The 144179-nt window shown below is 40.7% G+C and overlaps 1 protein-coding gene and 1 pseudogene across 1 annotated transcript; both read left to right on the forward strand.

Annotated features, from left to right (window-relative positions):
* The first annotated feature begins 36652 nt into the window (after positions 1-36652).
* LOC142439445 (complement factor H-like) lies at positions 36653-113856 on the forward strand. The gene is made up of 17 exons (XM_075541810.1): positions 36653-36779; positions 57826-57999; positions 64179-64373; positions 64801-64977; positions 83114-83296; positions 85084-85260; positions 88679-88855; positions 89889-90071; positions 90184-90363; positions 94161-94334; positions 105405-105587; positions 107415-107612; positions 108246-108419; positions 109131-109307; positions 110899-111075; positions 112716-112898; positions 113660-113856. The coding sequence occupies exons 1-17, from the start codon at positions 36653-36655 to the stop codon at positions 113854-113856; spliced, it is 3036 nt and encodes a 1011-aa protein (XP_075397925.1).
* Positions 113857-118567: 4711 nt separating this feature from the next.
* Positions 118568-120175, forward strand: LOC142439451 (ATP-binding cassette sub-family D member 3 pseudogene; annotated as a pseudogene).
* The last annotated feature ends 24004 nt before the right edge of the window (positions 120176-144179 follow it).

Below are 144179 nucleotides of genomic sequence, written 5' to 3' on the forward strand. Positions count from 1 at the left end.
ATAATCTCTATGTGCTTGAATTTACTCAAGTTCGACTTGTGTTCCAGAATGTGGTCTATTTTCAAATATGTGTCATGTGGCTTGAAAAGAATGTGAATTTATTTGCATGTGGATAAAAAGCTTTAAAAATATGTATCAAGTCAAGTAGTCTAATTGTGCTATTTAGATCTGTAATCCTCCTGGTTGAGTTTCTTTCCCAATGATCTGTCTTTGTGGTGTATTAAAGTCAGCAACTATAATTGATGAACGTGTGATCTCTCTTTTCATCTTTTGGAGAGTTTGATTTACGAATTTCGCAGGTCTCTCATTGGGTGCATATGAATATTGTGCTCACTGGTTTTTGGTCTATTGTTCCCTTGAGCATTATATAGTGTCCCTCCTTGTCTCTTGTTAAGGCCTGGATCTTGAGGTCAATTTTGTCAGGTACTTAGATTGCCATCCCTGCGTTTTTTGCATTACCATTTGCTTGGTATATTTTTCTCCAGCCTTTAATTCTTAACCAGCTTTTGTCTGCAAGCTTGAGATGAGTCTCCTGGAAGCAGAAAATCAATGGGGTATATTTCCTGTGCCAGTCTGTTAACCTCTGCCTTTTAATACCTGAGTTCAGGCCATTGATTTCAGTGTTATTATATCCATCTGTGAACTCTGTGATGTCATCCTTTACCTTTTGTGCTGGATATTTTCCTATCTGCCTATCTTATCTGCTTGTGTTGTGTGTGTGGTTTATGTTTGCTGTCTTTCCACTATTGAGCTGACGCTATCCTGGGGGCTGTTTCCTCTTTGTCCCCTATGGTTTGGGTTGTTTTATATGATGGTCTCTTATTTGCCCTCACTGAGTGTTGATCTTCTGCCTATACTGGATTGGCAAGGATCTTTTTATGTATACTTTGAGGTTATCCTTCTCTGGGAATACTCTTACTTCTCCATCTTTCTTAATAGCTAATTTGACTGGGTAAAGTATTCTTGGGTTTGTGTTGTTTTCATTCAATTTTTTAATATGTTACTCCATTCCCTCCTCTTCTTCATCGTTTCTGCTGATAGGTCTGGATATACTCTTATTGGAGTAACTGTGTACGTGACTGATTGCTTTTCCCTACCTGCTTTTATGATCTTCTCCTTTTCCTTGTAGTTGTTGGACAATTTGAAAATTTTGTGTCGTGTTGACTTCTTGGAGTTCAGTCTAGCTGGTGTTCTTTCAGCCTCTTGAATGATTGTCTGATTTTCATTTATTAACCTGGGGAAGTTTTCCCCTAAGAATTCCGTGCTATTTTCGCTGTTGACATCTTTGTTGTGTCTTTTTCAGTAAGTCCAAATATTCTAATATTGTGTCTTTTCATATCTTCAGACATGGCTCTCAAGTCTACTTCAGCTAATTTGATTGTCTTGTTTGACAGATTTTCCCATTTGCTAAGGTCTGCTTGATTATCCTCTAGTCACTGATACAATTCCATGCCTCCTCAAGCCTATTGGCAAGGTCTGTTAATTTGTCACTGGATTTTGTTATTCCATCCCTTAACTCTTGTGTTCTCCTTTGGTGCATTGTCTTTATCTCCTTTGTCATTCCATCGTTTTACTGCATTGCTTCACTCATATCCTTTATGACGCCAAGCAGCACTTTGAAAATTTCTTTTTGTGGCGAGTCAACATCTGCTTCTTCTATGCCCTTCGTTAAGTTCATGACTTCCTCCGGCATTGTCATCTGTTTCTCTTGCTTTTTCGTTGAAGCTTTTAGAACTGGTGGCTGGGGAGGAACGGAGGAGAGAACTTGAGAAAGAACTTGATATAATCCTGTTTTGGAGGAGAACTTGGGAGAGAGATCTTTGCGTGACCTGAGCAGTCTCTGCCAGGCTGCATGGTTGAAAGGAATCCTATGGGTGCTGTATAAAACCTGAAGCTTCTTTGAACTCTCATTAAATTCACTTGGATCACGAGCCAGGCTTTGGCGTGAATTCTTTCTCATGCGGAGCCAATGACCGAGGTTTAAATCTAGCCCGGAGAGAGAGAACTTACAGATCCAAAATGGCAGGTTGGTGTGCCCTTTTAATGCAGAGACCAGGTGGTGCTGGTCAGAATTTCCCTAGTTGATGAGACCACTTTAGAAGTCAAATAGAGGTTTTCTCAGCAGCACAGCACAGGGTAGATGGTTATCAAAACTTCCTTTTGTGGTGTACAGCACTCCCAGAGGCCAGGCTGCAGTTCCCCCTGCTATTTGGGCTTTTTGCCATAGGTGGAGGGTAGTGACCTGAAATCCACTATTTGTGTATGATAGGAAAGAGTGGGGGAGAGAGGAGAAAGAGGGAGAAAGAAAAAAATAAAAACAAGAGGGAAAAAGAAGAAAGAGAAGGGGACATAACGACAGAAAACTGAGCTCATTGAGACTGACTGCAGTAGGAAAGTTAGAGGGCGAGTGAATAAAGCAAGAAGAGATAGAGTGGCAAGTAAGGAGATAACTGAGGCATGATCACCTGTCTGTTAGGCTAGAGTAGTTGCAACTCTTCCTCACTGTCACAGGGTGGTATACCTATTTGATGTAGGGTTCCACGGATGCAGTGTGGGATTACTCTCAAAGGCAATACCACGTACTGAGCAATGGAGTTCACTTGTATACCTGCCTTGTGCTGAATGTAGCACTGCAGCAGGGGTAGGGGTCGGGGGGCATGGTGTTCCCACAGCTCAGTCTAGGGCCCCAGGATAGGCATGACCTCCCAGCTGTGTGTAGAATCACTGAGAGGGAAGCTGGGCTTATTGTCCAAACTAGACTGCTGATGCCCTATTATATCAGAGGATTTTATTTTTTATTCCCCTGGACAGCTAGAATATAATCAAATTGAATTGTCTCCCTCACACTGCAGGCTGCAGTTCAGTGCTCTGTTATTATCTAAGACTTGCTTCAGGGGGTCTTTGTTATGCAAAAACTCTCCTGGCCCTTATAGCTGAGTTCTGGCATTCCTTTGCTGGGTTTCTTCTTATGCTGATTTATGTTAAGGACCCCTGGCTATGTGCTCCTTGGAGCTGAGCAACAAGATTGGGGTTTGAGTATTTAACCAATAATATATATTTCACTCTTTTTAATATTATGCTTGTGCTGTCCTCTGATTTGGGGGCTGTCACACTGACCACCAGAAGGTGGAGATCCAATTTATCAGGGGGATTGTTTCCTTCTTGACCAATTGGAACTAAATTCGCTCCCTGGACTCTGACTATCCCCCTATTTTCTCCCACACTGTGATCTGCCTGAGGTAAAAATCTGCTTGTTCTTCTACTCAAAATTATGGTTACCTGCCACCCCCACTCCCTGGGCTGTTTGTTCAGGGCAGCCAACAGCATGGAGTGCTCCGGCATGTGATTCTCCTCAGGTCTGGGATTGTGTCTCCTTTAGGATGTCAGATTGGAGAAATTGGTGCTCTCAGAAAGGGTGCAAGGAGCTTGTCAGCTGGAGTTTGCAGGCTCACCTAAGCTACAGCAATTTATAGCGTTTTTGGTTTGTTTGGTGAGTAAAAATCACACACAAAAAGGGGGTTTAGGAAAGACCCTAGTACCCTAGTTCTAATTTCAGGACCCATCTCCCTGTTGCCTGGTCTTGGCAAAAGGGACTCCATTTTGAATCCAGAGCCTTCAGCTTGGGTATTAGAATTCACCTCTCATCGACCTCCCTCTCACTGACCTCCCACCTCCCCTGCTCAACCCCAAATTCCTGGAACTGGCTCGTCCTGGAGCCAGAATGTTTTCTGAAGATAAGCACACTCCACGCTACCCATCCTGGACCTATAGATAAGATTAACGAACTCTTCTCTGCTGAAGCCCAGGTGTGCACAGATCCTCCCCAGCTTTGATACTTCCCAGCTATGCCTGCCATCATGGGTATAAAAATGCAGCCTGAATTCCCCAAGGCGTAGTTTCAAAAGCTCAATTCCTTGAGTTGCTGAATCCGCCCGCAAGCCTCTCAATAAAGCCTGCTTCTAAACTTTGCCAATTGGATCTTTGGTTCTGTTTCGTGCCCCAAAAATCCTTACATTCTTGATGCCGAAACCAGGGATAGGGGTGCAGCTCCCCCCTCTTGTGGGGGTCCCTTGAGAGCTCCCCTATCTCCCCAAAGTCTACAGGACCTTTGGGCGCGGCACTTCACTTCAACTCTCAAAAGCATACTTGAGACCAGCTCGCAGCCCTGGTGAGTCTCCTTTAACTGCATTCCTTTCCTATCCTGACAAGCATGGTTTCAGTTTTCTCAGCTTTGCTGGAGTTTTCCCATCTGAGACGTGGCCACGCTGGGAATTCTTCCGTAGACCCCAGGGGTCGCCGGAGAGTGATTGTCTTTGAGACGTCTTGCCAATCCCTCTCCCTCCCTACTTTGCCACCATTCTAGGCAGGACTCTCTCGGGACGCCTGGGTGCCTCCTGCCTAGACCCGCTCACCCAGAACCCGAAACCTCTGCTCTCTCTCTCTCTCTCTCTCTCTCTCTCTTTCTTTCCCTTCCATTTCACATGTGGCCTTTTGTATCCTGCTCTCCCCGTACCTAGTAGTGCCTTTTCCAATATTTGTACTGTTCGCTCTAATCCTAGCAGCAGCCGCTCCCAACGACTGGACCAGGAACCAGAGGTTGGGCATAAGCCTGTTGTACTTTGCTTGGTGTCTCTTGTTCAGACTCCTGCAGTGTCTGTAACTCCCTCCTCACTTTCCTTTCTTCCTTCCGTTCCAAAATCACCATAGGGGCAGGGCAATCCAAGATTGATCACGCCACCCCGCTGGGCTGTCTCTTAAAAACTTCTCTGGCCTGGGATATACCCAAACATTGAGAAAGAAAAAGCTTGTTTTTCTCTCGCAAGTTGCCTGGCCTTGATAATCAGTCCCATTGACCCCCGACTAATACTTTTGATTTCACATTTTACAGGACCTGGGTAATTTCTGCAGGAGGACTGGTAAGGATTCTGAAGCCCCCTATGTGCAGGCTTTTTGGGACTTGCGTTCCTGTCCTGACCTTTGCAGTCATTGCTCCACCCACCAGATAATGCTAGCCCAATCCACACCTCCCAAGAAACCTTTTATTAAGCCTCCTGAGGAACTCCCTGAGCTCCTTAGCTTGCCATTTCTGCCACGTTTCCCCTCCACCCTCCGCTCCGCCTGACCAGTTGTCTGACAGCTCCCCCCTATCCTCACTGGTCAATTCCGAAAGCGCTCCCCTATCCTCTTTGGTAGCCGTTCATACTGGCTCCCACAGCCCTCCTGCTGCCCTCTGCCCACTGAGGAAATTTGCAGGCCAGTAGGGACTTGTCCGGATCCATGTTCCTTTTTGTTTGCAGGATCTATCACAAATAGAAACCCATCTGAGCTCCTTCTCAGCAGACCCCTCTAAGTTTATTAAAGAGTTCACTTATATTTCCCAAACATATTATTTAACCTGGCATGACATCCAAGTAATCTTGGCCTCCACCTTAACTTCTGAAGAACGTGCCAGGGTGACCGATGCAGGTGCCAGCTTGCAGACAAGGACCATACAATTGACCCAGACGTCCCCCTGGGAGCTCACGCCATCCCACTAGAAGAACCTGGTTGAAATTACCAACCCGGCAGGGGGTCTGATCTCCCGCATAGAAATCTCATGCTATGTATCTTCTAAGAGGCCTGGAAAAAGTCTCCAATACAGTAGTTAATTACAAGCTGAGAGAAGTTACACAAAAGGCAGACGAAAACCCAGCTCTTTTCCTCAACCGCCTCCAGGAGGCACTCACCAAATGTACCCATTTAGACTCAGGGTCTAAGAGCAGAGCTTCTGTTCTAGCTTCCCACTTCATCTCTCAGTCGACCCCCGATATTAGGAAAAAGCTAAAAAGGGTTGAGGAGGGGCCTGAAACCCCTATCCAGGATCTGGTAAAAATGGCATTTAAAATCTTTAATGCCCAAGAGGAGACAGCTGAGGCCACTCGCCAGGCGAGAGTCCAACAGATGGTTAGCCTCCATTCCCAAGCCCTGGTAACAGCCTTGAGGCCGGCAGGCAATCCTGTCTATTGCTGCGCTCCCCAGGGGAGTCAGCGCTTACTGCCAGGAGCCTGCTCTGCACCCGGACCCACAAAGCTGAGGCGCCGAGATCCAGGAAACTCCAGGCACAGAGCTGCAAGGTATGGAGCTGCTGAGGTTCATGGACTGAAGAGGCCCTGACTCCTCGACTCTGGTAACCCTCACAGAGCCCAGGATCACGCTCCAGGTAGCGGGTGAGTCCATCTCCTTTTTGGTGGATATGGGGGCTACTTATACTGTGATCCCCTCTTACTTGGGCCCTACTTTCCCTTCCCAGATCTCTGTGGTGGGAAATTGATGGATCGGATCCTCCTCAAACCCCAGACAGACCCAACTGCTGTTTTGCACTTTTGGCAAATCTCCGTTTTCGCACTCCTTCCTAATTATTCCCTCCTGCCCGGCCCCATTGCTAGGCAGAGATATTTTATCTAAGCAAAAAGCTTCTATTTCCTTTTTTAGCCTCCCTACTGCTCCTAACCTCCTAATGCTTATGCTTGATAATCAGGAAAATACCCTGTTGCCCCCTATTGTTTCCCGCCTACCAGAAGTGTCACCAGAGGTGTGGGACACCAGCACCCCTTCTGTTGCTTCCCATCACACCCCAGTATTAATTAGATTAAAAAATCCTGAAGTTTACCCCAACCGACTGCAGTTCCCTATTTCTAAAACACACCGACTGGGCCTCAAGCCCATAGTTGACAGACTATTGAAACAAGGCTTACGCACACCAGTAAACTCTCCATGTTACACCCCTATCCTACCGAGAAAGAAGCCTAATGGACAATACCGTCTTGTGCAGGACCTCCGTCTAATCAACGCTGCAGTAGTTCCCATCACCCCGGTGATTCCCAACCCTTATACTCTCCTGTCTTGCATCCCTACAGGTACTACTCATTTTACCATCCTGAACCTCAAAGATGCCTTTTTTATTATCCCTATACAACCAGATTCCCAGTTCCTGTTTGCGTTTACATGGCATGATCCTGATACTGATTTATCCCAACAACTTTCCTGGTCCATTCTCCCACAAGGGTACCGAGACTCTCCTCATCTCTTCGGACAAGCTCTTGCTAAAGACTTGTTACAATGCCCCTGTTTCCGTTGGTTGTATTACAATATGTTGATGACTTGTTGCTATGATCCCCCTCTGAGTCCGATATAGTGTCTGCAGCCACCACCCTCCTAAACTTCCTAAACTCAAAGGGATACAAGGCGTCTCCCTCCAAGGCTCAAATAGCGCTTACTGAAGTTAAATATTTGGGCCTGTCCATAACCCCCACCCACCAGGAAATCACTTATGACAGTTAACACTATCCAAGCTCTCCCTACTCCTTGGTAGGCACTGGAAATCTCATCCTTCCTGGGTCTAGCAGGATTTTTCAGACAATGGGTCCCTAACTTCTCACTTCTGGCCAAACCCTTACACTAGGCCGCCAAAAAGTCCCCTGTGGGTCCCCTCAATTCTCCTCAAACCGTACACCGAGTCTTCCTGAACCTGAAGGAAGCTCTTTGCACTGCCCCGGCATTAGCCTTACCCAATCCCTCTAGGCCATTTCGCCTGTATGTAGACGAAAAACAACAATTGGCATTGGGAGTTCTAGTGCAACCTGTAGGCTCCTCCCTTGTCCTGGTCGCTTATCTCTCCAAGCAGTTAGACCCCACTGTGTGTGGATGACCACCGTGTCTCCAGGCCCTTGCGGCCTCTGTCAAACTCACCACCGAAGCCAGAAAAATCAACCTATTACAGTCCCTGACTGTTTTCTCTACCCGCCGGCTTACTGACTTATTGTCTCAGCAAGCTCTTCCCCACCTGGGGCCCTCCAGTATCCAGCTATATCATTTACTTTTTCTAGAAGACCCCTCAATAACTTTATCTCACTGCAGTCTACTTAACCCAGCTACTCTTTTGCCTGTTACAGAACAAGCCCCCACACAGACTCACTCATGTATTGAAGTCATTCATACTTTTCAATTTCCCAGGCCGGACCTCACAGACCAACCCTTGCCAGAGGCCAAGCTTACACTGTTTGTGGACGGAAGCTCCCTAGTGGAAAACTCGGGTAGCTGACAGGTGGCCTATGCAGTGGTAACATCTTCTGAAGTAGTAGAGGCTGCCTCGATCCCACCCCACCCCCACCCCCGGGCACAACCTGTCAACAGGCAGAATTGATTGCCCTCACATGGGGCCTCACCCTATCCCAGGAAAAGCTGGTTAACATATACACCGATGCCAAATACGCCAAATAAGAAAGAACGAGGCTTTCTTACCACAAAAGGGACCCAAATAGTAAATGGGCAGCTCATTGCTAACTGTTAAAGGCTATCCTTTTACCCCAAAAGTTAGCCATTATCCATTGCAGAGGTCACCAAACTTTTGAAAGCCCTATAACTAAAGGCAACGCGTTCGCAGACCATGTTGCCCATTCACTGACCCAAGCTCCCTCTCCAGCCCCTAATCCAACATGTTTTTTGTCGTCCACTTATGCCCCAGCATACACAGATCAGGAAGAGGCCCAGTACTGTGGTTTTCCCCCGTGAGAAGGATGGGTATACAAAAACCATTTAATCATCCTCCCACAGCTGCAGCGAGAAGCCATAGTCACGGACATTCACAATTCTCTATACATTGGGCCAAGAGCTTCACACAAGTTTCTAACACCTATCTTTCACCCCACGGGACTGTGGGACGCGATCAACACGGTTCATGCAAAATGTAATGTCTGTGCTCTCTCCAACAGTCAAGGAGCTCAGCACCCTCGTAAACAGCATCATCAAATGCGAGGACATCTGCCAGGACAGGACTGGCAAATAGACTTCACTCAAATGCCAAAACACAAAAAGTTTAAATATCTCCTTACTATGGTTGACACATTTTCAGGGTAGATCGAAGTCTTTCCCACGGCTTCAGAAAGCGCGGACATAGTCGCCACCCATCTTCTTCAAGACATCATCCCACGGTTTGGCCAGCCGGCTTCAATCCAGTCAGACAACAACCCAGCCTTTATATCCAAGGTACAGCAGGCCATGCAAGCGTCACTGGGCATCTGTTAGAAGTTCCATTCAGCCTACCATCCTCAATCTTCTAGTAAGGTTGAGCGGGCCAACAGCCTCATAAAGCAGCAGCTTACCAAACTCTCACTTGAACTCCGGCTTTCCTGGCCTCAACTGTTACCTCTTGTACTTACCCGTCTACGCACGGCCCCTCGGGAGTCGCCGGGCCTTAGTCCCTTTGAGATACTCTACAGATGGCCCTTTCTCTTTTCCCCTCTCCCACTCAGCGATAACCCCCCTTTAGCCTCATATCTGCTGTATTTGTCCTTGTTGCACAACCTTCTTAGTCTACATGCTAATATCGCCATCTCTGAACCCTCTTCAGCCTCCCCCAACCTCCTGAAATCTATCCATCCAGGGGACGCTGTACTAATCAAATCTCTAACGCCAAAACCTTTAGCATCTTGGTGGGAAGGCTCGTACACAGTCATCCTCACTACACCTTCAGCGGTCAAGGTAGTGGGTTTACACTCTTGGGTGCACTTGTCCAGAGTAACGCCAATTGCCAAAACCAACCATGACCACCAGTGGTCTGCCCAGCCTACTAGCCCTATGTCTCTTCGCCTTACTCGTCTCCCCACACCGGCTAGCTGAGCCCAGCATAACTTCTCCTTTCGCCTGGAGATTTTTCCTTAGCGAAAATTACACCCGCATTCCAAGAGGGAAAATTGACATGCAGCTTACCGGCAAGGGAAAAATCCTTGCAACCGCTGATTGCCCTCTGACCGGATGTGCCTCTTCCCTTTCCCTCAATTTCTCTTACTTTACAGCCCATAAAAGATCAGAAACTGAAGGATATGAGCACAGGGGCGTAGTCTGCTTTCTCTATGACCAAATATCCAAGCCGGCTTGTACCAAGCAATATATAAACAAGAATGTTGGCTGCCCCTGGAGATCATGCACTATCCATTATGCTAACCCTTAACTTATCAGCAGATCCCACCGGTTTTACTGGTCAGGAAGCCAGTATACCATAACCATTCAGGACCCTTGGGACAGTAGGTGGACTAAGCCGGTCAGAGGTGCTTGGTACTACCAATCATGGGACGAATATCCCTCCTCTAACATTTTTATCTGGAGAACCCTAGTAAAAGTCCAGTCAACCGTCCACTGCACCATTCAAACACAGAAACAACAACTTTCCGACCAAATTTCTAGGGTTTCTGAGTCCCCCTTCTCCTGGTTAACATTACTACAGCAGGTACTTGCCCTTGCCAACCTTACCGGACTAGGCAGTCTTTCCACCTGTCTTATGTGTGCGGCCATGGAATGCCCTCCCCTAGCAGTGGTACCGGCTCCTGCTCTGCCACCCTCACTCAACATACCGTTTTCACCACCAGTAACCATCTCCAATGTACCTCTGTATATCCAACCTGAAAACGCGCAGGTACCATTTTGCTATTCAAACACATTCCCGTGGGTTTGCAACAAGACCCAAATTCCATCTGGACCTATGACAGCTCCAGGATTTTTCTTCTGGTGCAACCGAACTGTCACCAAACACTTGAATACTAGTTTTACCTCTAACCATTTGTGCCTGGTCCCACAGCTTACAATATACACACCAGCCGAGTTTCAATACAAGTATACACAAGTGTACGGCCGCAGGTCAAAAGGGCAGTCTTTCTCCCTGTAACTGTTGGCATATCCTTAGACTCATCAGCAATCGCGGTAGGACTCAGTGGTGGAGCCCTTGGGCACTCTATTGTCACGACATAAAAACTAGCCACCTGGTTCGAACTGGCCCTCGATGCCTCAGCAAACTCCCTAGCCTCTTTACAAAGACAAATAACCTCTCTTGCCCAAGTCACTTTACAGAACCGCCGCGCTCTGGATCCCATCACAGCTGAGAAAGGAGGGACCTGCCTCTTCCTCCAGGAAGAATGTTGTTATTACATCAATGAGTCGGGAGTTGTGGAGGCCAACATTCGAACCCTGGATAAACTAAGCCATGATTTGCGGAACACTGGACCGAATATAGGCGGGACCTCATCCTGGTGGAGCTCCTCCATGTACCCTTTCCTAGCTCCCATATTAGGGCCCATAACTTTAGTTATAATTTTACTTCTAATTGCCCCTTGTCTCATCCAGCTCCTGCAAAACCGACTCCATGAGATCACCCGTATAGCAGTCCACCAGATGATGCTGCAGCAATATCAGCCTCTCCACCCTATGCCAGGCCAGGCATTTAAGTACTCTGCTTAACCCCCACCCCCTCCCACCCCTCCCCTGGTATGAGTTCGTCGTCCTTGTGTCCGCAGGAAGAAGTTACAGAAGAGATGACTCAGCCCCTTTTCACTATAAGGCAGAGTCGGTATGCCTGGTTTTGGCAAAAGGGACTCCATTTTGAATCCGGTGCCTTCAGCTTGGATCTTAGAATTCACCTCTCATCGACCTCCCTCTCACTGACCTCCCACCTCCCCTGCTCAACCCCAAATTCCTAGAACCGGCTCCTCCAGGAGCCAGAATGTTTTCTGAAGATAAGCACACTCCACTCTACCCATCCTGGACCTATAGATAAGATTAAGGACCTCTTCTCTGCTGAAGCCCTGGTTGTGCACAGATCCTCCCCAGCTTTGATACTTCCCAGCTGTGCCTGCCAGGAGGGGTATAAAACCACAGCCTGAATTCCCCAAGGCGCAGTTTCAAAAGCTCAATTCCCTGAGTTGCTGAATCCGCCCGCAAGCCTCTCAATAAAGCCTACTTCTAAACTTTGCCAATTGGATCTTTGGTTCTGTTCCATGCGTCCAAAATCCTTACACCTGTTTCCTTCACCTTGCTTCCCAAATTTCCGGTCTGGCAGCAGGAGATCTGGCCAGGTGATTCCTATGGACTCACCATTTCCCCCTGAGCTGTTGTTGTTTTTAAATCCAATCACCTACTGATGGGGATTTAGGCGCTCTCCAGCCTATTCCTATTTGAACAATGCTACAGTGACCATGGCGGAACATACATCTATTCATCACTTGCTTATTTCTTTTGGGTGTATGCCCTGTCCTGGCATTGCTGAAGCCTATGGTACTTCAGTTGTCATCTGTTTTATGTTTCACCACATCACCACCCCTGAGGGCTACATGTATCCATAAGCCCAGCCGTGTGGTGTTCTACTTGCAGCACACTCCAGCATTTCTTTTCCTCATTTTATGAAATAGGACTACAGTTGTGGTTGTCAGGAGGTGTCTCATGGTTGTTTTGTATTGCCTTATCCATGATGGTTAGTTAACAAAGAGTACTTCCTCATTAGCCAATTGAATGCCATCCTTTGTAAATTGTATATTCAGGTAGTTTCTCCACCTTTTCAGGGGATTACTCAATTTTTCCTCTTTTTTTTCAGACTTGTAAGATATTGTAGATTTTAGTAGTTAGTCCTTTGTCTGTTGTGTCATTACTAAATACCTTTTCCAGTCTGTTAGGTCTCCTTTTACTCTTTAATTCAAGACTTTCTGTGGACATCAGTTGTTTATTTTAATAGGTCTCGCTTGTCTATTTTGTCTTTCAACCAGTATGTTTACATTTTTATCTCTGATAGCCCATATATTGCCTGCACTGGGACACTTGGATTTTTCCTGATTTTTCTTTCAAGGGTCCTAATAGCTTTGGGTTTTACATACACTTCTTTGGTCCACCCTGAGTTGTTTTTTTTTTTTTGTGTGTGTGTGTGTGTGTGTATGAGATGTGGGTCTTGTTTCATTCTTCTGAAGGTTTATATTCACTTTTTCCAGGACTATTTCTTGAAGAGGGCAGCTGAGTCCCAATTAATGCTATTGGACCTTTGTTGAAATTCAGTTCCCGCATGTGGTCGATTTTTGAATATGTGCTATATGCATTTGAGAAGAATGTGCATTTTCTTTTGCTGGTGCATGTAGAGCTCTATAAATATGTATGAGGTCAAGTTTATCGATTGTCTTGCTCATTTATTCTTTATTTAGCTTCTTATATCTTGATCTTTCTTTGAGAGTGATGTATTAAAACCATTAACTATAATTGTTTATCTAATGATTTCTCTTCTCATCTCTTTTAGGATTTGATGAATTTCTAGGGTTTTTCGTTGGGCAAACACATATATATTTATTGTGGTTACAGTTCATGGTTCTGTTGATCCCTTGAGCATTATGTAATGCCCATTCTTGTCACTCAATATACTGTGTACCTTGTGCTGTGGTTGTTGGTGTCCTTTCCAGAAAGAATTGAATAATATTTCCATAGCACTGGTTTTGTTTTTAGGAAATCTCTAAATGTTTCCATCTTTGATAAAACTTATTTTAAAAAAAAGCAAAAGTGGCATAGGGGAAAAAGCTACTGTATAAAAACATTTTTGGGGTGAAAACTGTGTAGTATGGCAGAGACCAGACCCAAACCAGGGATGCACATGGTAGACAATGGTGGAGGAGGGGGGAAAGGAAAACAAAAGGATGAATATAAGGAAGAAAAGGGGAGTGGGGGCATGGGGCACTAATCCACCCAAGGGGAGGGAATTGTTTATATCTCCACAGGGAAAGTGGGACCAGACTTCAACCCAGTGTCGCAAGGTGTGAATGCAATATCCCGGCGTGGAGGAGGGAACCAGTGGAGAGGTCTAGGAGGCTGGCCCCAGCACCATAATTTAAGTGGATTCCTGCCCCTCCCCAGAAAAGAATTTGTTTCAAAGGACGACATTGACTCTGCAGCTCCGGGAGATGGACATATCTGATCAGAGCACACGGGAGCAGATGAAGGAGCAGGAGGAGAGAGTGGAGCACAGCCTGGCCCACCAGGCCATGAGGATGATGTTCCCAAGTAGAGCAGCCAGTCCACAGAGAGAACAACATGGCTGGCCCCTCTATGAGAAATGATGCCCCTCAGTGACTAAGGGCGATACAGGGGTCAGCACCGGAAACACAGTGTGGGAATTGCACCTGACCTGATCCCACCACACCGAAGCAAAGCACTGGGGGAGTGCAGCGGAACAGCAAGGGAATGGAGTGGCAAGGTCCCCAGGGAATGCTGAAAGTGGACTTTGGGGCCAGGGCATGGTGCCCCAACAGACTGGACTGGAAAACACTCCTAGGGGCCAACAAACGATCCTTGAACTAACTACAAGCTTTTCTTTTGTGAAGTGTCTTGTTCTGTTCTTTGTCAGTGATTTGTTTTTGTTGCGTTGTCTGGCTGTATACTGTTGCTTTGTTTTCCTCTGTATTGTTTTCGTGCATGTTAGTGTCTCCACAGGTCTGTCTGAATAGGACAGGCTGGAGGAAAAACAATGGGACCGACAGTTCCAGGGGGATTTGGGGTGGGGGTGGGGCAAGGGTGTAAGGAAGTGGTGTCAACAAACACAGGGACAAGGGAATAACATGGGACCCAAAATGGTAGAGAGGGGGGAGTGGCAGGCCTGGTGGGGAATGATCAAGGGCAAGGTTGCGTAGAGAAGAGGTATAGCTGTAGCCCAGGTGGTGACGGAGCATGGTAGTAGGGCAGGAGGAAAGTCAAGGGAGATGGAGGAAAGAGCTAGGAGTCAAAGGGCATTTATGGAGGTCTAGACAAAGACATGTACATGCAAAAATATATATGAGGATAGGGAAATATATCTATGTGTCTATATTTATAGGTTAAATATTAAGGTGGCGGAAGGACCTTGGGCCTCTAGTCAAACACTCCCTCAATGCATGAATACTTTCTTTTATTTAATTGGAACTCTATGATGCTCACTCTTCCGACACAACGGCTGGAGCCAAAGTGGGTGAACAAGTAAATGTGGTGAAGAAAGCTGATGGTACCCGACTATCAAAAGAGATAGTGACTGGGGTCTTAAAGGCTTGAAGATAAACAAGTGGCCATCTCGCTCAGAAGCAACAAAGCCCACATGGAAGAACATAACAGCCTGTGTGATCGAGTGGTCCCGAAGGGATCAGTTATCAGGCATCAAAGAACAAAAAGTCATATCATTGGCTGCACACCTCCATGATTGGATCGCTGAAGACAAATGGGTGCATAAGGAAATGTGGCGAAGAAAGCTGATGGTGCCCGGCTATCAAAAGAGATAGTGTCTGGGGTCTTAAAGGCTTGAAGGTGAACAAGCAGCCATCTAGCTCAGAAGCAAAAAAAGCTCACATGGAAGAAGCACACCAGCCAGTGCAATCACGAGGTGCCAAAGGGACCAAGTATAAGGCATCATGCAAAAAAATATATATACGTGTATATATATGTGTGTGTGTATATATACATATTCAATATATATCATATATAATATTGAATGAAGAGGGAAATGCAGAGTGGAGACCCAAGGCCCAAGTGTCAGCCACTGGAGATCCCCTCATAGAGGGGTTTAGGAGAGGAGATGGGTCAGTCAGGGTGTGATGTAGTACCGATGAAGAACACAGCTTTCCCCCAGATCCTGGATGCTTCCTCCCCACAACTACCATGATCCGAATTCTACCTTGCAGGACTGGATAGGGCAGAGGTTGTACACTGGTGCATATGGGAACTGGAGGCACAGGTAATCCAGGGTGGACGATACCTTCAGGACCAAGGGTGTGAGGGGTGATGCTGGGAGAGTGGAGGGTGAGTGGGTTGGAAAGGGGGAACTGATTACAAGGATCCACATGTGACCTCCTCCCTGGGAGATGGACGGCAGAGAAGGGGGGGGGGGAAAGGGAGACTCCGGATAGGGAAAGATATGACAAAATAACAATGTATAAATTACCAAGGGCACATGAGGGAGGGGGAAGCGGGGAGGGAGGGGAAAAAAAAAGAGGACCTGATGCAAAGGGCTTAAGTGGAGAGCAAATGCTTTGAGAATGATTGGGGCAGGGAATGTGAGGATGTGCTTTATAAAATTGATTTATGTATATGTATGGATTGTGATAAGAGTTGTATGAGCCTCTAATAAAATGTTTAAAATAAATAAGTAAAAGCTGCATGTGCGGCAAGTGAAGGTCACAGTGATGAAAAATCAAACTTTTATTTCTTCTTCACATGTGATAGAAAGCTTGTACAGATAAAAATTCTTGGATTGCAGTTGTCATCTTTCACCTTTTAAAATATATTGCCCAGATTTCTTCTTCGCTGCACGGTCTATGCAGAGAGGTCTCAGCCTATACTTACCTGTCTACCTTTACATGTGATTGCCTTTGTCTCCCCAACTGCTCTTACGTCTTTCTGTGTTTGTTTTATTGGGGTTATTATCTATTGGTCTTCTTTCTGCTTCATGAATTGTTATCGTCTCCTCCCTTGTGATATTGGAGAAATTTCCTTCCATGAATTCCCTTACTATTTTAACTGTTTCTTCCTGCTCATGTACCGCAAACATTTGAATCACTTCATGGTATCCCACATCCTTCTCATGCTTTTTTTCAGATTTTTTGGGATTTTTTTTGGGGGGGATTGTTTTATTTTCTCTCATATGGTGAATTCTGCTTGGTTGTATTCAAGCTCACTGATACAGTTTTTCTTTTCTTATACTCTCTTGATCTTGTCATTTACCTTTTTTTAAACTTCTGTTGCTTATTTTCTTAATTTCTGAATTTCCTTTTTGTGTGGGGTTTCTAGTTTCTCTGTCTTTTCATTTGTTTTCATGATTGATGACCTAATTTCTGCTATGACTCTAAGCATCATTTCCTAGTATTGTCTATTTAGCAATTTAAGGATTTATTGGGTGATCTTCAGATGTGGGCATTTGTTACTCTTGATTTTTTTGTGGTAGCTACTGGAAGCTGTTATTTGCACCCTACACTGCCTGATCTATCGGTATTCCTGAAGCTTCTGGATTGAGTAGTTGGGGAGGGAAGGTTCTGGTGTTACTCTGTTTCTCTAATTATGTTAGGAAAGAAGTACAGGCCACAGGAAGACTTGGTGGGAGCATGGTGGCCAGCTCTCCATGCTCTCTGTGAGATGTGGTACTAACCAACTCTGGAGCTATTATAGCAAGCTGGCAGGTTGTCGGGAGGAGTGTGACAGATGTTGTTCCTCTTATGCTGTCAGGGGAGTGCTGAAGCCTCCAAATGAGTGCATAGAGGTAAGCACCACAGCAAGCTGTCAGGGATCTCTGTGGGGTGTGGGACTGCCTCCTGCTCTTGGGAAACTCTCTATTTGCAAAGTTATATCTTGATGGTGAGTCACTGAAATAGGGTGAATAGGGGAAGGGTGGCAGATGCCATCCTTCTGATCCAGGTGAGGGAGAGGTAAATTTAGGCTTTGAATGGGTGTTCTGAGGCTGAAGTCCAGAAGTGAACTTCTGGGGCTCCGTGGAGTGTGGTACTGTGACCTGCTCTTGGGAAACAGTTGGTCTGGGGATATTACACCATGAGGGTAGGTCATGGTACTAGAATGAAGATGTGTGTGTGTGTGTGTGTGTGTGTGTGTGTGTGTGTGTGTGTGTGTGGTGTTGGTAGCAGACACAGCCCCTCTGGTCTTAGGAAGGGATGGGGAGAGCCTGGGGGCAGGTGTGGTGAAGATGTAGCTTCACAGCAAGCTCTGGAAGCACTAATTCGGAGGGATAGTTGTCAACCACAAACCTAGGACACTGGAATTCTAGTTGTAGCACCTGACTTTCCAAGGTTGTCCCCCTAACCTCTTGATTTTGTGGTCTCACGATGGGATCACAAGACTGGTGATTATACATTGCTTCATCTTCCCTGAAGTCCATGATAAAGAGTTTTTAAAAACTAACAATAACAAAGTAAAACAAAAAATCCCTGATCAAAAGGAAAGCAAAACATATGAAAAACTAGAACAAATTGTAAATGGATCGAAATGGAGATAAAATTATATGGGGTGAAGTTTTAACCTAACTGTACCTGTAAATATCCACTTTGCAATGCCTTCTGCATAATATCAAGGCTATTGATATTCTGGTCCACGGTCAGAAGGAAGTCACCAGAGGCGTAATCCACATGATTTCCCTTTCACATTTTTTTAAAATGGGAACAGCTTGATCAAAGGAGAGGTCAAATAATAATGTAACCTAACTACTTTTGCCATAATAGACTTTACAAGGTGCTTAGTCATCTGCTAACAGGGTTATTCACACACTTCAACGTTGATCAGAGGGACTTCAGTGGAGGCTTAATCCATGTGTGGACCATGCAAGTGGGTTTTGGACTTCAGTTGTTACCCCTTGCCTTCTAGAAACTAACGGTTTACAAGTAAAGCTCTAATAGCATTTCCTTTAGATTTAGATTATATTATTTACCATCCTTGTAACACACAGGCTGGTGTGCTTCTTCCATGAGGACTTAGTGGAGACCTCCCTTAGATGGCTGCTTGTTAGACGACAAGCCTTTAAAACAACAGATTCTGTTCCTTCAGATACCTGGGCATCATCTCAACCAAGCATCAAAAGTGATCATTCCAAGCTTTTGTATTTAGCAGTGTTATTGTTGTTAGGTGCCATTGAGTCAGGTCTGTCGCACAGGGACTTTAAGCATCACAGAGTGAAATTCTGCCCGTCCTGCAGCATCCTCACAGTAGGCCTCATGCTGGAGCCCATTGTTGCAGTCGCAGTGTGCACACATCTCCTTGGGGCCTTCCTCTCCCTTGCTGCCCCTTCACTTTACCAAGTATTGTGTCCTTCTCCGGGGAACCAGCTCTTCTTATAGTATGTCCAAAATATGTACAATGCATTCTTGCCTTCCTTGCCGCCAAGGAGCAAATACCATATCTTTGGTCAGGTTCCCCTTAGATATCAATGTAAAATCTTTGCTTTACAATACTCTAGAAGGTTCTTGTGCAGCAGATTTATCTAATGAAATTTGTCTTTTGATATCTTGACTGCTGCTTCCATGAGCAATCCTTGTGGATCCAAACAAGACAAAATCCTTGGCAACTTCAACCTTGTCTCCATTTGCAATGATGTTGCCTCTTTGACCATTATTGAAATTGTGGCTTTCTTTTCATCATATCTGAATGCATATTGAAGACTGAAAATCTTGATCTTCATCAGCAAGAGCTTCAAGTCCACATTGATTTTTAGCAAGTAAGGTATGTTATAGGTATATTGAAGGTTGTTAAACTTTTCTAAAATCCTAGAGCAACTGTCTTCTTGGATGATGTCAGCACCCCGACTGAATAATCATGGTGAACAGATACAACCATGACATGCACCTTGCCTGATTTCAAACCATCCAGTATTCCTTGTTCCGTTTCCACAACTGCCTCTTGATACATGTACAAGTTCCAAAGGAGCTCAAAAAATGTTCTGGCATTCCCATTCTTCTCAAAGTTATCCTTAGTTAACATCCACATAGTCAAATCGTTGGCCTGTGAATAAAACACCAGTTAATGCTTTTCTGATTTCAGCCAAGACACAATTGACACTGGCCATGATATCCCTTGTTCCATGTCCTCTCTCATTCAGCCTGAAACTTTGGCACATCCCTGTCAATGTACTGCTGCAACCATTGTTGGAGGGTTTTCAGCAACATTTTACTGGAATGTGAGATCAGTGATGTTGCTCTTTAGTTGGAGAATTCCTTTGGGTCACCTTTCTTTGAAGTGTGAACAAATATGGATTCCTTCCAATCAGTTCATCAAGTAGCTGCTTTCCAAATTTCCTGGAACAGAGGAGTGAGTGCTTCCAGGACTTTGTCAGCTTGTTGTAACAGTATGGAGCAATAGTTTGCTCTTTTTATACAGGGTATGGAGACTTGCTGTAACCATTGGACCCCAGTCACAAGGTCAGTGCTGTCAAATCCATCATTTTCTGTGGGATACAAAGAGGCTAATTGCTATTTTTTAGGCTAATTGCTATTGATAGACCCATGTAAATGTATACAGATTTAACTCTACATAGGATTTTTATGCATCAGAATTGACTTGATGACAGTGTGGGCCAATATTGTGTTGTATGCCTCTAGAACATTTTATTCATCCATTTCCCTATTTTTCAACATTATTCAAAGTGATGCTGTGAAGAAGATAATGCTGAATTCTTGGTGGGCATTGTATTAGGCTGGGTATATTAGAGAAACAAATCCACAGAAACTCATGAATAAGAGAGAGTTTTATATGAAAGTTAAGTGTACATCAAGAAAACATCCCAATCCAGTGCTGCCCAAGCCCACACGTCCAATATTAACCCATATGTTCAACACCAGTCCACAAAGTCCTCCTCCATCTCACAAAATGGATGCAATGATGCTGACTGCAGGAGGAAAGCCAAGGTAGTGAATGTGTAAGCATCTCAGCGCTGGCAAGGGTCTACATACAGCTGCTCCAGCACCCAGGGCTGCATTGGAGTGGGTCCATGTGGCTTCTCCTCAGGGATGTCCTTTAGGAAGTGAACCCTGCCTGCTAAAGCAGGAAACTGGCCAAGGCAGCTTCACACTGGCCCGACCACCATAAAGCAAGAGACAGATAACTCCAAAGGCAAGGCTCACTGAGCTATTTATCCCTCTACTCTTCAATTAACCCCAATTCTGTTTATTGGCCAGGTGGGCACAATGAACTAACTAACTCAGGCATACACCCATTTACATTATTCAAAGCGATTGAACCATTTAATCCTCCTCCAGTGTTAATCCTCATCCTCATCAAAAGTTGTAAATGCCAGACTTTTCAATACAATCCATTTTGTAAGTGTGTGGTTTAATTGGGTAGCTATGTTGTACATCAATGCTGTGTTATGGAGTTGAGCACATTTGTGAATTTAGGTATGTGAGATAATTGCTGTGATATTTTGCCTGGATGATTTATGCATGATATGTATGAGTCTTTTGTCTGTTCTATTGGCAATGTCCTTCCTTATATGGGTTAATTTATTTTTATAATGCCTTTTGCTGGACATGAAGTTTTAACTGTTACTTATGTCCACTTTCGCATTTGTATAACAGTATTCTTTGAGTGTGTTTTCAGGAATGGTGGCCTTGCAGTCACAACTGAATATATTCCACCCATTGGTTCTTGAGCTTTATCTTCTTAATGTCTCCTTTATTACTATGTTTCAACTTCTGATGATTTGCTATTTTGTGAGAAGGAAGCCAAAATTAAGTCTTATTTACCTAGAGAACTCAGTTGTGGCTCCAGATTGAAACTAGTGGTTTACATATGTGTGTGTATATTTCTGGGTTCTTTTACCCTATTAATCAATGCATCTATCATCATGTCAGTGCCAACAGTGTTCAAGAAATCTCATAAGTTTTCACAGACTCTGGGAAAACTCTCAAAAATACTGATTATTGTCATGTGCAATCCTGGTTTTAGCTTCTGCTAAAGTGGGTCTATTTTGCATTTATCTTACTACAAGTATATATTTTTGAGTTAATTCCTAAAACATGCTATTTTAAGAGATATCTCCTTCTGAATTTCAAGAAAAATGCGCTCTGCTCTGTAAGGCCACCAACTTTTCCTTGTGAGAAAGCTGAGGTTAGCTGTTCCCATGAAGTGTTAAAGCATTGGGAACCTATATTGTTAGGTTGTTATAAGTCAGATTTGTCTTGATGACAATGGATTTCATTAGTTTTCCTTGAACAACAAATTCTTTCCATTCCACATTGGAGCGACTTTATTTTAAATGTTTATAGCTCTACCACACTTGCTTTGTACTGGATCTCTGACATTTACAATTCTCAATGTAGTAAAAAAATGATTTAAAAAGAGGTTGAGTGCAGATTTGAAGAATTTTCCTTAGTGGGACTTCCTTTAGTCTTGTAATTCTTTTCGTAATTGACACGCATTTTTGCAAACAGATTAACAACTCTATGTCCATACCTCCTAAAAAAAACTACATATTCATGCTTAAGTGCTAATATCCATGTCCCCCATAAGGACTGAGGTGCACCTTTACTGAAAAATATAAGAAAAATGTATCTTACAGCTTTCTTTTTTTTTTCTTACAGCTTTCTAAATATATTCACAGGTTTGTTTCTGTTTGCCTTTTAAAATTCAAACAGATAAGTTTTATATTTTATATTGAATATCTACATGATATTTGTAGAAAAGTAGGTCATATATAAACAATTGTGTAAGTCAAGATTATACATAATGTTAAAGATTTCTCAATACTTAAATTTTATTGCAGCTAAGATAAATAAAATAGCTGGCATATAAATAATTTTAACATAATTGACTTTTATTATTCTGTTCTTTCCTTCACCTTTATACTATTATATATTTAAATTTTAATTATCTATTTGAATGCAATTTTTTAAAAGGAAAATATATGTGTATGAACATATATATATATAATTCCTTTGGAGGTTGCAGTTAAGAAGTTAAATGATGATATGTTTTTTCAAACCTCTTTAAAATGTAATGATCAATGATATCACTTTTGATATTATGATGTGACTGACCCAAGCTATAACATTTTGACTTAACCCATGCATATGAAAATTAGATAATGCATAAGGAAGAGCAAAGAGAATTGGAATACTTTAATTATTATCTTGGCCATAAATGTTAAATATACCATGGACTAGGGAAAAATGAGCAAATCTGCTTTGGAAGAAATATAACAAAATTTCTCCTTTGAAGAGAGGACGGGAAACTTTATCTTACATCCTTGCATATGATGTAAGGAAGAACCAGTCCTGGGAGAAGAACATCACCCTTGGTGAAGCAGAGGGTGAATGAAACAGAAGACCTCCAATGAGGTGAATTGACACAATGGCTTCAACAATAGATCCAAACATAATAACAATTTTGGGAAAGTACAGAACCAGGGTGTTTCATTTTGCAGTACTCAGGATTGCTATGAATTGAAACCAACCCAAAGACATGTCAGGATAACAACATAAGAAATAGAATATTACATATATTCATTAATATGAAAACTAAAATCAATGAACTAGTCAGTGATGTGAAGATCAGGTCCGGGCTGTTATCCATGGGAGAACTAGCAAAGTCCAAACGTGTGTGATTAGAGTGTCCAGAGGAAAGCTAGGCTCACACACGCACATAGCAAAGAGTTAAGCCACATTGAATTGCGGAATAGAGTCACTTGAAAAGGAATGAAGTGAGTACCTCTATCAGGTGAGAAAGAACCACCTTAAGTGTAGATAAGTTACACTCCACTCCGGCGGGAAAAGAGGGCTCCTTCTTCACATGGGAGGTGGCATTGGCCAGAGGAACACTGCTAGTTTTAATGGGAGGGGATCTCACTCTGCAGATGGTCAGTCCACCTTCTAATTAATTACTCAGGCCATCCTTAGTAATGTATCATTCCAGTTTCATCTGTGCTGCTGCTCTGGGTCAGTAGGTCTCAAAATGTCTCAGGTTTGTCTCTGAGCACAGTCCGGCACTAGGATTTCTCAGCATGCGTCAGCATGACCTCCGAGTACAATCTTGCACCAAGACCTTGCTTCAAGGTTAAGGAGTTTCACAAGCCAGTTGTCAGAGTGTTTTGTTCAGACCTTTTTGCAGAGGGTCTTTTCCTCATTCCTGCAGCAGGCAGGCCGAAGCCCAGCTCTGTCCCTGTCGAGTGAGAGGGCAGTCGAGTTAAAGGGGGTGAGGCTTGTACGGTAGTTCCTCAACAGAGGGAAGGCCTTGCATGTGTCAGGATATATTGTGCCTAATGAAAAGGTTCCTCAATGTATGCTGATTAAATATTATTTAAACATTAAGAATGTGCTGGAAACCTGGCACTAGCTAACATGATCAACTGTTAACTAAAAAAATTAATCAGTTTGCTTCCCTAACCTCATGTAAAAAGGTTGGTCAGCTATGACCAAAACCCCTGGTTGATTTTCAGCATCCTTCTAAGAGATGCGGTGGGTCAAAGGAAATGCAGGACTGAGGAAAGCAACAGGAATAAGCCTTGGATTGTAAGGGCCAGTCACATATTATTCTACTGCCTTAGGCACAGACCAATTTTCAAGGGACAGTTTACTAAAATTTGTATTTTATATGATCTTTAGAGCTAATTCATTTCATTCCTGTTCTCATAGAAACTGGACACATAAATAAGAGTTGAGCAATTGTAGATATGGTTGTAAAAGTCTAGTTAAAAATTACCTGGAAAATCTGCAAAACTGATTGAACATTAACATTTACTTAGTGACCTCATTTTGCTTAGCTAAATTGTAGTTCATTTTAATTTTGGTCATCCCTGATAACAGCTCATAAGACTGTTTTCAAAGTCAAAGCTGCACAGCTATGATAAGTATATTTATGGATCATTAAGACATTCTAAGATGCTGTTTCCAATCATTGTCATTCTTACCTTGTGGGTGTCTTGGGCCGAGGAGCCAGGTAAGTTAAAATTCTCAACTTCCGTGTTAAATATAGCTTAACATCATATTCTCTTTAATGTATGTGTACATGAATGGATCAGAGGGTGGAAATATTCCATATTGCAAGTTCATGGTGAAATATATGTTTAGGAGAAAGTTATCTCCTATTTTAAAAGGAAAAAAAAGTAATGTATTATTTGTTACCTGTGTTCCAATGTAAAAATTCAGTCAATTCAGAATCTTGAGGTATGTGAATGTGTTCATTAAATCTTAAGTAGAAACCATAGCATATGAAAAGATACATTCTGACTTGGAAAAGTCAAGGGGACTTTTAAATTCTGTAATGTAAATTTCATTGTCTTCATTGTGATGATGGTGTCATGGATTCATATGTCATATTCCCTCACATTGTATAGGTTCTATGTACACTATATCACATAGAAATAATATGAGGGCCCTTCCTCTGTTTCCTTTTACCTTCTTCCTACCCCACTGTCCCCTTCCCCTTATTTCTGCCTCTTGGTTCCTCCTTTTAGCTAGTTTGATGTTGCTCCGACAAGGACCAAGGAAGCAAAGCAATGGATAGAGGTATAAACATCGCAGTGTACATCTGTACATACACTAATCCACAAAAATAGAGGTAATGGCCCATGTACATATATTTATATGGCAATACACTGGGGTAGGGGATGGACTTTGGGTCTCTGTTTATACCTTCCCTCAATAGAAGAACACTCTGTTCTAACCAATTGGCAGTCTATGATGTGCACCCTCCCGACACAAACACTGAAGACAAAACGGGTACATAAGTAAATGTGTAGAAAAAGTCGATGGTGCACATCTACTAAAATATATAGCATCTGGGGTCTTAAAGGCTGGAAGTTACACAAGCCGTCGTTCAGCAGTGGGGCAGCAAGTTCACATCGAAGAAGCCCACCACCTGTGCGATCATGAGGAGTCATAGGGACCAGATAATAGGCATCAGCAGAGACATAACAAACAAACACATATTTTTGAGAAAGAGGGGGCTACAGTATAGATCTAAAGCTCATCTGTAGACAGTGGAACAATCTCCCCACAGAGGGGACACAGGGAGGGGATGAGTCACCAGGGTGAAGTAAAGCATGGATGAAACACACTGTATTCTTCTGGTTCCTTCAGGCACACCCCCCCCCCCCCACTATCATGACCCTAGTGCTGCTTCCCAATTCAGACTAGATTGGAACATGTACACAGGTATAGAGAGGGATGTGAGCTCAAGACACACAGACTATAAGAACAGTGGTGGGACTAGTGATACTAGAAGGTTAGTGGTAAGAGGGGGAGAGAAAGGGAGAACGGGAAACTGATAGCAATGACTGACACATAACCATACACCTCTCTATAGGAGGGAGAACAGCAGAGAGCATGGGGGAGGGAGACAGCGGTTGTTTTGAAAGATGACTATAATAACAATGTACAACCTATCAGGGGGTTATGTGGTTGGGGGTGGGGAGAGGCTGATACCAAAGGCTCAATAGAAAGTACATGTCTAGAAAGGAATGAGTTCAACATATGTACAAACATGCCTGATTCAACTGATGTATGGATTGTGATAAGAGTTTTATGAGCCCCCACTAAAATGAATTTTAAAAAAGAAATAATATGAGGGTAAATAGAAAAGTATTACTTTAAGGCCCCAACTCATACATTCATGGGCTTATTCCAAAGAAAGCACGTTTTAACATGCCCCAGTAATTAGTGGATGACTATCAATAAATTCTCTCAATAATCTCTTTTTCTTAGTTATATTGTTTCTTTTTTTTTAAAAAAAGCTCACATTGAAAACAGAGAAGTCAGCTTAGAAGGTTGCAACAATTGTTTTGGGCATCCCCATGGAATAACCTTAATATATTTTCTTGAAGACAAGAGAAGGATCATAGGAAGTTTCTTACTGAGAAGTTTGGGAAATTGAAAACGGCGGTAGTTTGAAATAGGACGGGAATATTGTGCTGAAGAATCATTGCTTTTCCACCGCAGACAGGCGCCTGTTCCTAGTCTGAGGGCAGCAACAGCTGTCCTATGAGAATTTCATTGGGCAACCTTAACCCCTCCCGTCTATTGCCTGAATGCTCCTCCTACAAACGTGTTTGTTCCTGCAACTCAAAGAGCATTTAAGAAGCACACATTTCAAAGGAAAATACATTCTACACATCTGTGTGTATAGAAATCTATTTTTCAGTTACTAAAATTGTGCACATATGTGTGTATAGGAATATATTTTTCTCTTATATTAATTGTTCTACCTACACCTAAGATATTAGTTACCCAATGCTGGGCAACACATTTCCTAAAAAGCATTGGCTCTAAAATATTCAATTTCATTATCTCAAAGTGGCTTTGCTGGTGTTTCTGATGCAGACTCTGTAGCGTGTTGAACAGGACTGCAATCATCTAATGGCCTGACTGGGTTGGAGGGTTTGCTTCCCAGATGGCTCACTCATGTGGCTTTTGTGAATGAACATCATCTCTTGCCTCTTGGGCCCCTCCATTAATTGCTTGCATGGCAGTGACTGTCCTCCTAATAAGAACCTGAGAAAGAGCAGAGGAAGCCATGTTGCCTCTTAAGGCACACTGTCCCTCTGCCATGCATGTCTCATTAGACGGGAGACACAGAATCATGTACACACTCAAGTTTGAAGGAAATTTGTTTGCACCAATTGGATGAGAGGTGTTGAAAAATTGTGGCCTTTAAAAAATCCATTACAAATAGAAAATTGCTACTCAAAGTAGGATTTTATCTTTGGGATGTTTCCTTTACCATTTTTAAGGATTTTAGTCCTCTAAGATCATGTCCTTTTCCCCCTCTCTATCTCCCAGTACATTGTAAAGATATACTGGGATTCCACTGGATGTACAATAGGGAAAAATAAAGATAAAAAAGGCCAATTAACTCAAGTATGACAGACTTAATCACCAAATTCTTAAAAGCAATACCCTCAAGGATGAAAGTTATGAATTAGATTTCTACATGCATAAGAATTAAAAGGAAATGTAGAATAATTATAATTGATTTATTTAGATGAGTTAAGCTGTATATAGATAAAGAAAAGCCTAATTATGCCTAGATTTCAGTTATGTAATTCTTGTGAACCAGATGGAAAATTGATTATAAGATAATTTGTTAGGTTTAAAAAATATTAAGTGAAACTGTTTTCAGGACCTTGTTTCATGTGTGCTCCATTACTCATGTATGTTATAAGTGTGTGTAGTAGTTTAGGAAATTGTAGTATGAATTCACAGCAGAATTACACTAGACGTCATGAAAGATGACATAATTGGGCAGGTTCCACATTTTAAAATATTGCTATCCACTACATTGTCTCTAAGAAGATGGAATTTAGCAGTGATAGCTATCAGATCCTGGGCTGTGGTGTAAGCAATCCATTGATTGTTGTGCTGCCATGTGCCATTGAAGGGGCCCTGAGTCACAGAGACTGAAACACTACTCAGTCCTGTCAGCATCCCTCACAATTACTACTTTTGAGCTCATCATAGAAGCCACGGTGCCAACTCATCTTCTTTAGATTCTTCCTCTTGTTGGCTGACCTTCTACTCTGCCAAGAGTTATGTCCTTTTCTTGGGACTGGTGTACCTGGATAGCATATCCAATGTACATACGATGAAGTTTCACTGTCCAAGCTTCTATGGTGCATAACAGTTGTACTTCTTGAAAGACAGATTTTATCATTCTTCCAAAACTCCATGATAGCTTCACTATTCTTCCAAACACCATGATTCAATTACATAAGTTCTGTTGTCTATCTCAATTATAGTCAAGCTTTCTCATGTTTTTGTGACTATTGTAAATGCCATGGCTTAGATTATGTCTACCTTTGTCCTCAAAGTGGCATATTTATTCTTTAACATTTTAATGAATTTTTGTGCAGTACATTTGTTCAGTGGAACACACCACTTGACTTCTTGCCCGACGCTTTCTTGCTTGTTGATGGCAGCTACAAGTGAAATGAAATCCATGAACACTTCAATATTTTCTACATTTACCATGATTTTATACATTGTTAGGATTTTTATGTTCATGACATTGAGTTTTAATCCATATGAAAATCTTTGGTCTTCATTAATAAGTACTACTAATTTTCTTGCTTTCAGATGATGCTATCTGCATGTTAAAGGTTGTTAATGAGCATTACTTTAGTCCTGATGCCATGCTCTTCCTTACACACTCTAGCTCTTCAGATTAGTCACTCACAATAGAACGTGCATAAATATGTTAAAATCCCATGGGTTGATGAACACCTTTCCTGATTTACACCATGCACAGTTCCCTTATTGTATTACAAAAATTGCCACTTGTAGAGATTCTGCATGAACATGAGGAAGATTTTGGAATTCTCCTTTTTCTCAATGTTATCCATGGTTGGTTATGATCCACACTGCCTAATAACTTTGCATAGTCAATAAATCTCAATGAAAATCATTCTAATATTCCCTTCTTCCAGCCAAGATTTACTTGACTTCATCAATGACATCCTTTGTTCCACGACCTGTAATGAATCCAGCCTGAACCTCTGGCAGCTGCCGGCCTATGTAGTGCTGCAAACATTATTGAATCATCATCAACAAAACTGTACTTACATGTGATATCAATGATATTGTTCTATAACTTGAACTTCTGTTAGGTAGCTTTGGAATGGGTACAAATATGGAACTTATATTTACTTGGTCAGGAAACTGTCTTTCAAATACTTTGGAATAGGTGAGTGAGTGTTTCTAATGCTTCATCAGATTGCTGAACCATTTCGATTGGTATCCCATCAATTCCTGGAGCTTTGTCCCTCACGTAGGCCTTTGGTGCAGCTTGAAGTTCTTCCTTCAGGACCACTGCGTCTTGATCATAAGCCACCTATTGAAATGGTTGAATGTGGAGCAGTTCTTTTTGGTACAGTGACTATTATTTCTTCCATCTCTCTTTGGATGCTTTTGGAATCATTCAATATTTTGTCCATAGAATATTTCAGTATCTCACTTTGAGTCCTGAATATGTTCTTCAATTCTTTCAGTTTTAGAAACTCTGAATGTGTTATTCTTCTTTTGTTTTCTGAATCTAGGTCTTTGCACACTTCATTATAATACTTCGATTTGTTTTCTGTACCTGCCCTTCAAAATGTTCTGTTAAATTCTTTGACTTCATCGTTTCTTCCATTGATCTTTGCTGTTCTATGAGTAAGAGCAGGTTTCAGAGTTTCTTCTACATCCACTTGGATTGTTTCCCTCCTGCTTTTTAATGACCTACTGCATTTTTCATGACTGGTGTTCTTGATGTCCACCCCCAGCTCATCAGGTATTCTGCCATATGTGTTCAATGAGTCAAATCTGTTCTTGAAATATTCTCCAAATTTGGGTGGCCTCTACTCTATGTAGTATTTTTGCCTTCAAGGATTTGTATTAATTATTTTTAGCTTCAACCTAAAGTTTCATATGAAGCACTTATTGTCTGGTCCCCTGTCAGCTCTGACCCTTTTTTAAAAACTGACATTGAGCTTTCCCACGATCGGCCACAGACGTAGTCAACTTTATTTCTGTGTACTCCACATGGAGAAAGCCACTTTTATAGTCCCCATTGTGCGGTTTAATAAAAGTATTCGCAAGGAAGAAATTTTTCAAAACTCTGTCTAGCAATCTCTATCTCATAGATCTCCACAAGGCCATATTTTCCAATGTCCCATTTCTATACGTTCCTTCCTCTTTGTTGTCAAATTTTTCATTCCAATCACCAATAATTATGGTCAGCTTCATTTGAGCATTCTTCCTCAGTCATTTTGAAAGACTCCAACATGAGAGGCTCATCATCCACTACTCTACTTGAAGGTGCTGTGCTATTCATAAGGTGTTTAAGAGTGAATTCCTCAGAGGTGGACAGCCTAGACCTTCTTCATTGTCTGTTCTTACATGGGAAGCTCTGCTGGAGCCTGTTCACCTTGAGTGACCCTGATGTTACTTTAAATACCAGTGAGATCACTTCCAATGTCACAACAAGAAACAAGCCACCATTAATCAGTGGTGTTACTCAGAAAGAGTGAAATACTACATTCACTTCAAGGAAATACCGTATAAAAGAGATAAATGCAGAAGACTGAATTGTACCCCAATACAGGGAATTATGTTGGTACTGAAGCCTGTGATAATGATAGCAATAGTTCAAAGCATGCAGCCTTTTAATATGCTTTAAATAGAAGTTATAGTCTGAAGTTTTATGCATTCTTATCCTATTAATCCAGATAAGGAGGTGGACAGCCATACTTGTTCTGAGGTCTCACCACTGGAGTTCACATCTCAGCTCTAGAATTGAATCAACAATTTCACTGGGTTTCATCTGAAGTTTCTGCAAATAGAAAGACTCAAACATGGCCAAGACAGCAATGACATAATGGCAATTTAATAAGTCACAAAAGTATTATGTAGAGCATGAATCTCTAACGGGTCAGTACAATCCTGGTTTTGGTCTCCAGAGGTGAGAAACTGCCATTACATGTACAGAGCAAGGCTGGGTCCCCTCTCCAAGATGCCTTCATTTCAGTGAGATCTCAGAAGGTTTGTAATTTGATAAGACTGGCACATATGTAACCTAACAGAATGCATTGTTTTGCCATTAGACACTTGTCAGTGTTCTATCCAAGTGTGTGGGTGTTGATATTTAGCAAAGTAAATGAGCTTATTTACAGATTAAAATAATACAGTAATTTTTAATAGATTATGTGTTTATGAAAGTAAATTATGTTTAACATTGACATAGAAATCACTAAATTATTTCTCTTACATTATTTTTTAAATAGTCAAATTTTATTAACACATATTTTTGCTATATCTGTGTTTTCTTTTTGTTTTTTTTAAACAATTTATTGGGGCTCATACAATTCTTATCACAGTTCATACATATACATACATCAATTGTATAAAGCACATCTGTACATTCTTTGCCCTAATCATTTTCTTTTTTTCTCTCCTCTTTTCTTTTTTTACATTTCATTAGGGACTCATACAACTCTTATCACAATCCATACATATACATACATCAATTATATAAAGCACATCCATACATTCCCTGCCCCAATCATTCTCAAAGCATTTGCTCTCCACTTAAGCCCTTTGCATCAGGTCCTCTATTTTTTCCCCTTCCCTCCCTACACCCCCCTCCCTCATGTGCCCTTGGTAATTTATACATCGTTATTTTGTCATATCTTGCTCTATCCGGAGTCTCCCTTCCCCCACTTCTCTGCTGTCCCTCTCCCAGGGAAGAGGTCACATGTGGATCCTTGTAATCAGTTCCCCCTTTCCAACCCACTCACTCTCCACTCTCCCAGCATCGTCCCTCACACCCTTGGTCCTGAACGTATCATACACCCTGGATTCCCTGTACCTCCAGCCCTCATATGTACCAGTGTACAGCCTCTGCCCTATCCAGCCCTGCAAGGTAGAATTCGGATCATGGTAGTTGTGGGGAGGAAGCATCCAGGATCTGGGGGAAAGCTGTGTTCTTCATCGGTACTACCTCGCACCCTAATTAACCCATCTCCTCTCCTAAACCCTTCTAGGAGGTGATTTCCATTGGCCGACATTTGGGCCTTGGGTCTCCACTCTGCACTTCCCCCTTCATTTAATATGGTATATAAATATATACATATACATATATACATATACACACATATACACATACATACACACACTTATATATATATTTTTTTTGCATGATGCCTTATACCTGGTCCCTTGGCACCTCGTGATCGCACTGGCCGGTGTGCTTCTTCCATGTGGGCTTTTTTGCTTCTGAGCTAGATGGCGGCTTGTTCACCTTCAAGCCTTTAAGACCCCAGTCACTATCTCTTTTGATAGCCGGGCACCATCATCTTTCTTCACCACATTTACTTGTTCACCCACTTTGGCTCCAGCCGTTGTGTCTGGAGAGTGAGCATCATAGAGTTCCAATTTAATAAAAGAAGGTATTCATGCGTTGAGGGAGTGTTTGAGTAGAGGCCCAAGGTCCTTCCGCCACCTTAATACTTAACCTATAAATATAGACACATAGATCTATTTCCCCATCCTCCTATATATATTTGCATGTATATGTCTTTGTCTAGACCTCCATGAATGCCCTTTGACTCCTAGCTCTTTCCTCCATCTCCCTTGACTTTCCTCCTGCCCTACTACCATGCTTCATCGCCACCTGGGCTAGAGTATACCTCTTCTCTAAGCAACCTTACCCTTGATCATTCCCCACCAGGCCTGCCACTCCCCCCTCTCTACCATTTGGGGTCCCATGTTTTTCCCTTGTCCCTGTGTTGGTTAACACCACTTCCTTACCCCCCCTACCCCCCACCCCAAGTCCCCCCGGAACTGTCGGTCCCGTTGTTTTTCCTCCAGATAGTTCATCCAGCCTGTCCTATTCAGACAGACCCGTGGAGATGCTAACATCCACGAAAACAAGACAGAGGAAACCAAAGCAACAGTATACAACCAGACAACAAAACAACAAAAACAAACCACTGACAAAGAACAGAACAAAACAGTTCACAAGAAAAAAGCTTGTAGTTAGTTCAGGGATCATTTGCTGGCCCTTAGGAGCGTTTTCCAGTCCAGTCTGTTGGGGTACCACGCCCTGGCCCCAAAGTCCACTTTCAGCATTCCCTGGGGACCTTGCCACTCCATTCCCTTGCTGTTCCGCTGCACTCCCCCAGTGATTTGCCTCGGTGTGGTGGGATCAGGTCAGGTGCAATTCCCACACTGTGTCTCTGGTGCTGTCCCCTGTATCCCTTAGTCACTGATTGGCATCATTTCTCATAGTGGAGCCAGCCATGTTGTTCTCTCTGTGGACTGGCTGCTCTACTCAGGAACATCATCCTCACGGCCTGGTGGGCCAGGCTGTGCTCCACTCTCTCTTCCTGCCCCTTCATCTGCTCCCGTGTGCTCTGATCAGATATGTTCATCTCCCGGAGCTGCAGAGTGAATGTCGTCCTTTGGAACAAATTCTTTACGGGGGAGGGGCAGGAATCCACTTAATTTATGGTGCTGGGGCCAGCCTCCCAGATCTCTCCACTGGTTCCCTACTCCACGCCGGGATATTGCATTCACACCTTGCGACACTGGGTTGAAGTCTGGTCCCTATTTGTTATGTTTTAGTAAATGTGATTGATTCCAAACTATTTCTTAGGTAGCTGTACAGTAAACAGTTACTTGTTGCTCTACATTTTTGTAAGTCATTGGTATTAACTGAGATAGTTAACATTTATTATGCCAACATGGCCAATGAACACATGTGGAATTAATTGAAGGGCAATGAGATAAATGGCTTGGTGAGCCTCATCTTTCTTGTCTCTTGCTCTTTGATCATCGGACCAATGTGTGGCTGCCTTGCTTGTTCTGTGCCTCAATTTGCAAGCTACACTACCTATGGGACACCTAACCCATGGACTGTGTCACTGTAATTTGAGGTTCCTTCAAGAGCTGCTTCACCACAGTATTGGAATATACATCTCTTTAGCTGGGGACTGTTGGACCCTGTCATCTGGCTCACTGTTGGTGACCTACCTGCCTTGCTATTTGCTTCCTGTGGCCAGAAAACCTGCATTGCTCTACAGAGGACTGCCTGGTGGCCCTCAAGACTTGAAGGACTGTCAGTGTCTCACAGGAGTGATTTGCACTAAGCCTTTTGTACTGCTTTAGAGATTAACTGTTTTTTTTCTTATGTTATCTATCTATATTATATATCTATAAAGATATATAATTACTAGTGTTCTGGTTTTCTTTCTCTAGAGAACCCTGTCTAACATATTGGTACCAAAAATAAATAGAATCATAAACATGGGCTTCTTAAATTGACTCTCCAACCTGATTAGTCTTAACAGCACTAATAATGTTATTTCTATACCCAAAGGCATGGATAAGTCTGCCACTCTTACTAATGCATGGTGTGAAATAGCAAAGTTAGTATCTACAGTAGCACCATTGATAGATGAGGTGCTGGTTAAAGGAGAGGCTCTGGGTGATTGTATGTTTGATATTTTCCAGCACTTTTGTCAGGATGACAAGTATAGAAGAGTTGGTTGTCTGGTCCTTTTCATAATGGAAAGTGTGATTAAGGAGAGGGATGGTCTCAGAACCACAGACGTTCATCTTAAGTGCTGAATAATAGACCCCAAAGCTTCTGTATATGCTAGAAAAGAGAGCCTTCTCTCCTCTAGTAATAGAGCTGACATTGTTGAGAACGAGATCCTGAGTCTCATTTTGCAAGCGACTGAAATACAACATCTGCATTCAAGAGGCTTGGAAATTAACCCAATGAAGATTCAGGCACCCTCCATCTCAATAAAATTTCTAGGAGTCCAGTAGTTTGGGGCTTGTTGTGATATTCCTACTAAAATGAAGAAGAAGCTATTAGATCTGTCCCCTCCCCCCTGCCCTAACAACTAAAAAGGAAACACAACACCTAGTTGGTCTCTTCGGATTTTGGAGGCAACATATCCCACACTTGGGTTTTCTACTTCAACCTATTTATCACATGAAATGAAAGGCCTCCCCTCCAATTATGAGGGGGTCCCAGAACAAGAAAAGGCTCCTCAACAGTTTCAGGCTGCCATACAAGCTGCTTTGCCACTGGAACCATATGATCCAGCTGACCCAATGGTGCTAGAGATGTTAGTTAAAGATGCAGTGTGGAGTCTTTGGCAGGCCCCTATTGGTGAATCACAGCATATACCATTGGGATTTTGGAGTAAGGTCCTAAAATCCTCTGCAGACAACTACTCCCCCTTTAAAAAATAGTTGTTGACCTGTTACTGGGCCTTGGTGGAGACTGAACACCTCACCATGGGCCATCATGTCACCATGAGGCCTGACCTACCCATCAAGAACTGGGTATTTTCTGACCCACAGAGTCATAAAGTTGTACATGCACAGCAACACTCTATTGTTAAATGGAAGTGGTATATATGAGATCAGGACAAAGCAGGACCTAAAAGGACAAGTAAGCTGCATGAAGAAGTGACCCAAATGCCCACAATCTCCACTCCTGCCACATCACATTCTTTCTCTCAGTCTGCAACTATGACCTCCTGGGGAATTCCTTATTATAATTTATCTGAAGGACAGAAAAGTCATGCTTGGTTTATGGATGGCTCTGCACGATATGCAGGTGCCACTTGTAAGTGGACAGCATCAGCACTGCAGCCCCTTTCTGGGATCTCCCTAAAAGACAGTAATAAAGGTTACTCCTCCTAATGGGCATAACTTCGAGCAGTGCACCTGGCTGTCTAGTTTGCCTGCAAGTAAAGATGGCCAAATGCGAGACTGTATACTGATTCATGGGCTGTGGCTAATGGCTTGGCTGGATGGTCAGGGATTTGGAAGGAACATGATTGAAATATTGATGACAAGGAGGTGTGGGTGGGGAAGAGGTATGTGGATGGACCTCTCTGAATGGGCCAAGAAAGTAAAGGCAACCGTGTCTTATGTGAATGCTCATCAAAGGGTTACCTCTGAAGAAGAGGAATTTAACAATCAAGTGGATAAGATGGCACGTACTGTGGAGACTGGGCCTCCTCTTTCCTCTGCCATTCCGTTATCGCCCACTGGGCACATGAACAAAGTGGACATGGTGGCAGGGATGGAGATTATGCATGGGTGCAACAACATGGACTTCCACTCACCATGGTTGACTTGGCCATACCTACTGCTGAGTGCCCTGCTTTCCAGCAGCAGATACCAACATTAAGTCCAAGATATGGGACCATTCCTTAGGGAGATCAACCAGCAACCTGGTGGCAGGTTGACTACATAGGACCACTTGATTCATGGAGGGGGCAGCATTTTGCTCTTACTGGAATAGACACCTACTCTGGAAATGGATTTGCCTTCCCTGCACTCTATGCTTCTGCCAAAACTGCCATTTGTGGACTTACAGAATACCTCATCCACCGGCATGGCATCCCACATAGCACAGCTTCAAATCAAGGAACTCACTTCACAGCAAATGCAGTGAGGCAATGTTCCCATTCCCATGGAATCCACTGGTCGTATCATGTTCCTCATCATCCTGAAGCAGCTGGCTTGATATAACGATGGAATGGGCTCCTAAAGACACAATTACAGCCCCAGCTAGGTGGCAACAACTTGGCGGGCTGGGGAAATATTCTCCAGGAAGTTGAATATGCTCTAAACCAGTGGCAAATATATGGTGCTGTGTCTCCAATAGCTAGAATTCATGGATCCAGGAACCAACGGGTGGAAGCTGGAGTGGCACCACTCACTATTACTCCTAGTGATCCCCTTGCAGCATTTTTGCTTCCTGTCCCAGCAATCCTAAGTGCTTCAGGCCTGGAGGTCCTGGTCCTGAAGGAAGGAACTCTCCCACCTGGAAACACAGCACGGATTCCACTGAACTGCAGCTGAGAATGCCCTCTGTCCACCTTGGGCTTCTCATGCCTTTGAATCAACAGGTCAAGAAGGGTGTCACTTTACTGAATGGTGTGATTGATACTGATTACCAAGGAGAAATTGGGCTGGTGTTACAAAATGGAGGTAAAGAAGAATATGTCTGGAATCCAGGAGATCCCATAGGCTGACTCGTAGGGCTACCGTGCCCTGTGATTAAAGTAAATGATAAGGTATAGCAACCCAATCCTGACAGGATGACCCAGACCCCTCAGGAATGAAGGTCAGGGTCACCCCACCAGACAAAAAACCACAGCCAGCTGAGGTGCTTGCCGAAGGCAAAGGTAATACAGAATGGGTAGTAGAAGAAGGTAGTTCTACTTAACAGTTAAGACCACATGATCAATTACAAACGCCAGTTTTTGTGATTGTCAGTATATTTGCTTTACATGTGCTTATTGCATATCTCTCCTTTGTTTATGTATGATATATCAGATACAATTGGACTCAGTGTGTTTTCATTTTTGTGTACGATAGATGTTTGATATTAAGTATAGGTGTGATTTCATTAATGTCTGAAATTTTATATGGCTAAAGAATTGTTACAGATGCCAAGTTGGCAAGGGGTGGATTGTGTTAGTTAACGTTTATTGTGCCAACATAGCCAATGAACACATGAGGGATTAATTGAAGGGCGGTGAGATAAATGGCTTTGCACGATTCACCTTTCTTGTCTCTCACTCTTTGATCATCGGAACAGCGTGTGACTGCCTTGCTTGTGCTCTGCCTCAATTTGCAAGCTACACTACCTATGGGACACCTAACTCATGGACTGTGTCACTGTAATTTGAGGTTCCTTCAAGACCTGCTTCACCACACTATTGGAATATACATCTCTTCAGCTGGGGACTGTCGGACCCTACCATCTCTTTGACTTTTGGTAACCTACCTGCCTTGCTGTTTGCTGCCTGGGGCTGGATAGCCTGAATTGCTCTACAGAGGACTACCTGGTGGCCCGCAAGACTTGAAGGACTGTTAGTGTCTCACAGTTGTCTCACAGGAGTGAGCTGTACTGAGCCATTTTTACTGCTTTGTAGATTAATTAACTATTTATTTCTTATAATATATATTTATCTATAAAATTATTAGCATTCTGGTTTTGTTTCTTTTGAGAATTCTGTCTACCATATTGCTTTTTAATTTGTACAAATTGGTTATAAATTATTACAGCATTAAAGTGTTAATATGCATTTAGTTTATAATTGTTTGACTCAATCATATACTCATGCTTATTGGCAAAACTGCATCAGTGGTTTTCTTTGTTCAATTTTTTTATGCATTTTTGCAGTCATTCAGGATACCACCTTTGATTTCAGTTGTATTACAAACAATTGTTAGACTTCTTTAGGTTCCATTTTTCTTTATTTAAATCCTATTCCATCTCATGCTAATTAACCTGTTAAATGGCAGTTTGTGTGTTATTTAGCAGGAGGCTGGTGGTGTTGTGGGTTATGTGTTTTGCTGCTAACTCTAGGACACCAGTTCGAAACCACCAGTTGCTTTGAGGGAGAAGAGAAAAGGCTTTCTGCTCCCATAAGAAGTTTGAGTCTCCCCAAACTCACAAGGGCAGTTCTACTCTACTCTGTAGGATCTTGATTGAGACCTGTTGGTATAGTGGTTGGGCTGTGATCCTCGTGGTTGCCAGTTCAAAACGAACAATATCTCAGCAAAAAAACTTGAAAACCCAAAAGGTATCACTCGAGTCAGTATTGACTCAATGGCAGTAAGAGCTATAGGATCGACTATCAGACATGGAACTATTTATGGACTTTTCATTTTTTGCTGTAGGCTTTTTTTGTTGCTGTCACTATTCTTTTTGTTTATTTGTTTTCTTATTTTGTCATGATTTGCTTATCTTTGTTTTTGTTCTTACTATTGCTACATATCTGTCTAGATAAGAGAGGTGGGATAAATAATCTAGAGGAGAAAACATGGGATTAAAGCTCCCAGGGGGACACAGGAGAGTGGATGGTGGAAAGTAAGACGGGTGCCAACAAACCCAGGGATAAGGGAAGAACAAATCCTCTAAAATTGATGGCAAGGAGGCATAGGGGGTTGTGGGGTTTGATCAAAGGAAATGTAGCTGAGAGGAATTGCTGAAACCTGAAAGAAGGCTGAACATGATAGTGGGACAAGAGGAAAGTAAAAGGAAATAGTGGGAAAAAGTAGTTGGCAAAGGACATTTATAGAGTCCTAAATACAGGCATGCACATATGTAAATAAATTTTTATATAATAATAGGGAAATTGATCTATGCATATATATTTATACGTTAAGTATTAAGGTAGCAGATGGACATTGGGCTTCTACTCAAGTGTGCCCTCAACCCAAGAACACTTTGTTCGAATAACCCAGCATTCTGTGATGCTTACCTTCCCAACATGATTGCTGAAGACAAAATGGGTGCATAAGCAAATGTGGTGAAGAAAGCTCATGGTGCCCAGCTATCAAAAAATATAGTGTCTGGGGCCTTAAATGATTAAAGATAAACAAGGGTCTATCTACCCGAGAAGCAACAAAACCCACATCAAAAAAGCATACTAGCCTGTGTGATCAGATGGTGTCAATGGGATCAGGTATCAGGCATCAAAGACAGAGCAAAAAATCATAACTCCTTGAATGAGGGAGAAGGAGTAGAGAACCAAATCCCTTCTGCAGTCAATTGGATGTCCCTTTTCACAGGGGCCACAAGGAACAGATGAGCCAGTCAGAGTGCAGTATAGCAGCTATGAAATAAACAGCTTTCCTCTATTTCTTTAATGCTCCCCCCACCACCCATACTATCATGACCCCAATTCTACCTTACAAATCTGGCTAGACCAGAACACGTACACTGGTACAGATAAGAGCTCACAACACCAGGAATCCAGGACAGATAAACCCTCAGGATCAATCATGAGAGTAGTGATAAAAGAAGGGTAAGGGAAGGGGCGGGAGGGAGGGATGAAGTAAAAGGGTACCAATCACAATGATTGACATATAACTCCTCCTTGGGTTACAGCCAGCAGAAAAGTGGGTGAAGGGAGACAATGATCAGCATAAGACATAAAAACCAAAACCAATAATTTAGAAAATTATCCAGGGTTAATGAGGGAAGGAGGATGGGAAAGGGAGGTTTAATTAAAAAAAGAGGATATGGTACCAAGGGCTAAATTCGAAAGAAAATGTTTTGACAAGAATGATGGCAATATTTGTACTAATGTTCTTGACACTATATATATATATATATATATATATATATATATATATATATATATATATATATATATATATGGATTGTGATAGGAGTTGGAAGAGCACTAATAACATGATTTTTAAAAAGAAGACAAAATGAAAGAAATATAATGAATATTAAATGATAATAAACTTAAAAATGAAGAAATACAATGAATAGGAAATGGTGGTGCAGCGGGAAGAAAAGAGCTAGAGGGCCTCTAGAAGAAGGAATGGACTTGATGGTATTGAGTTTTAAGTATCTTAGTTATATTGCTCTTCATCAAGGACACAAAGATTTTTGAATATTTTATTTAAACTTTAAAAATATTTCCCCTCTCCTGTTTATATATGTAATCAATTCTGAAGTGATTTTTTTATGGTATGACAATCAATTTCTTTTCTTAAAAATTATGCAAATCTCAGTCTTTCTGCAGCATCTGTAACTATATCTTTACTTTCAATCATTGATTGCATAAAAGTTGATAATTTGATTTCTCTAGCCTCTGATATAAAGGAATACAGTTCTAATCATTCCAGTGCTAGTACACTGTATAATTCTGTAAACATAAATTAATCTAGACATTTTCCCACAACCTTTTATTTAATAATTATTCTTTATTATTTTCTTAATTTATTCTTTGACTCTGGGTCCATGTATATTTAAAATATTAGTTTATGAAGTTTCTTTTAAATGCTAATATTGGTATATAGTAAAATTTAGCAAAAAATCCAGATATATTAAAAAAACAATGATTTTTATGATATTGACAGAAGTTATGGTATATATTTTAAATTTATTTAGGTATTGTGTATATTCAGATGGTTGACTCTTGCATTTTGATTGTGAGTATTTCTTAGCTATGACGCTGGCCAATGCACAATTTGGTGCCTCAAATATTAAATTGGTCTGTGGATATATTTGGCCTGCGGATTTAAAAATTTGCACTAGTTTTCCCCTATGAGATATCGTTTTTGAGAAAGAGAGCATATGCTAGACATCACTCTTCAATCTACTTATCAGCCCCCCCCCAAAAAAAAAACAGGGTCTTTTAATGTAGTGCTAGCTAACGTGAGAGAGGAAATGCACCCTGTTCTTTTAAACAATACTTTGTGCTGTACTAAATATTTAGGTCAAGTCCTACTTCACCTGGTGTCCTGTGTTTCAAAGAATATTTTGAACAGTTCAAGCACATCATCCTGGATTTTTCCCCAAGCATCGCTTCACTTTATGAGGAACTGACTAGCAGCAGGTCTGAGTTGTTATCTCCACTTGGAGCCGTAGACAAGAGCGACAGGTGTCAGAATGGGTTATGTGTTTGACTGCTCACCACGAGCCCCTCTGACCCCGTCCAGGAACTGCTCTACACAATGAGACTCAAAAGGATAGACTTTCTGCTCCCAGAATGATTTACAGCTTCAAACACCCATAGGATACGCTCCACTATGCCCTTTAGGGAGGGTCACTGTCAGTCCTAGTGACAGACTGCTAGTGCATTTGGTGCCATAAATAGATTTCAAATTTTCTGAAACTCAAAATGGGTCTGTCAGAGTTCAAACTCCTTTATTCAAATTAAAATGCTCCAGCCTCTTTTAAGATTGACACTACTTTTCTATCTGTGCAGAGGAACTCTTAAAAGAAAAAATTACAATTTTTCTCATAAAGAAGCTTGGAGTCACCTTCACCACTGAACAAAATAATATGAGTTATCTATTGACTTCTCAATATTAAAATGTGTTCTGAAACTTTCACTGCATCATTTAACAAAGAAAATCATTAAATATGAATGAAAATCAAGCTTTATATTTGTGACCTTCTTAATTGCTCTCTTTTAAAAATCATTTTATTAGGGGCTCTTACAACTCTTATCACAATCCATGCATACATCAATTGTGTAAAGCACATTCATTGTCCTCATCATTCTCAAAACACGTGCTCTCCACTTAAGCCCCTGGCATCAGCTCCTCATTTTTCCCCTCCCTCCCCACTCCCCTCTCCCTCATGAACCCTTGATAATTTATAAATTATTACTTTGTCATATCTTGCACTGTTGGACAGCTCCCTTCACCTACTTTTTTGTGGTCCGTCACCCAGGGAGGAGGTTATTTGCTTGCAATTGGTTTCCCCTTTCCAATCCACCCTCCCTGCACCCTCTGAGTATTGCTACTTGCACCACTAGTCTTGAAGGAATGATCCACCCTAGATTCCCTGTGTTTCCAGTTCCTATCTGTACCAGTGTACATCCTCTGATCTAACCAGATTTGTCAGGTAGAATTGAGATCATGATAGTGGGGTTTGTGTGTGGAAGGGAGAAAACATTTAGAAACTAGAGGAAAGTTGTATGCTTCATTGTTGCTACATGGCACATGACTGGCTCATCTCCTCTCTGAGACTCTTCTCTAAGGGATATCCAGTGGCCTACAAATTGGCTTTGGGTCTCCACTCCGCACTCTTCCACTCATTCACAATGATATGATTTTTTTGTTCTGATGATGCCTGATACCTGATCGCTTGGACACCTCGTGATCGCATAGGCTGGTGTGCTTCTTCCAAGTGGGCTTTGTAGCTTCTGAGCTAGATGGTCGCTTATTTACCTTCAAGCCTTTAAGACTCCACATGCTATATCTTTTGATACCCAGGCACCATCAGCATTCTTTGCCACATTTGCTTATGCACTCATTTGTCTTCAGCAATCATATCAGGGAGGTGAGCACACAACGATATGATTTTTTGTTCTTTGATGCCTGTTAACTGATCCCTTCAGCACCTTGTGAACACACAGGCTGGTGGGCTTCTTCCATGTGAGCTTTATTGCTTCTGAGTTAGATCGTTGCTTTTGTTTATTTTCAAGCCATTAAGACCCCAGATGCTATATCCTTTGATCGCTGGACACCATCAGCTTTCTTCACCACATTTGCTTATTTTCTCGCTTTGTCTTCAGCCATTGTATGGGAAAGGTGAGTATCATACAATGCCAGTTTAATAGAGCAGTATTCTTGCATTGAGGGAGTACTTGAGTGGAGACCCAATGTCCATCTGTCATTTAATACTTAATCCATAAATATATGCACATAGATTTATTTGCCCATCCTCATAAAATATATGTACATATGTACATGCCTTTATTTAGACCTCTACAAATGTCCTTTGCCTCCTAGCTCTTTCCTCTATTACTTTGACTTTCCTCTTGTCCCACTATCATGCTCAGTCTTCATTTGGGTTTCAGTAATTCCTCTTGGTTACATTATCCTTGATAACACCCGACCAGGCCTCCTACACCCTCCTCTCCACCAATTTGGATCACTTCTTTTTCCCTGGTCCCTGGGTTTGTTAACCCCACTGTCTTTCCCCAATGGCCCCTTCTCCCATGGCCCCGGAAATGTCAGTCCCATTGTTTTCTCCTCCAGATTGCTCATGCAGCATATTTTATTTAGACAGACTTGAGGAGATACTAACATGCACAAAAACAAGACAGAGCAAAACCAAGCAACAAAATAAAACAAAACAACAACAAACTAAATGACAAAAAAACACACCAGAATAAAACACACAAATGAACTGCTTGTTGTTAGTTGAAGGAATGTTTGTTGGCCTGTAGGAATATTTTTCAGTCCAGTCTGTTGGTGCACCAATCCCTGACCCCAAAGTCTATTTTTGGTAATCCGTGGGAATTTCATTGCTCTGTTACCTTGCTGTTCTGTTGAACTCCCTTAGTGTTTTGTCTCGGTGTGGTGGGATGACATCGGGCAGAATTCCCACACTGTGTCTCCAGTGTTGTCCCCTGTAGGGCTGTGGGTCAGTGAGGTAGGTTGTGTCTCATAGTGGGTCTGGACATGTGGCCTTCTCTGTGGACTGGCTGCTCTGAGCAGGAATATTGTCCTCAGGCTTGGTGGGCCAGGATGTGCTCCACTCTCTCACACTTCCTCCCCCTTCATTTGCTCCCATGTACTCTGATCAGAAATATTTCTCTCTCTGACCTGCAGATTCAGTCCTATCCTGTGAAATAAATTCTTCTTGGGGGAGGGACAGGTTTCCATGTAGTTAGGATTCGGACTGGCCCCTCAGAACTCTCCACTGGTTCCCTACTCCACGCCAGCATGTTGCATCCACATCTTGGAGCACTCTGTTGAAGTCTGGGCCCTCTTTCCCTGTGGAGATATAAACAAAAAAACTCTCCTTTGGTGGGTTAGTGCTCTGTGATCCCGACACCCATTTCTTTATTATTATTTTTTCCTTTTTAGTTGGCTACCATATGTATCCCTGGATTTGATCTGGTCCCTGCCATACTACCTGATCCTCAATCCAGGAGTATTTGTATACAGTAGCTTTTTCCCCATGCTCCTTTTGCATTTTTTTAAGCTTGCCTCAACGGACTCATGTTGTACTTGTCCTTTTGTGCTTGGCTTGCTTCGCTTAGCATGATTTTCTCCAGTTCTTCCCATGCAGTGATGTGCTTCATACGTTCATCACTGGTTTTTTTTAGCAATGCGTAGTACTCCATCGTATATATGTACCACAGCATTTTAATCCACTCATAGTTGATGGAAATTTGGGTTGTTTCCAACTTCTTGCAATTGTGAACTGTGCCGCAATGAACATTGGAACACAGATGTCTGGTCTTGGTTTGTTTCTTGCCTCCTCTGCGTATATGTTCAGTAGGGGGATTGCTAGGTCGTATGGTAACTCAATTTCCATCCATTTTAGATATCACCAGATCGATTTCCATAGTGGCTGTACATATTTACAGTTCCACCAGCATTGGACGAGAGTTCCGGTCTCCCAACAGCCCCTCCAACACTTGTTGCTTTCTGATTTTTTGCATTGGGCTATCTTTGAGGGTGTTAGGTGGTATCTCATTGCTTTAAGGTGCATTTCTCTTATGGCTTAAATTGGGAACATTTTCTTATATGTTTGTTGGCCATTCAGATTTCTGCCCCTGTTAAATTCTGTTCAGGTCCTTTGCCCACCTCCTCGTAGGCAATTAGATTTTTTCTTTTTGGAAGCTAGTAAAGTATTGTAGATTTTAGTAATAAGGCCTTTGTCTGATGTGTCATTGCTAAAGATGTTTTCCCAGTCCGTGGACTCTCGGTGAATTCTTTCTATGTACATAGGTGTTTTATCTTCAGTATATCCCATTTTAAATTTCTTGCCTCCTCTGTGTTTGTGTCCTTCCCGATTTCTGATAGATTATCTATTCCCTGTGCCAAAGTTCTCAAGTTGTTCCCAATCCTTCAGTGATGGCCCTAATACTTTTGGGTTTATCTTCAAGGCCTCTGATCTACCTTGTGTTTATTCTTGTGCATGGAGTTAGATAAGGGTTTTTCTTCATTTCCCTGCAGGTAAATATCCATTTTTTCCAGCACCACTTGTTAAAGAGGGCATCTGCTTCTCGTTGGATATTTTTGGGGGCACTTATCAAAGATCAGCTGTCTATATGTTGATGATTTTATTTCTGGATTTTCAATTCTTTTCCATTAGTCTGAACATCTGTCATTGTAACAATACCATGCGGTTTTGACAACTGTGGCTGAATAGTACGTGCTAAAGTCAGGTAAAGCAAGCCCTCCCACTGTGTCCTTCTTCTTGAGAAGTTCTCTGCTAATTCTGGACTTCTTTCTTTTCCATATGAAGTTGGTAATTGATTTTTCCATTTCTTTGAAGAAAGATGAGGGTAATTCTATCAGGATTGCATTAAACTTACGTAGTGCCTTAGGAAGAACTAACATCTTTACTATATTGAGTCTTCCAATACATGTGCATGACATATTCATCCACTTGTTGAGGTTACTCTTGGTTCCTTGTAATAGTGTTCTGCAGTTTTCCTCATATAGATCTTTTGTTCTTTTAGTCAGGTATATTCCTAGATCTTTCCATTTGTATTTGGCTATTGTGAAGGATACTACCTTTTTTATCTCCTCCTCTCTGGTCTTATCCGATGTGTATAGCAGTCCGAATGGACTTCTATTTGTTGATCTTGTAGCCTGCCACTCTGGCAAACTTCTCTATTGCTTCCAGTATGCCCCTTGTAGAGATTTTGGGATTTTCCACGTATAAAATCATATCACCTGCAAATAACGAAGTTTTATCTCTTGCTTCTGCAAACTAATACCTTTGATGTCTATTCTTTGCCTTATTCTGTTAGCTAAAACCTCCAGCACAATATTAAATAAGAGTGGGGACAAGGGCATCCTTGTCTGGTCCCATTTTTTGGTGGGATTGTGTTAGTATTTTCTGCATTTGCTATCACATTGGCTGTTGGTTTTTCATATATAGCTTGTATTTTCTTGAGGAATTTTCTTTCCATTCCTATCTTCTCAAGTGTCTTAAACTAGAATTGGTTTTGGATGTTGTCGAATGCTTTTCCTGCATCTATCGATATTTTCATGTGGTTCTTATAGTTTTTCATGTCAATGTGGTGAATCATACTAATGGTCTTTCGTATGTTGTACCAGTCCTGCATCCCTGGTATGAATCCCACTTGGTCATGCTTTATAATTTGTTTTATATATTTTTATACTCTCTTGGCCAATATTTTGTCAAGGATTTTTGCATGGATATTCATTAGGGATATTGGTCTATAATTCTCAATTCTTATGGGATCCTTGCCCAGTTTTGGTATCACAGTTATATTAGCTTCATAGAAGAAGTTCAGGAGTTTGCCAACTTTTTCTATGTTCTGGAAGTGTTTGTGTAGGATTGGTGTTAGTTGTTCCCTAAATGCTTAGTAGAATTCTCCTGTGAAGCCATCTGTTCCAGGGGATTTTTTTGTTGGTAATCCCTTGATAACCTTGTCTATTTCTTCTATTGCTATGGGTCTGTTGAGATTCTTGACATCCTTTGGGGACAGTCTAAGCAGGGATTGTTTTTCCAAGAATTTGTCCACGTCTTCAAAGTTGCTGAATTCATTGGAGTACAATCCTTTGTAGTATGGTGTAATTATCCTTTTGATTTCTTTAAGGTCTGTTGTAATGTCCCCTCTTTCATCCCTTATTCTTGCTATTGAAATTTGTTCCCTCCTTTCTTCAATTAGGTTTACCAGTGATCTGTTGATTCTGTTTATCCTTTCAAACAATCAACTTTAAGTAGCATTAATTTTTTCCACAAATTTCTTATTTTCCCTCTCCTGTATCCCAGCCTGATTTTTATTATTTCTATTCATTTGCTATTAGTAGGACTCTCCTGCTGACCCTGCTCTAGTTGTTGTAAATTTTGTGTCAGCGTATCAATCATGAGTTTCTCTTCCTTTCTCAGCTGTGCCTGTATTGCTATGAAACTTCCTCTGAAAACTTCTTTTGCTGTGTCGCATAAGTTTTGGTACGTCATGTTCTCATTCTCCTTGGTTTCTAGAAATTTCCTAATTTCATCTCTGATCTGTGCCAGTATGCACTCCTTTTGCAATAGTTATTCATCTTCCAATTGTTTGCTCTTGTTTTCTTCATCTTCCTTTTGTTGATTTCCATCCTTATGGCACAGTGATCAGAGAGGTCTTTATGATATAAATGTGCTTAAATTTATGTAGATTTGCCTTATGCCCCAGCATGTAATCTATCTTTGAATATGTCTCATGATGATTTGAAAAGAATAGGAAATATTTGTATTTGGATGGAAAGCTCTGTAAATATATATCAAGTCAAATTGTCTAACTGTAATAATCAGATCTCTAGCCTCCGTGTTCAGTTTCTTTCCCTGTGATCTATTTTTCTCAGAAAGCAGTGTATTGAAGTCACCCACTATAATTGTTGAGGCTGTGATTTCTTTTTACATCTTTTGGAGTTTTGGGTTGACGTTATCAGTGGGTCTCTCATTCGGGGAATATATATTTACAATGTTTACTAGTTCTTTGTCTACCATTCCCTTGAGTATTATATAGTGCCCCTCCTTGTCTCTTTTTATGGTTTGCACTTTGAGGTCAATTTATTCAAGATTAGGATCACAACCCAGCTTTCTTGGAAATGCTGTTTGCTTGGTATGCCTTTCTCCAGCCTTTGATTCTCAACCCATTTTTGTCAATAGCATTGAGACATGTCTACTGTAGGCAGCAGATCGATGGATTGTGTTTTCTAAGTCAGTCTCCTAGCCTCAGTCTTTTAATGCCTGAGTTCAGGCCATTGATATTCAGGGTTATTATCTCCATCTGTGGACTCTGTGACGTCATCTGATGTCATTTGTGTTGGGTGTTTTCCTACCTTCCTTTTTTATTAGGGTGGTGTGCACGTGTGTATGTATCATTCTTGACTTCTTTCCAATCTTAAGCCAATGCTATATTGGGGATTGTTTTTCTTTGCTGCTCTCTGGATGAGGTTGTTCTAAGTGGCAGTCTCTTTTTTTTATGATTCGTGAATGTTGTTCTTCTGCCTATACTGGGCTGGCAAGTATCTTTTGAAGCCTGGGTTTCTTCTATCATATTATTTGAGTTTTTCCTTGTCAGGGAAGATGCTTACTTAGAATTTTCTTGGATTTGCGTTGTTTCCCTTCAATTTTTGGAGTATGTTATGTCACGCGCGACCCTCCCACGGCGGAAGATAAGAGGATGAACGCGACACACGACGAGACAAATTGACCAGGATCCTTCTGATAGCGTGATAAGCGGAGTTTATTGAGAGCTGCCTCTAGATCCGAGGTCAGCTATGGAAGACCCCGGGCAGGCTAAAAACCCTGGCTTATATATGCTTCGGGGTGACGGGGCTCTCTCAGATAGGCGCAAAGCTCTCCTGCGTCAAAGTCCAGACTGAGCGCATGCGTGGCATAACTTGTTATCACTAACCCTGAAGATAAGGGCGCAGTCCAGCGCCATCTTGTAATGGCGTCCACATCTCCTCCCTTTTTATATAATAAGATTTTGGAATCCCGCCTGTCTTAGGTGACCTAGCATGCCACATGGTCCTTACCCGTCATCGGAACTCCTGCCCTCTAGCGGCAGGCTCCTGTCTTAGGTTGGTACCATGTCCCACTGGTCTTTCCCGTCTTTGGCTGCGGACTCAGCTTGCGCATGGTCTAGCGCTTGAGGAGGGAAAGCCAAATCTCTGGCTGCTCGCCCTTTTCAAGAGCCATGAGGGCTTGTAATATCACACGCTTTTCGCTAGCCTGATTGCGCTTGAGCTTGCAAATCATCCAGAGAAGAATTATGCCACCGAAGCAGATTAAGCCCCAAAATAAAAATGTTCCCACCCACTCCTTGAAATAGGAAAAAGCAGAGGACAACCAAGAGGTGTAATCTCCAAGCGTGATAGGCTTAGTACGTGTGCCATTCAATTTCAAAATCTTCAACAACATCTGGTCCTGTATCGCTTCCAGCTCTTCACTCCATTGGCCTGTCAAAAAATCTGAAATGTTTTTAATAATGCTGCTTGATTCATTATATACAATAGGGGTGACACAAACCGCAGGTGTTGATAATACACAGCTCAGTTGTACCAAGCTGGTAAGTTGCTCAATTTCTTGTTGCAATAAATCCGTTTTTTGATTCAACAGAATTATTCCCGCCGCTGAATGAGCTTGGGCATTGCGGGCTTCCATTAGTGCATCCGCGGTTTTTTCCACAACTTCATTTATAACTTTAGCTGTCTGCACTTGATTGGCCATAGCGATACCCGCAGTTACGGCCGCTGTTGCTGATATCGCTATTGCTGTAACAATTGCAGCTGTTATGCCAAAATCTCTTTTATGTCTCAATAGAGTAGTAATGGGGAATTGATTCGGATCCGCTTCCACAGGTATAGGAACTAAGGTGGGAATGCGAATGACCATAGCATTATGCGTTCGGTTTCCAGACCAACACTCTCTAATTTTACATCTACATTTACTACTATTGCAACTAACAACATCATTTATAATACATGTATCATTAAAAACTAAAAATAAAAAAGGACTTTTTACGCAAACTGGATTATAATCATAAATATAATTATGGCTATAACTCAAGCCTTCACTAACGTTTGCCATATTTCCCACAATAACTACATTAGCTCTTTTGAGACGTATGACGCTTCCCAACAAGCCAGCAAAAGGGGACATAATAGTGGCAGCATTCAATCTGTTATTTAGAATCCACTGATGCCACGGCCATGTATTCTTGCTCACATTCTGGGTGCTGTTATATAATTTTGGGGGAAAATTGAGGTTTAGTTTAGATAAATACAATTTATCCTGTACCCCTGGGTCACAGTTTTCAAACTCTGGTGGAAATCTTTCTCTAGGATGACAGGGAGGGAATACCCTCACTCTTTCCAGAGTACCATTGCATCGAGTTCTTTCCTCATGTTCTTCGCCCGTCTCTACTGGTGCCAGCAATTCTTCTTGCCAGACATATGTCTCAACACGCGTCACCGGCGGAGTTGCTGATGTCGACCATTCGCCTAGTTGCGGGGCTGGGGGCGAGCCACTAAAAATCATCTCGCCTTCTTGATCGACCTCTACCTTGACAGTCGACCCTGGGGTAACTTCAGGATCAAGCCATGTTGTAACATTTATCTTTCTCAAATTTATGCACTGATTACTGGAAGAATTTTTTACGATATGGAAACATAAGCTATTAACTAAAGTAAAATTTGTGACATTATAAAATTTTGATACTTTACTCACAGGAGGACTACAAGGGACTCCCAATCTATCACATTTTTGAGCAAAAAATACTGGGAGAACTGGGGCTTGTCTATTTACTGGATGGGGTATAGGCCAGGTTCTCACCACTCCCCACAATTTTTCCTGCTGCTTCTAGCATTCTAGCCACAAAATCTGAAAATGGCTCCGTAGGGCCTTGTATTATTTTTGTAAGGTTCCCTCTTACTTCTCCCCTATTGGGCAGCGCTTTCCAGGCCTTTCCGGCGGCTAAATTAATTTGTTGGTATACATCTATAGGGTAACCTGTCTGATTGTTTACCCATTGACCATTTCCTGTTAGCATCTCATATGTCCAAGCCTGCTGAGGCATGCCCCTGGCTGCATTTTGTCTTGCTTGGGTCATGCTGTTTTCCATCCACATAGACTTCCACTCTAGGTACTGTCCTGTGGTTAGGACCGCCTTGGTGACTGAACACCAGTCAGTAGGAGTCATACAATGCGCACAGACACGATCTATTAAAGATTGTGTGTAATTAGCATTGACTCTGTAAGATCTTACTGCCTCAGCCAATTCCTTGACAATTTTATAATCTAAAGGTTCATGATATCGCTGTTGGTTGGCATTTTCAAAAACCGGGAACATCTGACTAAGCATCTGTTGGCTCTTCGGCATCAAAAGAGAATAATTTTGTCCCCCTGAGCTATAGGGGGTAGGTATCTGAGGTGCCGGAGGTATAGACTTAATAGCAGCAAACTCATCGTACCTCCCTCTGTCATATGCAGCCGCCGCCTCCTCCAATTCCTCCTCATCACTTTCGGTAAGGCCTAAAGCCGCTAATTCCTTCCAGGGATAAATACTTCCTGGCACTTTGGATTTGTCTTTAAGCTTAATCTCAGTAGGGGCTTCCTGCCGTGCCCGCGCGGCAGCCCCCCTCTCTCTTGTGGTCCCTCCTGTTTTTGGCTGTTTTGTCTCCGTTTCCTCTCCGGTCTCTGATTCCGAGCCGGTCACGGAGGTTTCCTCTGACTCCGTATTTGTCTCCAATTTTGAGCTCCTGTGTTTTTTCCTTTTAGATCGATCTATTCCCGATCATCCTTTTCGGACGTCCCGTTTCCTCGGGTGTGTTCCTGTCCTGCTTCTGACATGCTGTCTTGAAAGTCAATCCACTCACGCTGCCCCTGACGTATCACTTCTGCACAAGCTTCGTCCACTAAGCAACTTCTAACTAGTTTCCAGACCGGTCTCGTGCCCGGTCTTATCTGTCCCTCTTCTTTTGCTCGATCAATGTCTCTTCCCAACTTGTCCCAACATGGGACAGTCAGAGAGCCCGTTGTTAGAAACCATGGTGCAATCTGGTCTATTTCCCTCACAAATTTGCTAAGCGTGCCTTCTGATATCTTCAGTTGACGAGCTAGCAAGATTTGCTGCAAAGTTTTAACCATCTGTTTTAGTGGAACATTTCCCATGTCGCCCGTTTATCTACACGGGACTTAAGCACAGGATTTTCTTCTCGGTCTAAACCGAAAGCAGAAGCAGCACTCTCTCTCACACTCAGCCAAGGCCGCCGCAGCCGTAGCGGATAAACATTCACACAGCAGTGGCCTTGCAGAACTCACCCTCTCCGCAGCGCTAATCAGTTCTGAATCCTCCCTTTCGGGGGTCTCCACTCAACCGTCTCGTCGCCTTCTTAAGGACTCGAAATCCCGGGTTTTCGGCACCAGCTGTCACGCGCGACCCTCCCACGGCGGAAGATAAGAGGATGAACGCGACACACGAGGAGACAAATTGACCAGGATCCTTCTGATAGCGTGATAAGCGGAGTTTATTGAGAGCTGCCTCTAGATCCGAGGTCAGCTATGGAAGACCCCGGGCAGGCTAAAAACCCTGGCTTATATATGCTTCGGGGTGACGGGGCTCTCTCAGATAGGCGCAAAGCTCTCCTGGGTCAAAGTCCAGACTGAGCGCATGCGTGGCATAACTTGTTATCACTAACCCTGAAGATAAGGGCGCGGTCCAGCGCCATCTTGTAATGGCGTCCACAATGTTACTTCACTCTCTCCGCTTCTTCATAGTTTCTGCTGATAGGTCTTAGCATATTCTTATTTGGGAACCTTTATATGTTATTGCTTGTTTTTCTCTCGCTGCTGTCATGATTTTTTCCTTTTCCTCAAAGTTGGATAGTTTAACTATTATGTGCCTTGGTGACTTCTTCTTGGGACTCAGTCTAGTTGGTGTTCTTTCAGCCTCCTGAATGGTTGTCCGGTTTTCATTCATTAAGCTGGGGAAGTTTTTCTCCAATAATTCTCTTACTATTGTTGCAGATAACTTCTTTGTTGTGTCTTCCACTGGGAATCCATTTATTCTAATGTTCCTCTTCACAGCAATAGATATAGCTCTTAGGTTTTCTTCTGCTTCTCTGATAATATTATTAGATTTTTCATCGTGCTTGTTAAAGTCTGCTTGCCTGTCCTCCAAGTCACTTGTGCAGTTCTCTGCTTCCTCCAGTTGATTCTTGAAGTCCGTGTGTCTGTTACCCGGTTTTTCTTATCTCCTCCCTAAGCTCTTGTATTTACCTTTTGGTTTATGGATGTATTCTCCTCTATCATTTCATCCTTTTTCTATATTGTTTCCCTCATATCCTGTATGACTCCAAGTAGAATTCTGAAAAATTCTTTCTATGGCAGCTCAATGTTTGCTTCTTCTATGTATGTCGTTATGTTCAGAACTTCTACCATTGCCTTTTGTTTCTCCTGTTTTTTAGTTGAGGTCGTTGGGTATTGGCTGTTTGTGGTGCATTGTTTTAGAGGAGCCAGGTACCATTTTCCAGGGAGTCGAAGAGCACTGACTGTCTCTGGGAAACTCATAGGAATGCTTCTTTGAACTTCCTACAGCTAAATTCAACCTTGGCATTAACAGACCACTTCATTCTTCTGTGTCTTCCCTCTCAGGGGAGTGCCCCAGAAGGCTATTGGGTCGCCTGTTTTGGGCAGAATTGCTCTAGTCAGGTAAATCACTGCGGAGGTTGGGTAGAGGTTTATGCAAGCATCTTGGAATGTTGACGAATGTTGACTGAGCTGCCTTATGCTGTGTGAGGCACTATGGCAGGTTTCAGGAAGTTCCCTCAGTCACATGGGGCAAGAGGAAAAATATGAGCTTCCCCACCATACAGGCAGGAATTCCCGGCAAAAAGTTGGGCGGAGTATCCCCTGGTGGAGGTCAGCAGGGCTTTCCTCAGCCTTGGGCTAGCTACACAGGGTGGAGTTCACCTAACTGGGTAGAGCACTGTCGCAAATGCCCTAGGCTAAGGAGAGTGGTCTGGAGGTCAGCAGTGGAGTGTGAGAGAACAGGAAAGAGACAAAGAGAAGAGAAAAAATAAAAAGTAAGTGTGCTGAGACTGCCGGAAGGATAGAGAGAAGAGAGGGAAACAAAAGTAACAATATAGCTGAGCCCTGATCCAAGGCTATGGGGCTGAAGGGTTTAGTCTCTGCTATGAGGTGGTGGCAAGCTTTGGCTGTGTTGTGATTATGGCCCTCCACTGGCTCCAAAAGGTCCTGCCTCTGTCCAAGACAGTGGAGGGTCTAAGATCAAGCCCTAGTAGGCCTCCACTGTGGTAAGCCAAAAGCCCCCAGCCCCTCAAAACCTTGTGGGTCTGTGCCTACTTATCTTTATGATGCTCCTCCTGCAATCCAGCAGTGTTGAATTTCCCTCTTAGTAACTCTCCTGGATTGATTTCTGCTGAGTTCCTTTGGTATGTGTTACTCCATCGCCATCCTATGCTATTATTTTCCACTTTTCTCAGGCTGTGTTCTGACTTTGCAGTACACAACTTGCAGTGTCTGCATATATTGTGTAGCATCCTATACAACAGCTACAACAATAAAACCTGCTTCCATGGAATCTAACTCATAGTGACCCTATAGAATTGAGGAAAAACTGCTCCTTTGGGGTTCCACACCTTTAAATCTTTTAAAGGCTTCAGAGTGTCTGGTGGGTTTGAACTTCTGACCTTATGTGTGACAACTCACTACATAACCAACTAGCCATCAGGGTTCATATACAGCTTCACTTAGAAGTCCTTTAATATCTTTTTCAAATATCCCATTTTCAAATATATCTTAATTTTTTTCTTATCTTGTTATTTGAGGGTATTAATTATTCTCACATTTACTACTAGAATGATAAAGTAGTATAACTTAATAGCTGAAAATATAGTGGAACACCATACCTAAGAAAATAGAGCAGACATTCTTGGGGGTACCTCCAAACACCAGAATTGCACTGAGCTGAGCAGAGCTTCCATAATACGCATTTTTCCCCACTAGGGGAACTTTGGGCAACGCACTCTGAGTTAGTGCACTCAGAGGTATCACCTGGGAAGGTTCTCTGTGGTCGTAATGATTTTTTTCATAAAAGCGGTATTGCTCAAACCTCGCTTTTATGATGGCCTGTTTAAGAGAACAGCATGCAGTTGTGAAATTTTGTTTCTTGCTTCGGAAAAATGCGGGAGAACTGTTCTGATGTTGAATTCAGCTTACAAGGACACCACTAAGGGAAAAACTCAAGTGTAAGAGTGTTTTTTTCCTCTCAAAAAGGTGAAATGTTAATGATGACATCTTCATTCTGGATATCCGTCAACTTCCCAAACAGGTGAAAATATTAACAACATCCATGAACTTGTACTCAAGGATTGACGACAGACCATTGAAGATATGGGGAAGTTATCTGGTCTACCTTGGAGTTCAGTTCAAATCATCTCAATGGAAGAATTGAGAATGTGAATGGCCACTGATAAATTTGTGCCTCCAGTTGTGACTGACCAAGAAAAAGAGCATTGAGTAATAACATGCCGTGATTTCAAAGAACAGCCCCAAAGTGAAGAGGTGAAGATAAAAAACTTGGGAGGCCCTGGCAGCCATAGAAATAAATGAGTTTGAAAAAATGTTTCCAAGAATGGAATCGCAAATGTATGAAATGCAATGATGAGCACGTGGAACGTGATAAGGTGAATTTATTTAAAAAATTAGATGCATAGTTTTGAACAAAAATCTCTAATTTCTCTGGGGGTACCCCCTCGTCTATCCAATACAGTTTTCTGAATCATCATCCCAATTAATCCCAATAAAGTATTCTTTGTTGTTGGACTGTGTTATGAATTATGTTTCTTATGTTTAACATGCATATTATGTACTTAAAAGTAAATGATTTGATGATCTGAACAAGGATTAGCATGATATATATGGATCCTGCTCAGGATTTTAGGAGTAGCTTTCATTTGATGAATTTGTATTTCTTTAGGGCAGCCTTCTTAAGTTTTTTTCTGTCCTTCCAGTGTAACAATTTTGCTATTTGGTTTGGTATTATTTGAAATCAAAATATTTTCTTATATTTGCCAATTCTTTTGACATTTTCATTTCATTTATCAATGAGGCTGCTCTGGATTTGGTCCTCTAGGAAGTAAAACATATTACAAAACTCTAAGCAATTGATATTAAATTCTAATTGTTCACAAGTCATTCTTAAAATCAACGTTATTGAGATGCAAACCACACAAACTAAAAGTCATGGGTTTGCGGTATGCCCAATGATTTTGACAGTGTGCTCTCCAGACCATAATCTCAGTCATACTGTAAGGACAGAGACAATTTAAAACATAGGAGAGAGTCATCTTGCCCCACATCTCACTTATCTATTCCCACACCGCTGCTCTAAAAGATTCAATGACATTGGCTCCTTATGGGCTTCATTAAGATAAAGAAAGCATTAGTTGTGATTTGCGTGAGAGTTCACAAAGAAAAGTCTTTTTCAGTAGAATAATTCATTCGTATTGTGTGTGTGACATGGATTGCAGTGCCCACGATGTGACAGCTCCCTTCTCACTTCCTTTCTTTGATTACATTTCCATTCCTATCCCTTCCTTCGCACTGAACTCTCTCACGGGACAAATGCTGCCCTTCTGTTCGTCTATTCTGACTGTTCTAAGGAATGTGTGTGACCTTGGAATGATAGGTCACCTTATAGTTCTGAAAATGGTTTGATTGAAAGTGTAGCCATTGAGGTGAGTTCAGGTCCTGCTGGAATTAATCTTCTTTATGCTTTTTCTCTTTTCTACTCACACTCTAAATGAACAACTATGGAATTCTTTTTTAGTAGCTGGCAGATTTGGTGACACGGCCAAAGTCAGTGATTGGAAGTTTCACTATCCTCACTTTGAAAGAGCATTTTGGCTCTATTTCATCCAAGACAGATTTGTTTATTCTTGGTATATTCAATATACTTCACCATGACATTTAAACACACAAATTTTCCTTTAATCTTCCTTTTTTAATTTTCCTTGCGCACATGCATATGCGGTTAGTGAAAACACCATGGCTTGAGAAAGGCATGCCTTAGTGCTCAAAGTGACATCTTTAAAAAAACTCTCAAGGCATCTCTTGACATAGGTTTGCCCAATACTATATCCCAATACTATATATCCTCTTTTTTTCTGGTTCATAGGAATTCCTTTCTGACTGAAGAAGAATGAAATTCTTGGCAATTTCAATTTCTTCACTATTTAATGATTAGCTGACTTATTCGCCCAGGTTTAAGAGTTTTCATTTTTTTCGTGAGCACAATTTATACTGAAGTGTGTTGTTATTTACTTTCATTGTATCGAAAGTTGAAATAGACTGAGACTTAGAAAACAAGCAGAATAGAGGACGAAGAGCTAGAAAACAAAATAAATTGCAGTAGTTTAATAAATAACAGTATTTCCTATTCATGTTTAATTTCTAATGTAAATTAGAAGGCAACTCTACTCTTTATGTGAATTTAAGTTAATTTAATACATATTTGATAGAATATCTTTCAGTTTGCATCCCTAATCACCAGAGCCATGGGTAAGGGTACATTCAAAATCACACCATGGTTTGTAAAACTTCCTCCTCAGTGATATATGTTACTTCCACAGTCATTTTAGGGATCTCGGCAAATCAATTTGTCATGACACATCAAGATGTATCTTGTGGACTAAAACCACAATTCTTGTAAATATTTATGGTGACAACTAAAGGTGCACTGAAGAAAGTGAAGACAATGAAAGGATATTTGAGATCACTGCCAGATATGGAATGCTATGATATATTAGAAGTAATATATGAGATCTTTGTCAGAGATGGAATGTTATGAAGAGTACGAGGACTTTGTAGAAATAGAATGATCATGTCCCAAGGGAACAGATAGAGTAGACAGTAAATACAGTGTCAGGATATAACAGGAAGAACATGATACTGTGCTCATTTTTTTATTATGTTGTTATTGGACTCAGGATAAATACCCTCTATTTTAAATGTTTTCATGTACTGCATCCTGTTTCTTTTCAGAAGTTATATGTGATCCTCCTGATATTGCAAATGGTTTCTTCGAACCTCAATGGATTACCTACAGAAGTGAGGATGAAATCACATACAGTTGTAAAGATGGTTTTCATCCGACGACCAGAGGAAATACAGCACTGTGCACGAGCCGCGGCTGGGAACCTGTGCCCAGATGCAGTTGTAAGTTGCAACTGTGACTTGATCTATTTTTCAAATTCTGAAGTGAATTACTAGTACAAAAAGAACCTATAGCTACAATAAAAGCATACATTTTTCTGATCATGTATGTAAATTAGAACCCCTTTATGCTTATCAAAGTAAGCATTCCACGTTTTTTTAAAAGCATGTATATGCTTAAATGCTGTCGTTTAGTAACTCAAAATCATGTATATGTATGTTTGAATAGGAATACGTGTTTCTATCAATAATATTACTCTCACAATATCAGAATTGAAGCATGAGGGATAACAGTAACACCTAATACTTTGCTACTTATCAAATGCTATGCAACAAATTCCCCTCAAAATGTATTGGCTTAAAACACAAACCTTTATCATCTCCTGATTTTATCAGTCAGGATTGAAGAGTGCTAGCTGTTTTTCTGATCCAGACTCTCTCCAGTAAGCTGACCAGATGGTTGCAATGTGTCCACAATCACCTGACGGCTTGACTGGGCTGGAGCATCTGCTTCCAAGGAGGCTCACTCACCTGGCTTTGAGGAGGAGGCATCAGTTTCTGGACACATGGACCCCTCCATACACTGCTTGAATTGCAGCCAACTTTCCATGCTTGGTAAAGTAGTGGAGGAGCCAAAAGGGGAAGACTTTTGACAAGAGGGATTGACCAGTGGCTGCAACAGTGGGTTTACACATAAGAACGATTAGGAGGATGGGCCAGTAAAAGGCAGGGTTTTGTTTTGTTCTCTTGCACATAAGGTCACTACTCTTGAGTCGGAACACACTCCACAGCACCTGACAAGAACAAGAACAACAATCAACAAAACAGATCTTGTAAAAGAGACAACACCAGACTCAAATATGCCAGTCTCAAAACAAACTCACTGCCATAAAGCTATTCCAACCAATAGTGATTCCAACTTCAGCCATATCCATATCTTAGATATGAGGAACTAAGTTGAGCACACACTCAGTATGAGGGAAATGAGGCTCTGTGATTTGGAAGAAGTGTTGAAAAAGTTGTACTATCTTAAATAATTATTACACAAAGCAGATTGTGACTCAATATACTAGTGCTTTATCTGTCCTTTTTAAGTTTTGTTTTTAATTTCTGTTTGATCACGCTCCTTTTTTGCTATAATCTCATAGTAAACTACATACCATCATTACATGATTATCCATGAAACAAAATATATAAATAGTGATACAAATGAGGCTTTTTACATCATTATTAAGACTGATACATTCTAAAATAAAATTTAAAAAGCCTAAGTTCCTAGCAAAGTATGATATTATCACTATGAAACTGATTTCAGTATGAATAAGAATTATATGGAAAATGTGAAGTAATTTTATGCTTGATTTTGGAAATGAGAAAGCAGCCCAAGTGTCTATGGGTGAACTCGGGCCAAATTGCTGTGGACCTTCTGCAAAGGACTTTGTAGAATTCTTGGGGACAAAATAGATAAAGTGACTTGTTCATCACATAGTTGGTTATTTCTTTAAATGTTACTGAAAAATCAGATGCAGGAATCTGTTGCTTTACTTATTCCATTATTCATTTATGCCATTAGATAGTCTAGAAATTTAGGAGAAGTTCAGAAAAAATTCACTAATGAAAGTGAATATCATTTAGCAGAGAAACTCCATTCAAAGGGGGATGCTATATGCAAGGATTATTCTAATAATGTGAAAATTTTGCATTGATTACTATATGATTATGGGCATAGATGAAAGGAATCATCTGCACTAGGACAGACTTCTTAGAAATTGCTATAAAATCAGTCAGTATTTTAATCATTTTTTTAAAGGTCAGTTTGAGTTAGCACCGGGTTGTAACCAACACGGCATTAAGAGCCTTTAATGAGATCAGAGACTTTGTTAAGTGAAAAAGAGGTGGAGGAGTATGTTCTTGGTTCTGTGGATCTCAATGATGGTCAGACAATATTTGGAATTTTACAGTAACTTCAGGGAAAGATCTTGTAAAATAAGAAAAAAAAGGCTCAAACATGTTCTCCCTCAAACGAACTCCCTACCATCAAGTTGATTCCAACTAATAGTGACCCTGAAGGACAGAGTAAAGCTGCCCCTGAGGGTTCCCGAGCTCATAAATCCTCATGGGGGTAGAAAGACTCATCTTTCTTCCAAAGATCGGCTGGTGGCTTGAACTACTGGCCTTGTAGTTGGAATTCCAAAGGATAACCCACCAATAAGCTAGGGCTCAATATTAGGTTCATTAGGTACTCTGAAATCAGCATGAAGAATTCCAAATAAATAATGAGAAATAATTTTGTAGGGCTCACCCTATGTGGTATAATGTTTATTTTTTGGGTACAATAATTATTCTTTTTTATCATGTATCCATTTTGTACTCTTAGAAGAAAATTTATTTTTGTTATTTTATTTAATCATCCTAGGTAACATCATAATGAGATGGACAAGCAAACTTGCATTGAAAATCTGAGACTTTGGGGTTCAATCTCTGTTGTACAAGTTAATGGCTAATTTCACTCTAGCTGTTAGCATGCAGTTGGTGCAAATTCAATGCACAAGTTTGCCCAAGATAGGATCGACATGTCTTGGTATATCATGATGAAAATTTATAAAATCCTGATGAAATAATAAAACAAACTTGTCTTTAAAAAGTTGTGGAAAAAGGAAAACACCATTTTTTCCTGAAAAGGAATGAAATTAATATGAGCACAGGAATGGTATAGAAAGTAGGGGGAAGAACCTATTAATTCTAAGATAATTGATTATGAAACTCAATTTTATACACAAAGAATGTCATTCAGAAACTTCTGATTTAATAAAAAACCTTTAGGACATGCATGCATTAAAAGATTTTATCCAAATAACACATCTTTATAAACTACATGAGAAAATTCTATAATCTAAGTAAAATAAACCTAGTCAATGATTTCAAGGTAGGGAAGATGCATGTGCATGTAAATGAATTAAAAATGTATTGCATATGTTTTTGGTCTCATAACTTTAACTTTAATCTTATATGTCTTGTCTATTTAATGATCTTAATCATAGACTGGCTAAGGCAAATAGAATAAATGATGAAGTAAGTGCGCTGAACAGAAAATTTCAAAGGGGAGCTTGAGAAGACACAGCAAAGTATTAAAGTAAAATGTGAAAAGACCTAGAATTAGAAACCCAAAGAGAAAGAAGACACCCAGAATATCTTAATTTGAAAGAACAAAAGAAAAATTCAAGCCTCATGTTTTGATATTGAAGGATTCTATGAGAAAAATAATTGAATAATACAGGAAATGTCAAAAGAGTATGGAAAGAATACACAGAGTAACAATACTAAAAATAATCAACATTCCACCACTTCCAGAGGCAGCATATGAGCAGAAAGAAATTTCACAAAAGAAATAAATTCAAGCTGCACTGAAAGAAATAGCCAAAAAATTATGTGGTGTGCTGTTCCAGGAATTGGTGGAATACCAGTGAAAGAATCCAGCAAGCTGATGAAGTACTAGAACACTCATTTGTCTGTGGCAGGACATTTGGAAGACAGCCACGTTAACAACAAAGTGAAAGAGGTCCATAAGTCTACCCATTCCCAGGAAAGGTGACCCAACAGAATGCTCAAATCATAGGAAATTATCAATAATATCATATGCAAGTAAAATTTTCTGACGATCATTCAACAAATATTGTGTTAGTACATTGAGAGGAAGCTGTCAGAAACTCAGGCCAGATCTGAAGAGCAAATGCAACAAGGGCTATCATAGTCGATGCCGGAATGAGGTTTCATTACATTTTATTGATGATGCAAAGCCATTTGACTGTATGAATCAGAACAAACTATGGTTAGATTAGAGAAGAATGAGAATTCCAGAACACTTAATTGGACTCATGTGGAACCTGCGCCTGGATCAAGACAAAGGAACACTGAATGATTTAACATCAGGAAAGGTGTGCTTCACTGATGTACCCTCCCATCATACTTATTCAGCCTGTACGCTGAGCAAATAATCAGAGAACCTAAATTATATGAAGAAGAATGTGGCATAAGAATTGTAAGAAGGTTTATTAACAATCTGAGATATGCAGATAACACAACCTTGCTGCAGAAAGTGAAGAGTGCATGAAGCGCTTGCTAATGAACATCAGGGATTGCAGCCTTCAGTATGGGTGACAACCCAATCTAAAGATGACCCAAATCCTCACAACTGGACCAGTATGTAACATCATGATAAACTGATAAAAGGTTGAAGTTGTCCAGGATTTTTTCTTACTTGTGTGTACACTCAAGGTTCATGGAAGTAGCTGTCAAGAGATCAAGCGATGCATTGTACTGGGTAAAGCTGCATCACAAATTCTCTTTAAACTGTTGAAAAGCAAGGATGTCATTTGGAGAACTAAGGGTTTGTTGGACCGAGGTCATACCATTTCCAGTTGTCTCATATGCATGTGAATGTTTGACATGGAAAAGGAAGACCAAAAACAAACAATGAATGGGAATTATGGTGCTGATGAAAAATATTGCAGATATTTTGGACTGCCAAAAGAACACACAAAGCTGACTTGGAAGAAGTAGACTCAGAATTCTCCTTGGAGGAAAGGCTGGTGAGCCTTCATCTGACATACTTTAAATATTTTAACACGAGATACTAGTCCCTGGAGGAGACGTTCCTTGGTAAAGTAGTGGGTCATTGCAACATAAGAAGACCCACACCAAGATGGACGGGCACAGTGGATGCACAGATGGGTTCAAACGAGTGAAGATGGTGCAGGGCAAGCAGTGTTTTGCTCAGTTGTGCATTCGGTGTCCATGAATCAGAATAGACTTAATTTTAAATTGTAAAACTTCGTGGTTGATTCTTAGTGTAATTTATCTCTATTTTATATATTTGTCTGTTTATTTAAGAATTGATTAGAATTAATGGAACAGATTTAGTTCCATGCCCCAATCTAAAGAAAAATAATACATATGATCATTTATACAGATGTATTAGGCAGTATTTAAAAAATTTTTCTCTAAGTGATAGCATCTCTCCTGACATAATTGGTGTTGTAACTTGATAAGTGAATGATGGCAGCTAACAACAATGATTTCTGTAAATATAAGATTCATATTTAGTGGGTGAAATTGAATTTAGTTTGGTTTTAGGATTACATCTTACATCATCCCCTAAATATGGCACAAGTTCTGAAAATAGGCTTACCCTATTGATAAAGAAAGTAGCATTTATTGACATAAGCCAAAATTACTCTTAATTACTTAATAAAATACAATTGCATTTTGCTTGATTTAAAAGTAGATATTTAATAAAACATTAAAAACACCTTATCTTCAATTAAAATAGAAATAATCAAAACTTTAGCTCAATCTTAACTCTTTGTATATTTCAATTATTCCTACTCTAAAATTTCTCATTATCCTGCTCTATCTGAGTAGCTATGGAGGGAAATAGTAAGCAGTACTCTGGTTTCTGCTGGGGATAAAAAAGAAAGAAGAGCAAAAGACAGCTGGCTGGTAAATTTAGCACCTTGGTCCTATAACAGAATGGTCTGATATTAGGAAGAGGTGTCCTCAAGGAGACCAGCTCACTGGGTCTTGCAGTTTAATTTTAGAATATATGCATACTTGTATACATCATTAGATCAATCAAAGGTAACCATCCTCATCAGCAAAGCTCTTCTCCAGTATCTCAGTGACATAACTTCTATGTTCAGAGAAAATTTAAATATACTGGTACAGATAGGAACTGGAAACACAGGGAATCCAGGACAGATGATCCCTTTGGGACCAGTGGTGAGAGTGGTGATACAGGGCGGGTGGAGGCAAGGTGGGGAGAAAGGGGGAACCCATTACAAGGATCTACATATAACCTCTTCGCTGGGGGATGGACAATAGAAAACTGGGTGAAGGGAGATGTTGGACAGTGTTAGCAATCACAAAACAATAATAATTTATAAATTATTAAGGGTTCATGAGGGAGGGGAGAGAGTAGAGGGAGGGAGAAAATGAGGAGCTGATACTGAGGGCTCAAGTAGAAAGCAAATATTTTGAATGGCAATAAATGTACAAATGTGCTTGACACAAAAGATGTATGTATGGACTGTGATGAATTGTATGAGCCCCCAATAAAATGATTTTTGAAAAATTTAAATACAAAGACAAAATATTATTTGTACTCTATTTATTTTTTTTCCAAGTGCAGTATTGTGATTTTCCAGAAATCAATCATGGGCAGCTGTATTTGGCAGAAAGATATCGACCGTACTTTCCAGTAGCAACAGGGAAATATTACTACTACTTCTGTGATTCGGGTTTTGTGACACCTTCGCAGTATTCTGGGGATTACATTACCTGCAAGAGAGAAGGATGGACGCCAAAAGTCCCATGCCTCCGTGAGTGAACTTCCTTAAAATTGTACATGGTGACTCCTTCAAGAGCAGCGGGAAGAGCTCAGAAGCAACTGCCATCGAATCTTATGCCGAAATATAGAGCCTTCAGAAGAGTGGTCGCAGCAAACCCAAATAGTTGTGTTCTTCTGTGAGTGGGTGTTCACGAAACTCCACTGAGAAATACAGGAGAACTTTGATTAAAAAATATTCCTGAGTTATGCTGAAAATATTTGAATTATACAAACTTAGGGTAAATAGCTTTGAATATATATTTTTCTTTAAAAAATATTTTGGAGTCGCCTGACTTTTGTCTTCTAATTTATTAGTTTTCAAATCTTACTTGCACTAATTTAAACACTGCAGAAATAAGTTTCAATACACTTTCTGACCTGATTTGCCCTTTAACTTCTTATTATTATTGTGGTTTTAGGAAAATGTCATTTGTATAAAGTGGAAAATGGATATGTTTATCATGTACAGCGTTATTATCTACAAGGTCAGTCTGTAAATATTCGGTGTAATCGTGGCTACAGTCTCCCGAATGGACACACCGCCATCACATGTACGGAGCAGGACTGGTCCCCTTCTCCCAGATGCGTTCGTGTCAGTAAGTAAGATCTCAGACGGTTTATAATTTCATAATACTGAGCTATATTCTCCGAGGAGAATGCATGTGTCTTGCTATCCAATGGACATGATGTATTGTTTTATCTATATGTATGCATTATATGAAAGTTTATATATATGATTCTTACTATTTAGCAAAATAAATGAGCCTATTTGCAGATCAAAGGAAAAAGGACAGTGCTGTATTTGTGTTTAGTGGATTTTCCAGCATAAATTTTGGAGCTTCCTGAAAATACATTTATTTGTCTCTCATGATATTTGAAAAGTTTTCTTATACCAACCATTCAACATTACCCTCTGTGGGGTTTTTTGTTTGTTTGTGGCCTCCTTCTAGTCTGAATTTCAACATGAGAAAATTGTTTCTCTTGATCATGTCCCACATATTTCTTAGGCTTTCTTAATCTTTTATTTCCTGATTTTTACTTATAGAAATTAGTATCCAGGTTTTTTTTAATTCATTGGATCGGCCTTAAGTTAATTGGATCATATAATTAATTGAATACTTCTCTCTGATCCTTGCAAATTTTTAATGTTACTCTTCTGGATTTCTGCTTGTTGTTTTTGTATGGTCTCCAATTTGTCTATTTATTTTATCATTTTCCACTTGTATTGTTTTCTTGAATTCATGCATGGTGTTGTCTGTTTTTTCTCTCTTAATTTATTGTAGTTTCCTTGAAGTATACATATATTTTGTAATTCCTTTGCAGGCATTATTCTTCATCAATGAGATTTTCTTGTTGATTTTTTTTGGAGGTTTGCTATCTCTACCTTGTCCTGTTTCTTTACTTGATTTGAAGTTGTCTGTTGTTTCTGAGACATTATGAAGTTGTACTTATTTGTTGATTATATGTTGATATGTACAACCAGAATTTTGCTCTGTGATATCTGGGTGAAGGCATATTGCATAGGGTGCTAGTTTTATACCACTTATTTGGGGGAATTAACTGGTTGGAAGTGTGAGCGTCAGTATTTATTTTCTGGTCATGAAGGGCAGCTATGATGAAGTGAGCAGCTGTCTACTGTCTGTCACTGGTTCATCTGTGGCAGAATAAAAACAGAAATAAGAATAAGAGAATGAACAGATGCTTGACTCCCCATGTTCATCACAGCAGAATTCATAATAGCAAGATCCCGGAGACAGTCTAATTTCCCATCAGTGGATGACTGGATAAAGAAACTCTGGTACATGCACACAACGGATTACCACCCAACCCAAAAGAACAGCGTTGAATCCATGAAGCACCTGAAGACATGGAGGTCAACGGAGGCCTTTATGCTGAATGAAGTTAACCAAGCACAACAGGACAAATACTGTATTGAGTCCACTGCTCTAGGAACAAGCAGCCAAATGGGCACAAGCAGAGGCTGACGGACATCCAGTTTATTGGCTGGGGGGCCACTCAGCCTGGTAGGGAGCCTGACCAGCACCAATCAACCATACATCATCTGCTCTAGGTAAGTATTTTGAAGATCACTAGGCCAGAGGGCACCTGATGTCATCCAGGATCAAATGATCAAAGGGTTGGGGAAGGGGAGGTGTCTAATGAGAGCCTGTCCCCGCTGGACAGGTGTAGAGGCCTATTGGAGGGTGGAGGATTACAAACAGGAAGAACAATTTAGGAGAGAGTAAAGGGAAGTATCAAGTTTAGAGGGAAAAACAAATGCAAATTTTTAAGGTCTCTCTCTCCGGGCTAGATGCCAACCTCGGTCCTTGGCTCCTCACGAGAAAGAATACATGCCGAAGCCTGGCTCGTGATCCAAGTGAATTTAATGAGAGTTAAAAGAAGCTTCAGGTTTTACGTGGCACCCATAGGATTCCTTTTGACCATGCGGCCTGGCAGAGACTGCTGGGGTCACGCAAAGATCTCTCTCCCAAGTGTTCCTCACACAAAGACGACCAGACCAGCACCTTTCCCTCTCGGTTCCTGCCTTTTCAAGGATTCCCGGGGGAGGCATGGTGAACGACGCCAGGTCGATCCCATTGGCTGAATTGCAGTCACCTGGCCCAGGTGGGCTGCTCCAGGTTTAATGCCCATCCTATGCTGGCTCTCCTGGGCATGCGTCAATGGACATCCCAATCCCTATGCTAAGCTAACTAACATTCCCCCCTGAAGAGATATGGACACAAATCTTTGGGGTACTGGATGATGACATCTCTAGCTGCTTCCTGCTGGCAGAGGGGTGAAGTGGGGTTTTGGGTCCATACCCTTCCTGCTCTGTTAGAAGGGGTTGTCCATTTAGAGCCCAGGATAGATAAGGTCGAGGTGGGTTTAGGAGGCAGTGATCCTGGAGCTGGCACACTTGGTTTAGAGGCCTTGGTAACCTGAGAACTGGAAAACAAACAACAGTTGAACAGCTTAAGTGAGACATGGGCAAGATTGTAAGGTGGCAGTGCCCTTGAAACTAGGTTAGTGTCACAGAGTTTGGTCAGTGTAAACACAGGAACAGAGGGGAGGTATTCACTGGCCTAAAGGCAGTGAGGGGTTTGAGGTAGACTCATCTGTGTAGCCTGCATCTGTCCTGGGGTGGTGATGAAATATCATCCTCAGACCATCCAGTGGCTCACAGGAGTATTTGTCTGCAGCCTCTGCCTCTGAGGGGTCCGATGGTGATGGTTCCCAGGGTTTCACATGGTATGGTGGATCCAAGCACTCTGCCCTGGAACTTTGACAGCAGTGGGCGTAGAGAGAATTACTGGCAAAGGTCTCTTACAGACTGGCTGAAGCTGGGAATTAGGGGACCCGTCCTTCAAAGTTTTTATAAGACCTAGATCTCCTGGCTGGCACAGGGGTGGTAACTTTTCCTCCCCTTGAGCCTGAGTGAGCCCAAACTGATGAAATGCTTCCTAACATTGGGCTTACTTGGGTGGCATATTGCTGTATTAATAAGGCTATCTCAGAGTCTGTAGCTGGCTCTGTTATAAGAAACGGCCGCCCATATAAAACTTCATAGGGGCTCAAACACGTAGGTTGCCGTGGGGCAATCCTAAGACACAGCAGAGCTAGGGGTAGTGCATCTTTCCAACTCATCTGAGTTTCTTGCGGCAGCTTCCTGAGTGTTAACTTCAGGTGTTGATTAATTCTCTCTACCTGCCCTGAAGACTGGGCTATCCCCAAGTGTTGGGAGATTGTTTGAGTGATTTGGGAGGTAAAATCAGGCCCATTATCACTCTGCAGTGATTTGGGGAGGCCAAACCGAGGAATTATTTCCTGAAGTAGTTTCTTAGCCACTTCATGAGCCTTTTCAGTGCGGGTGGGATATGCTTCAATCCACCCGGTAAAAGTGTCTATAAACACCAGAGATAATTAAAACCCTGGGCAGCAGGAACCTGAGTAAAATCTATTTGCCAGTCTTCCCCGGGGTAGGATTCCTTGCGCTGAACAGGCTGAGCAAGGTGACTTCTGAGTGCTCCTTGGGGACTGTTGGTCTGACAGGTGAGACAATGGGAAGATACTGACCTGATGGTTGAGGTTAAGTTGGCCCCACAGAACTGCTGAGTGAGCAGGGTCAAGGAGGGTTTATGGCTAAGATGAGTGGCATCGTGGAAGGCTTTCACGACTTTCCACCTTAACCTCTGTGGTAGGAGCAGCTTGTTTTCTTTTTCCCACCATCCGTCAGGTGTCTTCACTTGTTCCCACTTCTTTTGGCGTATAGTCTGGAAGAGGGAGCTGGTTTTGGGGTATCAGGGCATTTATGGAAGCTGAGGCACTGGTGCCCGAGGCTGCCTGACTGGTGGTTTTATCAGCGGCTCGGTTGCCCACAGCAACTTTGGAGTTCCCCTTCTGGTGCCCACGGCAGTGCACTACTGCCACTTCAACTGGTTTTTGGACAGTTTCCAAGAGTGCCTCGATCTGGCTCCCATACTTAATGGGGCTTCCCTGAGTGTTTGGATATGCTCTTTCCTGCCAGACAGCAGAGTGGGCATGGAGAACCAGAACCCATATTTGGAGTCAGTAAACAAAGTTATTTTCTTCCCCTCTGCTAACTCAAGGCTCCGGATTAGGGCTGTGAGCTCAGCCAGTCGGGCTGAAGTTCCCGGGAGCAGGGGATTGGCTTCAATGACTTGGTCGAGGGAGACAGTGGCATTACCTGCCTTGCGCACTCCCTCAATCACAAAGCTGCTTCCGTCTGAGAACCACACACAATCTGCAACCGCCAGCGGTTGATCTTTGAGATCTGGTCATGGCAGGTTATTAGTAGGCAGCAGCTCAAAGCAGGAATAAAGGGGTATAGTATCTTCCCATGGATCTGGGAGCAATGTGGCTGGATTGAGTGTGCTACAAGTGTGGATAGTGATATCAGGGTTTTCTATAAGAAGAACCTGGTACTTCAATAGGCAGCTATCAGAAAGCCAGTTATAGCCATTAGCTTGAAGCACTTCGGAGATCCTGTGATTAGTCAGGACCTCTAGACTTCCTCCCAGGGTGATCTTTACTGCCTCCTGGACCAAGAGGGCCACAGCAGCTATTGCTCGCAGGCACGGTGGCCAGCCTGCTGAGGTAGGATCTAACCACTTTGTTAGGTAGGCCACTGGCTGAGGCTGAGGTCCTAGCTTCTGGACCAGCACCTCTAGAGCCACCCCTTTTCTCTCATGAGCATACAAGAAAAACTTATTTGTAGGATCTGGGAGACCCAGCGCTGGAGCTTGGAGCAGCAGAGTCTTAAGCTGGTTTACTGTTCCCTCTGCTCCATATCCCACTGTAGGGGCTCGAGATAACTCCTCCCTTTTAGGCTCTCACATAGGGGCTTGGCTAGGAGTAGTTAGGAATACAGATTCTACAAAACCCTGTGAGGCCCAGAAATGCCCGCAGTTGCTTCCGCGTTTCCGGCTCAGGTAGCTCCACTATTGCCCCTACTCGCTCTGAGGAGAGCCCTTTCTTTCCTTTTGATAAAACTAGTCCCAGGTAGGTTACCTGCTGTTGCACTAGCTGGGCCTTGGCCCTGGAGACTTTGTAACCTCTGTCTGGCAAGAAGTTTAGAGCTTGTACTCTATGGGCAATGGACTGCTCCCAAGTGGCCGAGCAGATGAGGAGGTCATCTACATATGGTAGGACCGTGCCCCCTTCCAGAGTAAGGTCAGCTAGGTCCTGGCTTAGGGCTTGTCCAAATAAATGGGGACGATCTCTGAACCCCATTGGTAAAACGGCCCAACTGAGTTGCTGTGACTGCCCTCGCTCTAGCTTCCACTCAAAGGCAAAAAGGAACTGGCACTGTTTATCCAACGGGATGCAGAAAAAGGCATCCTTCAAGTCTAGGACACTATACCACTGTGTGGAGCTAGGGATTTCCCCTAAGAGGGTATAGGGGTTTGGCACTACTGGGTGCAGTGGGATCACTGCTTCATTTATTATTCTAAGGTCTTGGACAAGCCTATAAGACCCAGCTTTCTTCTTAACTGGTAATATTGGGGTGTTACAGGGGGAGTTAACAGGGACCAAAAGTCCATGTTGGAGGAACTTACTGATAAGGGGTTGTAACCCTTTGATGGCTTCAGGTTTCAAGGGATACTGTCGCTGATGGGGAAACTGGGTAGGATCTTTGAGGAAAATCTTTACAGGGGTAGCATACTTACCTCTGCCGGGGAGTTTTGTGTCCCAAACCTCAGGAGTTATGGCTTGTTCCCATGGTTATCGTGGGGGAATCTGAGGTTCCTCCACTGTGAGGAACAACTGGAAAGCTGTAGAGAGATGAGGATGAGGTCAGATGATCATGCAGGTGTGCAGTTTGGACATCAGGTCTCGGCCTATGAGAGGAGCTGGACATTCAAGTATCACTAGGAAGCTATGAGAAAAATAGAATTTATTCCAAAGGCATCTGAGAGGCTCAGTAAAATGTTTAACTGCAGGTTTTCCTGAAACTCCCCGGATAGAGCATGTGCTGGGTGTCAGGGGTCCAGGAGAGAGAAGGTGGCCCCCGTATCCATAAGAAAGTCCACTAACCTTCCCGCTATGTCAATGCTCACCCTAGGTTCCAGACCAGTAACAGTTATCTTATGCTGCTGAGTCGTCTGGACCGGGTGCCTTCAGTCCTCCTCCTCCATCACCAGCTGCACGTTGGCCTGTGGGCGCCTCTCCTCCAAGTTTTGGGCCTTAGGACAGAGGCCAGCCCAGTGGCCAGCCTGCTCGCAATGGATGCATGGCATATGAAGAGCCTCGTTCCGGTTAGGGCAGTTCCTAGCCCAATGACCCGGTCACCGGCAAATATAGCACTTGGTACCTGGTTCAGAAGTCTGGGTAACCTGGGAGGCATTCGACTGGCGTCTGCTATTGAGTGCAGCTAATATCTGGGCATGCCTAATGTCCTTTCTTTCCTCCTTCTCCCGGGCTCGAGCCTCACTTTCCTGCCCCCTATTGTAAAAAGCCGTGTTGGCACAAGCCACCATCTCCTCCAGGGTAGCTCCTTCAGGTTTTTGCACAGTTTTCTTGCAAATGTACTGTGCGGCCTGTGTGAGGAATTTGTCCTTGAGCAAGACTTGCCCCTCATAGGAATCAATATCTACAGCAGTATGATTCTTTAGGGCTTCCTTTAGCCTGTCTAAGAAGCTTACAAGAGACTCGGTAGGTCCCTGGTGAATCGCTGTCACGTTTGCATAATTAAAGACATTTTGCCTGCCTGACTTTAGTCCACCCGTGATGCACATCAGGAAATGTTCCCGTGCCCACTTGTGCTGAGGCTCACTGTGACTCCAAGCAGGGTCTGTGAAGGATACAGCAGTTTCCCCTACAGAGTATTTTTCATTCATCACATGTAACTCCTCTGCAAACTTTCTGGCACCTTTGAGCACACGCTCTTTCTCAAAATCCGTCATGGTCTGTCCCAGTATGATCATGACATCTTTCCAGGTTAAATCATAGGCTAGAGTGAGGTGCTGGAAGTGTCCTATGTACTGTTCGGGTTTGTTAGAGTCACTGCCTAAGTTACTTTTAATTTGCTTGAGTTCAATTAGGGGGAAAGGTTTGTAAATTGCTTGGGGACCAAGCTCCCCCGCTGCTTCTACTACAGGTAGAATACTCTGGGCTGCTTCAGGGTTGAGGCCACAGTCTCCCTCTTATCCAGGGTCCCTCAGGGGGTCCTGGGTGCACTGGGCATAAACCTCCCTGTTCTTCCTTAAAAGGAAGAATGCTCTAATGTACGGCATCTCCCACCACTTTCCCAATTGAACAGGATGCATCCGAGGGGGCAATTCCTGGGTATTGAGCTGGCCTGTCCCATCTGGAAAGCCAATACATGAAGATTACCAAGAGCTCGATGCCTCGAAGTTGGGTAATCGCAGATTCAGCGCCCACATCCGCAGTGTCGTGAATCTGAGGCCTTAGGCAGGTGCCCTCGCCCAAGGGAGGAGTCGGAGACCAGTCTCGACATTCTGATCTGACCTCTTTCCAGATTACAAGCTATGAAGGCCACTGCATGGCGTGGCACCCCGGCCTTCAGAGACGCCTGCTGGCAGGAGCAGACTTCCAAACCTCTGAAGGGAGGGGGGCGTCTCTCCGGCAGCTCAGGAACCTCTAAAGAATCGGAATCTCTGGCTGGAGCATCCTGGTGATGGAGCTGTATTAAGAGCTGTCCCATAAAGTGCCAGAGGCAGCATCACTGAAGGCAAAAATTAACAGTTACTCGGGCTCAGCTTCTGAATGTCTTGGGCCTAGGCCTGGGCCACGGAAGGCCAGCCGGTATCAAGGAAAAAACCCACACAGGTAGAACACCAACACAGCTGGTTTGAAAGACCAGTTGAAAGCTAAAAGGGAATGGGGGGGAAAGGGGGACATTTGGCTCCAGGACTAGACCAGGGGCTAGCTCCTGGAACCAGAGGAGGGGCTAGCTAACCAGGCACCACCCCTCCATGCGGTTGGAGCGGTGGGCGCCATCTCGGCAGGGTCATGTGCTCCGCTGACCTGTAGCAAAAATGGCAGACACCAGGTGGCGCCATTTTGCCATGGCATGGCGACTCACGTGGTCCCGAAAATGGCAGCTGCCACTTGTGGCCTAGAGGGAGATCAGCATGGGGCAATTGAGATGCAAAGAGGCTTGGGGAATGGCCTTCAGCGCACAGCGTCCCAGCTCCCTCCCAGCAATCCAGCCTGGGGAAGACATGCAAACTCCCAAGAAGGCGAGCAGAGAGACAGACGTAAATTCCTGAACACCAAAAGGATGAGAGGGGCATGGGAATACGTTACTGATGTCTTCATGGGTTGCCTCGGGGAGCCATCCATCTCCCAGACGTTGCCGGAGCACTGCAGCCTGAACTCCTTAGTTACGCGCCTTCTTGTACATCCGAGTCACGCAGCAACACTTATGTAAGCTCTCTCTCTCCAGGCTAGATGCCAACCTCGGTCCTTGGCTCCTCACGAGAAAGAATTCATGCCGAAGCCTGGCTCGTAATCTGAATGCATTTAATGAGAGTTAAAAGAAGCTTCAGGTTTTACGTGGCACCCATAGGATTCCTTTGACCATGCGGCCTGGCAGAGACTGCTCAGGGTCACGCAAAGATCTATCTCCCAAGTTTTCCTCCCACAAAGACGACCAGACCAGCACCTCTCCCTCTGGTTTCCGCCTTTTCAAGGATTCCCGGGGAGGCGTGGTGCATGACCCCAGGTCTATCCCATTGGCTGAATTGCAATCACCTGGCCCAGGTGGGCTGCTCCAGGTTTAACGCCCATCCTTGCCCACCAGCGGGAAAATCCAGCTTTGTCCTATACTGGCTCTCCTGGGCATGCATTAATGGACATCCCAGTCCCTAGGCTAAGCTACCTAAAATATTCTCTGGTAGGAAAACAGGAAGGACTGACTTCTTGTTGTGGCGAAGAATGACTGAAAAATGCTTTGGGGGAACTTACAGTAGAGGTGGGCCTTTGATGTGATGCACCAGATGGACAACATTGTCTGGATCTGATTGAATCCTGCGGGCCAAGTCTAAGCGCCGCAGGTCACTAGGACACTGGATCTTGAATCCTGACTCTTCATTCCTTACTCCAGAGGCTGCCCTAGTGAGATCACATGCGGAAACTCCACTGGGTGAATTGGGCTCTACCTCAGGCACACACTTCTCACCTGAGGATTTAAATCAGAAAATACACGGTGTCTGAGAAAGCAGTAGATGGCTGTATCAAATTTGGTGAAGTGTTGCTAGGCGGACAAATAAGATTTTGTTACATCGATGCCCTATATGCTGGATTAAGACATGTATTACTCTGGAAACCCTGTGATGGGCACTTTTTTATTTGGTTTATATTTGCTCATATTAGGGAGTATCACATGGGTGCTAGGTCATTAGGAGTATACGCTTTTGAAGTAGTGGTATTGGTTTTTCTGTTTTTCAGTAAATAAAACCCAGGATTGATGATCCTATAGAGATAGAAAGTTGAACGAGGGTTTTGTTGGGGTGGGGGTGGCTCAGGGAGCAGGGGGAGGGGAGAGTATAAAAGGGAGATGATATTAAGGACTCCAGGCAGAAAAAGTGTGTTTGAAACTGATTATGGAAGCAATGGTATAATTCTGCTTGAAGTCACTGAACTATGGAATGACATTATATTTGTATTAACTCCCAAGTAATAATAATTTTAAAGAAACGCACACACAAAAACATAAATTCAGAAATGTGATTTGGGTTCACACCAAATCCTAGCTCCAACATAAGAGCAATTAGTTCTTACATCATGGTCCTCCATGATAATCACCCTCAGGAAGGAGACACAGAGGAAACAGGTGCAAAATGTGGTGAAAAGGGTACTATTTATCAGATAAAATAGCATCTGGGGTCTTAAAGGCTTGTCTCCAAACAAGCAGCCATTTAAGTAAGATGTCAACTAAGTCCACATGGAAGAAGCATGCCATCATCAGCCACCAAAGACTGAATTCATCTGAATTCAAAGGAGTGATTAGTATCAGAACCTAATGTGTGAGAATTGGGTTTGCAGTTTATGGATGACAGTGGGAGCCCAAGATTTGTTTGTGGAACTACATAGTAAATAAGACTCTGGAACTTTCCCACAATTGAGAGAGAAGATCAGATGAGGTTACTAAACAGAATGCATTAGACAGCTGAGTATACAAGATCAAAAGTAGAAATCTTTCTTGAACAGTTAGATTTTGCCAGCAGATCCCCACTAGGATGCAAGCTGGACCTGATCTGGTTTCCAAAATTTTCTGTATGTTTTTGTTGGTATTGTTTTGCTTGGGTTTAGTTAGTTCATATTAGAGTGTATCACATGCAGGCTACCTCACATTAAAATGTTATGTCATTGAGGGGTCACCCACTTGAAGTTGTGTTCGATATTTCTCTCTTTTTCAGTATATGAATGCCAGGATTGATGAACCTATAAAGACAGCGAGTAGAATAAGAGTTTTGGTGGGATAGTGGTACAGTATTGATTGTGGGGTAAACAGGAGACAATGTCAAGGAATAGAAACATGATGCTTGGATACTGATTGTGGTAGCAATGTGCAATTCTGAAGCACATGATTGAAATATGAAATAATATGATATATATACTATATCAAAATTAATGGAGAAAAAAGGTAAGAAGAAAAACATTGTTGGACATACTGCCAGAAGATAAGCCCCTGAGATCTGAAGACATGGGTATTGTGACTGAACAGGAAATGATTTCTTAGAGGGGAGCAAGCCGTCATGATAAGTTGCCTAAATCCTGTGGGAGTGTGGTCTTCAGAATCCTCCTTTGCTGATCAGGCATAAATCAAGGTAAAGAGAAACAGCTGCAAAATAGTAGAACGATTGAAATTTGGAATTTGTGAATTATGAATTTAGTAGGATTGGTAGTGGTCAAAAGTTAAGTAGGATGTATGAAGATTAATTGCTATCCTAAGTATGCATGAGCTGAAATGGACTGGCATTGGCCATTTTGAATCAGAAAATCATATGCTTCAGTATGCATGGAATAACGCAATCAAGAGGAATGCCATGGCATTCGTTGTCATAAAAGATCTTATTAAATCCATCACAAAGTACAATGTTATTTGTGATTGGATTACATCTACCCACCTTCAAAGAAATCCAATCAATAGAACTATTCTTCAACTTAGTGCACCAACCACAAAAGCTAACAATGAAGAAATAGAGGAATGCTACCCATGTCTTTAGTTCAAAATTAATCAAATATTCAATCTATATACATTGATACTTATTGGTGATTGGAATTCAAATGTTGGAAACAAAGAGGAAGGACCAATAGTTGAATAATATAGATTTGGGATAGCAATGAAGCTGGAGATCACATGATAAAATTTTGCAAAACCAATGACTTGCTCAGAGAGAATACCTGTTTTCAACTACACAAAAGGCTACACTACATATGTACTTCCTCACATAAATATATAGAAATCAACCTGATTACATCTATGGGAAGACATGGTGGAGAATCTCAAAATCAGCAGCTAAAACCAGACTGGGTGCTATCAAATTATCATGTATTAGTTCAAGAAAAAGGTGAAAAAAATAAAAGAAACCTACAATAGTCAAAGTATGACCTTGAGTCTATCCTACATGAACTTTGAGAGTATCTCAAGAACAGAATTGATGCTTTGAACACTAATGACAGAAAACCTGGTGAGCTGTCGGAGGATATCAACACCATCATTCATAAAGAAAGCAAACAATCAAAATAGATGTCAGAACAAATTCTGAAACTTAATCTTAATCTAAGAGTAGATGAAAAAAAGGATGAAACAAGGAGTTGAATAGAAATTTTCAAAGGACAACTATAAAAGGAAAAACCAAGTGTTATAAAAAATGTGCTAGGACCTAATATCAGAAAACCAAAGGGGAAGAAAATGCTCAGCAAATCTGACACTGAAAGAACTCAAGGAAAAATTCAAGCCTCCATTTGCATTTTTGAAAATTTCTATAGACAAAATATTGACTGATGGAAAGAATATGCAGAGTCACTCTACCAAAAAAGAGCTAGGCAAAATTCCACCATTTCAGCGGGTAGCATGTGGACCAGAATCAACTGTGCTTAAGGCATGAGTTCAAACTGCCCTGAATGCTTTATCTAAAAACAAGGCTGAAGGAACCGATGGAAGACTCCTTGAAATGTTTCAGAGAGCTAAAGAAGCACAGCAAGCACCCGCTTGTCTATGCAGGGAATTTGGAAGACAGCTAGTTGGCCAACTGACTGGAAGAGATACGTCTTCTCGTCCATTCTAAAGAAAGGAGACGCAACAGAATGTCTAGAATGATATCATTAATATCGCACACAAGTAAAATTTTCTTCAGATCATCCAGCATTGGTTATGGCAGTACATTGACAGGGAACTGTTAGAACTTCAGGCTGGATTCAGAAGAGGACTTGAGACAAGGGATAGCATTGCTGATTTCAGACGCATCTTGATTCAAACTGGAAAGATGTTTACTTATGTTTCAAGGACTATTGAGAGATACTAACTCTGTGGACCATATAAACTTGAGAAGCCCGGGAATTCCAGAACACTTCACTGTGCTCATGAGGAACTAGCACGTGGACCAAGAGGCGGTTGTGTGACTAGAACAAAGGACTACTGCATGGTTGAAAGCAGGAAAGGTGTGCGTCAAGGTCCATACTTGTAAAAGATATATGCTAAATAAATTATTAGAGATATAGGATGATATGAAGAAGAGGGTGGTATCAGGAGAGGATGAAGGTTTATTAACAACCTGGGATATGCAGATGACACAAGCTTGCTTTGCTGAAAGTGAGGTGGAATTGAAACTCTTGCTGGTGAAGATCAAGGATTGTGGTCCTCAGTATGATTACAACTCAGTATAAGGCAGACCAAAATCCTCACAACTCTAACAGTAGGTAACATTATGATAAATGAAGAAAATGTTGAAATTGTCAAGGATTTTGTCTTGCTTTTGTCCACAACCAACGCTCATGGAAGCAGCAGTCAAGAAGTTGAAAGACGTATTACACTAGGTAATCTGCTGGGCAAGGCCACATTATAATTTTGGAGGGCAAGGATGTTGTTTGGTGGACTGAGGTGTGCTTGACCGAAGTCAGAGTATTCTCCATTGCATCATGTGCATGTGAAAGTTGGACACTGAATAAGGAAGACAGACGAATACATGCATTTGAATGGTGGTGCTGGAGAAAAATATTGAAACTGCCATGAGCTGCTAAAAGCACACACTGATCTGTCTCAGAAGAAATAAGATGCACGTGCTCCTTAGAGCAAATATGGCAAAACTTCATCTGGTATAATTTGAACATGTCAGGAGAGACCAGTCCCTGGGAAAGAACACATTGTAGGGTAAAGTGGGAGGGTGGAACAAGAGAGGAAAGCCCTAAATCTGATTAACACAGTGGCTGCAGCAATGGACTCTAGTACAGGGATGATTGTGAGAGTGTTGCAGGACAGGGCAGAGTTTTGTTCCGTTGTGCACAACATTGATATCTATGGTTCACAACCGACTCGATAGCACCGAACAACAACATTCAGTGGTCTAAATAGAGTAAAATGCATACTGTTTTTCCTTTGTGAATAGAGTTATAAGCTACTTATTAAGAAAAAACAAACCCACTGCTTTTGAGTGGATTGTGTAAGGGTTTCCAGAGTGTAGTGTTTTTTTTTTTTCTTAAGAGTTGTGGGTTTGAACTGCGAATCTCAGGGTTACATTAGTAGCCCAACAATGCCTACCCCACAGCCCACCAGAGTACCTAAGCCTACATATAGTAAGGAATATGACTCTTAAAAGCCTAGCCTGAAGGGCATTTATATATATTTTATATATATATATATATATATATATATATATATATATATATATATATATATATATATATATCCACCTCAACCAAGTATGCTATTTACAATTATGAGCAAGCTTTTAAAGGCAAAAAGCACTTTCTGGTTGGTGCATCTGTCAAGTTCGTTTCAGTTAAGCAGGCAAGCTTGACAGAAGTGAGAACAGCAAAATTAGTTTTTTTAAATTTATGGATTAATTGTAACATCAAAAAAGTAGTAAGATTAAAGAACATTAAGATTAATTACAATGTCCTGAGTCGGAATATGCAGTAATACATTCAGAAAACAATACCCAGCTTGGCTTTCTGAGAAGTGGGGGGGGAGAGGACAGGTCATCCAGCGGTCAACCAAATGGAGTCTCTGAGGCTCGTCTGTCTCACCTTGTTGCCCAGCTATTAACTAAAGTTTGAATGATTTATCCAGCCGGGGACATCTTAGAAAAATCCGGGGTTCATAATGGTTATTCACTGGGCTGTGAGCCCATAAGTCCGCATGGAAACCACCAGCTGCTCCTCAGGAGAAAGACAGGGCTTTCTACACCTGTAAGCAGGTATGGTCTAGGAAACGTATACGGGGATTTCCTACCTTTGTCTACTGGGTCACTGTGAGTCAGCGATGGCTCAAAGCAGCGAATAAGTGTGTTTTGAGAGGCACCTTGGAAGGAAGTGGGGTACCTGGTGGAACCCAGTTCTTCTATTCTTGACCACATGTCGTTCCTTGAGTTGAAATTCATTGACAATGTCTGCATAGAAATGTTATAGAAATGGCTTAGAAATTCAGAGTTCTGCATAAGCAGTATGAAGTCAATGTAAGGAAGAACTGCTTTTTAGCTAAGTGAAACCTTCACAAAAGGACCTTCTGAAGGTCCATGAGAAAACTCTCCTCTTTCAGCTCAAAGTCTTTCCTTCAGCTTGTTGCTTCTGGAAGCACGCTTTCTCCCCGTTCTTTTGCGTCTAGTTAGTTTCCAGGATTCTTCATTATTTCTTAATTGTCATAGTGGGCTAGTAGCCAATGGAATTGTAGGTATTCATGTACCTGCATCTTACATCTTAGTTAAAGACGAAATTTCATTATGACACCCAGGTATTTGTTTAATTACTTACAGGAAACTCTTTTTATTTCTTGGTGTACACTTCTGTAATATTCCAAAAATGTGAGGCATGAGAATAAGTATTATGTGTAACAGTTTACTCATGACAAAAATCTATTCACACCTGCCCCCCCCTTAATGGATGGCCCATAGCTTCATATAGTGATGTTTCCATCTTTTTTTGTACTAGTTTTCCATTCCTTTTTGGCTATTCTAACATATATGTGATAATATCCCACTCCCCAATGCCTAGTGCTGTTGAACACTTTTTTCTGATCTTATTTATCATCCGTGTATCTTTGTTGCCGAAGCTTGTCAAATATTTTATTCCACTTTTTGTTGAGTTTTGAAAATGATTATTGAAAATTTGAGAGTTCATAATATATTCTGGCGACGAATGCTTTGTCAGATATGTGTTTGTGGTCTAGTTGGGGTCATAAATTTCTATTCAGATAATCTTTTCTCTACTGAAACCAGGCCTATGCTGGCTTGACTACAAAAGCTTTCAAATGTCTTGGCATTTTTCAGAACTCCAAACTCACTGCCGTCGAGTTGATTCCAACTCATAGCAGTCCTAGGTAGTGTTAGCTCTCGAACTTTGTTTCTGTCTTTCAAAAGCTATTTGAGGCTCTTTTAAAATATGCAGGACCTTTTTAGTATCTATAGTTATATGAATATTTATACATTTAACTTAACTTATTGTGAATTAAATGAAAGTTTACAGAGCAAATCATAGCTGTACATTCAATCATTCAAACACATTCTGAATCAAGTCATCCATTCAATGTCCTTCCAGTGCACCATTGTGTGATCCATTTCCACCCCATGTTCCATTGCTCCTTCTTCCTTAACTCTCTGAACTGTGTCCTTGGGTAATGGTGCTCTTTTGATCCTAAACGGTTGATTATTCTAATGCAGAGCTATGTGTAGTTCTCGATCTAGAGGGCCACACTGTCTCTATCTGACCATTAAGTCTGATCTCCTTTATGTGAATATCCATATTTTATATATCATATTTAAATTTACTTAAAGGGAAGAAGGGGAGGAGGAAGGCAATACATTTACCCTCATTCTTCCTAATGTTGTTCAAAGGCCTTAAGCTTGTGCCCTGTCCGGTGGGCTGGGGTGGTGGACACATAGAAAGTCCTAGTTTGAGCTAGAAGCCAAATAGGATATGGAACAAGGTGTGCTTTTTTTCATCACATATGAATCCTGGACCAAAGGCCCTTCCCAACTCTCTCTGCTGACAGGCTCAGAGATCAGAGGGCTGCTAGCACTGGCTCTGCCTCTTTGCATAGTCACCCTGCTGTTGGGGCCTGGCCACCAGCAGCCTGTGTCCTGCAAAGAACAAAACCAGGCACTTGGAAGGCAGGTTCATGCTGTGGAGCAGCTGGAGCACATGAAGAGTGCTGAGCAGTCAGCACAGCCTCTGGTACCTGCTCATCATTCTGTAGGTTTCCAGAGCGCCGCAGCACTGTGCTTTTGCAGCACCGTGCAGCCCCAAAGATCTGGGATTCACTGCAGCCCCTCTGACAGTACAGACGCGCTGGCCAGCTGTACGTGCTGAACAGAAGTGGTGGGAATAAACAGCGGTGTGTTGTTTCTGATACGAAGGCAAACACTGGCTTCCCTTCTCCATGGAGGTGTCTGTTGTTCTCTATTCCCTTTCCTTGTGGAGAAATACATTGGCATGTTTCTAATCATGAAACATTCTTGTGTCTTTTGATAAAGCATTTGATCATAACATATTACCTTTTAGAGGACTTGGGATTCAATTGTTAAAATTCAACTGATCTACAGCATTTTAAAAAGAATTTGTAAGGTTCTAGTTTGGTTTGCATAATAGGGTAATGCAAAGTCTAAGAAGGGAAAGTCAGATATTTTATACGCACTTCAATTCTGTGAACATGTCTGTGTAGAACTATCATCTTTTCCTCTTCAAATATTGGCTAGAGTTGACCAGTGAATCTATTGATCTCTTTTTGGACTTTTATTTTGTGGAATGTTTTGATTTTTAAGTATGAGATAAATTTATCTATTAAAGTTAAGTATACTGTGTTATCTATTCTATTTTTATTGAGTTTAGGTGGTTGGGTAATGAAATTTGACAATTCACCTATGTTATTTAGTTTATTGGTTTAGTTGTATAGTATATTGGCATTGTTCATAATTGCTCATATCCCCTTTTTATGTGTTAATATCTCTAATGCATAGTGGTCAAACAATTGATCTAATTTTTGACACTGGTAATTAAGTTTCTGTCTTTTATCCTGGTTTATGTAAATTATACTGTAGATCAATTGGATTTTATCAATTGAATTTATAATCCTATAAAAGTTAATATATTATGATCACATCTTATCAAAGGAAATAAGAATGATTTATCATTAGAATGATGTCAATGTAATTTACCACTCATCAGAAAACGTATTAGAGATGTGCAATGATATTCACCTAATACTTGTTTTATTAATTGTTCTAATGATTTTTTCTTTTTCACTTTTTCCTCTTATCTTGTTATTTCTTGCTTCTGTTTCATTTGACTTTAATTTATTGTACTTTTTCTAATGATTCTGAAGTATTGCTGTGGAAAACCTTTTATTTTCTGATACAGGTATTTAATGTGACACAGTCCTTCCTGATTTCACTCACTATGGAGACTTACCCATTGCTATGATGCTAAGAACTGGGGCACTGATATATGAACTACCAGCAGGGTCACCCCGTGTGGACAGGTTTTAGCAGTTCTTCCCGACTAAGGCCAACAAGGAAGAAAGGCCTGGACATGAACTTCTGAAAGTTAGCCGCAAACCATATGATCACAGCAAAACATTGTCTGAATCACTTGCTTTGGACACAATTTAAAGAGGGATCAGTCATTCAGTACTGGAAGACATCACGGGGATAAGAGGTCCAGTGAGGTGAGGGAGAGTTTTGGGAGAAGACTGGTACGAAGCTACAAGTAAGGCCTTGACTTTCTGCTGATGATGAAAATGATGAAGGACTGGCAACATTTCGTTCTGTCAGAGTTGATGCTATGGCAACTATCAATCTATTTGTGACACAAACGGTGCCTTTTTAATGCTTCTTTTTATCTACTTCTTTCACAAATATTTAATGAAGATTTTTGTTGTGATAACTTATGAAACTGCATCTTTTCTCATTCAAATCACAGGGTTTCACTTACAAATTACTTAATATTTCATTATATTATGTTATTATTGACTCTCTATAAAAATGTTTGTTGAACATATGTTTATCATTTGGTTGTCATTTCTTCCGTTAGAAACATGTTCGAAATCAGATATAAACATTGAGAATGGATTTCTTTCTGAATCTCAGTTTACATATCCTGTCAATAAACAAACACAATATACGTGTAAACTAGGATATGTGACAGCAGATGGTAAAACATTGGGATTCATTACATGTTTGGAAAGTGGATGGTCAATTCAACCGACATGCATTAGTAAGTAATTTGCTAAATGTATTTTTTTATGGTAGATTCCAAGTAGTTTCTCCACCTTAGTGCTCTGATTTATAGAGAGTTTTAGGAAGAGGGTGTGGCTGACACAGTTCCACTTCTAATGATTATTTAAAGTGATATAATAAGAAATTTAAAATAATAAAGAGATGATAAGCAATATAATATTTTATATTCAATGATACGGAAATTATATATTATGTAGAAGTAAAAAACATAATGTAGAAATCATGTACAATGTTAAAATTATATAAAGAATATTGAAATCATATATGTGATGTAGCAACTCTATAGAATATACACAGGATACATATAAAATTGAAAAATCACATATAATGTAGAAATCCTATGTATCAAGTGGATTTATAGATTAAAAATGAGTAAAAATTTTATCTACTATAGAAATCATATATATAATCATGTATATATGTATATTTATATTTAAACATGTAAGTCTTTTTGCCTCTTTTACAAGATTACTGGTAGGATAAAAGATTATTCCATCTTTGAAGTTCAAGTTTTTCCTAATTCAAAACAATCCTCAGATTTTGAAGCTAGTTAGTGAGCTTTATGTGTTGTCTAGAGTAAATATGTTTCTCTTTATTTGAACCAGTAAACACGGGTTTGTTTGTTGTTTCTATTGAAATTATTTCCTTGATGCCTGTGTTTAGTTGACTAATCTTCTATAATGGAGTCCTTTTTTCCTAGACATAGAAGTTATGTTTTCAAATGTAAAGGGAACATCCATGGTACAGAATCCCATAATAATCTGGCCTTTATAATGTAAACAGTTAATTTAAGTGGATGCCAACCTATGAAAGTCCATATGGCCCTTTTGAAAAATCATCATTCTTTGTTGAGGTAATATAAGGGAGGAGCATTCTTATAGTATTAAATTTCATTGTGATCAAAATTGAGTCTACTGCAATTGCTAGATACTTATAAAAGTTCTCTATGAATAAGTTGAAGCTCTGGTTGGAGAATTGGCTCAGTGTAAAACTGCTAACCAGAAGGTCTGTGACCCAAACCCACCTCTCTATGGGAGAAGCTGAGTGTCTGCTCCCTTAGAGATTTACAGAGCCTTAGAACCCTGCAGAGTGTGGGCAGAGTGGGAAAGGCCTCTGACCACGGGTCAGACTACTGTGCTCATTGACGTGATATATATCCTCTTGCCCCCACAAAGTGACTCAGCAGTATTTCTCAAAAATATCTATATGAATATGGCATTTTTTACCTAAAAATTGGAGAGTGCTTTTATTATAGATTTGGTCCAAAAACTGACAAAAGTTGATCTCAAAGCAACTAGTTTTATCCTACTTTGTGATAAATATTTATTACAAGACTCCTTATAAAGAGAAAATGTCATATGACATCTTCATATCCTATTTATCAATTTATTCTAGCATAGATAACTCAAATGATCATAAGATTGGTAGTTTTAATTTTTAAAAATTTTACTATGGTTTGAAAAAGAATTAAACTCTATTGACTTTTGTTTTTACTTGCATGGGACATGATCACAAGAATAAATAGAATTGAGAAAAATATTTAGAACCATGTTATTTTTAAATGATTTGAGTAGAAGAAAGCTGTATCCATAAACATGAATTTCTAATGCAATCATGATTTTGGGAAAACAATTATTTAATCTTCTCAGGTGACCTTAGAAGATACATAGTTAGGTAGGATGTATTGTTTCTGAGGTAAGATTTATTCAGTTGGATTGCCCATTAATAACTTGAAATGAAATCCCCAATTTTACCACACAATAGAATCTTGTGATGTGCCGGTATTTGAGAATGCCAGAGCCAAACGTAATGGCACGTGGTTCAAGCTTCATGACCAGCTGGACTATGAATGCAGCGATGGCTATGAAAATGCAGGTGGAAGCACCACAGGCTCTATAGTATGTGGTGAGCATGGCTGGTCTCACACACCCATCTGCTATGGTGAGTTCTGTACCTGTTTGCTTTTCCTTTCTATCTTCATTATATTCAGATAATATAATCTATCTGTATGTTTCTATTGAGGGGGAATTTTAATTATAGGGAAACATTTTTCAGGAATGATCATTTAAACCAAGTTGTCACCTTCTGATTTTATGTAAACTGGGAGGAGATAGTGTGTGAAGACCAAAAATAGTACTCTGTTTTTAAAGAGAGCACATAATATATGTTTTCTACAGGCAACAGACATTACACATGTGCCATTAAAATGTATTCTAAATAAATCCTACATCCAAAATTTTAAATCATTTAAAGCTGACACTCATGATCAAGTTATGGTTAATCATAATCCCTTCAACTATTTTTTAGTGCTTGGTTTTTGATTTCTTCTTTAAAATGAATAGCTATACAGTTTTCTAAGCAAAAGAAATAGTATGGACAATGCTCTAATATAAAAATAAATTTTAAAAACTGAGCATGAGAGAAATCTGCTCCAGGTGTGGATGATTTTATTAGATAAGACTGGAGAGAAGTCAAAAGCAAGATGATCCACAACATTTCAGGACATAGGACGTTGGACAATTTCATAACTGATGAAAAGACAGAAAGGGGGTTTAGGAAAGTGATGCAAATGGACTTGCATTTGGAAGGGTTTGTTTGCTTTTTGTGTGTGTGGTAGTCGTGACAGGCAGCAAGGAGCCCCATGTACTGGGAGACGGTGGGACTCAAGTAAGACAAGAACTTCAGAGATGCGGAGCTGAGAGTGGGATTTGGACGTATTGGGCTGTGGAAAGGAGACACAGAGTGACTGTATGTTGGATCAAGCACCTCACACATTCTGTTTTGGTTTTCAGAGACACGTTGGTAAATGGCAGCCATTTATGCCCGCTTGTCAGTCTGCTTGCACATGCAGAAAGGCTGCAGGTCTTACTATTGGCCGCCATAAAACTGCTAAGAATGAGGTGCATGCAACTACCATGGGTGCTGCCCTCATGTGTCAATGAGTTGGGCACATGAGATACTGACACAGTGTTGGCAAAGTGAAAATCATTATTATTATTTAGAGCAAGCAAACAGCAAGCAATACGAACTGATTCTGAAGGGGAATTGTTGGCTTTCCTCCAATTACCAACATCTATTCGTGCTTTGCTGGGCAGACCTATTGTGGTCAAAGTCAGGTACTGTGCACATGCTCCTGTTACCTCCGGCTTCTCTTCTGCTGCTGCTGGCAGCCTGCACGTTTTCCAAGTCTTCTGCTGTGCCCTGGGCCTCCCTTGTCCTCAGGGAACCCTCTGCCCAGGTTCTCCTGTGGGTCTGTCCTTGTCACTCTTGCTGTCTCTCCACTGGCTCCCTCCATGCTGCCGAGGGCCCACTTGGAGGCTTAGGGAGCTCTAGCCAGGGGCACATGCAGGCCCCTGTCCTGCATGTAAAGAATTCTACTTCTTTCAACACCATGCCTGGATGGCACCCTCCTTTTTCAGAAATAATCGTAACTGATACCACTCAGTTCTCTGTTCCTAGGCTGGCAAGGTCATGGCTGTGCTCACAGTTCTGCTGCTCAAAATGCTGCCGTTCTTTCTCTGCTTCTTGGTTTTGCTGTGTTGGCTACTCTTTATAAACCTTGCACATTTTCTTTCGGGTAACAACTTGTTTCCTGGTGTAGGGCATGTTGTCTACTCAAGAACTCCATGTCCAAAGAGCATGCTCCTCTAAAGACTCTTTTGGGTGGCACTGAGTTCCGTTGGACTGGTCCTTATATACATAAAATCATTCATTTCAAGGCATGGTCTTTCCAAGGGACCGTGATCTGACCGTGCCCACTTGGTAGAGCACAAGTCACTTAATGGAATAAGTGACTTCATTGGTAAAACTTGGGTCCCAGCCCATCAGTTTTTGTTTGTTAGATCAGAGTCACCACAGCTCTTTTTAAAAAAAGCCAATGCAGTGTACTGCAGACATTTACTAAAAGGACATTGACAGGACAGACATTTGGCTGGAATGCCAAAACTTTTAGCTTAGACACATTATATTGATATACCTATGAGCATTCCAAAGTTGGTATGTAAATTGGAAGATTGGTTCCTTTGAAAGAAATCATAAATTACTATTATTAGGGTTAGAGTTCATACAGACACAGGTTTCATCTAAATAAATTGTTTGAACACATCTCTGTGATTAGAGGATGGTTGTTAGCAAGCGCTCTCAGTCATACACTTCTCTAAGTGCCGTTAGGATCACGCCTTAACAAGTCTAATCAAATCAATATCTTTGGAGAGGACCTGTTGGGATTCAAGACAGAGGTGGCTACGAAGAAGGTAAAGACAATTGTTCCAGGGAGGTGACAGTGTGCACTGAGTGATGTATGCTAGGACATAGGACCATCATGAGGATTTACAGGGAAGATGTTTAAGGACATAGCAGACTATATTGGTGGAAAATCTTCTCCTTCACAACAATGCAACTATTCATTCCTCACGGACAAGAAGGGCTGTCTTACGTGAATGTATCAGGAAATGTTGACCATATCCACCTTCTAGTCCTGATTTTTTCCTGTGTCTCTTCTTTTTGCTCTCCAAACTCAAAATAGGTGTTTACAACATTGTTAAAAATGTATATTTAGGATTTTAAAATTGACATTTATAGCTATCAGTTGAATATATTCTAAATTTGGGAAAAAACATTGATCTATTATACTGTTTAGACCCCTTGAAACTATTCTTAAAATCATTTTCCGAAGATATCAAAATTGTAGTGTAGATTTTATTAATTGATGAGTATTTTCTCTTAATTTATAGATATGTATATATTTGGGTTTTTAGTGATCCGTGCCTGAAAATATACCGTAAACCTCTCCTACTCGCATGCACATGATTTCCAGTTAGATCAAAAGGACCTCCAGTGGTGCAGTGATTAAGAACTTGGGCATGAACTGAAGATAGCTCTTCAAACACCACCAGCTGCGTCGCAGTAGTAAGATTGTAAAAGGCAGGGGTGACTTAGTGATTTCCAAGTGGAAAATCTTCTGTGTTTATGGAGTTGCTGTCAGTCAGAATTGACTTGGCAGAAATGGATTAATTAAGTTAAACCAAAAAAACCCCCAATTTATTAAATATACAGTTGAAAAAAGTAACTTTTCTTTCCTAATTTGAGAAACTAATTCTACTTTTAGACTAAAATAAATAACTTTACATCTATATTTTCAGGACATACATATTGCTCTTTAATAGCATATCTCACAGAGTTCAACTTGAATTTAAAGGGCTTTCAAAAGTGTAATGATTTTTTTCAAAGGAAAAGATTTATGTAATACTCCTCTGTGTTTGTTTACACCCAGTATTTCATTAATACCTGGTATCTTTCAAGTTAATTTGGCAATGTTAAATTGTATGTTCTCATTAGTATATCTTATTTTATGTTTTAGAAAGAGAATGCAGTGTTCCTAATATACCACAATACTTAGACGCCTCACCTAAGAAAGACAAATATAAAGTTGGAGATGTCCTGAAGTTCACCTGTAGACAGAAATTCAGAATAATTGGACCAGATTCTATTCAGTGTTATCACTTTGGATGGTCCCCTCAACCACCAACATGTAAAGGTGACTCTCTTATCATTGATACAAAAATGATTAAAATTTGGATATTATCACCTCTTTTCTATTTTTCATATTTTGTGTTCTTTTAGATAATCCCTAATCTAACACAGCAATGAGAGATACTAAACAAGGGAAGGCTTTGAATTGGCTGGGAAACAGTTCAGACTGATCCCTGTCTAGTTGTTCCTTGAAGTGTGTGCTGGCGTGCTCAGAGATACGTTTACGGAAGCTGAGAGGGGGGTTATTTGGCTCTTTTTCTTTACCTGTGCTGCTCGACTGCCAGTGAGGCTGAAAGAATTATACTGACGGTCGTTAATTACGTTTTCGTTTTTCTTGCATAAATGACACTCAGAGAGCTTAAAGTTCACCCAATCACACATGTAGCTTAATCAAAGAGAAAACATGTTATCTGAAAATGGTTGAAAAATGACAGTATTTAAAAGAAAATTTGAAAAAAAGTTCCCATGCAGTATGCATATAACTAATTTATATAACTGTATTTGCTGATATGTACACATCTCTAACTATCCAGCTTATTGCCCATAATAATTTAATTTAAAGCCTTATCTGTACCGACATCTAACTACTTCAGTATAAAAAAGCAAACAACAGCAACAACAAAACCTCCTACTTCTGGCACAATGAGTGGCATTCAGCTCAATGGCAATGCTGAGCACCAGCAGATGCTGCTGAAGCATAGCAGCCCTGCAAGGCAGAGGGGAGCTCTTCTTTAGGCTTTCTAAGGCTGTGATCTGTATGGAGGCAGATTGCCTGTCATTCTTTGTCAGAGCAGCGGAGGGTTAGAATTGCTGACGTTTCCTTAAGTTCTTAGCACTAAGCCACTGAGCCACCCGCACTTTCGCTTCCTTAGAAGAAACTTTTAGCAAATAGCATTTGAGGTATAGACTCTTCCTTTTTCATTGCCTGAGAATGTTGAAGTAAGATAAGTGGAAAAGAACATATTTCTCCCCTTTGCCTAAGTTTTTATCATAACATGAGCTATTTCACCATTGTTTCAACAATATTTGTTCTGTAGGAGAAGTAAAATCTTGTGGCCCTCCGCCTTCCCTCCCCAACGGAGAAGTTAAGGAGAGAGAGAAAGAAGAATATGAGCATGGTGAAGTGGTGGAATATGGTTGCACACCTCGATTCTTAATAAAGGGGTCTAAGAAAATTCAATGTGTTGACGGACATTGGACAACTCTGCCTATTTGTGTTGGTAATGTACATACTATATGAACTTATATATATATGTGAATATCTAAATTTATATTAATATTCATTTGAGACAATGCTGCTTTAGATTAAAGTTATTTTACCACATTTTATAGAGGAGCGGCGCACATGTGAAAATATACCGACACTTGAGCATGGCTATGACTTGCCCTCTGTCCCTCCCTATCACCATGGACATACAGTGAAATTCAGTTGCTCAGAATCATTTACAATGGTTGGAGATGGATCAATCACATGTGTCAGTGGAAAGTGGACTCAACTTCCTCAGTGCATTGGTGAGAATATATTTTTCAAATTTATGGCTAATGCTATTTAAAAGGTTTACTGAAAAATTATAGAGAGAGATGTGACTGAAAAATGCCAGGCCTAACATTTAACAGATAAAACTATTTGTTCTTTATTGTACAATCTACAGGGCATATCTACAGCATGAAAAATACAAATTTGGAATAAATTATTATGATTATCATAGCAATGCAGTATATTTCTCTAAGCGTGCAGCTAGGTTTACTTATAAACTGGCATATGACATGAGTCCAAAGAACAATGAAAATGGGAGTATTTTCTATAACTACCAGTATTGTTACCATCAACCTCATTCCCTCTGTCCCTGGAAAATGAGCACATCGAGATGAGAAAATACCCATTTTGCTCCTCTTGCCTCTCTCAAACCTTCAGCCGGCGTGCATTTCTCGGTCTGTTTCAAATGCGGCAGAAAGCAGGGAGAGCTCTGCAGAGGGGGCGGCCCCAGGCCCCCTCACTCAGCTTATAACTTGGGAGATTGCCTTAGTGAGGACCTTTGCCAGGAAGCAATGTGCCTCTTGGGCTTCAATGTGCCAGTGATTCATGAGGACCTGCCAAGACCACTGGGAGGATGAGGGCCCTGATTCCCATTTCCTTCAATGGAGTTTCGTGTAAACTTTACTTGATTCTTCTATTTAGAGTTTTCTGGATACACTAGATCCGTGGTTCTCAACCTGTTTGTCGCCGACCCTTTGGCGGGGGAGGGGGGTTTCAAACAACCATTTCACGGGGGTTGCTCATGCATAACAGTAGCAAAATTGCAGTTATGAAGCAGCAATGAAAATAATTTTATGGTGTGGGTCGCCACAACATGAGGAACTGTATTAAAGGGTCATGGAATTAGGAAAGTTGAGGATCACTGCACTAGGTTATGGGTTATGATGTCCTCAGATTTCTAGAAGTTAATGACCGGTAATTCCCGTCCAATGCAGAGCTGAGGATCAGGCTCCAGGCAAGCAGAAATGCACACCTGCTCTGCTGCATTGCTAACAGTGCAAGGGCTGGCTGATGGACAAGGGCATTCGGTGGGTTTGTGAACTGAAATCGTAATTCCGTTGCTGCTTAATTCTTACCTTTTCTCTAAGTGCTTTCTTACTACTGTCAGGGCCAGTTCTTCCTGATCTAACTCCTCATGTGTCCTCTCTGATTTGTCCACAGATGATTTTGCCCCCATTCACATGGAGAGTAACCCAAGATAGTATCTATCAGGCATGAGAATGGTCAGCTTTTCATTCCAACCTACACTAAAGCTTAGCTGCAATGAGGAGGGTTCTGAGCGCAGAGCTACCGTCCTGTCCTGCATGTTTCTCAACACAGGTTCACTTAGTGTAATGGCCTTCAGCTGTCATAGCATCCAGAAAAACACAACACCAAGCGTGGATTGCTTTGAGTGGAAACGGCACTGAGGTGATCGTCTTTGCAGAACCAGGTTACTGCCTCTCTCTGCGTGGAGTGCCTAGCAGCTGCGGGTTTGAGGAAAACCCTTTCATTAGCAGCCCAGCGCTTAGCTGCTGTGCCACCAAGGCTCCTTTGTAGACCTCCTCTACCAGTTGTCCCTGCTCAGCGTTGACTTTGAACCCTCTTTCCTGTTTGGAATCTTCACTCCTCCAGATTTGTTTATTTTTCATCTAATAAGCCAAACAACTCACACATTCAATTATACCAGCCCCTCTGAAGTGCAGATTTCTCTAAATTTCTCCCCCTCATGAGTGCCTTGCTCTGTCTCCAGTCCTAAGTCTTCTGACCATGTGGGAGGTCATTTCTTCTGAAAACTGGGACTAACTCTCTCTGAAGTCCCTCCTGTGTTTTACATCAGGCTCCTTCCATGGCTGATTCATAGTTACATTTTTACTAAACACTTTCATACTAAAGCACCGTCCATTCTTCCTGATCCACCTTTGTCTTTGTCCTTTCTGCTGGGCCCACATTGGTTGCACTACAAAACCACCACCTCTCTGCCCCTGATTTCTTCACTTTTCGTGTTTACTGTTTAGCCTCAATCAACTCTGCTTTTTGTGATCATTAATAACAAATGTTATCAAATACTAACATTGTCTTTTTATCAAATATGGAAAGACTGCCACAATCATATAATTATTAAAATATAAAACTATATCTACACCTTATAGGTTTATATATAATCCATTTGGACCAGAAAAGATTCATTATCTTGGCATTGAATTATATTTGGATTACAGAATTGTCTGCATATAAGAACTCCCCAAGAATTCTAAGATTTTTATTACACCACTTAGTGATTTCTAGCACCCAATTTCTTAGTTCACATACCCATCTCTGTTTTCCTAGTCATCTTGAATAGAGTTGTTCAAATATTTGAATTCTGTACATCTTAACTTATCAATTTTATTCTACTACATTTCTGAAAAGAGTTTACTTTAAACTTGCTGCTTCTTAGATTCAAGGTATCATTTATTTCTAATGATTTAAGTTAATCAATGAAAACAGAAAAATGGGTTCAGGGAGAGGGTAAGATATGAAATAATAATAATAATTTATAAATTATCAAGGGTTCATGTGGGAAGGGGGCTGGATTAATGAGGAGCTGATACCCTGGGCTCATGCAGAAGCAAATGTTTTGAGAATGTTGATGGCAAAAAATTTGCAAATGTGCTTGACATGATGGATGTATGGATTGTGACAAGAGTTGTACGAGCCCCCAATAGAATGATCAAAACGCACACAAGAACACACACACAGTATAAGATCATGCATTCTGAAATCTGTGAAACAAAAAGGATATGTGAATCTGCTTACATTTCAGTGTGAGACTACATCAGATTGCAGGCTAGTTGTTAAATCAGTGTGTGGACTACATGTGACCTCTTTGGCCACACAGTGGACAAGGAGAATCCAACTCCTTGTCAGAAGAAGGCCAGTTGCCATAAAGCAGAGATCTGGGCAGGCCAGGAAGCCTCCCTGCCAATGCTCTGTGCCCATGACCCATGGTCTCAGTGGCTCTTTGATTCCTCTACTGTGGTCCCTCTGTTCTTAGCATGACCTCTGTGGCCTCTACCCTGTCAGGCACTAATTGCAAAGGTACTCCTCTGTAACTTCTTCCTTGAGGCCCTGGAAATGCTAACCTTCTGCTTCTAAGATTCCTCAGTCTTACACTCACTAATTCCCTCTGTTAGTGTTTCACATTCCGTATTTGCATGGTCCCACCTGCTCACTTGGTGGCCACTACAAAATACAAGCTCACTGCAATCAAGTTGATGGCAATTCATCTCCACCCCATAGGAGCATGTAGAACTACCCAGTGAATTTCTGAGACTCTAACTCTTAATGGGAATAGAAAGCTCCACCTTCTCCCCCTGACAGGCTGGTTGTTTCTAACTGCTGACCATACGGATCACAGCCCAGCACTCAACCAGATACCTAGAAGTAGTTTCAAGATACCTAGAAATGACAGGGACATGGATAAAAGAACTGTATCAATAAAATTCATGTCAGCACACTGTTTACTATATACACCCTCCATAAAAGTGATCCTTTGAGATTCCCTCCAATTCCCTACGTGCAACATATCTTTATGATATATATTTGCTCAGATATTTCTAAAGATGGATGGGAAACTACGTTTATCCATAATTGCTCACTTCATGGGGTATGATGAGGAATACCTAGCTTGATTGAATGGAAAGCATAGACCATTATTTCATTATCCCTTTATGTTTCTGTAACTATAGAAGAACATACTTGCTTAATTGTTTTTAACCCGTTTTTCAAAGGGAATATTTTGTTTCTACAGCAACAAGACAACTGAAGAAATGTAGATATCCAAATCGACTTAAATTGGAATCCATCTCATCAGATCAGATTGACTTCAATCATAATGGAACCTTAACTTACAAGTGTAAAGGGAAAACAGAAAAAAAATCAATATGCATAAATGGACTTTGGGATCCCAAGATAACTTGTGCAGGTAAGGTCTTGGGTATAATGTTTTAAAAACTGGATTTTCTTTCCTCCTAACTTGTAAAAGTGCAACCTTTATAACTTGAAAGAAAATATTGATTCATATATTGTAACAAATGTGTTTCAGTTTGCAGGGTAATTGAGAAACTAATCAGACCCTGTTCTAAGTAATAACCACATGGTGTTCATTAGTTGACTATGAAACAAATGAAACAGCACTGGAAGCCTTACCTTCCTATCTGGCCTCTAAGTTCGCTCATTGCCCTTGTATTCCCGAGGCTCCCGTGTTTCATCAACGGCATGGAAGAGTTTGTCCATCTTACACCCTTGCTGTCTGCGATTCTCTTCTCCAAATTCAGGAACCCTCGTCCCTCTGTCTGCAACACTTTTACCTGGATTTCTAAATCTCACATATGAGGGGGGCCCCTTCAAAAAGGGAAATGAGCTCCACTGGTAGGGTAATTAAGTTTAATGGAGAGTATTTTGAAGGTAATAAATTTGGTTTGTAAAAATATTAAATACAAAGCTTTCCAAAAAAATTCCATTGGGGAGTACCCCCTCATATGCAGATAGTGGTTTCACACCAATCCTGAAATAAGCCTGCTCTCTAGAGTTCAACATGCTAATATTCACTTTTTAAGGAAATAAATAATATTTACATGCAGTCAAGTGCACAGGTTTCTCTGTATTCTAGACCAGACTTTTTACAGTTTTGCCACTTGTATTTATGTATATTATCTTTAAGGAAATTGTCAAGTACAGATTGATGTTCAATTTTGTATGATTAGCCAGTTGTGGAAAATATTTTAAGACAAAAAATTGAATGCAATAGCGGTGGTTTATTTCTGGACTCATGTCAGTTAACTTAGGTCCTCATCTTGCCTTTTGCTCAAATTATACTGATAACAGTAGCTTCACAGTAAATTGTGAAGCTGAGTATTTTTTAATTTATTAATAGTTGAGAGTTAATACATATATCATATCACGGCATATTTCAATCACATCAAGCAAAATTGCACAATTGCTACCACAATAAGTTTCCAAACATAGTTTTTCTTCCAGGAAACCTCAACATCATCCCCCTTTTACTTCTCACTGATACCTTTGTTCCCCCTCCCCCACCCACCGTAAACAAACACACACACACACAAACCCCCCTAAAAACCCACTTTCTCCTTGATGTCCTCATAGGTTTTCCAATCCTGGGTATCATATATTGACAAGTAGGAAAACACATAACACAATTTCAAGAGAGGGACTCCCAGTGGCCTGACACCTCTGGGATGCCTCTTGATATGAACAAACAAAAACAAAACAAGAACATACAGACAATGTTGAAAAGCAGAGCACGCCCAGCATGCATCATATGGGGGATCAATTGAGAAGTGGATCTGTTGTCATCGTTCCAGTCAGGTTTATGCCGTTGGTCTTCTGTACTCATCTCTCCAGGGCACTCTGTTTAATGACTGTTTCCCTTCCATTCCTCAATTGTGGGTTGAGGGAATTCATCAGAAGCTTATTTCCTACTCAGTTCCTTCAAGTGTACCTTGGGCACCCACTGTCATCCATAGCTTTTGCAAACCAGATTCTCACGATTGCATCTCTGATACTAATCCCTCCTTCAAATTCAGATGATATGATTTACAATCCTTCCATGGCTAATGATGGTGAACTTCTTCCACATGAGCTGAGCTGACATCTAACTTAGACCCCATATGCTATTATATCTGATAGCCAGCCACCATCCTATCCCTTTGCCACATTTTGCTATAGCACCCATATCGTCTGTGTTCCCTTCCTGAGGTTGAGTATTGAGCAAGGCCAGACCACAGGCTTTCAACCTAAGAGCAAACTGTCCTTAAGTTGGTGCTAGGGTTTAGTGCAAGCCCCAAACCAGTTTCTGGATCTATGTTTTTGTTTTTTTATCTGCCTATAGTTCCCGTTCAAAACCCCCTTGTTAATTTATGGTAAATAATCTTATTAATCATCTCCTTGGGCATGGTAATCTTCCATTAGTATGGTTTCAATTGGCTGCTGGTACCACTTTTTAAAACCCCGTTAGATAGGGATATTGGGACAATATAAGCTAAGTCCATATTGCAATACCTGGATTATTTATTTGTACAGAATGAAACCTAACAATGCTGGACACTATTTAAACAATAATGGGTTTTAATTATCTTGGAAATTTTTAAATAACATTCACTAAAAATGTCAGTAATGGGTTTATTAGAAAAATATATTATTATTATAGCATATGGAGCATTGGTGTGGCAAGACCATGTTTGTCTGCCTACCAGCAGGTCAACAGTCTTGGTACAGCTGTCTTCTGCAGCCACCATGAATTTTCAGTCTCAGTTCCTCAAAGTACAAATGTGTATGAGCTAGAGTCCAGTTCACACAGCATGTGTTAGTCTGGGTTGACTAGAAAACAAATCTAGAGACACTCACATGTGTAGAAGAAAGAACTTTATATCAAAAAGCAATTGTATTTTAAACATCACAGCCCAGTCCAGATCAAGTCCATAAATCTGAAATTAGTCCATATGTCCAATATCAGTCTATAAATTCCACTTTAGACTCATGAAACTCATGCGGTGATGCCTTATGCAGGAAGATCGCAGGCCAGTGGGTGGAAAGCCTTGTGAATCTAGTGACTGTGGAAGCATCTCAATGCTGGTGTGGGTCTCCAAGTGGCTTCTCCCACTCTAGAGCTCTCGCTCCATCAGAATAGTTCCATGTGGCTTGTCAACAGGAATGTGTAGCACAGAGAATGTGTGTCCCACCCCGAGGGAGGAAGACGGGAATTCCCAGAATCCTCAGGAGAAGGCCATGACCACACAGAGGCATGATTAGCTATTAACAGATTGACAGGCAAGCCTCCAACCCTATAATGATTTAAAAGTTGACATGAAATTATGTAACTTCCATGCAGTGAATGTTCTGCATTGGATCTTACTTAGCAGCCTCTGGAACATGCCATATGACTTGAAGGCTTGCCAGTGTTCCATAGAAACCAGCTGGTTCCTCAGAATGTGCCCAGAAGCTCAAGTTAATTTGGCCTATTTGGTGTATTTCACCAGGGACACTCCTACCCCAGTGTCCTCAAAAATATTTGTCGTCACCACACCACCACCCCTCACATATCTGGAAGATGGTCCTCCCTCTTTTCCTACCAACAGACATGCATTTGTTTCCCCCCGCCCAATGTGTTAGCTCCCTTTCCTATATCGAGTCAGTATCCCTCATCCCTCTGATAATATTGTCTACCTGTATGGGGGACCTCATCATGGATTTACATGGCTGCCACTCAGTAGACAACTTCACTTCCAAGCCCCCCCTCTTTGGCCATTTGTTCCCAGGTACTGTGATCCCAGGTATGTACTGTGAGGTGCCCTCCCCTGAAGTGACCTACAAAATACTTACCTAGAGCCGATGGTGTGTGGTAGTTACAAATAGCATGTCAACTTGAGGGTATTAAATGTATAGGGGTGAAGTCTAGCCTGTCCATCAGGTCACAGCCTGATGATACCTTTTGTAGGTGTGGCCTTCTCATGAGGATTCTGAGAACTTCCTCCCTTTCTCCCGGAAGGTGGGCCAAACTCTCTCTATACTTTCATCTTCCTGACAAGCTCGGAAGACATACTGAGTCCCGGAGGACCCTCTCTCTGCTTCACCTTCCTGTTGACACACTCAGAGAACCGGAAGAGCCTGGTAGAGACCCACTGAAGTGCTAAGATCCATCCATGGGTATTGGATCCACAAGGCTTTCCACCCACTGTCCTACAATCTTCCTGTATTTTGCATCATTGCATGTGCTGCATAAGTTTTAAGAGGAATTTATTGACTATATTGGCCTTATGGCTACACTCAGACTTATGCACTTGATCTGGACTGGGCTAGGATGTTTTCATATTATGCAATTACTCTCTGATATAAAACTTTCTTATAATATATAAATGTCTCTGGATGATCTGGACTGGGCTAGGATGTTTTCATAATATGCAATTACTCTCTGATATAAAACTTTCTTATAATATATAAATGTCTCTGGATGATCTGGACTGGGCTAGGATGTTTTCATAATATGCAATTACTCTCTGATATAAAACTTTCTTATAATATATAAATGTCTCTGGATTTGTTTCTCTAAACAACCCATTCTAACACATGGTATATGGTTCATTGGCATGGTTCAGGGTCTCTAACAGCCTTTCTGGTCCCCCAGCAGGCAGACTGGATGCCGTATAAGCCTGAGCTGGTGCCCATTCTGCTGCTTGGTTATACAGCAGTGGACTCATACATTATTTGTCCTTTTGTGATTGACAGACTTCAGTCAGCTCTATCTCTCTTCCAGTGTTCTCCACAGCTTCAGGGCTTTCATGCTTCCATTGATGTATTGTAGGCATGCATAGTCTTTCATTGCTTACATGTCCCAGAGTTTTTACTCCAATATTCTACTGAGTGGAATTTAAGATATTTTTGAGTTCTTGCTTTTGTGAAGTATGCTGCAATGAACATAGGGGAGCAAACGTCTGTTCGTGATCTGTTTCTTATTTCTTATTACTGGGTATATGTCCAGAAATGGTCTTGCTGGATCATATGGTGCTTCAATTGACATCTGGTTTAGGTATCGCCATATCTCCTTCACAGCGGCTGTACATATTTACAACCCTAACAGCTGTGGATAAGAATTCCAATCTCACCCCACCTTTTCCAGCATTTGTTGTTTCCAGCTTCTTAAAATTAGGCTATAAGTATGGGTGTTAGATGGTATCTCATGGTGTTTTAGCTTGCATTTCCCCATGGCTAGTGCACAAGAGCATTTCCTCAGGTGTATATTACCCATTTCAGTGTCATCCTCTGTGAATCAGCTGTTCAAGTCTTCTGCCCACCTTCTCAAAGGGTTACTAGTCATTTTTCTAGTACGGTTGAAAAATGCTATGTATCTTAATAATTAGTCCAATTTCTTTTCTTAGTTACAAAATATATTTTCCTGCTCTGTGCATGCTCTTACACCTTTCTGACAAAGTCTTTTGATGAATACAAGTGCACTATTTTTAAGATGTTCTACTCATTGATTTTGTCATCCATGGAGTGTTTTTTCTTTGTTGCCTAATAACCTGTGTTTGTTCATATTTTTGAAGGGTTCTACGCCTATCCTGGGCTTCTCCGCTCTCCATATGACAGTGGTAATTATTTTGTAAATTTCTTTAAAGGATGATTCTGGAATTTGGATGTGCATTGCATTGCATTTGGAGATTGCTTCAGGTTATATTGACATTATCGCAATATTGAGACTGTTGACACATAAACACTGGGTATTCTTCCATTTGCACAGGTCCCCTTTGGTTTCCTGTAATAATGTTCTGTAGTTTCCTTGTAAAGGTCTCTCTTTGGTTAGGTTTGTTTCTAGGTAGTTCAGCTTTGGTGTGGCTATTTTAAATGGGATTGTTTTCTTGATATTTTTTCAGTATTCTTATTACTGGTACACAGGAATGTAATTTAGTTCTGCTTTTTAACCTAATGTGCTGCTACTCTACTAAACTCTTTTGTTTCCAGCAATCCTATTATGGATACCTTAGGATTCTCAATATATAAAATCATGTTGTCTGCAGATAGCATTCTTTGCCCCATTGTATTCCCTTGATCTCTTGCCATTGTCTTATGGTACTGGCTAGGACTCCCAGCACAATGCTGAAGAAAAGTTCGCACAAGGGACATTCTTGTCAAATTCCCTTATTCAGTGGATTTGTTTTCAACTTTTCTTCTTTGCATTTCATATAGGCTATTGGTTTTTCATATGTGGCCTTATTTAATTGAGGATTTTCTCTTCTAATTCTATCTTCTTGAGAGCTTTTATTAGGAATGGGTCTTGGATATTGTCAAATGCTTCTAATGTATCAATCGATATGATCATGTGTTTCTTATCCAGTTTATTGTTAATTATGGATTACGGTAACAGTTTTTGAATGTTGAACCATCCTTGCATCCCTGATATGAATCCTCTTGGTCACGATGTATTATTTTTCTCATATGTTGATGCATTCTATTGAACAAGAGTATGCTGGGAAGGTTTGCGTCTATGTACATGAGGATATTGGTCTGGTATTCTGTAGTCTTGTGAGGTCTTTGCCTGGTTTGGGTACCAGAGTTAAGCTGGCTTTATAGAATGAGTTTTTGGGTTTGTTATCACTGTCCATGTTCTGGAAGAGTTTGTGAGCGATCGGTGTCACCTTGTCTCTGAATCTTTGGTAGAATTTTCCTGTGAAGTCATCTGATCTGGACTAGGGATTTTTAGTTGGGAGTTTCTTGTTGACCTTATGTGTTTCTTCTTTTGCTATGTGTCTATTCAAGTTCTTAATGTCTGTGTGTGATAATCTGGGGTAGAGTGTTTCTAGGTATTTGTCCATGACCTCTAAGTGATTGAATTTATTCACACACTGTCTTGCATATCGATGTGTTATTTATATTTCTTTAGGTTCGGTGGCAATATCCCCTGTTTCATCCCTAATTTTTGTTATTGATTGCTGCTCCTTCTTTTCCCTTGTTAAGTTTGCTAGTGGTTTGTCAATTTTGTTGATCTTCCAAACAACAAACTTCTTGTTTTTTCCTCATTGTTTTACTGTTTTCCAAATCTTTTTTTTCTTTCTGCTCTTGCTTTTATGATGTGCTTTCTTTTGCTGTTTGAAGGATTATGCTCTCGCTCTATTCTAATTGCCAGAGGTGCTGTGTGAAGGAGCTGACCATGGTTTTCTCCTCTTTTTTCATGTGTGCAGTTTTTGCAATTATGTGACCTCTGGTAACTGCTTTTGCTGTGTCCCATGGGTTTTGGTATGCTGTGTTACCATTCTCATTACTTTCCAGCATCTTCCTAATTTCCTCTCTCTTTTTGGACTAGTATCCAGTCCTTTATGAGAAGTGACTTGTTGAGGTTCCAAGATATTGTCTTTATTTTTCCATTCTTTCTGTTGATTTCTAGTTTAATGGTTGTATAAGTTTGGCTTGACTAGAGATCCAATCCAGATATGTACATATATATGAGAGAACTTTAAATCAGGAAATAATTATACACCAATAAAGCAGCCCAGCCCAGTCCAGATCAAGTCCATAACTTTGATATCAGCCCATAAGTTTGATGTTAGCCCATGAATTCCTCTTCAGACTCATGTAGCAAATACAATGATGCTGAATGCAGGAAGATCACAGGCCAGTGGGGGACAATGTTTTGTGAAGCCTCTCACCGATGGGCTGGCTCTCCATGTGGCTCCTGGATTTCCAGGGCTCTGGCTTCCATCAGCATAGCTCCATGTGGCTCATCAATAGGAATGTGTCCCACCTCCAGGGAGAAAAAAGGTCCCAGAATCCTCCTGCTGGGTGTTACCTTGTGACCCCTTAGCTCAAGTTGACAGGCGATTATGTAACTGCTGCAATGGCGACGTGGTCAGAGCAGATGGATTGAATGATCTCTATGCGTTCAGTTTTCTCAGACTTGCTTTGTCTCAGCGTGTGGTCTATTCTAGAATTTAAGCCATGTGAATTGGAGAAAAAATGAGTTGTTTTGTTTTTTGCGGATGGATGGAAAGCTCCATAGAGTTGATCAATTGTCTTGTTCAGCTCCTCCATTCCTTTATTGAACTTCTTACTTGTTGATCTATCTTTCTTTGAGAGTGGTGTATTCAAATCACCTAGTATAATTGTTGAGCTAGTGATTTCTCCTTTCATTTCTTTGAATAATTGGTTGATGAATTCCAGGGTCTTTTGATTGTTTCATATAAATTGATTATGTTTGTAGGTTTGGTCTATTTATCCCTTGAGCATTATGTAATGTCCATTCTGTCTTTTGGAAGGAAGGTTATTAATATTCTATGCTATGCAAATGACACAACTTTACTTATTGAAAGTTAAAAGGACTTGAAGCAATTACTGATGTATCACAACGAAGTGTAAATAAAATAAAAATTTTCATAGCTGGCTCAATAGAAAACATTTTAATAAACACAGAACAGATTAAAGTTGTCAAGAATTTTATTTTACTTTAATTGATATCAATGCTTATGAAACAGCAATCCAAATCAAACATGGACAGCATTAGACAAAACTGATAAGCAATGCCTTTTTAAACCCTAAAGAGCAAATATGTCAAATTGGGTTCTAAGCTGCACCTGATCCAACCATTGATATTTTCACTTCCTCTATATTCATGTGAAAGTATGACAGTGAATAAGGAAAGTATGACAATGATAGAGAGCATTCATGTATTTGTAATAACACACTATTGATTCAAAATATAGAAAATACCATGTACTGTCAGAGGAATAAACAAATCTGTCGTGGAGCCATAATGCTCCTTAAACCAGATGGAAATTTCATCTCACCGACTTTGGACACGGTGCCGGGAGAATGACATCATGCTTGTTGGAATGGAGGGTAACGGAAAGGAGGAAGCCCCTTGAGGGGACCGATTGACACAGTGGCTGTAATAATGGCAGCAAACCTAACAATTTTAAGTTGTTCCACGACTGGGCAGCATTCCATTTTGTCCTATAAAGGCTCACTAGGAAAAGGAGCTCACTAGACAGTATCTAACAACAACAGCATAGGTTTTTATGGCTGGATATTAAATTAATACAAGGGCCTTGGTTTCAAGAGCAGTTCAACTATTCTGATGTTTATATTTCTATAGCAATTTTGGAGTGTATCTGTTTTTAGAAAATATCTTCTTAGATAATAAAAGGAATGTCATCAAATATATAGATAGGTTAGATAGTTGATATTTCTATCATATTGAATCTCTAATCCATAAACATGATGTATCTTCTTCATCATTCTTAAGAATATCTTTAGTGCAGAACTTGGGCAGTTTCTCATAATTTGCATTTTTAAATAACATTTAATATTTGTTGCAACTGTGACAAGATACTCTTAATTGTTGTATATTAATTTTGTTCCCCGAAGCCACACAGAATTGTTTTATTCATTTTAGGTAATGCTTTGTGGAACTCTTTGAATTTTCTGTAAGAATTTTATCATTGAAAATTAAAAGTAAATTTCTGTTTGTACCATTTATATGTCGTTGTTTCTTTTCTGAAATTGCTCTGGGTGCAAATTTCTGTTAGTTATTCCATGGCAGAAATTTGAATGTTGGTGGGAGTCATCTCCCTCTCATGAATTATTTTAATTTTTGTCTTTGTACTAGAGCAATAGGGAGGAACAGGGCATTTGTGGAGTAAATAATGAAGGCAGGAGATGGGAGGCAGCACTAGAACTGATAGCGATTTTAAAGCCACATGCTCTCAGATAGATTTGGTGGGGATTAAATAATTCCCCTTGATACTATTGGATGACTGATCTGTTCAATTATGTGATATGTAAATTATGTGCCAGTGAAACCTGTGGAGGCAAAAAAATTTAATTTATATCGGCACAATTTATATACCTTTGTATCTTTTCTTATCTTCTAAAATGGTTAGAAGCTCAATGTTGAGAGGACGTGATGATAACAAATATTACTAATCCATCCCTGACCATAGGATCCCAAACTCGAGCCCAGAACCACATTTATGAGGTTAGCTTTTCAAAACCAAAACATTCCAAATATACCACCTTTGGGTAGATTGCAAGGCAAAGTAGCCCCATAGGACACATTCAAATGTCTCCATATAGTATCTGAGGCCATACGTTTTTATGGAAACAGATTGCTTCATCTTACTCGCTGGAGTTCTGACTTCCATTCTCTGGGTGAGCAAACTAGCAAGTTAACCATGGCACCACCAGGGCTCCTTTCATCAATCTTGAGAAAAATGATTATATTCATAGAACATACTGTGGTTTCACATTATGCTACAAACTTAGAGTTATTAAGGCAATATGGTTTAGGAAGAAAAATAGCTTACTCTGTTATGTAGATACGTAATTATCTTTTAGGACTAGACAAAACTGCCCCGTGACTTTCCAAGAGACTAACTCTGCCATGGAGTAAAAGCCGCATCTGGCTCCCCACGCAGTCGGTGCTGGTTTTGAACTGCTGGCTTTTCAGTTAGCAGCCCAGTGCATAACTACTACACCAGTAGATAAGCACAATAAAGAGTACAGGATAAACCAGAACAAGTATATTCAATTGCTTTTCATTTTAAAGCATTTTCTACACATATTTTTAAGACAACTGCTTTTTAATATTGAAAAAGCCTATCAATCCCTATTGGCCACTCTGATAAGAAATCAATATTAGACGATGTCTTAGAAACAAATGATGGAACTATTAAACTACTAGAAGAAAATACAAACACATACCTTCACTATATATTAATATTACATGATTCCATTAATAAAAAGAATTGCATTAATAAAAAGATTCCACTAATAAAAAGAATTCCATAATTGACTAAATACCAAATATACTGCTTAAATAAACAGATGCAATACTTGGGACATTGGGTCAATATCTAAACTATTTGGAAAGCAGGTACATGAACAGTGGACTTGAAGAGATCCATGCTTATGGCAACTCCAAAGAAAGGTGACCCCACAGAATGCAGAAATCATTAAATAATATCATGGGTGGATAAAATTTTGATGAAAAGCATTCAAAATTTTTCTAGTGATATGGTGATAAGGAGCTGTCAGAGCTGCAAGCCAGATTCAGAAAAGAATACATATAAGGGTTATCTTTTCTGATATCTGATGGATCTTGTATGGTAAGAGAGAAAACCAGAGAGATGTTACTTGAGTCTCATTGACCAGGTAAAAGTAGTCATAGTTTGTGAAGTAAACAGACTAAGGACAGCATCCAAGGAAAAGGAATGCCAGAACACTTTGTTGTACTTATGCAAAATCTGATCTAATGACTGGTCTGTCACAGAAAGAATAAAAGGAAGAACCTGAAGACAAAAATATAAACCAAAAGTGATCTTCTTAAAGTGTTAATAGGCCACAAAATACTACACATACTAGCAAAGAGCATAAAATTATTGTATGCTAATTTATGATACATTCATATTTCATAGTCTGTGTTAAAATATATTTTTCTATTTAAATTTGCCTTTGGAATAAAATAATCTAATTTCAATATTTTTAGAAGAAAAACCACAGGTATGCCCACCTCCTCCTCTCATTCCTAATGCTCAAACTATGACAACGACAGTGAATTATCAGAATGGAGAGACAGTGTCTATTGCTTGTCAAGAAAATTACTTGATTATGGAAGCAGATGAAATTGTGTGCAAAGATGGAAATTGGCAGTCTATTCCTCGCTGTGTTGGTTAGTAGTTCTTAACTTGTTTTCATAGATTCTTTCAAGGTAGGAAAAACAGTCTATTGTGCTATGCATAATTGAAGAAGATGAAGAGTTTTCTTTATGTCTACTGCACTTTACTTAACAAAGCAGAGAACAATGATGGACCCAAATTAGTCATCATTATTTCACTTAAATAGGAGGTAAATACAGTAAGAAGACAGAAATGTGTCTTATAGACTACATAATGTTTTTGTTACCATTTAATTTTGCTTGATAAACAAGCCCAGAAGGAGGATATTTAATGAGATGATAGCAGCATAGACATTGTGGTGATTTGGATTCTCACAAGGTCCAGATATTTTTCAGTTTTTAAAATAAGAATAACCAGGTCCGCAAGGCAGAATTGGGGCCATGATAATCGGGAGGGGAGGTAGCGCTCAGGAACCAGAGGAAGGTTTTGAGTTTCATTGTTGCTACACTGAACTCTGAGTGATCCATCTCCTCCCCACTACCCCTCTGGAAGGGATGTCCAGCTGTCTACAGATGGGCATTGGGTCCCCATCACGCACTCCCCCTCATTCACGGTGATGTGATTCCCACCACCCCACTCCCCCGCCTTTGTTGTTTGAGACCTGGTCTCCTCTGCCCTTCACGATCACCTATGTTGGTGTGCTTCTTCTCTGTGGGCTTTGTTGCTTCTGAGATAGATGGCCGCTTGTTTGCCTTCAAGCCTTTAAGACCCCAGATGCTATATCTTTTTGATAGCCGGGCACCATCAGCTTTCTTCACCACATTTGCTTACACACACGTCTGTCTTCATTGATCATGTCGGGAAGGTGGGTATCATGCAGTGACCGTTTAGCAGGGCGAGGTGCTATTGTATTGGAGGAGTATGCATGAGGAGGCCCAATGTCCATCTGCTACCCTACTACTGAACCTATAAATATATGCACATAGGTCTATTGCCCCCATAATCATAAATATATTTACATATGTACATGTCTGTATCTAGGTTACTCTGTATGCACTTTGCCTCCTACTCCTGTCCTCTATTTCCTTTTGCTTTACTCCTGAAACCCTCAAGGAGTGGCGACACCAGGAGGGAGGGGGATGTAGAAAGGGAGAATCGATCTTGGAGATCTATGTGTAACCTCCTCTCTGGGAGATGGGCAATGGGAAGGTGGGTGAGAGGAGACGCCGGGCAGTGTAAGATAAGATATAATAATTATTTGTAAACTATTAGGGGACTAGGGGGAAGAGGGAGTGGGGAGGGAGGGGGAGGGGGAAAAAAAGGAAACCGAGCTGATTCCAGGAACCCAAGTGGAGGGTGAATTTTGAGAATGATGAGGGCAACGAATGTATAAGGGTGCTTTGCTCAATTGATGTATGTATGGACTGTGATAAGAGTTGTATGAGCCCCAATAAAAAGATTTATTAATAAAAAAAATTTTATAAGCTGGCGTGCCACAGCAAATCGATGGCTCTCTGCTACACACTTGGGTTTTTCTCTATTGTAATAAAAGTAACCTTGCAGTCAGCATCCTGCTTGAATCAAAAAATATACTAATGCATATTTACAACATATTTTGTTTTAAAATAATGTATGTATAAAGAATCCTATTACCAATACTTTTTTTACTTACCAACATAAAGGAGAGATACATGGTCCAGTGAAAAATATTAAAGTAAATGTTGTTACAACAAAAGGACTTTCATTTAAAAAAATAAAAAATGAAATAAAATAATAATCATAATATAAATTACCTTAAAATTTCAAAAAGATTTTATTTGATTCTTAATTTTAGACTTTATATTTGTACTCTATTGTTTCTATCTCTTTTATTCATATAGAAAAAACTCCATGTAATCCACCTGCTCACATTGAACATGGAAAAATTAACTCACCTAGACCTTCAGAAGAAAGGAAAGAATCCAGGTACTCACATGGCACGACGTTAAGTTATAGCTGTGAAGAAGGTTTCAAGCTCTCTGAAGAAAAGGGAATCACATGCCACATGGGAAAATGGAGCTCTCCACCGCAGTGTGCAGGTGAGGGCACAGGACGAGTCAAATTCTGCTTTGGGAGTAATTTATCATAAATAATCAGTCCTCATCAAAGGCATAGGGTAATTTACTTTAGACGTAGTTATATAATTCCTCATGTACTTACTACTAAAGTACCTTGTATGCCTTGTATACATCTCAATATAAAATCTCTTTAAATTCTGACATTTATTTTTTCTCTAAACATACAACATTGTGTACTTCAGCCACCTTGTTTAGAGAAGTTTTAGAGTTTGATTTGTCAACCAGTAGTTTCACTTAAAAAAAATCTTAATGTTTTCCCTCCAATGTTCCTTCTGATTTATTGTAACCTAATGGTTTGTTTTGAAAGATCATTCATGCTTCCTTTATTTCCTTTAATCATTCATGTCTGGCAGAGAAGCATTAACTATATTGTTCATAAGTGCACCAACATTCCAGCTCAAGGTTTTAGGCCTGTTCTGAAAGACCACAAAATCATGGCATTAGAAATTGTTTCTGTATGTATTTCATGATGTAATAGTTAACTCTTGTGTTTTAATTTCTTTTCAAATACATAAAATGACTAGATAGAACACACAATATATAAAATGAAATTTCAGAAGTGAAAAATGAATGCATTATTTCTTGCTTTTTCAGGATTGCCTTGCGATCCACCAGTGGGGAGACCTCACAGTTCTCTGTCTCCTGAGTTAGACAGCTACCAACATGGGGAAGAAGTTACCTATATCTGTTCTGATGGTTTTGGGATTGATGGACCTGACTCTATACAATGCTTTGGTGGAAAATGGCCTACCCCACCAGATTGCAAAAGTATATATTTAATTTTATTCCATGAATGAAAAATATATTTTATTTAAAGCAGAGATAGTACATCTAAACAAATATGCAGTAATTGTAGAATTTAACAGTTTACCTGTGGGAAATTGTTCTGTATTCTGGTGGAGAATTTTAACCTTAGGAATAAGAAAATTTTGGCAATTTCAGACATTGTATAACCTTTAACTCATCCTCTCCATGCTTTCTGGAAACCAAGTCTTTAGGTTTCTTAACTCTGCTTCTGATGCCCAAAGGACCCGTCCTCATCTATCTAATCATTCCCCACTCTGCTGTCAGTTTTTCCAAGATCTCCTTATGAATATATAATTTCCTATACTATTTTAATTTCCCATAAGTTACATTTTAACAGAAGCATAACAGAAATAAATATAGACATGAATATATGATATAAGTGATTACAACAGGGCAAGAATAAATTTGAATGTAAAAAGACATATGACGCCCAATCATTGTGTCTACACATATCAAGGAGTCTCCACCATGAACATCCAAACCTATGGCTTTGATGCATGTAGAACAATGGAATGTAATTACATCAAGACTATGGAATTTGCTTTGTCAAGTTGAAAGAAAAAAACTGTAGAATGATTATTTTTTTAATCTGATGCTAGCTATTTTAGATGATGAATATTAAATATTATACATCGTAAAGGTTTGCTGAATTCCTTATTCCATTTCTTTCAGTTACAGATTGCTTTGAAGTACCCACATTTCCTCATTCTGTACTCAAAAGCACTGTTAAGGAGTTATATAAGTCAGGAGAACAAGTCGAATATGAATGTGAAAAAAATTTCCAATTGGATGGATCAAATATTGTAAAGTGTATCAAGAGTAAATGGATAGGAAGTCCTACATGTAAAGGTACTTTGGTTAATGCTTAAATTTAATAAAAATGATACGTTAGACAATAGCCCCCCCTTTTGGGGGCCCCTTCAACAAATCGACATAGTTTAAGGGGTATGCAACATGTAGGCAATGGTTAGCCTTTTAGCCCAGTGGTTCAGACAGAGTAACCGCTGATGTAGCAGCATCAATGTTTTCTTGAAAATTGCTAAGACAAATAGATCTAAGGATCCACCCTAGACCTACTAAATCAAAAAACTTGGATAAGGGACCTTGAAATAAATTTGGTAAATCCTATAGATTATAAGATAAATGAGTGCAGCTCTTATGTTACAAATCGAACAGCTTCGAGGGGGCACAATCTGCCATGGGCAAACCTAGATGAGAGGAAAGGATAGGTGCAGTTGAGGAGTTAGGGTCCCTGCAACGCACAGTCCAAGGACCCAGAGCTTTACTTGATACAGGTTTGTATACCCTGCCTGTTACGTAGCCTGCAATTCGTGACAGGTTTCTACACCAAGGTACGATTGACAATTCTTTCAGGATAAACAAAGAAACAGCAACACATCAGCCAAGCGGTTGGCAGACAAGAGGGGAGAGCACGGCTAGACACATGAAATAACTGGTAGCGTTGCAGACTGCTGCAAGTACACTTCATTTGGGAATCAAGTCTTACCTACTCTTGCTTTGCATTGACCTGGAACTCTTTAAAGCAGCGGGGTTCTCAACCTGTGGGTTGCAACCCCTTTGTGGGTCAAACAACCCTTTCATGGAGGTCACCAGGTTCATAACAGTGGCAAAATTAGTTATGAAGTATCAACGGAAATAATTTTATGGTTGGGGGGGGTCACCACAACATGTTGAACTGTGTTAAAGGGTCGTATAATTAGGAAGGTTGAGAACCATTGCTTTAAAGAATTCTATATTTGAAAATGATTAACAATGTAATGATCTGAGTGCATAATTGTTTGGAGAGTTTCAGTTGGACGTGAAAGTCATAATAGCTTATAACCTTGGATTCCAAATTGAATAGGTTTTTCTTTATTTTCCTCATCATTATTTTGCACCTCCTGTTTGAATTATTTCACTTAACCAGAGTCTTTTTATACTATAATGTCCTTTAAAGTGTGCTCTTAATTCTTGACATACCCTTTAGAGAAGTGCATAATTCTATTAAGTTTCCAAGGAGATAAACCATTATTAATAAGCGGAATAATTTCAAATAAATACCTGATATTGCATAATTAAACTATTGCAATTTTGAGACTTTTTAAATTCATATTGGGTTCATAGTAAATTATATTTATTTTACAAATTCTAAGAAGTTGCAGGACAACTCATTTTCACAGGCTACAAGGGGAAAATAAAAACTCTGCGCTATAATAAAAATAGAGAAGAGATTTAAGGCTGTGAAACTTTACATGTTACAGCATTTTAAACTTAATGTTCCTAAATCTTCCATGTACATTTCTTAACACTAGCAAATATCACTATAAATTGTCTACTGATTTTAAACCGCTATTGAAATATACAAAATGAACACAGATACACAGTCTTTTCTCTCTCTCTCTTTCTCTCTCTCTCTCTCACTCGTTCGCTCGCTCGCTAGATGTTTCTTGTGTGAATCCTCCCAAGGTTGAAAATGGTAAAATCATCTCAAAACCGATGATGAAATATCCACCGGAAGAGAAAGTACGTTATGAATGTGACAAACATTATAAACTCGATGGAGGCGCAGAAGTGATGTGCATGAATGGAACCTGGACAGAACCACCTAAGTGCAAGGGTAAAATATATTAATTCTTAAATATTTGTCTACCATATTTACCCCTATGGTTTTTAATTCCCCCCATTGTTTCCTACCTTTCTTTCATTTTCAATTCTCTTTGGGTTATGTTGTGTAATTAATTTTACTATTTACAGAATATGGGTTTGCTGGAGACAAGTTATTTTACTTGGCCTCTGAGAATGGCTGTGCCCCTCCACTGGTCTGGAGGATGGTGTTCGTTATATACTCATTTGTGGTCGACATTTCTTTCGTTTTTTTCTGAATTTTAAAACTGCTTAATCACTGCATTCTGATCCCCCTGGATTGCAAATGAAAAGTCCACTGTCATTTGAAACCTTGCGTCTCATTCGCCACTCTCAGTCACTTCATTCTGACTCACTGCAACCTTACAGAGGGTTTTCCGAGACTGTAAATCTTTTAGGAACCACATAATCCTCTGCATCCTTTCTTTCTAGCTGCTTCCAAGACTCCTTTCTCTTCCTTTATTTTTCATTATTTAATAATGATGTCTTCATGTACATTCTTCTGGGTTTCACTTGACTGGAGTTCATTCAGCTAATACGCAAGTATATGTTCTAGGGCTAATTGAAAAAAATCTTACCTATTACATTTACATTCATTTTTTAGCTTCACACACGTCTCTTTTTATGAAGCTCCAAATCTTTTTCCCCCCAGAACCTAAAATTCTGATTATCTTTGTTTATTTGTTTTTATTAAAATTTTAATTACAAAATACACATTATTTTATCTTCAGCTTTTAGATTTACTGGCCTGTGGTAGTGAATAAATTTTATGAATTTCATTGAATTAAAAATGAACCATGCTCTTATTTCTTCAGGCCCATCATCCCCTTAAATTTTAAAAGTTGCCAACTAATTTCAACTTCTGAGTCATCTAAGGGTTGTCAATCTCTTTGTTGTGCTTTCTCTTATGAGATTTTTCCAATTCTGGATACTAGGAGTGATTTTCAAATGTGTACAGTACTTTTGGATATTATATTTTCCCCCAAGGTGAATATTATTTAAATCTGATATTTTAAAAGACCTCCGCAACTACAATGCAGTAGTACCTAGGCTACCCTTTTGGAAGTGTGAACTGTTCAATGCTCTGATAATCATGTGAGAGGAAAAGGGAATGATTTTTATCTTCCGATGGTGATCTTCTTGATTGGGACCAATTAATTCATGCATCATCAAGCCCACTGCCATGAAATTGACTTTAAGTCATAGGAACCCCGGTAAAATCTCCTGGATTTTACATGTGTGCACACATCAACAGTTTCATTGTCCTTTGATGGAACACTTGTGGGCTTGAACCAGTGACCAAGTTAATATTTCAAGAGTGCTTCTTCCCAGAGCACGCTGGTTAAAGAAGGAACATTTATATAAAAACTATTATGTCTGAACAGGACCTCAATTCTGCATTGCAATATTCTCCAGTGCTAAATTCAGGATATATAGGAGTAACAAAGAAAAGCCAAATAGCTCACTTCCATATGGTTCATTGAGGGTGCTGTCCAGTAAGCATTGAGCCTCTAGCCTCCAGTGTAATGGTTCATATCCAAGAATGTCTCTGAGTTAATTTCTCATTATGTCATATAGTACATTTGTGTTGTGTGTGTTTATATATGTACACAGATTCTACAGGAAAATGTGGACCTCCTCCCGCTATTGAAAATGGAGACACAACTTCATTCCCAGAAAAAGAATATGCTCCAGGATCATCAGTTCAGTATCAATGCCAAGCCTTCTATGCACTTCATGGTCACCAACAAATCACATGTGTGAATGGACAGTGGACAAAACCACCACGATGTCTCGGTGGGCACCTCAGTCTTTCCTCTGATCCAGGAAAAATCAGAATAATAATCATTATGTTTTGCTAGACATGATATAACATCACAAACTAGCAAACACTATTGTTTGAATAGCTCACTTCTACATATTAATAAAGCAAAGGTTTTTGCCATAGAGCCAAGTCTCACTCATGCAACACAGAAGAGAACTGCTTTCTAGGGATTTTCAATGTTAATATGTAAAGGCAAGGAGTTTTAGGAATGCTTATGGAATCAAAATATGCAAATATACTTTAATGCAAACCACTTCTTAAAATAATTGACCTTGTGATTCCCTAATATATGGTACAGTTACTACTTATTAAGCATGATGCACCATTTTTGTATCATTGAACAGTTTTCAGGCCCCAGGGTGGCACACATTCTTAACAGTCATCTTTCAATCTGAAGGTCGGCAGTTTGAGGCTGCCGAGCAGAACTACAGAAGAAAGCCTGACAATCTCTTCCTATTAAAATTATAAACAAGAAACTCTATTATGCAAGTTTGTTCCAAAACACACACATGGGATTAGATCCCACTCAACAATTCAGAATTTTTTTAAGTGCAATGAGTTGATATTTAGGTTTATTATTGTCACCATATCAAAACACACTTAATTTCTCACAGAGAGCAAATATTTTTGGAAAGCATGCCCACATCATTATTCACCACTGTTTGTAAGCCTAAAAGTCTACAAAATATATATTTTTGCTAACATTTTTTATATTTGTTTCTTCTATTTTCAGAGGCATGCATAATATCAGAAAGCAACATGGAAAGACATAATATACAGTTAAAATGGACACAAAATAAGAAAATTTATTCTGAAACACGTGATACTGTTGAATTTAAATGTAAAAGGGGTTACAGGGAATTGACACCAAGAGCCAGTTTTCGAGCAACTTGTCGTGAAGGGAAAATAGATTATCCCCGCTGTGGCTAATGCTGTGACTGAAGTACATTCTTATAATCAAATTGTATACATTTCATGAATTTTATATATGGTGATGTGATTTCTCAATAGTTTATCAACACTTACGTAATTTTATTCATAAACAGCAATTTGTTATAAAGTGAATCATGCAATTATAATATCAGAGATATTTGACGATCTTACACACCTTATTAAACGGTACCAAACCACAAGCAATGTGTTGTGATTATAAAACATTCTTGGTCAAAGGGTAGAGGCACTCGTTCCAGTGCCAGCTGTGGTCAATCAGTTTCCCAAAAGTGAAAGGTTTTCAACATAATGCCAGAGACTTTCTGAGACTCCTAGTCAGAAAAATAAGAGCTGTAGTTGTCTCCATCTTCAAAGTAATATTATGTGGAAAGGATTTTGATAGTCACAAAATATATACAATTATTTTTCTGTCCTCACTATTAGCCCATTTAGATCCCTAAAGGTAAATATGCCAGGAAAATTCAAATATGTGGTCTCCTATAACATGTCTCAACCCTCCTCATTATTCAAACCAATTGTCAGGAGAGATTAAAATTGATTTGAGTTTACAGCAGTTTTAAAATTGACATACATTCTGAAGAAAGTCCAACATCATCTAAGCACCCACATACAAATACATGTTCACAGTACTACGAGATTTGACCAATGCTTCTAAAACCAAGATGGGCAGAAAAGTTGATAATATGTTCCAGGGAATGCTGTTGGGTTAATGAGTCCCGACTCAGTAACTAATTGAAATGGCTGGGAGTTCAAACACACCCAAAGACTACATGGGAGAAAGCCCTGACTGAACGCTTCCAGAAAGATTACAGCCAAGAGAATTCTGTTGGGCAGTTCGACTCTCTCACCTGAGACCACTATGATTCCACACTGACCCTACAACACATCAGAACAAGATGGCATTTGAGTAAGAGACAGCAAATAAGAGTATTTACGTTTGACCCTTTTATAATTATTAGTAGTCTCAATTACCTTATTTTTAACCTATATTTGAAACAAACATTGGTATTTTAAAACAAGAAGGCTAACCAAAAGGTACTGTTGATGATTTTCTTGACTTTGAAATTGTCTTCGGGCCTAATAAAACTTTCTGTATCTAAATGCATGTTTCTACATCCAAGCCTTTTGAAAATTCACATATGATCAGGAAACAATGACAACGATGGAGGCAGTCCATGCTGGATGGAAGTCATTAGCACAGAGAGAAGAAAAAAATAAAGAGCAATGAGCTGATCCCTGATCACCTGAACATGGAGCTGCAGGGATTTAAAGCCTGCCCCAAGGTGGAAGGTCATGTGCTCTTTCAGTGCTCCGTGGATTTGTCCTAGTTGGCAAGATCACCATAGAGGCCAGACTGAGGTTTCCTCAGCACTGTGTAGCATTGCCTAGGGCTGTCATAGCTGCCTTGTGTGGTGCGCAGTGATCCCAGAGGGCAGGCTGGAGTTCCCCCTGCTCTTTTGGTTGAGTTGTCCCTAGAGCAGAGTAGAAGCCCAGAAGTCAGTGGTGGCATTTGAAAGGAAAGAGAGGTAGTGAACAGGAAATAGAGAAAAAGAAGAACAAAGAAAGAAAATGTTAAATAAAAACAAAAACATTCCGACTCCTTGAGACTGATTGCAGTGGGAAAGATACCAGGGAGAGAGAATAAAGAGAGGAGAATAAGAGCAGTAAGCAAGGAGATAACTGAGGCTTGATCACCTGACTGTGGGGATGCAGGAGTCCCAACCCTGCCTCAAGGTAGCAGGGTGGTATGCTTGGGGTAGGGTCCCACAGATGCTGGGCAGAATTACCCTCAAAGGCAAGATCACAGCCGAGACAGGCAGCGGTTTCTGCAACAGTGATGAGCACTGGGATTCACGGCTAGATCTCCCTTGTGCTGTATGCAGCAGGGGAGGGGTGAGTTCCCCAGGACATGTAAGACTTCCCCAGATGTTTGGAGGATCACAGATTGGACAGTAGCCCACTGCCACTGGGCTTGTCCTACTAGTGTGTTTCAGGACCACTGATGCCCTAATACCTGAGAGTTCTTGTTTTTTGTTTGGTTGGTTTCCTTGTCTCCTGGCTAGCAGGAATTGAACTAAGTTATTCTGAAAGCGAGGCCTGCTCCAAGGGGTCGTTTTTAGGTTCACAGGCTCTGGGATCTCTAATTTCTGGCCTTCCTTAGCATGGGCTCCATTGTTATATTAATGTATGTTGAAGGACTCTTTCTACCACTTGTCTTAGAGTTACGCAGTGAGCCTAGGATTTGTAATTTTTACTGAGAAAATGTTATTCTCTCTTTTTTATATTGGATTATGGGCGGCCCATTTGGGGGCTGTCACATTGACCCCCAGACTGGGAGACCCAGCTTATCAGAGAGGTTATCTTCTTCTTGGCCAACTGGAACTGAATTGGTCCCCTGGACTAGGACTATCTGCTATTTCTGTCACCCAGGGACCTGACTCTGGTACATTTTCCAACAGCTTTTCAATTGCTCCAAATGTATGACTACCCACCGAGCAGGACCACAGACTATGAGAGAAGACAGCTCACAGTGCGGGGGGCTCTGCTGTGGGGCCCAGTGACTAGCTTTCCTGTCTGTTTGGGATTTCATCCCCTTTGGGGCATCTGCCTGAGGAATTCCCTACTCACCACCCAACAAGGGCGCTGATAGCTGCTTAGCCAGAGCCCAGGAGCCCAGCACACTGAACAGAGAGCGATTTAGCACGTTCCTGGTTCACATTGTGAGTGGAAATTTTTTAAGAAGTGGGGTTCAGGACATACCTTAGAATCCTGATTCTCATTTGCAGACTCTGCCTCCCAGTCTCTTTCAACCGACCTCCCTATGTTCTAGTCTGGCAGCAGGAGCTCTAGGCAGGTTAACCCAACTAGACACCATCTTCTTCCATCTCCCTGCCATTTCATTTCTTAATTGCTGTGTGTGAGTGTTGATTACATTGATGTGGGCTCCATTAAATGACAGCCACTATAATGTCTGGAAATGTAGAACAGCCTTTTATTTGGTTATAACCGTACTGGGAGAATCAAAAACAGTCCAGATTGAACATCTCAGTGAGTTTATAAAGGCAAAACTCATTCATTGTGTATTGAAGCAAGCATATGACAAAAATAGAAAGCAAAATTACTATTCTTTCGAGTTAGTGAGGTTTACAGGGTACAGGATTGATTATAACATCCTGGTTAATAAAATGAGTATAATAATATTCTTGCTACGATATTGAAAGGAACAATGTTATTAATTACGCTGTTCTGATCACAGGAGCAAAGAATACATTCTAAAATCAATCATCAGTGGGAATTTCTGAGAAGGGCATGGGGAAGGATACAGGTCATTCAGAAGTCAACACAATGCCATCACTTTGATCTGTTCCCTCAGTATACCTATTCAAACTTCAATCTTTTCTATTTTTAGAAACTTCAAAATTTCAATCTTTCAAAGCGTTAAGCTTTTCTATTTTTATCTTAATGTTGTCTATTGGTACTTGTTTTCTTTCCATTGAGTTGTAACCCATACCAAAGACTGAAGTCTTTATTTTCATTAGCAAGTGCTTGAAGACCTCCTCACTTTTATCAAGCAAGATATGACATGTACATACTGAAAGCTATATCGTGGTTGTTAATAAGTCTTCTGCTAATCCTGATGATGTATTCTTCTTCCTATAGTCCATCTTCTCAAATTATTTCCTCAACATAAAGATCACGTAAGTATAGTATAAGTATATAGTAAAAGAATATAGCCTCAGATGCACATCTTTGGTAATTTTAAACCATAAAGTATTTTTTGGTTCTTCCCATTGTTTGTTATGTCCCTCCTAGTTTTAATGATCCACAGAGTCAAATGTAAGTGCATAGCAATAATCAATCTAACATAAGTAAATATATTTCTGTTATTCTCTGATTTCAGCAAAGATTAATCTGACATCAATCATGACATCCTATGTTAGTCTGGATTGAGTAGAGAAACAAATCTAGAGACACTGTGGGAGTCTAGGTAGACTAGAGAAACAAAACTCATGAACACTCACATGGAATAACAGTTTTATATAAAGGGTAACTGTACATTAAGCATCCCAACACAGTCCAGTCCAGCCTGACATTAGCCCGTATGTCAGACACCAATGTACAAGCAAACAAAATACACACAATTACACTGAATGCAGGAGTAAAGCCAAACCAGTGAGGGTGTAAGCATGTCAGTGTTGGCAGGGGTCGCCACTTGGCCTCCAGCAACTAGGGCTGCATGAAGGTAAGTCCATGTGGCTTCTCCTCAGGGATGTCTGGCAGGTAGTGAACCTTGCCAGCCAAGGCAGAGAACTAACTAATGGAGCTGCACACTGTTCCGACCATCAGAGAGCAAGAGACCAGACAGACAGGCTTGCTGAGCCATTTATCTTTCTCCCCCTTCAATTAATCCCATACGTGTTTTTCGGTCAGGTCGGCACAACAAACCTTAACTATCACACTCATATGTGTATAAGAAAGATCTTTCTATCAACTAATAATTGTATATTCAGCAAACCTCCCAGCCCAATTCAGATCAAGTTCAAAAATCCAATATTACCAGTCTATGAATTCCTACTCAGACACACAGCCATGCAATGATGCTGAATACAGGAAGATCACAGGGACCTGGGTGGAAATCTTGTGGATCCAGTGATGGTGGAAGCATCTCAAGACTGGCATGGTTCTCCACATGGCTCCTCCAGGTCCAGGGTACTGGCTCCTTCCCTGTAGTGCAATGTGGCTTATCAACACTAATTTGCCACAGGGAAAGTATGTGCCCTGCCTCCAGGGGGGGAAGACATGGCCACACAGAGGCATGATTGGCTATAACTTGATTGACAGGCTAGACTCCACCCCTTTGTACAAGTTGACAGTAGACTGTGCAACTGCCACACATCACTTGAATTTCTCTTAGCTCTCCTAGTATCTCTGCAACCAGTTTTCAATTAATTTCAATAAAATAAATGTCACTTGCATGTAATATTAGTAATATTCTTAGTAAAATTTTACATTCTTTTTTGCCAGCCTTATTTGGAATCGATATAGTCGGTTGGCCAGGTACCTGTCTTCCAAATTTCTTGGGTTTAATGAGCTCAAATGGTGCTTCCAAGTAAGATTCACTGGCCATTATGTGAGGAATATCTCCAAGCTTTCACATATTATAGAATAGGAGACCTGGAAAACACAATGGATAATCCAGAGCAGCTGCTCACACAAGATGTAGAAAAGTTGTATGACAGTGTAGTTGATCTGTATTAAAATCCCAGTAGGACATTTCTATACATGGTTTTCTATGTCAAATTGACAAGTGTGATTGGAGCTCAGAGCCCATTAAGTGTGACTGTACGTGGTTATCTTTGGGTCATTCATTCCTAACACAACTTAGAAGACCTGTGGGTAAGATGACAGTAACTGAGCGATAGCATGAAGGAGAATATAGATACATTAACTCCTGGCTCCTGACAAACAATGATGAAATATGCTTTTACATTGGGAATAAAAGAAATAAGCAGACAATACACTTAGTCTTCTACCTCTGCATGATTTCATTTTGTTCTGGTTCCCCATGGGCTTTTTGATAACAAAATTGCCAAATGCTTTGCCACTATAACTGATTATCTGGTTGCCAACTATCTGTTCCTCACCTGGCATATCTTTGACATCTCAAGACCATGCATTCAGAACTGGCAGAGAATGACTACCAAAGTACAATAATGCTCTTATGAATGTCTTGAGCTCTAAGGTGAATAGTTTTGGTTGCTTTTGAAATGATCACATTGGCTGATTTTTCTATGCAGATTACAAAATGAGTGCAAGTCCTAAAGGATTTAAATCGTGGAAAATATGTATGTAGCATGCTGTGTAACCAGGAAATGGGTATGGAAGGCTCACAGTCGTGCCCTTGAAATCTGATTTTGGAGAAATCATAAAGGCAGATAACATTATCAAGCTTGACCATATTTCTTTAGCAAAATTTCTTAATTTTGAAGTTCAATCTGGGGCCAACATTCTAATTTGTGGCCTCAATGGCTGCTCACTGTTCTGTATTCTGGTGAACTATAGCCTCCTTTTGAGGACGTTTAACTAAATATGAGAAAGAATGAAATTTTGTCCTTCTCAAAGAGTGTATATGATCCTTGGAACACTTCGAATCTACGTGACACATACAGATGGAAGAAAGGATCAGTAAAGGGAGTGTATCTTTGAGCTGTTAATGAAGGACTTTTTGGACAACATCCACATGGGCCATATCCTGGTAGGTGGAGGAAGCTGGAACAGTGTTCATGATCAGGGGTAGAGAAAAGCAAACATAGGTGATGGCAAGATTCTTATATCATAAGCCCGTTTGTTTTGGATGAATGTACAAGCAAAGCCACTTTGTATGTTGTGTTAGTCCAGGTGAACTAGAAAAACAAATCCACAGAAACTCATATTTGTATAAGAGAGAGTTTTATATAAAGAGCAATTGTACATTAAGAAAGCACACCAACTCAGTCCATACCAAGCTCATAAGTCCAATATGAGCCCGTATATCTGATACCAATCTATAAAGTCTTCTTCCGACTCACGAAACACATGCATTGACCCAGAATGCAGAAGGATCACAGGCCAGTGTAGAAAGTCTTTGGATCCAGTGGCGTTGTAAGCATCTAAGCGCTGGCAGGGGTCATTGTGTTGTTTCTCTGGCTCCAGAGGTCTGGTTGCATCAGGGTAGCTGGCTTCTCCAGCTCAGTGCTCTAGAGTAGCTCCGTGTGTCTTGTCAGCTGCAGTGTCTCCCAGAGAGCTATCTGAAAGAGAGTCTGTTTCCTGCCTCCAAGCAGGAAATACCAGATAATGCAGAAGGCCATGCCCAAACAGAGGCTTCATTGGTTATGACCTGATTGACAGACTAGACCTCCACCCCTTTACTTTTAGTCCTCTCAAGTCCCAAATTGATACCAGATCATGTAACTAGCACAGATGTGGACAGCTACATTTATAGTCATTGTTAGAAGGTTGGCATCACCTTCTTCAATGTGTTGCCTCAGATTTCTCTTTGGAAACATCATGAGTGCTATCTACATGTGGGTGGCAGAGGCAATTATGAATTCAAACTGATAGCGGAAGAGAAGTTTGAATTTGGCCCTGACTAACCAGAGAATGAAACCTGCTCAAAAAAAATTAATTAATTGATTCCACTTAGAAATACAAGCTAAGTTGTAAGGTGAAACTGAGATTGTGGTTTGTATTGTTTTTAAAAAACAAAGCAGCAGAATAAGTAGCTAGAGCATAAATAAGTACAAGTTGTTAAAGCGTTTCATATTACATGTTGTCAGGGTTAGGTGCCTTTGAGAAAGTCTGACCCACAGCGACACTCTGCACAACGGAAGGAAATATCACACAGTCCTGCATCATCCTCACAACCTCACAGTGGTCCCGGTGACTGAGCCTATGGATGCAGCCGCTGGGTTAGTCTTTCTACTTGAAGACCTTCCTCTGTTCACTTCCCGTCCACTTGACCAAACGTAATGTCTTTCTTGAGGGACTGGCTCCTCATGACAATGTGTCCAGATTGTCTAGGGCTACGTCTTGCCATCCTTGCCTCTAAGGAATACTCTGGCCTTATTCTTCGAATATATTGGTTTGTCTTTTTGGCAGTCCCTGGTACTTCCATCACGCTTCTCTGGTACCATGGTTCAATGCACTGATGCTTCTACAGTCTTCCTGATTCAATGTCCAACATTCACGTGCATATGCTACACTCAAAAATAGTATAGGTTTTCTCACATGCACCTTAGTCCTCAAAGGAACCTATTTATTTCATTACTCTAAATGGGTCCTGAAATCTCATGCATCACTTTTACGTAATGTAATAAATCTTTTGATCTCTTGAGCTCTGCTGCTATGAGCATTTGTTCTAGATCCTAGCAAGACAAAACCCTTAACAACTTCAAACTTCCCTCCACTTTTCATGATGTCAACTATTGGTCCAGTTGTGAGGAATTGAATCTTTCTTACATTGAGTTGTAATCCATACTGGAGGCTCTAATCCTTGATCTACATCAGCAAGCGCTTTGATTCCTCCTCACTTTCAGCAAGCACGGTTATGTCATCTGTATGATGAAGGTTGCTAATAACCCTTCCTTCATACCTGATGCCCAACTTTTTAGATAATCCAACTCCAGGCATGATTTGCTCAGCATGTAAATTGAGCAAATATGGTGAGAATACTCAACCCTGGCCCATCTTTCTTGATTTTGAACCTGGCAGAATTCCCTTGTTTTTTCACCCAATTTCCTCTTGATCTATGTACAAGTTCCTCATGAGCACAATGAAGTGTTCTGGAATCCCAATTCTTTCCAAGCTTATCCCCAGTTTATTATGGTCCACACAGTGAAATAGCTTGGACTAGTCAACAAAACACAAGTAAACATCTTTCTGTTGTCCTCTGTTTTGAGTCAAGATCCACCTGACATCAGGAAATATATCCCTTGTTCCATATCCTTTTCGGAATCCCTCCTGAACTTCAAACAGATCCCTACCAATGTCCTGCTGCAACTGCAGTTGGATGATCTTAAGCATAATTTTACCGGTGTGCACTATCAATGATATGGTTCTATAGTCTGCGCATTCTGTTGTATCACATTTGTTTGGAAGAAGAAAAATATGGATGTCTCCCAGTGAATTGGCCAGATGGTTCTCTTCCAAATTTCCTCGCATAGGCAAGTGAGGGCTTCCAGTATTTCCCAGCTTTCTGAAACATTTAATGGGTATTCCCTACAATCCTGGTTATTTATTATTAATAGGGTTTTAATGCATACATAGGGTTCCCCCGCTAAAAACACAGAATTTCATGGGGAGGAACAGAGTTTTTTCCCAATAATTTTATTAGGGGCTCATTCAACTCTTATCACAATCCGTGCATGCATCAATTGTGTAAGCCACATTTGTATATTCCTTGCACTCATCATTCTCAAAAGATTTGCTTTCCATATAAGCCCCTGGCATCAACTCGTTTGACATCCCTCTCCGCTGACCCCTCCCTCATGAACCCTTGATCATTTATAAAATATTATTTTGTCATAACTTCCACTGTCTGACATCTCCCTTCGCCCACTTTTCTGTTTTCCATCCTCCAGGGAGGATGCTATATGTAGATCCTTGTAATTAGTTCCCGCTTTCCTTTCCACTCTCCCATCCCCCTCCCAGTATCGCCACTCTCACCACTGGTCCTGAAGGGATCATCTGTCCTGGATTCACTGTGTTTCCAGTTCCTAGCTGTACCAGTGTACATTCTCAGGTCTATCTAGATTTGTAAGGTAGAATTGAGATCATGATAGTGAGGCATGGGTAGGAAGCATTCAGGGTCTAGAGTAAAGTTGTATGTTTTATCATTGCTATATCACACTCTGACTGGCTCATCTCCTTCCTGAGAACCTTCTTTAAGGGGATATCCAGTGGCCTATAAATGGGCTTTGGGTCGCCACTCCACACTCCCCACCTCATTCACAATGATATGATTTTTTGTTCTGATGATGTCTGATGCTTGATCTCTTCAACACCTTGTGACCACGCATACTGGGGTGCTTTTTCCTTGTGGGCTATGTTGCTTCTGAGTTAGATGGCTGCTTGTTTACCTTCAAGCTTTTAAGACCCCAGATGCTATATCTTTTGATAACGGGCACCATCAGCTTTAGTCACCATATTTGTTTATTCTCCCGCTTTATCTTCAGCAAATGTGTCAGGAAGGTGAGCATCATAGAAAGCCACTTTAATAGATCAAAGTATTCTTGCATTGAGGGAGTACCTGGGTGGAGGCCTAACGTCCATCTGCTACCTTAATACGAATCCTACAAATATATGCTCATAGATTATTTCCCCATCTTCATATATAAATATATTTACATATGTACATATTTTTATTTAGACCTCTATAAATGCCCTTAGCCTCTTAGCTCTTTTGTCTATTTCCTTTGACTTTCCTCTTGTCCCACTATCATGCTCAGTCTTCATTTGGGTTTCAGTAATTTATCTTGGTTACATTACCCTTGATCACACCCTACCAGACCTCCTACACCCTCCTCACCACCAATTTGGATCACTTGTTTTTCCCTTTTCCCTGGGTTTGTTAACACCACTACCTTTCCCCTGACTCCCTCTCTCCCTTGTCACAGCTTGGTGGGCCAGGATGTGCTCCACTCTCTCTCCCTCCCCCTTCATTTGCCCGTATGTGCTCTGATCAGACATGTCACTCTCTGAAAGCTGCAGCATGTGCTGTCCTCTGATATAAATACTTCTGGGTGGGTAGGTGACCTATGCCCCTCTACCTATTTTTCTTTTTTCACTTTCCCCACCATCCATTTAGTTGGCTACCATATATATCCCTGGATTTTGTCTGGCCCCTGCCACACTACCTGGTTCTCACACCAGCAATATTTGTATACTGTAACTTCTCACCTATGCCCCTTAAGCATTTTTTTTAAGTTTTTCTCAGAGGACTCATGTTGTACTTGTCCATTTGTGCATGGCTTCATTCATTTAGCATGATTTCTTCCAGTTCTTCCCATGCATTGATGTGCTAATTCATCACTGCTTTTTAGTGATGTGTAGTACTCCATTGTATGTATAAACCTCAGTTTTTTAATCCAATTGTCATTGATGGAAATTTGGGTTGTTTCCAATTCCTTGCAATTGTGAACTGTGCCGCAATGTACCCTGGAGCCCACTTGTCTGACCATGGTTTGTTTCTTGCCTCTTCTGGGTATATGCCCAGTAGGGGGATTGCTGGGTCTTATGGTAACTCGATTTCCATCTGTTTTAGATATCGCTAAATCTATTTCCATAGTGGCTGTACATCCCTACAAGTTCACCAGCAGTGGATGAGAGTTCCTATCTCACTACAACCCCTCCAACGTGTTTTGCTTTCTGATTTTTTGAATTGGGCTATATTTGAGGGTGTTAGGTGGTATCTCATTGTTGTTTTAATTTGTATTTCTCTTATGGCTAATGATCGAGAACATTTTCTCAGGTTTGTTAGCTATTCCCCTATGAAAGTTCTGTTCAGGTCCTTTGCCCACCTGCTCAGTGGGCAATATGGTTTTTCCTTTTTTGAAGCTAACAGAGTATTGTAGCTTTTAGTAATAAGGCCTTTATCTGCTGTGTCACTGCTAACGATGTTTTCCCAGTCCGTGGACTCTCTCATTACACTTCGAGTGAATTTTCTCAATGTACACTTGTGGTTTACTTTCAGTATATCCCACTAGTCAATTTTTTGCCTCCTCTCTGTTTGTGTCCTTCCCTATTTCTGATAGCCTATGTATTCCCTGTGCCAAAGTTCTCAAGTATGTCACAATTCCCTCATTTATGGCCCTGATAGTTTGGGATTTTCCTTGAAAGTCTGTGATTCACTTTAAGTTTATCCCTGTGCATGGAGTGAGATAAGGGTCTTAGTTAATTTTTCTGCAGGTAAATATCCATTTTTTTCCAGCACCACTTATTGAAGAGGGCATCTGTTTCCCACTGGATATTTTGGGGGCCCTCATCACAAATCAGTTGTTTGCATGCTGATGATTTAATTCTGGGTTTTCAGTTCTTTTCCATTGGTCTGAGTATCTGCCAATGGTTTTGACAACTGTGGCCATATACTATATGACAAAGTCAGGTAAAGTAAGCCTTCCCACTGTGTCCTTCTTCTTGAGGAGTTCTCTGCTAATTCTTGACTTTTTCCTTCTCCATATGAAGTTGGTAATCAGTTTATCTATTTCTTTAAAGAAAGATGAGGGTAATTGTATTGGAATTGCATTAAACTTATATAGTGCTTTGGGCTGAACTGACATCTTTACTATATGGAGTCATCCAATCCATGAACATGGGATATTCTTCCAGTTGCTGAAGGTACTCTTGTTTTCTTATAATAGTGTTCTATATATTTCCCCATAGTGATCTTTTGTTCTTTTAGTCAAGTATGTCCCTAGATATTTCAATTTGTGCTTGGCTATTGTGAAGGGCACCACCTTTTTGATCTCCTCTTGTGTGTACTTAACTGATGTATATAGCAGTCTGATGGGCTTCTCTTTGTTAATCTTGTATCCTGTTACTCGGCAAAACTCCTCTATTGTCTCCAGTACTCCCCTTGTGGAGTGTTTATGATTTTCCATATATAAAATCTTATCATCTGCAAATAATGATAGTTTCACCTCTTCCTTCCCCAGATGAATACATTTGGTGTCTTTTCATTGCCTATGTTGTTAGCTAAAACTTCAAGTATGGTGTTAAATCAGAGTGGCGTAAAAGACCTCCTTGTCTCGCCCCCATTTTCATGGGATTGTGTTAGTCTTTATCCATTGACTACTAAGTTGGGTGTTGGTTTTTCATATTGTGTTAGACAGGGTTTACTAGAGAGATAAAACCAGATTGCTGATAATTATATATATTTATAAAGATAGATATATAACACAAGAAAAGAACTGTTAAATTATATACAGACAGGTAGACATATAATACAAGAAATGAACAGTTAAATTATAGAGCAGTACAAATGGTTCAGTGCAACTCACTCCGTGAGAGAGTTGTGAGACACTGGCAGTCCTTCAAGTCTGAGGGCACCCAGGTCGTTCTCTGTAGCGAGAGCTAGGCTATCCCAGAACAGGCAGCGAACAGCAAGACAAGTCAACAACCATCAGCCAGGTCACCAATAGTCAGACCGCAGCTCCAGAGATGTACATTCCAATTCTCTGGCAAGGCAAGTCTTAAGGGGACCTCAAATTACAGCGACATATTTCACAGGTTAGGTGTCCCACAGGTAGTATAGCTTGCAAATCGAGGCATAGAACAAGCAAGGAAGCCGTACACTGGTCTGATGATCAAACAGTGAGAGACAAGAAAGGTGAGGCTAACCAAGCCATTCATCTCTTCACCCTTCAATTAATGCCACATGTGTTTATCAGCCAGGCTGGCACAATAACTATCTCAATCCACCTCTTGAAAACTTGGCACCTGTACACAATTCTTTAGCCATATATACTTATATAATGTCCAGACATTGATGAAATCACACTTATACCTATCATCAATCATCTATCATGCATTTAAATGAAAACGCACTGAGTGCAATTGTATCTGATATATCATACCGGAACAAAGGAAAGATATGCAATAAGCACATAAAAAAGAAAATACATTGACAATTACAAATCTCGCTTTTGCAAATGATCATGTGGTTGTAATTGATAGGGAGAGCTACCTTCTTGTACTACCCTTTCTGTATTACCTTTGTCCTCAGCAATCACCTCAGCTGGCTGTGGTTTCTTGCCTGGTGGGGTGACCCAGACCTTCATTCCTGAGGGGTCTGGGTCATTATAAGTCCTGTTAGGATTGGGTTACTTTAATAACAGGGCATGGTAGCACTAAGAGTCGGCCAATGGTTCGCCTGGATTCCAGGCATATCCTTCTTTACCTTCATTTTGTAACACAAGTCCAATTTCTCCTTGTTAATCAGGATCAATCATACAACTTAGTACAGTGACACCCTTCCTGACCTGTTGATCCAAAGGCATGAGAAGCCCAAAGAGGCCAGGAGGCATTCTCAGCTGCCAGTTCAGTGGAATCCATGCTGTGTTTCCCAGTGGGAGAGTTCGATTCTTGGGACCAGGACCTTCAGGTCTGAGGAACACAGGGTTACTGGGACAGGAAGCAAAAATGCTGCAAGTGGGTTACTAGGAGTAATAGTGAGTGGTGCCACTCCAGCTTCCACCGCCTGGTTCCTAGACTCATGAATTCTGGCTATTGGAGACATAGCCCCATATATTGGCCGCTGGTTTAGAGCGTGTACAGCTTCCTGGAGAACATTGCCCCAGCCCCGCAAGTTATTGCCACCTAGTTGGATCCATAATTGTGTCTTTTTGAGCCCTTTCCATCGTCCTATCAAGCCAGCTGCTTCAGGATGATGAGGAACATGATACGACCAGTGGATTCTATGGGAATGGGCAAATTGCCTCACTGCATTTGCTGTGAAGTGACTTCCTTGATCTAAAGCAATGCCACGTGAGATGCCATAGTGCTTGATGAGGCATTCTGTAAATCCACAAATGGTAGTTTGGGCAGAAACATCGTGTGCAGGGAAGGCAAATCCATATCCAGAGTAAGGTGTCTATTCCAGTAAGAACAAAACGCTGTCCCCTCCATGATGAATGTGGTCCTATGTAATCAACCTGCCACCAGGTTGCTGGTTGATCTCCCCAGGAATGGTCCCATATCTTGGACTTCATGTTGGTTTCTGCTGCTGGAAAGCAGGGCACTCAGCAGTAGGTATGGGCAAGTCAACCATGGTGAGTGGAAGTCCATGTTGCTGTGCCCATGCATAATCTCCATCCCTGCCACCATGTCCACTTTGTTCCTGTGCCCATTGGGCGATAACAGGAGTGGCAGAGGAAAGAGGAGGACCAGTCTCCACAGCGTGTGTCATCTTATCCACTTGATTATTAAAGTCCTCCTCTTCAGAGGTAATCCCTTGGTGAGCGTTCACATGAGATACAATTAACTTTACTTTCTTGGCCCATTCAGAGAGGTTTATCCACATACCACTTCCCACACATCCTTGTCACCAATTTTCCAATCATGGTCCTTCCAATTTGCTAACCATCCAGCCAAGCCATTAGCCACAGCCCATGAATCAGTATACAGTTTAACATTTGGCCATTTTTCCTTATATGCAAACTGAACGGCCAAGTGCACTGCTCAGAATTCTGCCCATTGGGAAGATTTCCCGTCATCACCGTCCTTTAGGGAGATCCCAGAAAGGGGCTGTAGCGCTGCTGCTGTCCACTTACGGATGACACCTGCATATCGTGCAGAGCCATCCATAACCCAAGCATGACATTTTTGGTATTCTGTTAATGTATGGTAAGGAACATCCCAGGAGGCCATGGGTGCAGACTGGGAGAAAAAATGTGATGTGACAGGAGTGGATATTATGGTCATTTGGGCCACTTCTTCTGCAACTTTCTTGTCCCTTCAGATCCTGCTTTAGCCCTATCTCATATGTACAACTTCCATTTAATAATGGAGTGTTCCTCCACACATCCATCTTTATGATTCCATGGATTAGACAATGCCCACTTCATGAGAGATAGTTCAGGCCTCATGGTGATTTGTGCCTCTTTATTAGTTGTAGGGGGTGCTAAATGCAATAGCTTATCCTTCCCTTTAGTAGGAATAGCTCATCATGCCCCAAACCACTGAATCCATAGAGATTTTAATGATGTGGCAGGTACCTTATCTTACTTGGGTTAATTTACCAACCTCTTGTACACAGATATTGTACCAATGAATCTAGGGTCTTTGACACATCCTCTTTAGTGGGTCCAATCAGCATAATGTCATCAACATAATGAACCAGTGTGACATTTTGGGGAATAGACAGGTGATCAAGGTCCCTTTGGACTAAATTATGGCACAGGACAGAAGAGTTCATGTACCTCTGGGGAAGAGTTGTGAAAGAATATTGTTGCCCCTGCCAGGTGGAGGCAAACTGTTTCTGGTGGTCTTTGAGACTGGTATTGAGAAGAAGGCATAAGCCAGAACAATAGCTGCATACCAAGTACCAGGAGAAGTATACATTTGCTCAAGCAATGAAATCACATCTGGAATGGCAGCTGTAATTGGAGTCACCACCTGGTTAAGTTTATGATAATCTACTGTCATTCTCCAGAATCCATCTGTCTTCTTTACAGGCCAAATAGGTGAGCTAAATGGGATGTAGTAGGAATCACCACCCCTGCATCTTTCAAGTCTTTGATGGTGGCACTGATCTCTGCAATCCCTCCAGGAATGCGATACTGCTTTTGGTTTACTATTTTCCTAGGTAATGGCAGTTCTAATGGTGTCCACTTGGCCTTTCCTACCATGATAGCCCTTATTCCACATTTCAAGGATCCAATATGGGGGTTCTTCCCGTTACTAAGTATGTGTATTCCAATGATGCATTCTGGAACTGGGTAAATAGCCACAGGATGGGTCTGGGGGCCCACTGGACCCACAGTGAGGCGTACATGAGCTAAAACTCCATTGATAACTTTTTCTCCATAAGCCCGCACTCTGACTGGTGGGCCTTCAAAACACTTTGGGTCTCCTGGAACCAGTGTCAGTTCTGAGCAAGCGTCCAGTAATCCCTGAAAAGTTTGATTATTTCCTTTCCCCAGTGAACAGACACTCTTGTGAAAGGCCACAGGTCCCTTTGTGGAAGGCTAGAAGAAAAACTAACACTATAAACCTCCAGTGATGTAGCAGGGTCATCCTTACAAGGAACCCGGCCTCCCCCTCATTCAAGGGGTTCTGGGTCTGTAAACTGGCTCAGGTCTGGGAATTTGTTGAGCGATCCTGACTGTCTATTCTGCTGTTCACCTGATCTACCGTTCTTCCCCCTATATAAATCATGTAAATATTTAGTATGTTTCCCATCTATTTCATTCCTAGGTACACCGTGACTAAGTAGTCAATGCCATCATTCCACATGAAACAGGTTGCTTTGATTACTAGGTAAACCTTGTTTTGTATCATAACCACGTCCACCCTGTCCCTGTTGATTCAGTGCTGACACCTGCCTTCTACCATCACGGGGACCAATCAGCCCCATAGTGGGCACATGTCAGTGTTCGCTTAGATCTGAGTTTGTGTCGCTTTGTTGCTTGTTCCTACAGCAGTGGACTCAAATAATATGTGTCCTTTTGTGCTTGACTAGTTTCACTCAGTATAAAGTTGTTCAGTTACATCCGTGTCTTGAGGTGTTTCATGGGTTCATCGCTGTTTTTTAGGTATGTGCAGTATTCTTTTATATGTATACACCAGAGTTGTTTGTTTGTTTGTTTGTTTTAATCCAATCATGTACTGATGGGGATTTAGACTGTCTCCAGACTCTTGCTATTATGAACTGTGCTACAATGAACCTGGCAGAACAAGCGTCTGTTCATCACTTGCTTATTTCCTTTGAGTATATGCCCTGTACTGGTATTGCTGAACCCTATGGTACTTCAGTTGTCATCTGTTTTAGGTTTCACCATCTCACCACCCACGGTGGCTACATGTGTCTATAAGCCCACCAGCAGTGTAGGTGTTCTACTTTCACTGCACTCCAGCAGCTGTTGTCCTCTGGTGTATAAAATTGGACTTACAGTTGTGGGTGTCAGGAGGTGTCTCATGGTTGTTTTGTATTGCCGTATCCCAGATGGCTAGTGAACCAGAGTATTCCTTTATTAGCCAATTGAATGCCATCTTTGTGAAGTGTATATTCAGGAGCTTTTCCCACCTTTTCAGGTGATTACTCGATTTTTCCCTTTTGTAGACATAAGATATTATAGATTTTAGTAGTTAGTCCTTTGTCTGTTGGGTCATTACTAAATATTTCTTCCAGTCTTTTAGGCCTCCTTTTACTCATTTATTAAAGTCTTTTGATGCACACAAGTGGTTTATTTTAATAGGCCACACATCTATTTTGTCTTTCATGCAGTATGTTTACATTGTTATCTCTGATAGCCCATATATTCCCTGTACTGGCACACTTAGATTTTTCCTGATTTTCTTGTCAAGTATCTTAATAGCTTTGGGTTTTACATACACTTCTTTGGTCCACCCTGAATTGTGTGTGTGTGTGTGTGTGTGTGTCTGTGTGTGTGCCTGTGTGTGTGTGTGTGTGATGAGATGAGATGTGGGTCTTATTTAATTCTTCTGCAGGTTGATATTCAATTTTCCAGGACTATTTATTGAAGAGGGCATCTGAGTCCAAGTTAATACTATTGAGCTTTTGTTGAAATTCATTTCCAGCATGTGGTTGAATTTAGATTATGAGCTATATGCATTGGGAAAGAATGTGTATCTTCTTTTGCTTATGTGTATAGAGCTCTGTAAATATCTATGAGGTCAAGTTTATCGATGGTCTTGTTCAGTTCTTCTTTTTCGTTATTCAGTTTCTTACCTCTTGATCTTTCCTTGAGAGTGACATATTAAAATCGCCTACTATAATTGTTGATCTAGTGAATTCTCTTCTTATCACTTTTAGGATTTGATGAATTTCTAGGGTCTTTCATTGGGCAAATACATATGTTTATTGTGGTTACAGTTCTTGGGTGTATTGATCCCATAAGCATTATGCAATGCCTATTCTTGTCACTCATTATATTGTGTACCTTGACTTTTTTTAGTCAGAGATCAGTATCACCACAATTGCTTGTCTTTTTATATTGTCATTACCTTGGTAGATTTTTGCAAACCTTTGATTCTCAATCTGTTTTTGTCTGTGAGTTTGGGATGTGGCTTTTGAAGGTAGCAAATGGATAGATCTTGCTGTCTAATCCAGTATGTTACCCTTTGTCTTTTACTAGCCATATTCAGTCCATTGACATTTAATGTAATGAAATATAATTGTATTTTCTTTTTGGCCCTTGGGGTGTATGTGTGTTAGGAGTTATTCACGTCTTTGTACCTACACTAGATCTGTAATGTTTGGAATACTGTTGCCAGTCTGTTGGTTACTGAGTGATGTTATACCCTGTAGTGGTTGGTCTCATGTTTGTGTGCTATGGTTGTTGGCTTTCTGTCAGAAAGAACTGTATAATATTTTTGTAGTACTGATTTTGTTTTTAGAGATTCCCTAAATGTCTGTGTATTTGATAAAATGTTTATTTCTTCTTCATATTTGATAAACATATTTTCTAGATGAAAATTCTTGGATTGCAATTTTTGTCTTTCAACTTTTGAAATATGGTGCCCAAATTTCTTCTTTGCTGCATGGTCTCTGCAGAGAGGTCTCAGCTTAGACTAATCGGTTTACCTTTATATGTACCTGCCTTTGTTTCGCTAGCTGCTCTCACAATGCTCTCCTTTTCCTGGAAACTGGATAAAATAACTACTGTGTGTCTTGCTGGTTTTTTTTGTTTGTTTGTTTCATGGGAGTTACAATCTACTTGGTGTTCTCTCTGCTTCCTGAATGGTTACCATGTCCTCCTTTGTGATATTGGAGAAATTTTCTTCCATGAATCCCTTACTGTTTTAGCTGTTTCTTTCTGCTCATGTTCTCCAATCATTTCAATCACTTCATGGTGTCCCACATCCTTCTGAGGTTTTCTTCAGGTTGTTTTGATTTTTTTAATTATTATTTCTCTCATATGTAGATTTCTGCTTCGTTGGCTTCAAGTTCACTGATTCAGTTTTCCTTTTCTTGCACTCTGTTGCTCAGGTCGTTTACCATTTAAAAAAATGTCTGCTACTTCATTCCTTCACTCCTGAATTTCCATTTGGTGGGAGGTTTCTAATTTCTCCATCTTTTCATTGTTTTCAGGATTGATCACCCAATTTCTGGTAATGGTCTAAGGAACCTTTCCATTGTATTCTCTGTTTAGAAATTTAAGGCTTACTGGGTGATCTTGAGGTCTTCATGTTTGCTACTCTTGATTTTTGGTGGTAGCTACTGGAGGCTGTTGTTTGCAACACGCACTGGCTGATCTAAAGGTGCTGCTTAGGCTTCTGGATTGAGTAGGTGGGGAGGTTCTGGGTTTCTTTTATAATAGCAGAGGATCGTGTAGATTCAGGAAGTTGTATTGTGGGGAGATGAAGATGGACTATAAGTTGGGTGGGCATGAGGATTAAAATATAGGTGCTTCTGAGTAGATTATCGTGGTGGCATTAATTACAGGAAGCCTTCCTGTTATGAATAGTAACTTTTGAGGTGTTGGAGTAGGGGGTTGTATGTAATGTCACACTACTTGGTAAGTAGTAAGAAAGTGGGTGTATTTGGGCTAGTGGATGCTCTGTCTTGAAGTGCTGAGGCTAGGAGAGATGAGGGAAATCATAGGTCTACCAGAGTCACTCATGGACTGCATATTATTTAGGGAGAATGAAGGCTTCTGGAATTGAGTTTACAATGGAAGCTCATTTCATTGTGAATCTCCGCAGGACTCAGCACTATCTGCGACTTGAGTTTTGTTGTGGTACTTGGGGTCAGGGGAGGTGCCTGACAGACTCTGTTTCTCTAATCCTACCAGGAGAGGAGGACAGTCCACAGGGAGGTGCGGTGGGAGGGAAGCAGCTGGCCAGCTCTCCGTGCTCTCTGTGAGATGCAGGACTGTAACCGACATAGGAGACAGTGTGTCTGGGGCTATTATAGCAAGGTGGCAGGTTGTCGGGAGGAGTGTGAGAGATGCTGTTCCTCTTATGTTATTAGAGGAGTGTTAAAGCAGCCGAATTAGCGCACAGAGGTAAGCACCACAGTGTGATCTCCGGGATCTCTGTGGGGTGTGGGGCTGCGTCCTGCGCTTGAGAGACAGTCAATTTAGAATGTTATACCTTTATGGTGAGTCACTGAACTAGGGTGAAACGGGAAAGGGTGGCAGATGCCATCCTTCTGGTCCAGGTGAGGGAGGGGTAAAGTTAGGCTTTGAATGGCTGTGCTGAGGCTGAATTGCAGAGGTGAGCTCCTGGGGCTCCGTGGAGTGTGGCACTGTGACCTGCACTTGGGAAGCAGTCTGTCTGGGGACAATACATGATGCGGGTAGGTCGTGGCACTAGAGTTAAGATGTGTGTGAGTGTGTAGAGGGTGTTGGTCACAGACACATTCCCTCTGGTCTTAGGAAGGGACAGGGAGAGCCTGGGGGCGGGTGTGGTGAAGATGTAGCTTCACAGCAAGCTCTGGAAGCACTAACTCAGAAGGAGGGTTGTGAACCACAAACTGAGGACACTGGGATTCTAGGTGTAGCACCTGATTTTCCAAGGTTGTCCCCCTAACCTCTTGATTTTTGTGGTCTCACGATGGGAGCACAAGACAGGTGATTCTACAGTGTTTCATCTTCCCTGAAGTCTGTGATAAAGCGTTTTTCAAAGCTAACACTAACAGAGTAAAACAAAAAACCGCTCGATCAAAAAGAAAGGAAGACATATGAAAAACTGGAACAAATTGTAATGGATCAAAATGCAGATCAAATTAGATGAAGTTTTAACCTGTTTTAACCTAACCAGCAAATATCCACTTGCCAATGCATTCTGCATTATATCAAGGCTTTTGGTATTCTGGTCCACGGTCAGAGGGAAATCACCAGAGGCTGAATCCACGTGATTTCCCCTTCCCATTTTTTTAAACTGAAACAGCTTTAAAATGTGTCAAAAGAGAGGTCAACTTTACTACATCTGCTATATTAGACTTTACAAGGTTCTCAGTCTCCTAACAGGGTTATTCACACACTTCAACTATGATTAGAGGGAATTCAGCAGAGGCTTAATCCATGTGTGGACCGTGGAAGAGGGTTTAGACTTCAACTCTCACCCCTTACCTTCTGCAAACCAGCAGTTCACAAGTTAAGCTCTAACAGCATTCTTTCCTTTAGATTTAGATTAGATTATTCGCACTCCTTGGAGTACACAGGCTGGTCTGCTTCTTCCGTGAGGACTTAGTGGAGACCTCCCTTAGACGGCTGCTTGTTAGAAGACAAGCCTTTAAAACCACAGATGCTATTCCTTCAGATACCTGGGCATCATCTCAACCAAGCATTGAGATGATCAATCCAGGCTTTTGAATTTGGCAATGTCATTGTTGTTAGGTGTCATTGAGTCAGGTCTGTCACACAGGACTTTAAGCATCACAGAGTGAAATTCTGCCCGTCCTGCAGCATCCTCACAGTAGGCCTCATGCTGGAGCGCATTGTTGCAGTCACAGTGTGCACACTTCTCCTTGGGGCCTTCCTCACCCTTTCTGCCCCTCCGCATTACTAAGCATTGTGTCCTTCTCCGGAGAACCAGCTCTTCTTATAGTATGTCCAAATACGTACTATGAATTCTTGCCCTCTTTGCCTGCAAGGAGCAAATACCATGTATTTGGTCAAGTTCTCCTTAGATCTCAAAGTCAAACCCTTGCTTTGCAATACTCTCGAAGGATCTCGTGCAGCAAATTTATCTAATGAATTGTGTCTTGTGATATCTTTACTGCTACTTCCATGAGCAATCATTGTGGATCCAAACAAGACAAAATCCTTGACATCTTCAAACTTTTCTCCATTTATAATGATGTTGCCTATTTGTCCAGGTATGAAATTGTGGCTTTCTTTTCACCATATCTTGATGCGCATTAAAGACTACAATTCTTGACTTCATCAGCAAGAGCTTCAAGTCCACATTGATTTCAGCAAGTAAGGTATGCTATATGCATATGGAAGGTTGTTAAAGTTTCCTACAATCCTACAGCAACTGTCTTCTTCAGATAATCCAGGTTTGGGATGATTTTGTCAGCACACTGACTGAATAAGTATGGTGAACAGATACAAGCATGACATACACCTTGCCTGATTTCAAACTGCCCAGCATTCCTTGTTCTGATTCCACAACTGCCTCCTTTTTAAAAAAAAAACATTTTATTAGGGGCTCATACAACTCTTATCACAATCCAAACATATACATACATCAATTATATAAGGCACATCTGTACATTCCTTTCCCTCATCATTTTCTATTTTTTTACATTTTATTGATACATATACATGTACCAAACGAGACCAAGACATGTTCTGGAATTTCCATTCTTCTCAAGTTATCCATAGTTTAACATCCACATAGTCAAATCCTTGGCCTGTGAGTAAAACAGTAAATGCGTTTCTGGTGCTCCCTGATTTCATCCACGACACAATTGACTCCAGGCCTGCTCTCCCTTGCTGCTCATGCTCTTCTCATTCCAACGGAAATGCTGGTACACCCCTGACAATGTCCTGCTGCAACCGCTGTTGGAGGGTTTCAGCCACATTTTACTGGAATGTGAGATCAGTGATGTTGCTGTTTAGTTGGAGAATTCCTTCGGGTCACCTTTCTTTGAAGTGTGAACAAATATGGATCCCTTCCTGTCACTTCACCAAGTAGCTGTTTTCCAAATTTCCTGGAACAGAGGAGTGAGTGCTTCCGGGACTTTGTCAGCTTGTTGGAACAGTATTGCGCAATAGTTTGTTCTGTTCATGAGGAGTATGGAGACTTGCTGTAACCATTGGACTCCAGTCACAAGGTCGGCAGTGTCAGATCCATCATTCTCTGTGGGATACACAGAGGCTGATTGCTGCTGATAGATCCTTGTAAACATAGACAGACTTAACCCTATATAGAGTTTCTATGCATCAGAATTGACTTAGTGTGTGTGGTTGGGGTAGTATTGCATTGTGTCCCTCTAGATAATTTTATTCATCTATTTCCCTAATTTGCAGCATCATGCAGAGAGATGCTGAGAACAATCTAGTGCTGAATTCTTGGTGGTCACATGCTCATTTCCCTTGAGATTGGACCATTCAATCTTCCTCCAGTGTTAGTCTTCATCCTCATCAAAAGTTAAATGCCAGACTTTTCCATAGTGTCTATTTTGTAAGTAAATAGTTTAATTTGGTATCTATGTTGTGTGTCACTGCTTTGTAATGATGTTGAGCACATTTGTGAATTTAGGTATGTGAGATAGTTGATATGATATTTTGCTTGGACTAGTTATGCATGATACATATAAATCTTTTGTCTGCTCTCTTAGAAATGTCCTTCCCAATATGGGTTAATTAATTAATTAAAAAGTCATCTGATTGTTGGCCCATACCCCTGTTATCACAATCCATATATAAGTCCATTGTGGCAGGCACATTTTTACATTTTTTGCTCTCATCATTCTCAAAACATTTGCTTTCTATTTGAACTCTTGCTATCAGCTCCTCATTTTCCCCATCCCTCCCATCCACTCCCTCAAGAACTCTTGATAATTTATAAATTATTATTATTTTGTCATATCTTACACTGTCCGACATCTCCCCTCACCCAATTCTCCAGGGAGGAAGTTATACGTAGATTCTTGTCATTGGTTCCCCCTTTCTACCCCACCTTCCCTCCACCCTCCCATTATCGCCATTCTCACCACTGGTCCTGAAGGGATCATCGTTCCTGGATTTCCCTTTTTTCCAGTTCCTATCTGTATCAGTGTACACCCTCCTGTTCCAGCCAGATTTGTAGAGCAGAATTGGGATCATGATACTGGGGGGAAGGGAGATGTAGGAAGCATTTAAGAACTAGCGGAAAATTGTATGTTTCATCATTGCTAGACTCTATCCTGACTGGCCTGTCTCCTTCCCACGACCCTTCTGTCAGGGGATGTCCTGTTGCCTACAGATGGGCATTGGGTCCCCACTCCTCACTCCTCCTCATTTACAATGATATGAATTTTCGATCTTTGATGCATGATACCTGATCCCTTTGAGGCCTTATCTCACATGTTGGTGTGCTTCTTCCATGGGGATTTTGTTTCTTCTGAGATAGAAGGCCGCTTGTTTACCTTCAAGTCTTTAAGACCGCAGAAGCTATAACTTTTGGTAACTGGGCACCATCAGCTTTCTTCACCACATTTGCTTATGCACCCATTTGTATTCAGCAATCTTGTTGGGAAGGTGAGCATAATGGAATGCCAGTTCACTAGAACAAAGTGTTTTTGCATTGAGGGAGGACTTGTCCATCTGCTACCTTAATACCAAACCTATAAATATATGCATATATATATCTATTTCCCATTCATCATATATAAATATATTTACATGCCTGTATTTTTACCTCTATAAATGCCTCTTGTCTCCTACTTCTTTCCTCTATTTCCATATACTTTCCTCTTGTCCCACTATCAGCCTTCATTTGAGTTTCAATAGTTCCTCTCAGTTACATTGCCCTTGATCAAGCCCTACCTGGCCTCTTACACCCTCCTCGTCACAGATTTCGGATCCCTTGTTGCTCTCGTGCCCTGAGTTTGTTAACAGCACTTCCTTTCCCCCATCTCCCTTCTCCCTCTCCTCTCCCCCCTGCCCCACACCTGCCCCTGAACCATTGGTCCTGTTGTTTTCTCCTCCAGGTTGGCTTAATTTATTTTTATAATGCCTTTTGATGGACATGACTTTTTAATTGTTACTTACGTCCACTTTTGCATTTTATAGCAGTGGTCTTTGAGCGTGTTTTCATGAATATTGGCCCTGAAGCCACAACTGAATTTTTCCACTCATTGATTTTTGAGCTTTATCTTTTTAACATCACATTTATTACTATGAACCAACTTCAGATGACTTATTTTTTGTGAGAAGAGAGCCACGATTAAGTAGTCTTATTTACCACCAGAACCCCGTGCTGCTCCAAAATAGAAACTAGTGGTTTTCATATGTCATATATTTCTGGGTTCTTTTACCCTATTAATCAATGCATCTATCATCATGTGCGTGTCAACAGTGTTCTGGAAATCTAACAGTTTTCACAGACTCTGGGAAAACTCTGAATAATATTGACTATTATTGTGTGAAGTCCTGTTTTTCTCTTTTGCTAGGGTGGGTCTATTTTGAGTCTCTCTTACTCCAAATGTATACCTTTGAGTTAATTCCTAAGACATGGCATTCTAAGACATATCTCTGTCTGGGTTTCAATAAAAATGTGCTATGCTCTGTACGTCCAACAACTTTCGCGTTTGAGAAAGATGAGGCTCTCTGCCCCCATAAATGTGACAGCATTGTAAACCTATATTGCTAGATTGTCATGAGACAGATTTGTCTTGATGACAATGGATTTCATTTTCTGCTGGTTGGTCTTGAACAACAAACCCTTTCCACTCCACACTGGAGTGACTTCATTTTAAATGTTTACAGCTTGATCACACTTGCTTTGTACTGGATCGCTGTAGTTTACAATTATCAATGTAGTCAAAAAATGATTTCAGAAGAGGTTGAGTGCAGAAGGGAAGAATGTTCCTTAGTGAGACTTCCTTTTTTCTTGTAATTTTATTCACAATTGTCACACATTTTTTTCCAAACAGATTAACAACTCTAAGTTCATACCTCCTCAAAAAAAAAAGACTACTCATTCATGTTTAAATGCTAATGGCCATGTCCCTCATAAGGACTTGGGTGTACATTTAGTGAAAAAGATAAGAAAAATGGATTTTACAGGGTTTTTAATTTATTCACAAATTTGTTTCTACTTGCCTTTTATAATTCAAGCAGATATATTTTATATCTAATATTGAATATCTACATTTTATTTGTATTTAGTAGGTTATATACAAACTATTGTGTAACTTATGGTATACATAATGTTAAAACTTTCTCAATACTTAAATTTTATTGTAGCTAAGATAAATAAAGCAGCTGGCATATAAATAATTTTAAAATATAATTGACTTGTATTGCTGTATTCCTTCTTACACCTTTATAATATTATATATTTAATTTTAAATTATCTATTTGAAAGCAAATATTCATAGGAAAAGATATGTGTATGAAAATATATCTACAACTCCCTTGGAAGTAGCATTTGAGAAGTCAAACGTTTTGTTGCATTTCTAAAATCTCTTTGAAATGTAAAGATCAATGATGTCACTTTCATTACTATGATGTGACTGACCCTAGCTATCACATTTTGACTTAACACATGTGCATATGAAAGTTAGACAACGCATAAGGAAGATCAAAGAGAATTGACATACCTAAATTATTACCTTGGCAAGAAATATCAACTATACCACAAACTGGACAAAAAAGTGAACACATCTGCCTTGGAAAAAAGATAGCCAAATTTCCCCTTCGAAGAGAGGATGGGAGACTTGATCTTACATCCTTTGCATATGACATAAGGAAGAACCAGTCCTGGGAGAAGAACATAACCCTTGGTGAAGCAGAGGGTGTATGAAATAGAAGACCTCCAATGAGGTGAATTGACACAATGGCTTCCACATACGTTCCAAACATAAGAACTATTGTGGGAAGGGAGCAGGACCAGGGTGTTTCAGGTTGTTGTACTCAGGGTTGCTATGAGTTGAAACCAACCCAAAGACATGTACTAATAACAACATAGGAAATAGAATATTACATATGTTCCTGAATATGAAAAAATGAAATCAATTATTTAGTCAGTGATGTAAAGATCAGGTCACAGGCTGTCATCCATCAGAGAACTAGCAAAGTCCAAATGTGTGTGACTTGTGAGTGTCCAGAGGAAAGCTAGGCTCACACACATAAACAAAGGTGCAAAGAGTTAAGCCACATGAATTGATGACTAGAGTCACTTCAAAAAGAATGAAGTGAGTACCTTTATCGGGTGAGAAAGAATCACCTTAATTACAGATAAAATACACTCCACTCAGGAGGAAAAGAAGATACCTTCTTGATATGGGAGGTGGCATTGGCCAGAGGAACACTGCTAGGTTTTATGGGAGAGGGTTCTCACTCTGCAGATGGTTGAGCAACTTTCTAATTAATTACTCAGGCCATCCTTGGTTGCATGCATCATTCAGTATCATTCAGACCTGCTGTTCTGGGTCAGTAGGTCTCAAAATGTCTCAGGTTTGTCTCTGAGCACAGTCTTGCACTAGGATTTCTCAGTATGCGTCAGCATGACACCAGAGTACAATCTTACAGCAGGCTTTTCTCCAAGACCTTGCTTCAAGGTTAAGGAGTTTCACAAGCCAGTTCTCAGAGTGTTGTGTTCAGACCTTTTTGCAGAGGGTCTTTTCCTCATTCCCGCAGCAGGCAGGCAGAAGCCCAGCTCTGTCCCTGTCGAGTGAGAGGGCAGTCGAGTTAAAGGGGAGTGAGGCTTGTGTGGAGGTTCCTTAACAGAGGGAAGGCCTTGCATGTGTCAGGATATATTGTGCCTTATGTAAAGGTTCCTCAATGTATGCTGATTAAATATTATTTAAACATTAAGAATGTGCTGGAAACCTGGCACTAGCTAACATGATCAACTGTCAACTAAAAAAATTAATCAGTTTGCTTCCCTAACCTCATGTAAAAAGGTTGGTCAGCTGCGTCCAAACGCCCTGGTTGATTTTCAGCGTCCTTCTAAGAGATGCGGTGTGTCGAAGGAAATGCAGGACTGAGGAAAGCAACAGGAATCAGCCTTGGATTGTAAGGGCCAGTCACATATTATTCTACTGCCTTAGGCACAGACCAATTTTCAAGAGAGAGTTTACTAAAATTTGTATTTTATATGATCTTTAGAGCTAATTCATTTCATTCCTGTTCTCAGAGAAACTGGACACATAAATAAGAGTTGAGCAATTTTAGATATGATTGTGTAAGCCTAGTTAAAAATTACTCAGAAAATCTGCAAACCTGATTGAACATTAACATTTACTTAGTGACCTCAACTTGTTTAGTTAAATTGTAGTTCATTTTAATTTAGGGTCATCCTTGATAACATTTAATAAGGCTGATTTCAAAGGCAAAGCAGCAGAATTTTGAGAAGTATATTTATGGATCATTAAGAACTTCTAAGATGCTGTTTCCAACCATTGTCATTCTTACCTTGTGGGTGTCTTGGGCCGAGGAGCAAAGTAAGTTAAAATACTCAGCTTCCATGTTGAATTTAACTTTATATCATCTCCCCTTTCATGTATGTATACTTGAATTGATGAGCAGCTAGGAATATTCCATATTGCGAGTTTATGATGAAGTATATGTTTAGGAGAAATTCATCTCATAGTTTAAAAAGACATTTATCTCATAGTTTAAAATATACATTTTGTTACGTATTATTTGTTATTTGTGTTCCAATGTGAAGTCAGTGAATTCCTCTTCTTGAGGTATGTGAATATGTTCTTTAAATCTTAAGTAGAAACCATAGCACATGAAAAGTTAGATTCTGACTTGGAAAAGTTCAGGGGACTTTTAAATTTTGTAATGCAAATTTCATAGTCTTCATTATGATGACGGTGTCATGGATTCATATAGTAAATTCTTTCATGTTGTGTAATTTCTATGTCCAGTAGATTACATAGAAATTATATGAGGGTAAATACAAAAGTGTGGCTTTCAGGCTCCAACTCATACATTCATGGGTTTCTTCCAAAGAGAGCATGTGGAAACAGGTCTCTGCAATTAGTGCATGTATACCAATAAACTACCAATAATCCACTCTTCTTATACTTATTAAGGTTTTTTAAAGAGGGGGGGCCACACTCAAGACAGAGAAGTCAGCTTTAAAGGTTACAGAAACTGTTTTGGGAGATCCCAAAGGATAACATTTTCTTGAAGACACAAGAGAATCACGGGAACCTTAGTATTGAGAAGTTTGGGGAAAATTGAAAATGGCACTAGAGTGAAATGAGATGAGAAAATTGTGCTAAAGAGTTGCTTTGTCCACCACAGCCAGACACCTGTTCCTAGTCTGAGGACAGCAAAGGCTGTCCTATGAGAATTTCTTTGGGCAACCTTAGCCCATTCCGTCTATAGCCTGAATGTTCCTCCCACAAACGTGCTTGTTCCTAGATCTCAAAGAGCATTCAAAAAGCAGTTATTTCAATGTAACATACATTTTACACATATGTGTATAGGAATATATTTTCTACTATATTAATTGTTCTAAAGCCTAAGTTATTAGTTATCCATTGTTGTACAACAGTTTTCTTTAGAAGTATTGGCTCTAAGCAATTCATTTTCATGATCTCAAAATTGCCCTGTATCAAGCAATTGAGGGTGGCTTTGCTGGTGCTGCTGACGCAGACCCTGTAGCATGTTGAACGGGGCTGCAGTCTTCTAATGGCCCGGCTGGGTTGGAGGGTTTGCTTCCCAGGTGGCTCACTCACGTGGCTTTCTGGAAGAAACATCATGCCTTGCCTCTTGGGCCCCTCCATTAATCGCTTGCATGGCAGTGACTGTCCTCCTAATAAGAACCCGAGAAAGAGCAGAGGAAGCCATGTTGCCTCTTATGGCACACTGTCACTCTGCCATGCATGTCTATTAGACGTGAGACACAGAATCATGTACACACTCAAGTTTGAAGGAAATTTGTTTACACCAACTGGATGAGGGAGGTGTTGAAAAATTGTGGCATTTAAAACATCCATTTCAAATAGTTAACTGATACCCAATGTAGGATTCTTTTTCTTTGTGGATGCTTCCTTTACAATTTTCAAGGATTTTATTCCTCTAATATCGTGTTTGTTTTCCTCTTGCCTCCCAGTACATTGTAAAAATGTTCAAGAATTATACTGGTTATACCATGGGAAAAAATAAAGTTAAAAAGTCCAATTAACTCAATTAATAAATGCATGATCACTAAATTTTCCAAAGAAAAGCCCCCAAGAATGGAAGTTGTGAAATACTTTTCTACATGCATAAGAATTTAAACGAAAATGTAGAATTATTATAATTTATTTCAGTCAATTATAGATCAACTGTATATAGATCAAGTGAGGACAAATTTTACCTGATTTCAGTAATGTAGCTTAGAAAATCCTTGTGAACCCAATAAAAATTTGATTATAAGATCACATTTTAGGTTTTTTAAAATGTCATGTGAAAATTGGGTGC

This window comes from Tenrec ecaudatus, chromosome 1 (assembly GCF_050624435.1).
Source record: "Tenrec ecaudatus isolate mTenEca1 chromosome 1, mTenEca1.hap1, whole genome shotgun sequence".
Classification (NCBI taxonomy): domain Eukaryota; kingdom Metazoa; phylum Chordata; class Mammalia; order Afrosoricida; family Tenrecidae; genus Tenrec; species Tenrec ecaudatus.

What these genes read in the sequence shown, in the direction of transcription:
- LOC142439445 (XM_075541810.1), top strand. Translation starts at nt 36,653, where the DNA reads ATGCCCTCTGTCCACCTTGGGCTTCTCATGCCTTTGAATCAACAGGTC. An exon ending in TCACACACCCATCTGCTATG is followed by an intron (nt 85,261 to 88,678) that starts GTGAGTTCTGTA and finishes TTTATGTTTTAG; the next exon opens with AAAGAGAATGCAGTGTTCCT. An exon ending in GTCTATTCCTCGCTGTGTTG is followed by an intron (nt 105,588 to 107,414) that starts GTTAGTAGTTCT and finishes TTATTCATATAG; the next exon opens with AAAAAACTCCATGTAATCCA.